The sequence below is a fragment of the Coptis chinensis genome, chromosome 6 (genome assembly GCF_015680905.1).
Source record: "Coptis chinensis isolate HL-2020 chromosome 6, ASM1568090v1, whole genome shotgun sequence".
NCBI classification, from domain to species: Eukaryota; Viridiplantae; Streptophyta; class Magnoliopsida; order Ranunculales; family Ranunculaceae; genus Coptis; species Coptis chinensis.
Window position 1 is genome coordinate 98,634,552 of NC_141461.1, and position 122,119 is coordinate 98,756,670.

The 122,119-nt window shown below is 37.2% G+C and overlaps 3 protein-coding genes and 3 long non-coding RNA genes across 9 annotated transcripts; 5 read left to right on the forward strand and 1 right to left on the reverse strand.

The window, feature by feature from the left end:
- Positions 1 to 18,448: 18,448 nt before the first annotated feature.
- On the forward strand, positions 18,449 to 19,789 carry LOC147496008 (uncharacterized). Its single transcript, XM_086568506.1, has 2 exons — positions 18,449 to 19,333; positions 19,436 to 19,789. Exons 1-2 carry the CDS (start codon positions 18,449 to 18,451, stop codon positions 19,787 to 19,789), a joined length of 1,239 nt encoding a protein of 412 aa, XP_086424632.1.
- Positions 19,790 to 27,460: 7,671 nt separating this feature from the next.
- On the forward strand, positions 27,461 to 46,705 carry LOC147496009 (uncharacterized). Its single transcript, XM_086568507.1, has 5 exons — positions 27,461 to 27,622; positions 27,716 to 27,834; positions 27,934 to 28,015; positions 46,262 to 46,397; positions 46,541 to 46,705. The coding sequence occupies exons 1-5, from the start codon at positions 27,501 to 27,503 to the stop codon at positions 46,703 to 46,705; spliced, it is 624 nt and encodes a 207-aa protein (XP_086424633.1). The 5' UTR covers positions 27,461 to 27,500.
- Positions 46,706 to 62,264: 15,559 nt separating this feature from the next.
- On the forward strand, positions 62,265 to 66,055 carry LOC147496010 (uncharacterized). The gene is made up of 5 exons (XR_015199398.1): positions 62,265 to 62,398; positions 62,781 to 63,102; positions 63,656 to 65,115; positions 65,201 to 65,328; positions 65,430 to 66,055. It is a non-coding gene; the product is annotated as an uncharacterized LOC147496010 (long non-coding RNA).
- A 1,011-nt stretch (positions 66,056 to 67,066) lies between these two features.
- Positions 67,067 to 68,862, reverse strand: LOC147496011 (uncharacterized). The gene is made up of 5 exons (XR_015199606.1): positions 68,693 to 68,862; positions 68,473 to 68,588; positions 67,970 to 68,391; positions 67,506 to 67,582; positions 67,067 to 67,405 (listed from the first exon to the last, which is right to left on the reverse strand). It is a non-coding gene; the product is annotated as an uncharacterized LOC147496011 (long non-coding RNA).
- Positions 68,863 to 69,947: 1,085 nt separating this feature from the next.
- LOC147496012 (uncharacterized) lies at positions 69,948 to 71,160 on the forward strand. The gene is made up of 3 exons (XR_015197921.1): positions 69,948 to 70,009; positions 70,110 to 70,220; positions 71,061 to 71,160. It is a non-coding gene; the product is annotated as an uncharacterized LOC147496012 (long non-coding RNA).
- A 5,350-nt stretch (positions 71,161 to 76,510) lies between these two features.
- Positions 76,511 to 90,573, forward strand: LOC147496013 (uncharacterized). 4 transcript variants are annotated; one of them, XM_086564797.1, is made up of 15 exons: positions 76,511 to 76,809; positions 76,904 to 76,998; positions 77,089 to 77,202; positions 81,178 to 81,282; positions 81,395 to 81,466; positions 83,758 to 83,870; positions 84,558 to 84,692; positions 86,064 to 86,132; positions 86,608 to 86,695; positions 86,783 to 86,854; positions 87,040 to 87,140; positions 88,983 to 89,100; positions 89,471 to 89,530; positions 89,639 to 89,749; positions 90,328 to 90,573. In XM_086564797.1, the coding sequence occupies exons 1-15, from the start codon at positions 76,704 to 76,706 to the stop codon at positions 90,436 to 90,438; spliced, it is 1,470 nt and encodes a 489-aa protein (XP_086420923.1). In that variant the 5' UTR covers positions 76,511 to 76,703; the 3' UTR covers positions 90,439 to 90,573. The 4 variants fall into 4 exon arrangements, 3 of the variants coding, with proteins under 3 accessions (XP_086420923.1, XP_086420924.1, XP_086420925.1); XR_015197919.1 differs by having other exon boundaries at positions 76,519 to 76,809; positions 89,471 to 89,539; XM_086564798.1 differs by lacking the exon at positions 89,471 to 89,530 and having other exon boundaries at positions 76,519 to 76,809.
- Positions 90,574 to 122,119: the final 31,546 nt, after the last annotated feature.

Here is a 122,119-nt window from a genome sequence, read left to right on the forward strand (position 1 = left end):
ACATTTCCTTATTTATAAGAATTCACAATTCCTTTTCTAAATCCTCGTGATAAGCATAGTAATATATATATATATATATACTCATATTACCGGTTATTTCCAAATACTATAGATACATATTTAGTTTTTCTTTTAAAACTGTTGGTTCTGTATGTGTGAGTTCCTGGATTCCCAACCGTCGATTCAATACAACCTATGACTCCCAAACGGGCCAGTCATAGTAAATGACAACCGATGATTCCCAAACGGCGAATCATCGAAAATAACAACCATATCCATAGAGCAATCCAAAACCTCACACATAGTTACAAACAATCGGGTAACCCATACCCACATAGAAAAATCCATCTCTCTTTCTCCTTTCTTGAGACGAGATGATCAACCCTTCCCAAAACTAGTTTTTTTTCTCTTTTAACGAAAGAAAACAATCCCAGCTACCCAGATTTCACAAAAATCATTTCACACGAAAGCTATCCATATATCTAGTTTATATTGAGGAAAATACAATGCAAAACATGAATATCACATATACATACATGGTTGATACGCGAACTATCTCTTATCAATTTAAACAATTCAAATCATACATGAAAATAAGCAGGCTATATATTAGTATGTAGGTTCCTACCTTAGCAAGCTCCGTTCTCCTCAAGCCCCACGTAACTGAATCTACTCTTATTTAACTCCTATAACATCATATACATACGTAGACTATTAGAATTTATCGAACGAACGAGAATTTCTTATCTAACGTAAGTCGAGAAAAATCTCGATGCTAAGAATTTGGTTTCAGGTATCCTTTCCTACAACTATCATTAAGCAAAGCCTTCTGCCATTTCTAACATCATTATTACTCGACAGGGCTTTGTAGGCCATTTTCAATACTTCGCAGCCCTCATGTCAACGCCAATCATATCACTTCCAACTTCCCCACCCTTCGGTTCACATTACATCTAGCAATAACTACGGTTGTGTTCCTTATCCATCGTTCATTACTCAATCAAATCTTAAACAAGTATAACCGATATGAACTGCTCAAAAATGGAGTGGGTAAACCATAATTCTTACCAAATCAGTACGAGTAGCTCCTTTAGCTTTTTTCTCCACCAATTCGCTAAGACATATCCCTCCAATTAGCTACTGCCAACATTTAAAACACCCCATTCCAATTACTTTTCATTAAATACAACCAATCCCATCTTAATCGAGTTTAAACTATTTATTTGAGACAAAATTAAACTCACCTTTCACTTTGATTTCGCTTTGGTACACTAGAAATTCGAAGAACTTCGACCTCTCACCCTGGTGGTAATGGTTTCTAAGGATTGGGGGTGAATACTTGGTTTTAATCGATGGAAATGGGCGAATTGATTCTCTCTCTCTTAGGGTTCTAAGAGGTTGGCAAAATGGAGAGGAAGAAGAAATTGGTGCGATTTTTATGGGTGGTTTTTGGTTTGGTGCGATAAGTTTTTATTTTTGCCTTTACATTTAAGTTAATTAAGGCCCAAGCCCACAATATCTAACTAGGCCTAAGGTCATAATTAAACTCCTAATTAACTAACTAATTTGACTTAGCGTTGTAATTATTTTTCGGCCCATCCAACTTAATTTAATTTTCTACATCCTATCCCACCACATGCTATAACGATAACCCACTCATACATGTAAGCTGTTAACTCGTGCCAGCTTCGAACGCAGAAAAGCCGCTAACCGACATTTTTGTCTAATTTTCGCATATGAGTTGTTACCTAACGTGGCTTATAAGTCGGAGTTAAGTTTCATTAAGTTACATAAGTTTGAAATGTAAACCTGATTGACCAAATATATAAATGTCCCTAGGTTTGATATGTAATTTACGAAAATACCCTTAACGAGAATTTGAGTCTTTACCGGGTTAAAGGAATTGAGCAAACAACCAAATATAAGAAAAAAAAAAATTTATTTAAAAGGGCATACAAGTCACTTCAGCACCAAAACAAACTTGGGAACAAAGTTATCACTAGTTCAAAGTCTGGGCTTCTTACAACCCGAAACGATACCAAAGGCGCGTCTCATCAACCGAAACGCCCCGATACTACTATTCCACGGTTCGTTCTTCTTCTTCTTTCCTTACTTGCTGCTATGGTAGTTCTCTGTTCTTCATGCATTTCATTTAATCATGCACTAAAAATCTCTTATTGGGTTCTCATTTGCTCTGTTGTTCTTGAATGCTTGTAATGATCCTTATTCTTAGTATCTTTTAGAGATTTAATGCATTCTAACTCAGTTTCTTGCCACAGTTTCAATCTTGTTTGTTAAATATGCAAGAACAAAAGTTAGTTTAACTCTGTTTCTTGCATTCCTAACATTTTCTTGAAAGTTTTGTTACGGAGTTCAGTTGTTCTTTTGCAATTTGGTTCAGTTTGTTGAAAATGTCCTTGAAAAACTTAGTTATGTTGATCAGAATTGTGTTTGTTAACTTGTTCTTTGAAGTATATTGTTTTATGTTGTTGTTCAGAAATTTTGATGCTAAAAGTTTCTCGTGTTATTCTGCTTTTGAATAGTGATTGTATGGTTTTTGTTTAGTTGATAGGAGATAGAATTTATGATACTGTAATCTGAGTCACATAGATCTTGTCTTTGTATTTTTTGTTCTGAGAATCTTGAACATTGTTTTCCTGGCTCACAGAAATTGTTGCCATATGGCTTAGAATCAGAAGAATTTTAATGTCATTGGTTGTTCTTTGTTTCTTATTCAGTTGACTAGTTTATAGTTTCATTCAGTTGTGTGTTGGGCTTAAAGAAATTTTCATTATTAAGAATAATCCTACAGGCATTTAGTCTTGAATCAAAAAGCTGAAGGAGCTATAATCTCTTTACTGCAACACCTTATGCTAGTTTCCATTAGATTGTTTTAAGTTTTTCTTTTTCTTTCAAATGTCACTGATTGCAGAGTTCTTCCTACTCGAGGCTGATTCTCCTACTGTCTGGAAAGAGGTGCAGAGAGGCTCTAGAGCTTATTTCTTTGTTTTTAAGGATGGATAGGTCAAAAGAATCTGCAACTGGAGATGCAACTAATAACAACACATCACAGAGAGACCACAATTATGGAAGAGGACGCGGTAGACCGCCTAGACCGCCCACAACATATTCTCAAGGGGCTGGTGGACCTTTACGTACTCAAAATACCAGTCGTTCACGCCGTAATGAACTGGGAGGCCGTTCCAGGAGTCATCCTTACAGTTCTGTAGATCTTACTACTGTCCACATCCTAGAAAGTGGTGGTTTCACCGCAGGTCAAGGAGGTCCACTACTCTATTTTACTACTGTTGAAACGGGTAATGTAGAAGGATCTACCACTTTACCTCAAATTGGAACACAGAATGCTCCACACAAAGGAGGGGTTAATCAAGAAGGATATACCAGTTCATCACATCTCAACCGAGCAGGCAATGCTTCAGGTCAAGGAGGTCCACTACTCTCTGCTAATACTGGCCTTCCATTCTCCTGCATTCTAATCTTTGTTTATTCTAAATCTTCGTTTATATATGATGCAGGATCTACCATTTTACATCATTACAGAATGCCCAATGCTCCACACCAAGGAGGGGTAAATCAAGTAGGAAATACCAGGTCATCATGTTCTGGTGGAAGAGGCAATGCTTCAATCCAATATATGAGCTCAAATACTAAGATTTTGTTAAACGAAGATAAAGAACAAACCTTAATACCCCGGTTCGGTGGTCTTAGAGACGGTCCAGGAATTCCACGACTCAATGCTACTACTCTTGCAACTGACTACCCAACTGGGGTGCTAAGGTTTGACCTTGTGCAGATGCCAGTATCCCGCGTATTAAAGCTATTTCAGGATAACTTTCATATGGTAGGATGAATATGTTAAAATATGAACTGTTTAGGGCTTTACGCTTACTATTTGTCCATATTTCATGATGCTTAAAATCATACCTGCAAGTGTAACTGTTGCAGATGTTGATAATGAGGAATATGACATCCTGGTGAATGCTCTACGACAGATTGACCAGAATAGTGTATCTGCATCCGAAATAACCACTCTACAGGTTGGTGCTCAGCAACGAAACAGTGGTCCTGACATTGACGCACTTTCACGTCATTTTATTGTTGAAGATTCACAACAGGATGTTGGTCAGCAATGGAACGGTATGATCTTGTACTTCGAAATTTCTTTTGTGGAATTTTACATTTGAAATCTTAAGTCTCTATACTTAACAACTTTTAAGCTGTTTTTCTTTTTCATTGCTACTTATGCTTGATTGGGTATTTGCAGACCTGGTAGTGACGTGCGCTATCTGTGACGGTGTTGCGTGGGGTCAGGAAGATGTGATACGTGACTGTGGGCATTACTACAACTTGTGCTGTAATTCTGTTTGCAGTCATTTGCATTGCACCATATGCAGTGGATCTGCAGCAAACTTACAATCTTATGCTCCTCCACCAGTACCTGCAGCAAATGTACAAGTTTACGCTCCTCCACCAATACCTGCAGCAAATGTACAAGTTTACGCTCCTCCACCAATACCTGCAGCAAATGTACAAGCTTACACTCCTCCAGCAATATCTGCAGAAAATTTGAGCTGTATTATCTTGCCCCTTGAATATATATTATCTGGATTTTTTAGATTGTTTTACTCTTAATGCATTATTACTTATGCTTGAAAGTCTCTATACTTAACAACTTTTAAGCTGTTTTTCTTTTTCATTGCTACTTATGCTTGATTGTTGATTGGGTATTTGCAGACCGGGTGGTGAGGTGCGCTATCTGTGACGGTGTTGCGTGGGGTCAGGAAGATGTGATACGTGACTGTGGCCATTACTACAACTTGCGATGTAATTCTGTTTGCAGTCATTTGCATTGCACCATATGCAGTGGATCTGCAGCAAACTTACAATCTTATGCTCCTCCACCAGTACCTGCAGAAAATGTACAAGTTTACGCTCCTCCACCAATACCTGCAGCAAATGTACAAGCTTACACTCCTCCAGCAATATCTGCAGAAAATTTGAGCTGTATTATCTTGCCCCTTGAATATATGTTACCTGGATTTTTTAGATTGTTTTACTCTTAATGCATTATTACCTATGCTTGATTGGGTATATTTGCAGACCCGCCACCAAGGTGCGACATGTGTAAAGTTCCTGTGTGGGGTCACGATTATCAGCTATTTATCTGTGGCCATATCTTCCACCCGTGCTGTATTACTACCAATTGTGGTGATATTCCTCATTGCCCATGTGGTAATTGGACAGATTATGGAAACCCTCAGTGAATATTGTGGAGGTTAAGAAAAGTCAAATGGTAATTGATTCTTTTCCCAATTTGAGGCCTACAACAGAGATTTGAATGATGAGATAATGGAGGTTGCAGTTGGGCAATTCAGATTCATGTGCACATGTATTAAATCTAGATCATAAAGATGATTTTACTGATATATAAATGAACATGTCGATAATTTTCTCCTCAAAATTGAAACAGCATAGGAGAAATTATTCATAATGTAGCCAATGTCTTTTACCATTATTGATCCTGAAGGAGAATCTCATTGCATGCATCCCTTCTTCAAGGTAACTAATAAAATCATTAACGATTCTATTTCAGTTTCATGTATTTGGAATAATGCAGCATTGCAGCTGCTCTTGGTCCCCCACATCATTTTATTATTCTTTCTATGCCTCTATCCATCGTATACAGGCCGGTACGTACATGTTCATCTTTTTTGTTTCACACTTGATGGAAAATGAGTACCGTGAAATTTAAAAATAATGTTATAATGTTAATTATATACACATCACCCCCTCAGTTGGCCAAAGTAATGGATGTAATGGTAGATACTTCGATGAAATTTTTATGCATGTATGTATCGAGTGGAGTGGAGTGGAACTATAAGTCTATAATATGGTTTGTCGAAATTTTGTATATTACAAAATTAACAAATTAAAGACTCCTTAAGAAAAAATGTTTAAAGGCTAAAGGGATGACAAGAAACTGTAAGACTGCCCTTTATTGCCTTATTATTGCGTGTTCTTTGTTTCGATTTGATCAAATCAGTCTGTCTATCAGTGATCTTTCAAGGCTCTAAAAATGAAATATTCCAATATTATTAGAGTTAACGACCTAAAAATGAAACATACTTTCATTTTATTCCAAAAATACAATCAAGTTTCAAAAGGAATGCTGTCAAATTATTTGGATAGCTTGTGCACTGTACAGTTAGATTCTTCCCCAATATATTTTGGACACGACTACAACACACGCTCCTGCACACAAAAAAAAATTACGAAGTCATCTCTAATTGGCTGATTGTAATGACGTGGCAAGAAATAAAAAAAACAGGGAGTGACTCTCAAGGACAAAAATGTCGAAAAAGTAACTCTCAAGGACACCTTTTTATTTTTGTAATTCACAAGGACGGGTAGATGAAAGGTCAAGTATACCCTTGACCCTTGACGCAAAATAAAAAACGGATCAGATAGATGAAATGTCCCCTGACACAAAATAATTAACATCCCGGCCCACGAAACGACCCGGTGTATTTAGTATGAACATTGAATGTTCATAGTCCTTGGGTATGAACATTCATTGTTCATAGTATTTTAGGTATGAACATTGAATGTTTATAGTCTTTGGGTATGAACATTCAATGTTCATAGTCCTTGGGTATAAACATTGATTGGGTATGAACATTCAATATTCATAGTCCTGATGTGGGTATAAACATTCGATGTTCATAGTCTTTGGATATGAACATTCAATGTTCATAGTCTTTGGGTACATGAACCAAAATATTGCCGATATATATCGGTATTTTGGTACACCGACATCGATATTTTTGATATATATCCACCGAATATAGAACCATTTTTTTTCCGATATTAAACTTTATATCACCGAGATAATTGATATATCCGATATTTATGATATATATCGTTTGACTTTTTGACAATTTTTTAATATAAATCCGATATTTTCAATATATTTTCGATATATTTCTGATATTTCTGATATTATATTTCTGATATTTCCGATATTTAAAATAGTTTGGACTGGTCACAAAAAAAATGGATATATCCGATATATATCGTTTTTGGGTACACCGATATATTAACCGATATCGATATTTTGGTCCTTGCTTGGGTATGAACATTGATTGGGTATGAACATTCAATGTTCATAGTCTTTTGGGTATGAACATTCGATATTCATAGTCATTGGTCCTTTGGGTATGAACATTCAATGTTCAGTCTTCGGGTATAAACATTGATTGGGTATGAACATTGAATTGGTATGAACATTCAATTATTGTTCATACATTCAATTATTGGTATGAACATTCAATTGGTATGAACATCCAAAGTGGTATGAACATTGAATGTTCATACATCAATATATTGTATAAGGTACATTCACCTATTTGGATAAATATTTATTTTTCATACACCGACATTTATAAACACTTATTGTTTTCATAAGAAAATAAAAAAAGGTCAAATTAAAAATATTTATTTTAAATCCGGGCCATTTGTCCTCGAGGATTATTTTCATTGAAATATAACCCGACATTTTAAAAATTTGTCTTTGTGAGGTTACTTATTTTGTCCATCGGGGGTTATTAATTTTTCCCAAAATTGGGCCTTGGGGGACCAATTTCTTGTAAAAAAAATGAAGTAAGCTCTCCCTCCTCACGTTTCTTTCTCCTCTTTTATATCTTTCTCCGTCTCTTCAGCAAAAACCAAAAAAAAATCCTTTCTCTTCAGTCCTCATAAAAAAAACCCCCACACCATGTTATTCAAATTTCAAGAAATTGGTGAATAATTTCTTCTGAGTAGAGCATAGATTTTACAAGAAGTCTAATTAAGCATAGAAGTTTTACAAACGAAGACAAATTGCAGGTTGAAAGGCAAAGTTGCTATTATTACTGGTGGAACAAGAGGATTTGGGGTGCAACAGCCAAGTTGTTTGCGCAGAATGCGACTCATGTCAAAATAGCTTATATTCTTGACAAACTTGGTCCTATACTTGCCAACGCTACATACATTGTGACGTGACACAAGAATCCGATATGGAGTCTACCGTCAACATTGTGGAAAGGTCACTTAGATATTATATTCAACAATGTCGGCATTGCAGGGCACAATGGAAATATCATTAACCTTGACATGGAAATTAAAACTGAAGGACTTACTAGCAGTTAATGTTAGCGGTATGGTACATGGTATCAAGCATGCAGCACAAACAATGATCAACGCCAAGGGAGCGTGTATAATTTCTAGGAGTTCTAGCTCGACAGGCAGCTAATCATGGGTGGTCCAAGATCACATGCTTATACTTTCTCTAAGGAGGCAATCCTCTGATTGGAGAGGAGTACATCTTGTGAATTAGGAGCTCAAGGCATACGTGTTAATTGCATTCCACCACACGCGTGCCATCTGAGATGCTGGTGAATGCTTACAGTCTTTGGGAAGATGGACATGGGGCCAGAGGAAGTTGGTAGGATTGTTGGCGAGGAAGGGAGTCTGCTGCATGGCATGGAAAGAGTGGGATACTGGAAGACGTTGTGCAACATTAGCAGTGATGAGGCTGGATTCATAACAGGGCACAACCTTAACATTCTTTTGTTGTAGATTCATTTATCAACGGTTAGTTTATAGTTTATACTCAAGTTGCACGATATATTCATCCTTGTTAATTGCTACTTTATTGTTTAATTTCTTCACCAATTTAGGGGCTATTTGTTTTTTTGGATTAAGTTATAAGAGGGTCTTATAAGACCATGTGTTATAAGAGGGTCTTATAAGATGGTCTTATAAAGTGGTTTGTTTTTCATTTTAAGTTCCTCTTATAAGCACTTATAAAAATAAAAAACAAATACATAACATCTTATAGATGGTTATTTGACAAATATAACCCTACTTTACATCACATTTAACATGAATAGATTAATTTGAAACAAAATATAGTTTGATTTTCGATTTCAAATCAATTTTGATAATTAGAATATCGATTTTAGGAAACTACTTTAATTGGCGATTGATTGTTGCGGTAGTGGTCTTAATAAAGACGGTGGTGGTGGTAGTGGAAGTGATGATATTGGTCTTAATAACACGCGGTGGTGGTAGTGGTAGTAGTAGTAGTAGAAGGATGGATATCTTAATAGCATGGTGGTGGTGGTGGTGATAGTCTTAATAAAAATTAAATGTATGCAATTAGATGGTAGTGGTGGTGATGGTAGTAGTGGTAGTGGAGGTGATGATATTAGGTCTTAATAGCACCCAAGTGGGTAGTGATGGTGGTGGTGGTGGTTTTAATAAAGACGGTGGTGGTGGTGTTGATAGTCTTAATAGTACCTGATAGTGGTGGTGGAGGTGATAATGGTGGTGGTAGTGGTGGTGGTGATGATGGTGGTGGTAGTGGCGGCAGTGGTGGTGGTGGTTTTAATAGTTTGGTGGTGGTGGTGGTGATGATGGTGGTGGTAGTGGCGGCAAAATCATATTATAATTGGGTGGTGGTGGTTTTAATAGTTTGGTGGTGGTAGTGGTGTGGTTTAAAAATCGTGGGCTAGGACAATAGAGTTATTTGGAGAAGAAGATAATGAAAATGAAAGAAGAGATAAATAAGGTTAGAGGTATATGGACGGGGTGTTTGAGTCATTTTTCAAGTTATAAGACTTATAGAATCGAAGTAGATCCAATTTTGGTACTTATAGAATTGGAGCCTTTTATAAGACATTTCTAGTAGAATGCCTCTTATAAGAGACAAAAAACAAACAAAAAAAATGTCAAAAATCACTGGGCCACATCTTATAAGAGGTTATAAGACCTCAAGGTCTTATAAGAGGCAAAAACAAATGGCCCCTTAGAGTGAATAATATGGTGTGAGGTTTTTTTGACGAGAAGAAAGGAGTTTTTTTTTTTGCAGAAGAGACGGAGAAAGCTATAAAAGAGGAGAGAGAAACTTGAGGAGAGAGAGCATATTTTTATTTTTTATTTCTTGCCACGTCATTGCAATCAGCCAATTAGAGATGACTTCATAACTTTTTGTGTACAGGACCATGTGTTGTAGTTGCGCACATATATTTTCTGCCAACGTGGACAAAAAAAACCAAAATTTAATTACATGTGACATCATAGGGATCATTAAGATTTGACTAAATCAATGACACATATTAATTAGCACCTTCATCTTCTTGATCTTCTTCCTAACCACCGTACCATTGTACCACCACCTCAAAACCTATAAAATTTAACAACACTCAAAAACACCTTAAATTAACCTCACTTTGTACTCCACAATGTAATTTAACGCTCCAATCCCATTCTCTCTCAAACTAGACTTGGGGATTTAGGGGTTTAAGGTGGCGGTGGGTGGAAGCAGAAAGAATGAAACAAACAGAAAAAATGGGGGAAATACATCGCTGAAGAAATATTTTAGTGATCGTGCGCAAAACATGTGCGAAATGATTTCATATTTTGGCATGCGAAAGTTAGGTGGAATGCGAAATCTAACTAATTTGCCCACCTCGACAGTTTTTCATTCGCGGCATTCATATCTGGAAACGCTTTTGAAACTTAGTTGTATTTTTATAGGGTGAAGATCTTGGACATACCCATAAAAACACTCCCGTACCCAATAACTAACATAAGTTTTTGTCATACCCCAATAACTACCTAAATCTAATAATATCTCCCAAATAATTTGGTGTATTTCCAATAAGGGCAGGGGGCAAAAGAATAAAAAAAAAAAAACAAAATAACGACACATCTATTTGGTACCGTTTTTAGTAAAAGTTTCTTTTGCATTCTTCTTCATCCTCTCGTTGTATCTTCTACACAAAACGAGAAAAAAAAAAAAAAAAAAAAAAAAAAAAAAAAAAAAAAATCCCTTTACGAGTCTTGCCTTGCAAACACAGATTTAGTCCCATGCGTATTAAACTTGAACTTATTTTTAAATTATGAAGTCATCTCCTTCAATGTTTCTAACATTTGTCTTTCAGCAACTCTGTAATGAATTTCGTAATTGGGTAACGAATTTGGAATTGGATTTGTTGAGCCTTAATTGGTTGTCAGCTGTTTGATTTTCACCACTATAGTTGTTTGATGAAATGTCACATTGAGCAATGGTTAAGCTTTACAAGCTTTTCGTAGAAAGGGGAGCTGCTGGAGTCCATATTGAATATCAATCTTCTGTAACAAAGAAATGTGGACACATGGCTGGAAAGGTCCTGGTTTCTGTTAGTGAACACACTCGACAATGGCACGTATTGCTCAAAAGTACGGGATGGAGGCCGGCCAACAAATAATTGTTATGTTGAACTTGAAGACTCAGAGAAACACAATAATTCCGAACCCATAACAAGGACAATATCAAGGAGGTATGTTATTTATTTAATCAATAATACAACAATTGAGATAATTTGCTTTGTTAGTAATGAAAAATTCATTACTGTATTTAATTGCTTTTTTTTTTTGCTAAAAGGTAATTGATTCAAAAATTTTAAAAGGTTACAAGAAAGAAGAATATGAAGTGTAAGATCTGTTTAGTATGGGTTTCAACATTTGTGAACCCACCTATTACATCCAAAATTTAGCTTATGAATCGGAAGTAAGTAGTAAAATGGTTTTCCAAGTTCCTCACAAATGGAGGTTTATTGTCCCACCATTTACTTTCTCCATTTTGTAAAGCAGCATCATGTCTCGCACAACTGCCCGCTCCTGAATTTGTTTCTCTCCATGTAACTAATATATTGATCCATGACGCTTTCTCTCTTAGTTGGTTCCATTTTGATCTTACTCTCTAATGCACTTTATCCTTTTGAAAAGCTTGAACCACCGAGGATGAGTCTGATTCCACCCAGATATATCTCCAGTCTCGATCCAGTGCTTGCTGAATTCCTTCTATAATAGCAAAGGTTTATGCCATATAGTTTGTTATTACTCCAAGTCCTTCTACTGCGGCACCCAAAAAATGCCCCATGTGATCCCGGAGAATCACTCCCCAACCTGCCATGCCTGGGTTTCCTCGTGAGCTTCCATCAACATTAATTTTTATAATTCCCGGAGGTGGGAGAAACCAATATCATTCCAAAATTTTAGGGGCACTTCTGAGTTTGTGATGGAGATTAAATATGTGAAGGATTTTCATATTTGTCATCGAGTTGTTCATGGTACCTGGTGATTTATGGTACGCTCTAATGATGGCTCTTCTAGTTAGAAAACAAATGTTAGAGAAATTGGATGTCTTCTGATCATAGAGAACCTTATTCCTGTTCTTCCATAAGCTTACCAGACTTGTCATTGAGCAGGCTTTCCACATGTCTAAAATCAAAGAGCTGTGGTGTTTTCCCTATTGCATTAATTATGTCATTGAAGGATTTGATATTTGATTGGATGCTAAAAATATGTCTAGCACGATTCCAGACTCTCTTGACCAACTCACAGTGATAGAGGATATGATTGAGACTCTCTTCTTCTTGCCTACATATACAACATCGAGAGGCCAACTGTGTATTCCTTTTTTTCAACATATCATCAGTTCTAGAAGCCCCCCAAAGTATTTTCCATGCTATGCCCTGTGTCTTGGGAAGAATTTTCGAGCTCCAAATGAATTGGCAGCCCTTATGCTTAGGTGTTTTTTTTCTTGATATCCTCATGTGCTGTTGCAACTGAGAATTTCCCTTTGCCGTCTGATAACCAAATTTGCTCATCCTCCTTTGAAGTATCAGGTTGCTGCAGCAAAGTGAGATCAATACCAATTAGTTGCAACACTTGTGTAATGTTTCTGGAAAAGTCCCATTGATTACCTAGGATGAACTCATTAAGTCGGCCTTAGAATTTCCTGATGTCTCTACTCTTCTCCTGGAAAAATTTGAAAATCAGTTTGTGGGGAAGCCAATTCTCTCTCCAAACATTTATTGATGAACCATTTCCCACCACCCATCCATGTAGGTTAGTCATTTATTTAAGAGCCCATCTTATTCCCTTCCAAACTGTCAAAGTTAAGTCTTATAATCGGTCCATGTGCCTGACCTGTTTGTGTATTTTCCTCTCATAAAGGCAGCCCAATCACTCTCCTCAGTTAGCACACACCATGATTGTTTCATGAGCATTGAGAGATTGATGTCTTTAAGTCTCCTTAAACCCAGTCCTCCTTCCTCCAGAGGTTTACATGATTTTTCCCAAGACACCGTAAAAGATTTCCTATCCGCAGGATTGTCACTCCAGATAAAATTCCTGATAATGGTCTTGCATTCTTTTATCACGGAGGTTGGCCATTTGTAGATTGCCATGTTGTGGACTGGTATACTATTAAGAACATGTTGCACCAATACTACTCTACCTTGGAAAGATAGCATTTTGCTAGCCCACCCAGTAGCTTTGTTTCTGATCTTGTCAACTAATGGTGCTAACACAACTTTAGTCACTCTACCCATAATTAATGGAACCCCGAGTTATTTATCTGGTAGCATGCCCTCTTTTATTCCCATAGCCTCCTGAATCAAAAGCTTTCGCCTGTTATTCATTGGACTAAGAAAAATCTTACACTTCTCTTTATTTATGAGTTGTCCAGAGGTGTCCTGGTCTCTATGGAGAAGTTTGACAAGCTGCTTAATGCACCACATGTTAGCATTGCAGAAAAGGAAGATATCATCCGCAAACATTAAATGGGAAGGATTGCAATACTTGGAGTTTATCACCATGTGTTGAATTTTCTTATCAAGAACCAATTTGCTGATGCTTCTACTTAGATAGTCTTCCGCCAGAGAAAAAACATAGGGGATAGGGGATCGCTTTGCTTTAGTCCTCTCTCTGCTGAAAAATATCCCTGAAGACCTCCATTAAGCATGATTGACATTGTATTACTCTGAAAGATTGCGTGTAACCATTTGATCGAACTTTCCTTGAATCCCACATGTTGCAGCACTGCCCAAAGGAAGTTCCAGTCTATAGTGTCAAAGGCTTGAGAGATGTCTAGTTTGATAGCCATACTTCCACCATACCTGGGTGTTTGTAGTTCGTTCACTAGCTCTGAAGCTAGTCCAATGGCTTGTTAGGAATTTCTATTGGGAATGAAGCCATATTGTTCCTTGCTGATAATTCTTTCTGCTATAGGACTCAGCCTTGTAGCAAGAATCTTGGTGATGACCTTAAAAATGAAGTTTGAGAGGCATATAGGGCAAAATTTCCCAGATGAATGCCATTTTTCTCTTTTTGAATAAGAACAATGAAGTTGGCATTGAATCCAAGGGGCAATCTAGATTTGATAAAGAAATATCTGATAGCTCGTACTAGATCATGCCCTATAATGTCCCAATAGTGATGAAAGAAATACCCAGAGAATCCATCAGGTCCCGGAGAGCTGTTTGGGTTCAGATGAAATATTGTCGCTTTCACTTCCTCTGTAGAAGGAATAGTGGTGAGAAATTCATTATCCTCCGATTGCATCTCTTGAGGCATATTATGAATGAGTTCCCAGTCTATGTTATGATCCACCTTCCTGAATTTGTCAAAATAGTGCTTGACTATATGCTTCCCTAATTTCATCTTGAGTATCTAGAGTGATGCCCTCATCATTCTTCATTTTTGTAATCAGTGACTTGCTTATGTTTCTATTTGCCATAGCATGAAAGAATTTTGTACTCCTGTCATTGTCATTGTCCCATTTTGTTCTTGATTTCTGCTTCCAGAACATTTACTCTTGCTGTAACAGAAGCTCCACTTGGTTTTCTTGATCTACCATTTGTACAATGAATTCCTTTCTCACATTTCCCTTCTCAAATTGTTCTTGCATATGTTCCAATTTCTTAGTTTCATCCACCACTTTGACTTTGATATTGCCAAAAGTGTCTTTATTCCACTTCTTCAATACACCCTTCAACCTTTTCAGTTTTGCATAAGAATAAAGATGGAATTTCCCAGAAGTGGTATCTACCAGCTATCAGAAACAGTATCTCTGAAGGTAGGGTGAGTACACCACATATTGAAGAATTTAAAGGGCCTGTTCTTGGGTTGCGGAATGGTACGATTTCCCCCCAGTAGCGGAGAATGATCAGAACAAATTCTGCCATACACTTGGTATTTCCAACTAGGAAATTTGGACCCCCAGCATGCATTACATAACATTCTATCCATCTTGCCCAGTATTTTGAACCTCCCTACTTGCTTATTCCACCAAGTGAGCTGATACCCACTGCTTGGAACTTCCATCAATTGATTTTTACTTATGAAGTTTCTAAAGTCATTCATGGAGGATGAAGTCGGATTATTTCCTCCTTTATTTTCAGAGATGCTCAAGTAGGCATTGAAGTCCCCCATAATCAGCCACGGCAGATTAAGTGGATTGATGTTGGATAATTCTAGCCAGAGCTGCCTTCTTTGAACAGAGGTACAGTGAGCGTGAACTATGGTAATGAGAATATTTTCAACCTCCACTGTAATATGTTGGTTTGAAAAATAAACCAAAGTAGGAGTGGGCATCGAATCTTTCCATATGAGCTAGAGATTGGAAACTCGATTTGGATCAGGTCTAGGATTTGAGTAAAAGGCATTGCTCATTCCTATTGAGTGAAGAAAATTGATGGGAATATCATTGGGATGTATCTTTAGTTCTGCTATACCCACAATATTTGGATCCTATTTATTGATAAGTTTGGATAGCCTATTATGAGATTTGTCATTTGTTATACCTCTTATATTCCAAAATATGCACCTCATTGTCAACAGAGGGAGTTTATTGATGGAAATGGTGAAAGTCACCTTATTTTGCCCTACTTCCAGTCTTAGATCGGGATCTGGATTTGGTGGAGGGTAAATCTATTTTCTGCAGCTGCCACTGTGGTTTGGAATTGCTTTTTTTATAAATGACTTGATCGCCAGTTTCTTCTTCAGCCTCATCTGCCCAGCTCGAGGACTGAGGAGAAGTGTCATCTGGAGGTTTATCCTCCAAGTCTCGAACCTGCTTCTTTTTCACTAAGAGATGAAGTACTTGTTCTGCTTCAGAGTCCGCAATAATTATTCCAATTGGAGTGGTATGGATCCGAGATATTGAGCTATCCCCAATGCGAGAGATGAATAAAGTCTCCTCTCTTGAATTTGTTGGTGAATCCATCCCGTCTGTTTGATCCTTTTGCATTCCCACCTCTACCTTAATAATCTTGTCATACTCATTTCTTTCTATTCCTATATTCAGAGAGTCCTGGGCAGTGTCATGGACTGGTGCATCATTTTGCTTATTTGAGTCTGTTTCCAAACCTAGATTTTGAGTATGATTCTCTTCCCCAGTAATAACTTCCTGAATATCATCCTAACCAGCTACTTGATGGTCCTGGCCCTAAATATTGTGGATCTCATCCACTTCCAGCCCTTCAAATCGATTATGGACTCGGACATCTTTAGATTTGTCTGTGTTTTTTGCTCTCCAAATGGTTTCCCCTTGTTTACTTGTTTCTCCTATGTTCCTTTTCTTCCCTGTCGTCTAATTTTTTTTCCCCAAGTCATCCAAAGGAGGGGTTATTGCATCCACTACTACCTCCTTATCTTTATTATTCTTAGCCTTGTTGGTTTGCATATCGCTCTTGAGTTTTCTGCATTTCGTAACCAAATGCCCCACAATTTTACAATGCGTGCACATTTTTGGAAGTTTACCCACCTCCACTATTTGCCAGAAGGAGATATTCTTTGCCCTGACATAAATTTGATATGGTATCGGTCCATAAAGGTCCACATCCACCAAAATATTTGCATAGTATCCATACTCTCTATTGAGTGTTTTCTCGTCGATATGCATAGGGTACCCCACTCCACGAGCAATGGACATCAGAGATTCTGGTTCCCAATATTCTTGACCAAGGCCAGGTAATCTAATCCATACCAATCCATGAGATTGACGTTGGCTGTCAGGATTGAAATTTGGAGTCCATTAGTTGATTCTCATAGGAATTTTATCAAAGTCCCATGACCCTTTAGCCCAAACCCTGTTAAGATCCTCTGCATTCAAAAATCTTAGGAAAAGAAAACCTTTGCCAATAGGAGTAATGAGCCATTCACTTGTTGGTTTCCAAATTTGCGATGCAATTGCCCGAACCCTATCCAATGATACTTTTTGTAAATCAATTCTTCCCACCAAACAGTGTTTGCAATAAAGCAATTCTTTTTCGTAGGCTTTTTCAGGAATTGTTATGGCTGGGTACTCTCCCATTTTTTCCGGAGTAGGAAGTTCTTGAAATTCAACCAGCTTGGCTGTCTCAATTGTTGTTTTGCAGCATCCACATAAGAGATTTTCATAGTACCTTTTTGTGAGTCATCAACACTTTTGTCATTGATGATTGATTGCTCATCTTGTTCCTGTGTTTCCTTGTTGTGATTGCTTGGATTCTCAAACTCATAGAGATCCATGATAGAAAACCCTTTTTGGAACTTACACTGTAGAGCAATGTAGGATTTTACCCAAAGAGGAATGGAACATGAGAAATGAGAGGATTGATATCCAATGCCTAAACTTCCAAACTTTCAAGAACTCACACCGTGAATCAGTGGAGGATTTTACCCAAGAAGCAGGAAGAGGCACCCCAATTTTCAAAACTCGCACTGTTGAATAGTGAAGGATTTTACCTGAAAAATGGAGTTTGAGAGATGAGAAAGTTGCAAAGCAAGTCTTGTATTCCAGTCTTTTCAAAAGTCACACTGTAAAGCAGTTGAGGATTTTACCCAAGAGTAAGAGAGAGGCACCCCAATTTGAACTCTCATCAGAAAGCGATTGGAGGGTTTTACCGAAAATGGTCTGAAAAGATGAAGATGAGAAGATAAGCTTATTTCATCAATCCAATTGTTTTTTTACTAAAAGCGGCAAAAAGAGGAGTACTGGATCATTTGAATTACTTAAGTTATGTCACTCCCATGTGCCCAGTATTTGGTCCCCATAAGTTATGTCCAAAAACAGGTTTTTAAAAACGGTACTATCTTAACCCTCAAATTTCTACTCTGGATCTACCTTCAAAAGTCTTTATACTTAGAGCATCTCTAGGTGGACGTATTCATGGTCGCATCCTTCAAATTTGAAAGAATGCGTTGAATTTCCCGTAATACCATCTCTAGGTGGTTGCATTCGTGGTCGCATCACCTGTTTGTTCACATTCTTGTTTGCAAATTTGGATGCGGATGCAGAGCGACATTGGTACTGTCGCGCGCCATTGCAAATTTCGCCCCACATCTTTTTTGACTTTGACCAGCACCACTACGCGCCAGTTGTATTGTCGCGCGCCACTCCTAATGTCGCATACTCCAACGGGAAAAAAACGGGCAAAAAACGGCCGGATTTCTACATCCTATATCTACACTCATCTCCTTTTTCATTTTACACACACTCAACTCAAACATTTGTATCAAACAACTCAACCATTTCACATCAATCCTTAACAAACAACACACACATTGCGAAAAAATGGATAATGAAGTATATAAGATTTTTCCCCTTCAATCTTCGTCTTCATCTTCATCGTCGTCTTCTTCTTCATCTCTTCCAGTGGAAGACTCGGTAGATAGTCTTGATGAAGAATTTGTTAACGCCATTCCCCTTATGAAGCACACTTTGGCTGTACTTGCACAAGCACAAGTCCATGCTCCGAAGGCACCACATGGTGGTTCAAAGAAGGGTCGAAAAATTAAACATAGAAAGTATGCTCTGACTTTGGAAATCTTGAAGAACAACTACTTCGTTGGTCGTCCTGTCTTTCCGAAAGAGGATTTCAAACGGCGCTTTCGTATGAAAAAATCTTTATTTCTTCACATCTTCAACGATATTCAGACTCATTTTAAGTTTTTTCAACCTAAAGTTAACAATGTTGGTAAACCTGGTATAGATCCTCTGGTCAAGGTGGCTGCAGCTTTGCGTATTCTTGGTTATGGCACGATGTTTGATCAACTTGACGATCAATTATACATTTCCGAGCAAAGTGGAAACCAGGCGTTGAGGCATTTCTGTGATGCAATTATCAAATTGTATGGTTCAGTCTACTTGCGAAGGCCAAATATTGCAGATACAGAATGCTTGCTTGCACATTCTGCCACACATGGATGGCCGGGTATATTGGGAAGCATTGATTGTATACATTGGGAATGGCATAATTGTCCAACTGGATGGCAAGGTGCTTACAGTGGTCGTTCTGGAAAACCATCTGTTATTCTCGAAGCTATTGCAACCAAAGACCTGTGGATATGGCATTCTTTCTTTGGGATGCCAGGGTCACACAATGACATCAACGTGTTGGACAACTTGCCGATATTTGAGCACGTGATCAATGGTACTTCTCCACCTGTTTATTTTGATGTAAATCAGCATAGCTATAATATGGGTTATTATTTAGCTGATGGTATCTATCCTGACTATGCGGCATTTATACAAACAATTTCAAACCATAATGCTCTAAAGACGAAGTGGTTCGCAACGATGCAAGAAGCTACAAGAAAAGATATTGAAATAGCTTTTGGGGTTTTGCAAGATAAATTTGGGATTTTGAAGAAAGCTTGCAAATTATGGCATGTGGAGACAATGGGTACTGTTATGAGAGCATGTATCATATTGCACAATATGGTAATCGGAGCTAAGAATAAAAATTATGAAATGAGGAGGTACATTCCTGATCCAGAAGGGCAACCACAGATCCCACCTACTCGGGAACACTACATTGAGGGGACTCGACGAGTTCAATCAAAGACTATGCATGATAGACTTAAAAGCCACCTTGTCGAGCATCAATGGAGCATTAGGGGTGACCGACATTGATTGTTGTAATTTAATTTCGTATATGCATATTTATTTTTAATCATCAATAAACAATGTTAATCAATTTCTATTTTATTTTAATTTAAACTAATATATATTTATATAAAATTAAAGTTTATTCATATTAAAAAAAAGTTATTTTACATAGTCATAGAAAATAAAATGATTAACATTAACCACTCATATTACAACACTCTAACCACTCTTAACCTTTTCCATTACAACACCTAACCACTCACATTTTCCACACACTAAACACTTCAATAGATCAAGACCTTTTCCTTCAAGGTTCGCAAACTTTTTCAGCTCTCTAACACCATCACAACCATTTGGGCATGCTATCTGCGCATAAGGGCAATACCTATACCAATGATCATCCTCGCCACAACACGTACATATCAACAAACTGTCTCCATATATATATTCCATACCAGGACATATACCATTTGGACATTTCAAAAATCTTATTTATTCTCTATCTTCGTTACAACTTCTATGTATGAGCAAATAACCTTGACAATGTGGTGCTTCAGGACACCTTTTGTTCATATACTTGCATGATAACGCAAGGTGTTTTCTTGAGGTGCAAATTTGGCACCTCTCTTGATCGAGTGTATAAAAATAACATGATTGTTGAGTTGATTCGGCAACGTCGGTGTGTTGGCTAGTTTTTTGCAATGATGAAGAAGAAGCCATAGTTGTGGAGATAGTTTTGAAGTGTTAGGTGAAAATGAAGCAATTTCTTAAAATGTCGGAGTTTGTACTCGATAGCACGCGCCATTAAATCTTGGTCGGTGACGACGACAATCTTGGCAGTACTAATGGCGCGGTTGGTGGCCCCTACGATCAAATTTGCGGGCGAAATTTGCGACCACCTAGAGTTGGTCGAAATTTGCGACCAGTTTATGTGGTCGCATTCTTCAAATATGAAGAGTATGCTACCACCACCTAGAAATGCTCTTAACAACTTTTAAACTGTTTTTCTTTTTCATTGCTACTTATGCTTGATTGGGTATTTGCAGACCTAGTAGTGAGGTCGCTTATCTGTGGCGGTTAGCCATTGGGCTTAGGAAGATGTGATACTATACCCAAGCTATGATACCCAAGATGTGCGCTATTTGTGACTGTATTTAATTGCATCCAATAGAAACTGACTTTTGACCAATCCAAAATTTTTGTGAGCATGTTCTCCATGGTGGGGAGATCATATCTACAAAAATTCAACTTTTAAGTACACGATTTTGCTTTGATCCAGATACAATGTGGCTCTCGATTCAATATATATATATATATATATATATATATATATATATATATATATATATATATATATATTATATATATATATATATGTGGCTACAGTGAATGTGGCTCTATCATATATATATATACAACCCGTCTCCTAAATGGACCGTAAATAAGGACCAAATCTAAAACAACCACAACTTCACCTACAAAATGATTTAGAACCTAATCTTTTGTGCATATGATCTATTAACCATAAAGAACATCTTTATAAAAATTCAACTCGTTTGATATTTTCTAACTTAGATAAAAATTGTTGTCTATTTTTGAAAAATATCTAACGGTCCAGAAATGTCTAGTTTTTGCAATAATCTTTTGCCAATGTTAAAAATTGTCAAATGAGTTAAATTTTTGTAGAGATGTCATTTATGGTTAGTAGATCATATGTACAAAATATTAGGTTTTAAATCATTTTGTAGGTGAAGTTGTAGTTGTTTTAGATTTGGTCCTTATTTAAGGTCCTTTTAGGAGTCGGGCTGTATATATATCTATTATAATAAAACACAATGGCAGGACAAAGAGAGGCCGGGATCGTCTTGGGATCTGAGTTTGATTTGCATGGGGATCTGAAGAGAGACACGTGTATGACTTAGAACGTTTTGAAACCGTTTCTAATTCTCAATGACATTTAAAAATATTTATTTAATGAATTAAATGTTGTAAAATCAATGCATGCATGCATTATCAAAATTTTCAATTACTAAAACAAAAAATTATTGCTCTTCTTTTCCATTTGGCTATTTCCTATTTATTGCATTTAAAACAAAGTTAAAATAGATACATTTTAAATTATTGCATTTAGTTTTATTTCTCAAATAGATACATTTTAAATTAAATATATACATTTCTCAAATATAAGTATGGGCTTGGGCTTCAACCGCACTACACTCTAGCACCAGAGATTAAATTGAGAGCGTGAACGATCCATCTTCATCTTCAGTAATAGCATAGTCGAACGCTCCCACCTTTCGAGCTCTCAAAGAAACAAAGAAACGGCAGGAGTCAATTTCACAACGACTCATTTCTCTCAGCCAATACTGATTGCTATTAAAACAGCCATGATTTTTCCCTTAAGTTGCTCCTCTACTATGAGTATAAAACTGGCTCGCTCGCTCTCTCAATTAATTCAACTCAACCCTCCCTCCAGATTCCCCATTGTTCAAAGAGGTGCTTTTCTATTACTAATAGATGTCTATTTCTTTACATGATTTTCTAATTGTTCATTTAACAATTCATGTTCTCGCTCATTGTTTCTCGCTCAAGATTTGCGGCCTCGGCTTACCGAACTCTTACTGCCAGGATTCCAGCAGGTTCTTTACTTGATTCAATTTGCTTTCCCTTCAATTAGTTTTCGATTTCAGGTTACATGATTCAATTTGCTTTCCCTTAAATTAGTTTTCGATTTCAGAACCTTACGTAATTATCTGTTGTGTGCTATCTTTTTTTACTGAAATTGGCCTACGTTACTGTAGCTGCAGTAATATGATGCATGTGCCATTTACGGCATTTTATGTTGATTGCCCATATGTTCTGAAATCCAATTGACGTAATTAAATATGTTGCAAAACATTTTGACAGTTTAGTCGTTTATGCGTGGCTCAGCTTGGGTTAAGGTGTTTGTGAGATATGTTAAGCGTTCCTGGTAACCAGTACCATTTGTAACTGCTAACAAACAATCTTAGCGTCACATCTTTTAATATATTTCCCAATCTTGGGTATTTGGGATTCGAGATTGGACACAATATTATACGGTACACATCCGACCCGAATGTTGCTAATCACACCTTAAATTTGCTTTGAAGCGGTAAAACTCCTAACTACAATCCCTGACACCAAAAAGTGCTCCTCAAAGGATTGTGACACCAAAAAGTCGCTTTAATCGCTTTTCTCACGTGGGATCGAAATAGGAGTAAAAACTACACTTAAAGCATGGTAGAAATTTCCAATATAAATTTTTAAATAGAGCGCCTTTCCACTAACTGAGGTCCCAATAGGTAGAGGTCTAACGGTGACAGTTCCATTAAGCGCATCTTCAACCACATTAGCATAAATTGTTGTCTTTATTGGAACACCAAGCTTGCTAAAAATAATATGTTGGATATGTATATAAGAGCTTCGGAAAAGCTATATAAAAGATAATAAAAAAAACTTGGAAAGCGCAATATGAACTAATTTATCACCCTAATAGTGCAAAAACATCATATTTACAGTTCCAAGGTTGGATAAGCCAATCTCCATATCCAAGTTGTTTTCAAGATCCCCGATTTTTATAAAACAATTAGAGGAGTGTTTAAACAGTTTTCTGGAACCAGAGAAACAGGATATGTATCAAGAGGGTGTTTAATAAAAATCATTCTTACCAGATCATATTCTTCGTGCAAAACACAAGAATATACAGATATATGAGATAAGAACAAATCATCACAATATAACAGTTCAAGTTCAATATGATAAATTCAAGACGGCAGGACTTGATGTTCAACAAAACTTCTTCCAAGATACAAAGCCAATATGGGAGGAGTGGAGGACCAAGTAACAACAGTTAAAATTGAAAGTGTGTGAAGCGCTATAAGAGGAATTGTAGGGCCCCATAGGTACTGTTGAGATTTTTAGTACAGTTTCATGCAGGTCACATAAAGCCTTGCATAGTAGTATATAAGCTCTTGGGACTGCTCCACTCATTGCCAATTGGCTTTGAATTGGATGCTCCAAAATTTTATACGGTATTAGAACAACTATTTTAGTATTTAGCCTTAAGGGCCCGTTTACTCCAAGCCACGCCATATGTGGGGCAGCCTGTTGAAATGTTAGTATAGTCTCACATTGGGACATTTAAAGCCTTGCTTAGTAGTAAACAAGTTCTTGGGCTGCTCCACTCATTGCCAATTTGTTTTGCTCTTATGTTGAAGAGGTAAATCATCATCTTCAACTTTGATCATCTCCTTTCTCAGGGACCTAAACACCTCTGAACCTCCCACCCTTACGACGTCAGATTGCCAGACGTCAGGGCCATATTTTGATTTTGTACACCTCCTTACCTTCTTTCACTCACTCTGTTATCTTTGAAATTATATTTTGGACTCTCTCGATTCTAAAAACACTTTGATGTTTTCAAGCTTTCAAGCAAAGAATAGCTTGATCGAATTCCACGAGTCACCACCACGATCCAGAAATCTTTTTAAGGATTTCTCACATTTTAATCCAAATACAACATTGTTGAGATCAAATCTTTGTCTTTGGCAAATTTTGCAAGGACTACTTCTCATTCTTTTCGGTTCCTCCTTTATCCTCGTCTCAAAAAATTTTCTTAGTAGTAAAACAAGTTCTTGGGCTGCTTCATTGCCAATTTGTTTTGCTCTTATGTTGAAGAGGTAAATCATCCTCTTCAACTTTGATCATCTCCTTTCATGACCTAAACACCTCTAAACCTCCCACCCTTACGACGTTGCCTCCTTTATTTTGACGTACAGACACCTCCAAAACCTTCTTTCACTCTGTTATCTTTGAAATTATATTTTGGACTCTCTCGATTCTAAAACACTTTGACTGTTTTCAAGCTTTCAAGCAAGAATAGCTTGATCATCAAATCTAGAAATCTTTTTAAGGATTTCACAATAGACAATAGGCTAATCCAAATACAACATTGTTGAGATCAAATCTTTATGCTGGCAGAATGTTTGCTGTTGGTGTGCAAGGACTACTTCTCATTATTTTCGGTTCCTCCTTTATCTCTATCTCATGCGCAAAAATTACAGCCTAATCTTAGTAGTAAACAAGTTCTTGGGCTGCTCCACTCATTGCCAATTTGTTTTGCTCTTATGTTGAAGAGGTAAATCATCCTCTTCAACTTTGAACATCTCCTTTCTCAGGGACCTAAACACCTCTGAACCTCCCACCCTTACGACGTCAGATTGCCAGACTTCAGCCCATATTTTGACGTTGTACACCTCCTTACCTTCTTTCACTCTGTTATCTTTGAAATTATATTTTGGACTCTCTAATTCTAAAAACACTTTGACTGTTTTCAAGCTTTCAAGCAGTAATAGCTTGATCGAATTCACGAGTCACTCCACAGTATCTAGAAATCTTTTTAAGGATTTCGACACTCCATAGACAATAGGCTAATCCAAATACATCATTGTTGAGATCAAATCTTTATCTTTGCAGAATGTTTCTTTGTTGGTGTGCAAGGACTACTTCTCATTCTTTTTGTTCCTCCTTTATCCATTTTCGCAAAAATTACAGCCTAATCTTGGGTTCTTCCAGAGTAATGAATATACTTTAAAAAGATATTATATGACCCATCTCCACCCTCAATCTCTGTGGACATAACAGAAACAACCGCGTTTTCTACATTTAGTCATGACTTCGGTCTTCAACACCACCATCATTGTCTTCTTCGAGCTCCCTACATTGTTCTTTTGCTCTTCCTTTTCTGGTTTCCGCTCTTTTTAGCCAACCACTTAAGCTGAAAGCTTCTTTCACCCACCATCGACTTCCCCTACCTCTTCAAAAGTGGTCTCAAGTTTGAGATATCTACCTTGATGATCCTCTTTGATACATTCTCTATTCTTCCACTATCCAGGTCAACATTTCCATGGGTGACGGGTCTACCATAATCCTCTTATTGTTCTTATGTAATTATTATACCAAGTAAATGTCTTCATTTGCCTACCATAATCCTTGTGCAGTTCATTTTGTTCAAGTTTCTATATAACTTTCTTCTCTTCTTTTCTTTCCCGTCATTTTCCACCAGATTTGGATCCTATTTGAAGTGACTAAGTATGACTTATCGTCGGATTCAGCGAAGTGTGCATTAAGGGCTTGCACATGGGTCAAATCCATCCCAATGCACAAAAGGCATACAAATATTAGTAATATTGACCCTGCTGCCCCCCGGCACACACATGTGACATTGCAGCGACTAGAAACACTTTGACAAGAATTACCGTGATCATTCAAGAAAAGAAGGAAAAAGTTTAGGAAACAAATGAATAACAATTTAGTTCCTTAAAGTACTCATATCAAAATAGTTGGTCTTCTTTTAAGTTCTTTCTTAGTTCTCAATCCGCTTTTACCGTTATATGAGAATGGCAATGCAACTACCCGACTTAGTCCGAGAAAGTGTAGTGTAATTAATCAAGGGGGTCGTATTAATCAAAGTGTATGTGTACCGTATAAACTCTTGACCAGGTTTATGTCGTATGTATTTCCTAGATGGGTCTTAAACCGAGCTGGGTCTTTTTCCCTATTGCTTTTGAGTCATTTTGTCGTGTTTACCATTTTCATGGTTTGACATTTTTAATTTTCCACATGATAGCTTTTGGCGAGAATGTCGAATCAGCAATTCACCGATCTCGACAAACTTCACACTCGAACGGACCGATGGAAGATTAGGGTCCGAGTCACCCGGATGTGGAAACCCATTAATTCGAAGAAGAATTGCGCTATTAGCATTGAATTTGTCATGCTCGATTCTAAGGTACACTGAATATACGTTGGATTTGGGTTGGAAAAAAAAAGATTGTCAACCTACACGAGTCGTTGTACAAAACGTTTTATCAAATAAGATATCTGTATGGTTTTGTCATATAGACTAAGTGGGATAGTGTCAGATATGATGTAATATTCAAAAAACCACTATATCATATCCTCCCAAATTTTTCTCCAATGTTAAATGGTATAACCTTTAATAAGTATTTTGTATATATATTTTCCAAAGTTTGCTTTTTTTTATTTCTTCTCATTATAACTATTTTAAAGTTGCTTATTATTTCAAGTGATTCATCTTATTATGTAACGGTCTTTGCTGTTTATTTTTCCATATCAATCCTACCCCGTTAGATCGCTATGCTTTTTTATATTTTATCCCTGTCCATTGGAATCTTTCGTTCCATTTATTTTTGGTCTATTTTTTTTTTTTTTACTTTATCTGATTCCTTTCTATGCCATCATTGATTGCACTAATTAACATGGGAGGCTGTAGCCCATTCATTTAGGCGTGCTTGACACATATGATTTGTGCGGGATATGGGTTGTTGCCGGATAGAGTATTCAATGTGTTGTTCAATATAATGGTATATCCGTTTTGTTATTCATGCCGGTAAAATGTCGTGCTGTATTCACCTTGCTTAATTTTCATCTTGCGCTCAGGGTTATCAAATCCATGCCGTTTTGTTCGAAAAGGATTTCCAATATTTCGATAGCATTGTCAAGGAAGACTTTGTCCAGGAGGGCAACATCTACACCTTGGAGAAGTTTGACGCGTTGCATTTATGAAGGACTACCGCCCGTCGACAATGCTTACAAGATCCATTTCAAAGAGGGACATTGGTCAAGATCGCGAATCCAGAAGAAGCCAATGACATCTCAAAGCACATGTTCAAGTTAAATTTAATTTGACAATATGCCCACTAAAGCAAGCCAGCTAACTTTTCTCATAGACGTGATTGGTGTATTGACAAAGGTTGGCAAAGCTAGAATAGCCGCTGGGAAACTTTTAAAAGAAGTCGTTATCATGAATAAAAGGTAGTGATCCCATTATTTTTTTCCCCGCCGGCTCTGTTTGTTCACTCTCCCTGTATCATGTTAGCCTCTGGGGAAGCTTTTTCTTTTTTTCAGTGGGCTGGAGCTGCCAATTACTTTGTGGGAAGGTATGACATCAATCATTCCTGAAGACACGATGAAACAACCCAACGTAGTGATCATTGCGACGTCCCTAAAGGCAGGCTACTACCGAGGTGATTTTCGTTGTTTATTTCATTTTGTTTTGTCTGCCTACCTTTGTTGCTATTTAAAATGAGTGTCTGAATTTGAATTTAATTTTTTTTGTGTTGTAGGCAAGCTTGGGCTGTCAACCCTTAGTGGCACCAAGATTTATATAAACATGGATATCCAGGATGTGAAGGACTTTAAACAGAGGTAAATAAATTGCGTATCTCATCCATGTAATGTTACGTTCCTTTTGTTTGTACCTAGCATTTACCTTAGCCAACTTATATAGATAAGTAAAGAAAGGGACCAGTAAATTAGAAACTGAACAGAAATACATGTACAACTATATACCCACAAAACGCGTTAGTTACCACAAAACCGTTGGCTCTTCCCCTAAAGCTTTGGATCAGACCAACTTCACCTATCTCTTGCATTGTGTGAATCACTACCATCTCAGCCACGGCCAGACCAAACGCCTCAGCTTTAAATACCCCCCTTAAAAGTTCAATCGATATCTTCTCTGGATAGCCTCCTTCCTTTTCTTTAATAGCTGCTTAAACCTTGAACTTCTCTGGAAAGCCCCCCGAGTTCTAATGCTCACAGCAAGTATAGATGCCTCCTACGCCAACAATTTCTCAGATCGTTTTCATTCCTCCCATTTTCTCTACTACTGAATATACTTGTGGTCAATGAAAAATCAAGTTTATCTCCCTGCACATTACAGCTTAGATTCAAATGGACGCTGTCTACACCCCTTCTCTTTGTATAAAAGATGGAGTAGGCGGTGTTAATACGCTGTTGTTACCTCTCACATAAGACTCTTCCATCACTATGGGTAATTGCCTGTCAGGACAATCATAGCCTTTTGCAAACCAGCTAACCCTGGGAGCGTTTACCATGCCTAGCCTCGATGGGCTAGCACTGGGCAAGCGCGACACAACAATAAAAAGCCATTGCACAATCCGTCCGGCCGCTACCACAAGAATGCAGTTATTCGGCGTAAATTGTAACTCTTTCTCACTGGATCCTCCGGACACCCCCATACATTAAACCAAAGACGCTGTAGCACTACTCCCCGCCACTCCCGGATCATCCCCTCGAAAACCTCAAAGTCGATATTGACAAAGAGCCCAAGTTGAAGATCCATAAAGGAGCCAAACAAAACATCGAAAAAGTCCCAATGTGAACCAACATATTCCCATAGCCAAGTCTTTCCATATTCCCACCGGCGACCGAAAAACTCAGAAAGCAAGAGATAGGCAAGACAAATATCATCCCATATATCAAACAACCCCCTTCCATCCGGTTCTCTCCTCAATGGCTTTTTCATTAATTAAATAGCAAACGAGAATCTCTTCTCTAGGGACATCAGCTCCTCTCTCGATATGTTTGTGTGATAGTGAAACCATTATTGTTTGTTTGCTTTTCTTTTCCTCGCCATTTAATAGATTCCTAGGGAATGCTTTTTTTTTTTTTCCCATTTTTTGTCCTGACATTTCGTCCCATCCTTAACTATGGACCAATCCTTAATGCAGAGTCCACGCTCATTACAAAAGTTTAAAGCATGGTTTACTTATCGGTTGCTTTTGGCCTATGATTTTTAAGTGAATAGCTGATGAATTACATTTGTTTCTCGGTTCGATACAAAGAAAATAGTTGTTGAATTGGAAGACTCTGGTCAATCCGGGCGGAATTTCGAGCAAGACCTTCTCATTGATAGGAGGGGTTGACATTGGTAAATTGAAGGAAATGGGTAGGGATCACTCATGCAAGGTATGTGCTCCCACCTCCCCCATGCACGCCATTTTACACGCACTTCATTATTTATTTATTTGGGGTGATTAAAATGTGTGGCCCTCGTTATTGATTGTTATGTTCATTTGAACAACCACCATCCTTATTTTATTGCGTTTGTTTAGGGGACCATGTACACTTGCAAGGCCACCATAAGCTCGTCCCCGATATAGCAAGTGGTTCTACACTTCGTGTTTAGTTGTAAAAAAACCTGCCACCGAAACAAAGATGCACAAATTGTAGTGTTGGCGTGGTCGATAGGTGTGCAAAAAAAAAACTTTTTTTTTTCCTTCGTTAAGTCATTTCCCTTTTCCCATCGTGCTGTCCACACTCTCATCCATGATCTATTCGTTTTGTCCCGTAAAAAAAAATGACGATGCAGGTATATGCTACGAATGACAGTTAATGATTCATCGGGGGACACCACATTTGTTGCTTTTGATAAAAACGCTGAACACTTGATCCAAAAGCCAGTTAAAGAATTGGTCCATATTTCAAAGGCATGCTACTACCAGATTGTGCATCATTTTTTTTTTAATCTAATGAAATTTTTGTTGTCTTATACCTTGTGTATTTCGCCGTATAGGAAAATGGCCCGCTACAGCTTAGGAAAGAACTGCAGTACTTTGAACGCAGTATGTTTTCCAAGTTAGAGTCACCGACTATAGTGACAAGGACAAGTATGAATCATTCACCATCGAAAAGATTTTCCCAGAAGACATTGATAAAACAATAGGCAAACAAGTATTAAATAAGGTACTAAATTTCCTAACTAATTTTGCTGATTAAAGGATTACATCTCTACAAACCTTGCCAAACTAATTTTGCCCCAATGCAAAGGTGACGTTCAAGATTGGGAGTTCCAATTTGAAGCCACCTGTAAAGAAGCCTCTCCCCAAGAAAACATCCGTGAGGACCCACCAAAGAAAAAAAAAAAAGCAGGAGAGAATGATTGATGTACATAATGGAAAGTCATGGCCAAAACTGCGATTTGGTGGTCAAGGCCAAATCGGGCTAGAAAGTCTTCTTGCGGCGTAAGGGAATACCACTACTGGTGGCCTCCACCAACCCCAAGGGCTATTCCATTGCAAGATGCACGGCCAGCAACTACCAAAGACATTCAAATTGATTACCTTACAAGAATGTTCTTAGCTTTAATAGTCGGTGTATCTTCTTTGACGTTTGCTTTTTGTTCTTCCTCGTTATTATTATATTTCCCTTGATTCAATCAAATGAATTTGGTGTCGTGATCAAGTGTGTTTTATTGCAATTATTCACAGCAGCATGTGTTTTTTAAGAAAATGATCTTATGAAATGCCAATCTTCTCAAGGGTGCAAATGGAAGTAATCTCAAGCTTCCAAAGTTTCAATTTTCTCGAGAACAACGATGACAATCTGTTTTCACGGCCTTCCTTATGCTAGCACACATGTAGTTTAAAGAGCACTACCGAGGCTTAACTTTGAGAGTAAGGAGCTCTTCATGATAACAAAACCAAGAACCCGAAGTTCTCGTTTCTTCCTCATTCCCGCCTTAAATTTTCATTGTAGGCCACTAAAGCAATGACCAAGCATTCCAACTCGGATCTCCAAAATCTTGTGAAGGCCATTGTTATCTTGACACTGAGCTCCACAAGAAATTTGTTATCTTTAAGCAAAATCTCTTCATGCTTCCATGAACTTGATATTATCATGGCCTACTCTTGGTAGAGGCTTAATGCTAGAACAGCAACATGTCATCCCCCCATGCTTAAAACTTCAACCACTAATCTTCATCTGTTCCTTACCAAGTATTCAATAATCTTCATCTGTTCCTTACCAAGGAATCTCATGGTTTCTCCATTTTCTGTGATACATTATGTACAACTCCTAAATTTGGAGTCCTGCAGTATCACATTCACTCTCTCTATACAGTAAATAGTTTCTTCTGTTTAACTTCAATCTTAATATGCCATCTAGATCCTTCAGGAATACCCAGAGTCGGATCCTGACATGAACAGTTATCAACTATATAAGGCTCCCATTCCTTGATGCCACACTTCTCCAGTGTAGAAATCAACTTCTCTTTCTCTATCTCATCTGGGTACTCTCCATTTGGACGAACCAGTACAGCCCCAGTACGATCCCATGCCTAAGAAAACAGAACTTGACTATAATCTCCATGCTAGAAATAATGCATTACAACATTTGCAAATTTTTTTTATTATGTATTTATAAAGTCCGATATAAAGTTAAATGCTCATAAGGACTGTAGTAGGGTTCTAGCTACAACTCATCCCTGACTTTAAGGGAATATGCCAGTAAGAGGTGGAGTCAAGTAGTCGTTACCCCCCCGATGCTTCTCTAAGCTGAGCCCAGTCAATCGAATTCAAAACTGCTTGCAAATCATCAGTTCCTATGATGGAGTAGGTGATAGGAACTCCAAGTCATTTGAATATCATCAAGCTGGGAACTCATTTTTTGTATTAATGCATGCGGATAAGCTAAGCCGTGACATATTACCTTTCCATTATAATCTCTAACTTATAATTCAAACAAAGCGACAAGCGGGCCAGAATCGCGCATTATTATTACAATTAAGTGTTCTCTTTTAACTGAACTTTTATGATTAAGCCCATGCTTTCACCAGGTACGACCCCTCCAACTACTTAATCACTTTTTTGTTTTCCAATTTACCTCCATTTCAAAAGCTAACTTGAACCCTTCCTTTCATTGCTTATGATTCCATCCGTGAAATAAACATCTTGCTTTTGATTAATGGAGCACATACAATCTATGTCACCACTTCATTTATACAACAACTATACACGGTTAACTAACCATGTCTTAACTACATTGTGTTTTTTCTCCTACATTGTGTTACACCCATATTGTTAGCATCTTCTTAAGAATATTCTGTGAGTGTCATCAGATCAATGCCAACTGTTTTAGTAAGTAAAATTTGAAAACACGGATGTTGATTCTTTTTCCTCTAATTTTGTATCGCATCCGAGGAAAAATTATTGCCGATAGAGAAGCATAAAGTTGAGAAGGATCGTAATGCTTTCGACTGAAAAATCAAGTCTGCTCATCTTTTGCAATTGGATCAAGATCGAAAAAATTCAGATAACAACAAGACACGACAATTCAGCCTTTGCGTGTATTACTTAATCCTCATTTTTAAGGCTCTGCTAATTTAGTTCATCAAATCATATGGAATTGTTGCCATAAACCAGGTTCTGAAACCCGTGGTGCCCTCGACCACTCAATTTTCGAGTATATATATATGCAACATATGTTTTATTCTCGTGATAAATGATACGCTTTCAAGTCCAAAGTTTTTCTTGATGACAACACTCATCCGGCCGATCTGTAAACCAAGGTTCCATAAGAACTCAACATAATCTTTAAATCAAATATCATAGATGAGCCCAGGGTTCATAGCTTATATGGGGGTTTACATGGCCAGCCCCAAGTTTAGAGTTGTAGCAGACAATCCAGTCCATGAATCTCTTATTGTTCAGTGTGTGTTATCAGTAGCATATGCGGTGGTCATGATTGCTAAACAGATTACTACAGGGCAACAATCCCTGTAAACGGATTTTAGATGTGCGCCTACTCTAGCCACATGAGGTTCCGCCATAGATGTACCTAAGTATAGTACATAATCTGTCACCAAAGAATAGATGCCAACTTCCATGCACGGCTTATTTGGGGCTACAGCAGCCAGCACACCCTGTCCTGGAGCTAAGATATCCAGTTTCAGAACACCTGGCCTAATACAGTTAAAGAGTATAGCATCTATCTAAAGTTTGTCAGCTACTTCCGATTCTTTTTTTGCTAAGGACACTTCTTATTCCGATTATATCATGTCCTGTACACTGTCCTGTATTTTTTCACACATGTCTTCATCTTGAATGGGATTTTCACTAAAAGACTTTGGATCCAAGTGTGATTTTCATTTTTCCTTATAAAGAACTTTGGATACTCTCTGCTAAATTTTGGTGGACAAATAGCCCTTTGGAAGGCTCAAATTTAAGTATTTGTGATTACACCGAGTTTCATCTTTGGGTGACTTTTTTTGAATGTTGCGCATCACTTGGCTGTATGGACTTTGGATATCAATGTTTTCTACGTACTTCAGTTCTACTGTTTTTTCTTCTTAGAATGCACTCTTGGTTGTGTTTGTTTGATTTTGGTAATTAAAAAATCCTTCGGGAAATGAATAATGTCAACCTTTTTCTTATGTTAATCTTATATTTCTTTTTTCCTTCGGTTTTTGAGTTCACAATCCAGCAAGTATATCATTGGATTTTACTTCTATTGTGCATTTGTGCTTCATTTGGATTGTTGTTAATCTTTGTTTCATGCTCAGCGTATTTGTGAATTTTACATTTCGAGTTTCATGTCAAGGTGATTTTTGCAATGTTGCGCATCACTTGGCTACATGGACTTTGAATATCGCAAATCTACATACTTCAGCCTCTAATCGCTTTTTCTTCTAGAATGCACTTTTGGTTGTTTTTGTTTGATTTTGCTAATTAAAAAATCCTTCTGGAAATGGATAATGTAAACCTTTTCCTTATGTTAATCTTGTATTTATTTTTTTTTCCTTGGGTTTTGAGTTCACAATCTAGAAAGTGTATCATTGGGTTTTACTTCTATTGTGCATTTGTGCTTCATTTGGATTGTTGTTAATGTGGTTTCGCTCATATGCAAATTTCAGATAATGGGGCGGGCTCTTGAAAGCGGGTTTTGCACCCAAAGAATTAGTACCGGATGAAATAGTGGCCAGGGAAAGTGTTGATGTTGTCAAGGTTTGTTCAGAGTTGAAGTCTATCAAGAAATGAGTGGCTCTGCAAAAGCTAAACAAGACGTCTGCCTTTTGGCTTCAAGGCCTTCCAACTTGTAAGTTTTTATTCTCGAACAATTGTTTATTCTCTATATTCAACAAATACGCCTCATGGAAAAAACTACCGGATTATAGTCACGCCATATATTGGATGGGATGCTTTGGGAGTTGGTACATTGATTGGTCCAAGTCATAGGAATATCCAAAGAACTCCAAGTCATAGGAATATCATCACACTAGGAACTGATTTTAATGATAACATATTTTGTCTTTCATTACATCAGGTGTTGGATGCTAATTATTACGTCCTTCTCTATTACGTTCCAGCGGAATCATACCTTAATCCAAGTTGAGTGAAATCAAGGTTAGTTCATTGCTATCGTTATAATGGATTATTGTCTTTTTAAGCATTCGGTAATCCAATGCTGGTTCCCAATTTTACTATACTTTAAACTGTAAGTTGACGATGTTGTCTCATAATTTTGCTTTCCGTGGACCTTATCATCAAATTGTATATACGCCAAGATTATTATTCTCGCGGTCCTTATTTACCTAATACCCCAATCTTATCAAACCGTTTATAGAAACCATGGACACCCAAGCATCATCATACATACATAATGAAACCGCACAAGAGTACATTAAGAACCAACGAGCAGCCCAACTTGAGGTTAGATGTCCTTTTAAAACAGATTTTCCATGTAATTGCTTTCCTACTTATTCCCAATGCTATTGGTTTTCTAATCTATAATCAAACTTTAAACTTGAAAGAATCTGCCTAAGCCCCAACGAATGCCTATTTCGGCCTGCTCCAAAGACACCAACAACAAATGCACTATCCCACACAATGGAATCCGATGTAACTATGGGAGACTCATCAACACAACACCGGTTATCTAATGAGGCTACAGTCCACAGTGAATCAAAAAGCCAATCAACTAGCAGACTAGCAGCGCCATCTATGTCCACACGGAACATGCATTCGCCTTCTTCCGCTTAGGACCCTCTCGGCTCAATAGCTCAACGTGCACGCCGTCAACGGGAGGAAGCTCTAAGAGTTTCAGCCACCCAAAGGGATCGTGATATATCCTCCTTCCCTAACTCACGGCCTCACAGGTGGAAACATCAGACATTCTATCGATGCAACAAATTTCACTACAACCACCGAAAGCAGATAAAGGAAAGCATATTGTAATTGCCGAGACTCTTTCCCCCCCGTACATCAACTCGCACCGGCCGACCGTCATATGGTGGATGTTCTTTTCCGTGCAACTCTCGGCATGAGCACTTCCCTCTATCAACACGTAACTTCACCCCCGGTTTTCATCTTGGGTCATTTTCCTTAACGAGCAACATGTAAGTAGCATGTCCAAACTTAAATATTTCCGTAATGACCAATTATAAATTACTATACTAATTGTGTTTTCCCAACCGAAATTAGCTCCACAAACAATTTGCCTCCAAACAGTAGTGAGCCGGTTGTTCCCGCTCAAGGCGCTATTAGGCCCGAGGAAAATTCTGAAGAAGCATCCGAATATTCTGACGAAGAATACTATGACATTGACGAACTTGAAAATCCAACCGAAACACTGCCTTCTATCCCGGTCGAAGGCCATTACCTTGGGGAACTAGATGTTCAATGTCGGGCCTTGCTTCGCTTTTACATTGAGCGCAGAGCAACTATCCAGTTCAACTAAAAACCTTTATTCGGATCATGCCGCCTCTCAAGGAAAAATAAAACGCCTCACTTGATCCATCCCCCTCCACTTGAATCACTCTTCAAGGTAACGATTGGCTTTGCACGCGATTTTCGGAAGAACATTCGGGATATAATGCTTGCAATGCATTCACCGCCTTTGGCGTTAAAGCAAATGACCGAATCTTGAAAGGACGTGGCCCAAAGTCATTCACTATACATGGAGAGCTCGCCATAAGATTGATCACTTTTACCCGATGAACATGTCGACCCAAAATACACCCAGCTTATACATTTATGATGCCGGGCGCCGCTTTAGATTATCGACAAACAACGCAATAAGCATTTACTAAAGGAGGTGCTAAGTATTGTACAAGGTGTTTTGGTACGTGCAAATCGTGGTCAAAGTTTTTCAAAAATGCACATGAGGTCTTAAGTTCAAGTGCATCGGCGGACAACAATATACCAGCCTTCATACAATACACTCCAGGAACGGATCGCCGCCGATATAATCTCCCGGCAACTTCTGAAATCGCTGTGGTATTACCCGGTGATGAGACAAAGTATGATATGTTACGAGACATCGTTATTCACTACAAAGAAGGTGGACTAGAGAGGATAAGTGAATGTCATCCCGCTTATACACCTCTTCATTATGTACTTTTTTCCTAGAGGAGACCTTGGTCAAGCACCGATTTGGCGCATAATGGGATGTCAAGAACAATTGCCCAAGTGATGCCGTGACTAACGCAAGTACAGATTATTCATACCGCTTATTTGACCGTCCAACCAATACTTTTCCATACTCGGGGAGGCCCCTTACCAACAATGGATAGTTGATGCTTGGGCTGTAACTGAACAAAATCGCCAAGGCGCTTATATTCGCGATGAATCAAGACAACCTTCGTATGAAGTGTACAATGGTTTGACGGATATCGCAGCAGACGGCCCGCTTTTGATCAAGTCAGGCCGCTTTCATCTCCCATCATCTCACACCGGTAGCCCAAGACATATGTATGAGATCTACCAAGACTCAATGGCCATTACGCCGATACAACAAACACCCGTGATGTATTCCTAATGTTAAATGCTAAGAAATCCAAATTGGCCAGAAATCATAAGAGCTCTCAAACCACACCAAACCGTGATCCCCCGACAGACGAGGTGGTTGCCCGCGGTATTCAAAATGAAAAGGAAAGCAATAATGGAAGAGATAAAAATAACGGCTGTTTGGCTTAACAAGCCGCATCCGCCTACACTATCGAAGTTCCAAAAACGAGGATCACCACATTACGCATCATCTTCCTCCAAGCAACCCGATAAGATCCGAATGCCAATCAAGTCAATAAGATTGTTTCTCGAGTTCCCAAACCCTATCTCTAACCTAATCTTTTTCGAGATGAAAGAAGAGGTGTATGGCACACGCCCATGTGGACCTAAAATCCAAAGGCCCCCGCATGGAGAATGGTCGCTGTACAAAACATTACCCCCGCTTACATGATGAAACTACTATGGATCAAGTTGATATCCAGCTTTATGCATCGCTAACACCGTAACGATATGAGGTGCGCGGGCGATCGCAGTTGATAACCGGTGATGTCGCCCCTACAACCCCCACTTATCGAAGTCGCTCAACCGCCATATAAAATGTTGAAGTTTGTGCATCGGTTCGTGCAGTTAAATACATTTACAAAGGGCATGATAGGGCAACTATGGTTATTGTGGTACCGTGATGAGATCAAACAAGATATCTGATGCACGGTATGTCCGCCACCCTCCCGTTGCATGGCGCTTCTCGTTCTTCTCGCGACAAAGAGTTACCACGCTGAAAGGTTGCGCTCATTTGGAGCGGATGCATCGAAGTTGTTTACAATGCAAAGGAGTCAAGGGCTAGCGCCGCCAGAGCTTTAAATCGTAGATCAACTCTAACCTTTCTTCAAATGTTGCGGTCAAGATTGGTTCTGTATATATACTTACCGGGAGTTCCTACGATATGTCCGGAAAAGAGATAAAAAGATTTGGAAACTAAGGGACCACGTTATGCTATTGGGAGAATGTACTTTGCAAATCCAAATGCCGAGAACGCTTCTACCTCCTTAAGCCCTACCACTGTTAGAGGACCAACATCATTTGAAGATCTTCGATGCAGTTTGATCTGCTTTGAAGCATGACACGCTCAAAGCAAAGATGCTTAATGGGGACTCTCGAAACCGGCGGCAGTGGAGGGAATGCCCATGTAGAGGCGCCGCTGATGAAGACCGGATACCAATCTAGCAGCAGTTGTTCACCGTAATCCTTTGGAATGCTCCCCAACCAGTCCCAACAAGAACACTATGGAGAATTTTCTACGCATATTTGTGATGATCTTATGCTCACATGATACGTTCCAAGTTTAACAACCATAGTCCAACTATGAGGAAATAGTCGTTATGGTTTGTTCCTAATTAACAAGTTGCTTTTCAAGAATTACTTTTATCTTAACTTCCCAGACATGCCACAACCAAAAAGATCGGGACCAAATGGGTGGGAATGTACTTTATTTGGGAGCAGAGGGAATTGGTAAAGACGGTCTTGAACAAGAGAGGCAATGCAAATTTGGGAACGCTGAATGCTGAACAACTTCATGCCCACACCGAGATAACATTCAAAGCAAAACAATATGGGAAAGACTTTCTTCCTAAAATGGTGCGGGGCCGGGAAAAAACGTTATTCTACAACACAATTGCTGCGCACTGGCCGCAGTCAAGGCCATATTACACAATGTTGCTGCGATAGTATCGGGGATAACACGGCTGCCGGCTGCGGGTGGCGGGGACACTCACACTTCTCTACATTTTGCCTCCCACTCAGATATTATGGACAACACCTTCGCTGGGTTTTCAAAACTCCATACATGTCAAATGCTCAAGGAAGTTAGCTTAATTATTTGATGAAGTCCTATAAAGATGATCATACTGGCTGAAGAATACCCCAGGATATCCGAAAATTTACATGATTTTCTAATTGTTCATTTAACAATTCATGTTCTCGCCATTGTTTCTCGCCAAGATTTGCGCTCGCCTTATGAACTCTTACGCCGGGATTCCAGCGGGTTCTTTACTTGATTCAATTTGCTTTCCCTTCAATTAGTTTTTCGATTTCCAGGTTACATGATTCAATTTGCTTTCCCTTAAATTAGTTTTTCATTTAACCTTACGTAATTATCTATTTGTGTCTATCTTTTTAATTGGCCTACGCATCGTTGTCGCTTGCGAATATGATGCATGTGCCATTTACGGCATTTTATGTTGATTGCCCATATGTTCTGAAATCCAATTGACGTAATTAAATATGTTGCAAAACATTTTGACAGTTTTAGTCGTTTATCGTGGCTTCGGCTTTAAGTTAAGGTGTTTGTGAGATATGTTAAGCGTTCTGGTAACCCGATTACCATTTGTAACTGCTAACAAACAATCTTAGCGTCACATCTTTTAATATATTTCCCAATCTTGGGTATTTGGGATTCGAGATTGGACACAATATTATACGGAACACATCCGACCCAAATGTTGCTAATCACACCTTAAATTTGCTTTGAGCAAAGGTGAAACTCCTCAAGGATTGTGACACCAAAAAGTGCTCATTAATCGCTTTTCCTCGTGTATCGAAATAGGAGTAAAACTACACTTAAAGCATGGTAGAAATTTCCAATATAAATTTTTAAATAGAGCCTTTCCACTAACTGAGGTCCCAATAGGTAGAGGTCTAACGGTGATGATCCATTAAAGCGATCTTCAACCACATTAGCATAAATTGTTGTCTTTATTGGAACACCAAGCTTGCTAAAAATAATATGTTGGATATGTATATAAGAGCTTGGAAAAGCTATATAAAAGATAATAAAAAAAAAAACTTGGAAAGCGCAATATGAACTAATTTATCACCGAATAGTTAAAGAAACATCATATTCTGATTCCAAGGTTGGATAAGCCAATCTCCATATCCAAGTTGTTTTCAAGATCCTGATTTTTTATAAAACAATTAGAGGAGTGTTTAAACAGTTGGAACCCAGAAAGCGGATATGTATCAAGAGGGTGTTTAATAAAAATCATTCTTACGGATCATATTCTTCGTGCAAAACACAAGAATATCTGAGATATGAGATAAGAACAAATCATCACAATATAACAGTTCAAGTTCAATATGACAAATTCAAGACGGCAGGATTGATGTTCAACAAAACTTCTTCCAAGATACAAAGCCAATATGGGAGGAGTGGAGGACCAAGTAACAACAGTTAAAATTGAAAGTGTGTGAAGCGCTATAAGAGGAATTGTAGGCCCCATAGATGCCGTTGAGATTTTAGTACGCTTTCATGCAGGTCACATAAAGCCTTGCATAGTAGTATATAAAGCTCTTGGGACTGCTCCACTCACTGCCAATTGGCTTTGAATTGGATGCTCCAAAATTTTATACGGTATTAGAACAACTATTTTAGTATTTAGCCTTAAGGGCCCGTTGACTCCAAGCCACGCCATATGTGGGGAAGCCTGTTGAAATGTTAGTATAGTCTCACATTGGGACATTTAAAGCCTTGCTTAGTAGTAAACAAGTTCTTGGGCTGCTCCACTCATTGCCAATTTGTTTTGCTCTTATGTTGAAGAGGTAAATCATCATCTTCAACTTTGATCATCTCCTTTCTCGAGGGACCTAAACACCTCAACCTCCCACCCCACTACGTCGACAGTTGCGGGACGGTATCCCATATTTTGACGCCAGACACCTCCTTACCTTCTTTCACTCTGTTATCTTTGAAATTATATTTTGGACTCTCCGATTCTAAAAACACTTTGATTTGTTTTCAAGCTTTCAAGATAATAAGCTTGATCGAATTCACGAAGTCACTCCACAAAGATCTAGAAATCTTTTTAAGGATTTGACCTCCATGTACAATAGGCTAATCCAAATACAACATTGTTGAGATCAAATCTTTGTCTTTGGCGAATGTTTCTTTGTTGGTGTGCAAAGGACTACTTCTCATTCTTTTAGGTTCCTCCTTTATCTCTGCAAATGCAAAAAATCTGACCTAATCTTAGTAGTAAACAAGTTCTTGGGCTGCTCCACTCATTGCCAATTTGTTTTGCTCTTATGTTGAAGAGGTAAATCATCCTCTTCAACTTTGATCATCTCCTTTCGGGGGACCTAAACACCTCTGAACCTCCCACCCTTACGACGCCGATTGCCGGACTTGACCCATATTTTGATTTGTACACCTCCTTACTTCTTTCACTCACACTGTTATCTTTGAAATTATATTTTGGACTCTCTCGATTCTAAAACACTTTGACTGTTTTCAAGCTTTCAAGCGTGTAATAGCTTGATCAATTCACGAAGTCACTCCACAAGATCTAGAAATCTTTTTAGGGATTCGACACTCCATAGACAATAGGCTAATCCAAATACAACATTGTTGAGATCAAATCTTTATCTTTGTGAGAATGTTTGTTTGTTGGTGTGCAAGGACTACTTCTCATTATTTTCGGTTCCTCCTTTATCTCTATCTCATGCATAAAAATTACCCATAATCTTAGTAGTAAACAAGTTCTTGGAACGCTCCACTCATTAATTTGTTTTGCTCTTATGTTGAAGAGGTAAATCATCCTCTTCAATTTGAACATCTCCTTTCGGGGACCCTAAACACCTCGATCCCACCCTATGACGTCATTTAACTTGACCATATTTTGGCGTTGTACACCTCCTACCTTCTTTCACTCTGTTATCTTTGAAATTATATTTTGGACTCTCTAATTCTAAAACACTTTGAAATTTTTTCAAGCTTTCAAGCGTGTAATAAAGCTTGATCAATTCACGAGTCACTCCACGGTATCTAGAAATCTTTTTAAGGATTTCGACCTCCATAGACAATAGGCTAATCCAAATACATCATTGTTGAGATCAAATCTTTATCTTTGGCGAATGTTTCTTTGTTGGTGTGCAAGGACACTTCTCATTCTTTTGGTTCCTCCTTTATCTACTTGCAAAAAATTACTGACCTAATCTTGGGTTCTTCGAGGAGTAATGAATATACTTTAAAAAAGATATTATATGACCCATCTCCACCCTCTAATCTCTGTGGACATACTTGAAACAACCGTGTTTCTACCGTTAGTCATACTTCGTGTCTTCAACACCACCATCATTGTCTTCTTCGAGCTCCCTACATTGTTCTTTTTGCTCTTCCTTTTACGGTTTCCGCTCTTTTAGCCACCCGATTGGTTGAAGCTTCTTTCACCCACCATCGCTTCCCCTACCTCTTGACCCTTTGGGCAAAAGTGGTCTCAAGTTTGAGATATCTACCTTGATGATCCTCTTTGATACATTCTCTATTCTTCCACTATCCAGTCAACATTTCCATGGGTGGCCAGGTCTACCATGATCCTCTTATTGTTCTTATGTAATTATTATACCAAGTAAATGTCTTCATTTGCCTACCATAATCCTTTGTGCGGTTCATTTTGTTCAAGTTTCTATATAACTTTCTTCTCTTCTTTTCTTTCCCGTCATTTTCCACCAGATTTGGATCCTATTTGAAGTGACTAAGTATGACTTATCGTCGGATTCAGCGAAGTGTGCATTAAGGGCTTGCACATGGGTCAAATCCATCCCAATGCACAAAAGGCATACAAATATTAGTAATATTGACCTGCGCCCCTGCTTTGGGGTGACATTCCAGCGACTAGAAACACTTTGACAAGAATTACCAGATCATTCAAGAAAAGAAGGAAAAAAAAGGAAAGGAAACAAATGAATAACAATTTAGTTCCTTAAAGTACTCATATCAAAATAGTTGGTCTTCTTTTAAGTTCTTTCTTAGTTCTGTAATCCGCTTTTACCGTTATTGAGAATGGCAGCATGCAACTACCCGACTTAGTCTGAGAAAGTGTAGTGTAATTAATCAAGGGGGGCGTATTAATCAAAGTGTATGTGTACCGTATAAACTCTTGACCAGGTTTATGTCGTATGTATTTCCTAGATGGGTCTTAAACCGAGCTGGGTCTTTTTCCCTATTGCTTTTGAGTCATTTTGTCGTGTTTACCATTTTCATGGTTTGACATTTTTAATTTTCCACATGATAGCTTTTGGCGAGAATGTCGAATCAGCAATTCACCGATCTCGACAAACTTCACACTCGAACGGACCGATGGAAGATTAGGGTCCGAGTCACCCGGATGTGGAAACCCATTAATTCGAAGAAGAATTGCGCTATTAGCATTGAATTTGTCATGCTTTCGATTCTAAGGTACACTGAATATCACGTTGGATTTGGGTTGGAAAAAAAAGATTGTCAACCTACGAAGTCGTTGTACAAAACGTTTTATCAATGAGATATCTGTATGGTTTTGTCATATAGACTAAGTGGGATAGTTAATCGGATATGATGTAATATTCAAAAACCACTATATCATATCCTCCCAAATTTTTCTCCAATGTTAAATGGTATAACCTTTAATAAGTATTTTGTATATATATTTTCCAAAGTTTGCTTTTTTATTTCTTCTCATTATAACTATTTTAAAGTTGCTTATTATTTCAAGTGATTCATCTTATTATGTAACGGTCTTTGCTGTTTATTTTTCCATATCAATCCTACCCGTTAGATCGCTATGCTTTTTATATTTTATCCCCTGTCCATTGGAATCTTTAGTTCCATTTATTTTTGGTCTATTTTTTTTTTACTTTATCCGATTCCTTTCTATGCCATCATTGATTGCACTAATTAACATGGGAGGTGTAGCCCATTCATTTAGGCGTGCTTGACACATATGATTTGTCGCGGGATATGGGTTGTTGCGAATAGAGTATTCAATGTGTTGTTCAATATAATGGTATATCCGTTTTGTTATTCATGCCGTAAAATGTCGTCTTTGTATTCACCTTGCTTAATTTTCATCTTGCGCTCAGGGTTATCAAATCCATGCCGTTTTGTTCGAAAAGGATTTCCAATATTTCGATAGCATTGTCAAGGAAGACTTTGTCGGAGAGGGCAACATCTACACCTTGGAGAAGTTTGACGTTGCGTTTAGAAGGACTACCGCCGTCGACAATGCTTACAAGATCCATTTCAAAGAGGGGACATTGGTCAAGATCGCGAATGAAGAAGCCAATGACATCTCAAAGCACATGTTCAAGTTAAATGAGTTTGACAATATGCCCACTAAAAGCAAGCCGACTAACTTTTCTCATAGGCGTGATTGGTGTATTGACAAAGGTTGGCAAAGCTAGAATAGCCGCTGGGAAACTTTTAAAAGAAGTCGTTATCATGAATAAAAGGTAGTGATCCCATTATTTTTTTCCCCGCCGGCTCTGTTTGTTCACTCTCCCTGTATCATGTTAGCCTCTGGGGAAGCTTTTTCTTTTTTCATTTAAGTTTGGAGCTGCCAATTACTTTGTGGGAAGGTATGACATCAATCATTCACGAAGACCGATGAAACAACCCAACGTAGTGATCATTGCGACGTCCCTAAAGGCAGGCTACTACCGAGGTGATTTTCGTTGTTTATTTCATTTTGTTTTGTCTGCCTACCTTTGTTGCTATTTAAAATGAGTGTCTGAATTTGAATTTAATTATTTTGTGTTGTAGGCAAGCTTGGGCATCAACCCTTAGTGGCACCAAGATTTATATAAACATGGATATCCGGGATGTGAAGGACTTTAAAACAGAGGTAAATATATTGCATTATCTCATCCATGTAATGTTACGTTCCTTTTGTTTGTACCTAGCATTTACCTTAGCCAACTTATATAGATAAGTAAAGAAAGGGACCATGAAATTAGAAACTGAACGAAATACATGTACAACTATATACCCCCCCAAAGCGTTAGTTACCACAAAACCGTTGGCTCTTCCCCTAAAGCTTTGGATCGGACCAACTTCCCTATCTCTTGCATTGTGTGAATCACTACCATCTCAAAACGGCCGGACCAAACGCCTCGACTTTAAATACCCCTTTAAAAAGTTCAATCGATATCTTCTCGGATAGCCTCCTTCCTTTTCTTTAATAGTCGCTTAAACCTTGAACTTCTCTCGAAAGCCCCCGAGTTCTAATGCTCACGGCAAAGTATAGATGCCTCCTAACGCCAACAATTTCTCGGATCGTTTTCATTCCTCCCATTTTCTACTCTGAATATACTTGTGGTCAATGAAAAATCAAGTTTATCTCCCCGCACATTCAGACTTAGATTCAAATGGACGCTTTCGCTACACCCCCTTCTCTTTGTATAAATGATGGAGTAGGCGGTGTTAATCTGTTGTTGTTACCTCTCACATAAGACTCTTCCATCACTATGGGTAATTGCTGTCGGGACAATCAAAGCCTTTTGAAAACCAGCTAACCCTGGGCGTTTACCATGCCTAGCCTCGATGGGCTAGCACCTGGGCAAGCGCACACCAACAATAGAAAAGCGGTATGCAAATCCGTCCGGCGGGCTACCCGATGCTTTATTCAAGGTAAATTGTAACTCTTTCTCACCTGGATCCTCCGGACACCCCCATACATTAAACCAAAGGCGTAGCAGAACTACTCCTGTCACTCCCGGATCATCCCCGAAAACCTCAAAGTCGATCGATATTGACAAAGCAAAGTTGAAGATCCATAAAGGAGCCAAACAAAACATCAGAAAAGTCCCAATGTGAACCAACATATTCCCATAGCCAAGTCTTTCCATATTCCCACCGACGACACAGAAACTACAGAAAAGCAAGAGATAGGCAAGACAAATATCATCCCATATATCAAACAACCCCCCTCCCATCTGGTTCTCTCCTCAATGGCTTTTTCATTAATTCGTAACGAAAACGAGAATCTCTTCTCTAGGGACATCAGCTCCCTCTCTCAGCCATGTTTGTGTGATAGTGAAACCATTATTGTTTGTTTGCTTTTCTTTTTCCTCGCCATTTAATAGATTCCTAGGGAATGCTTTTTCTTTTTTTTTTTCCATTTTTTTGTCCTGCTGATTGCGTCCCATCCTTAACTATGGACCAATCCTTACTGCAGTCCACTGCTCATTACACAAAGTTTAAAGCATGGTTTACTTATCAGTTGCTTTAGGCCTATGATTTTTTGGTGATAGCTGATGAGTTACATTTGTTTCTCAGTTTCGATACAAAGAAAATAGTTGTTGAATTGGAAGACTCTGGTCAATCTGGCGGAATTTCTGAGCAAGACCTTCTCATTGATAGGCGGGTTGACATTGGTAAATTGAAGGAAATGGGTAGGGATCACTCATGCAAGGTATGTGCTCCCACCTCCCCACGCGCGCACGCTGCGCACGCACTTCATTATTTATTTGCTGGGTGATTAAAATGTGTGGCCCTGTTATTGATTGTTATGTTCATTTGAACAACCACCATCCTTATTTTATTGCGTTTGTTTAGGGGACCATGTACACTTGCAAGGCCACCATAAGCTACGTCCCCGATAGCAAGTGGTTCTACACTTCGTGTGTTAGTTGTAAGAAAACTGTCACTGGAACAGTATGCACAAATTGTAGTGTTGGCGTGGTCGATAGGTGTGCAAAAAAAAAACTTTTTTTTCCTTAAGTCATTTCCCTTTTCCCCATCGTCTTTTCCCACACTCTCATCCATGATCTATTCGTTTTGTCCCGTGAAAAATGACGATCACGGTATATGCTCTGAATGACAGTTAATGATTCATCGGGGGACACCACATTTGTTGCTTTTGATAAAAGCGGTGAACACTTGATCCAAAAGCCGGTTAAAGAATTGGTCCATATTTCAAAGGCATGCTACTACCAGATTGTGCATCATTTTTTTTTTTTTCTAATGAAATTTTTGTTGTCTTATACCTTGTGTATTTAGCCAGATAGGAAAATGGCCCGCTCTGACTTAGGAAAGAACCTGCGGTATGGAAGCACGGGCGATGTTTTCCAAGTTAGAGTCACTGACTATAGTGACAAGGACAAGTATGAATCATTCACCATCGAAAAAAGATTTTCCCGAAGACATTGATAAAACAATAGGCAAACAAGTATTAAATAAGGTACTAAATTTCCTAACTAATTTTTCTTGATTAAAGGATTACATCTCTGACCTTGCCAAACTAATTTTGCCCCAATGCGGTGTGACCCGGGTTCAATATTGGGAGTTCCAAACAAGCCACCAGCAAAGAAGCCTCTCCCCAAGAAAACATCCATGAGGACCCACCAGCAAAAAAACCCTGCAGGAGAATTGATTGATGTACATAATGGAAAGTCATGGCCAAAACTGTGATATTTGGTGGTCAAGGCCAAATCTGCTAGAAAGTCTTGCGCGAGCGTAAGGGAATACCACTACAGCGTGGCCTCCACCAACCCCAAGGGCTATTCCATTGCAAGATGCACGGCCAAGCAACTACCAAAGACAATCAAATTGATTACCTTACAAGAATGTTCTTAGCTTTAATAGTCGGTGTATCTCCTTTGACGTTTGCTTTTTTTTTTGTTCTTCCCTGGTTATTATATTTCCCTTGATTCAATCAAATGAATTTGGTGTCGTGATCAAGTGTGTTTTATTGCAATTATTCACAGCAGCCATGTGTTTTTTTAAGAAAATGATCTTATGAAATGCCAATCTTCTCAAGGGTGCAAATGGAAGTAATCTCAAGCTTCCAAAGTTTCAATTTTCTGAGAACAGCATGACAATCTGTTTTCACGGCCTTCCTTATGCTAGCACACATGTAGTTTAAGAGCACTACTGGAGGCTTAACTTTGAGAGTAAGGAGCTCTTCATGATAACAGAAAACCAAGAACCCGAGTTCTGTTCTTCCTCATTCCTGGCCTTAAATTTTCATTGTAGGCCACTAAAGCAATGACCAAGCATTCCAACTCGGATCTCCAAATCTTGTGAAGGCCATTGTTATCTTGACACTGAGCTCCACAAGAAATTTGTTATCTTTAAGCAAAATCTCTTCACGCTTCCATGAACTTGATATTATCATGGCCTACTCTTGGTAGAGGCTTAATGCTAGAACAGCAACATGTCATCCCCCCATGCTTAAAACTTCAACCACTAATCTTCATCCGTTCCTTACCAAGTATTCAATAATCTTCATCTGTTTCCTTACCAAGGAATCTCATGGTTTCTCCATTTTTACGTGATACATTATGTACAACTCCTAAATTTGGAGTCCTGCGATTATCACATTCACTCTCTATCACAGTAAATAGTTTCTTACGTTTTAACTTCAATCTTAATATGCCATCTAGATCCTTCAGAATACCCAGTCGGATCGACATGAGCGGTTATCAACTATATAAGGCTCCCATTCCTTGATGCCACACTTCTCGATTAGTAGAAATCAACTTCTCTTTCTCTATCTCATCACGGGTACTCTCCATTTGGACGAACCAAAGATGCCCCAAAGAGTCACGATCCCATGCCTAAAAAAAGAGAACTTGACTATAATCTCCATGCTAGAAATAATGCATTACAACATTTGCAAATTTTTTTTATTATGTATTTATAAAGTCCGACATAAAGTTAAATGCTCATAAGGACTGTAGTAGGGTTCTAGCTACAACTCATCCCTGACTTTAAGGGAATATGCCAGTAAGAGGTGGAGTCAATTAGTCGTTACCCCCCCCACGATGCTTCTACTGGCGAGCCCAGTCAATCGAATTCAAAACTGCTTGCAAATCATCAGTTCCTATGATGGAGTAGGTGATAGGAACTCCAAGTCATTTGAATATCATCAAGCTGGGAACTCATTTTTTTTGTATTAATGCACAGCATAAGCTAAGCCGTGACATATTACCTTTCCATTATAATCTCTAACTTATAATTCAAACAAGGCGTGACAAGCGGCTGTAACTGGCAGTTTTATTATTACAATTAAGTGTTCTCTTGAAACTGAACTTCTTTGCGATTCGCCCATGCTTTCACCAGGTACGACCCCTCCAACTACTTAATCACTTTTTTGTTTTCCAATTTACCTCCATTTCAAAAGCTAACTTGAACCCTTCCTTTCATTGCTTATGATTCCATCCGTGAAATAATCATCTTGCTTTTGATTAATGGAGCACATACAATCTATGTCACCACTTCATTTATACAACAACTATACACGGTTAACTAACCATGTCTTAACTACATTGTGTTTTTTCTCCTACATTGTGTTACACCCATATTGTTAGCATCTTCTTAAGAATATTCTGTGAGCGTCATCAGATCAATGCCAACTGTTTTAGTAAGTAAAATTTGAAAACACGGATGTTGATTCTTTTTCCTCTAATTTTGTATCGCAAATTTAAAAAATTTATTGCGATAGAAGAAGCATAAAGTTGAGAAGGATCGTAATGCTCAGGTGAAAAATCAAGCCGCTCATCTTTTGCAATTGGATCAAGATCAGAAAATTCGGATACAACAACAAGACCGACAATTCGGTCTTTGCGGGTATTACTTAATCCTCATTTTTAAAAAGGCGTCGCTAATTTAGTTCATCAAATCATATGGAATTGTTGCCATAAACCAGGTTCTGAAACCCAGTGGTACCCTGACCACTCAATTTTCAGTATATATATACGCACATATGTTTTTATTCTGTGATAAATGATACGTTTTCAAGTCCAAAGTTTTTTCTTGATGACAACACTCATCTGCTGATCTGTGTAACCAAGGTTCCATAAGAACTCAACATAATCTTTAAATCAAATATCATAGATGAGCCCAGGGTTCATAGCTTATATGTGGGTTTACATGGCCAGCCCCAAGTTTAGAGTTGTAGCAGACAATCCAGTCCATGAATCTCTTATTGTTCAGTGTGTGTTATCAGTAGCATATGCGGTGGTCATGATTGCTAAACGGATTACTACAGGGCTACAATCCCTGTAAACGGATTTTAGATGTGCGCCTACTCTAGCCACATGAGGTTCCGCCATAGATGTACCTAAGTATAGTACATAATCTGTCACCAAAGAATAGATGCCAACTTCCATGCACGGCTTATTTGGGGACTCTGGCCGGCCACCACACCCCCACGGAGCTAAGATATCCAAATTGAAACACGGCCTAATACTGATTGAAAGAGTATAGCATCTATCTAACGTTTGTCAGCTACTTCCGATTCTTTTTTTGCTAAGGACACTTCTTATTCCGATTATATCATGTCCTGTACACTGTCCTGTATTTTTTCACACATGTCTTCATCTTGAATGGGATTTTCACTAATAGACTTTGGATCCAAGTGTGATTTTCATTTTTCCTTATAAAGAACTTTGGATACTCTCTGCTAAATTTTGGTGGACAAATAGCCCTTTGGGAGGCTCAAATTTAAGTATTTGTGATTACAGCTCAGAGTTTCATGCTGGGTGACTTTTGAAATGTTGCAGATCACTTGGCTGTATGGACTTTGGATATCAATGTTGTCTACGTACTTCAGTTCTACTGTTTTTTCTTCTTAGAATGCACTCTTGGTTGTGTTTGTTTGATTTTGGTAATTAAAAAATCCTTCGGGAAATGAATAATGTCAACCTTTTTCTTATGTTAATCTTATATTTCTTTTTTCCTTCGGTTTTTGAGTTCACAATCCAGCAAGTATATCATTGGATTTTACTTCTATTGTGCATTTGTGCTTCATTTGGATTGTTGTTAATCTTTGTTTCATGCTTTCGGAGTATTTGTGAATTTTACATTTCGAGTTTCATCTTTGGGTGATTTTGCAATGTTGCGAGATCACTTGGCTACATGGACTTTGAATATCGGTCACGATCTACATACTTCAGTTCTCTTGTTTTTTTCTAGAATGCACTTTTGGTTGTTTTTGTTTGATTTTGCTAATTAAAAATCCTTCGAAATGGATAATGTAAACCTTTTCCTTATGTTAATCCTGTATTTATTTTTTCCTTGGGTTTTTGAGTTCACAATCTAGAAAGTGTATCATTGGGTTTTACTTCTATTGTGCATTTGTGCTTCATTTGGATTGTTGTTAATCTGTGTTTCGTTCATATGCAAATTTCAGATAATGGGGCGTGGCTCTTGAAAGCGCTTTTTTTGCACCCAAAGAATTAGTACCGGATGAAATAGTGGCCAGCAGGGAAAGTGTTGATGTTGTCAAGGTTTGTTCAGGAGTTGAAGTCTATCAGTAAATGAGTGGCTCTGCAAAAGCTAAACAAGACGTCTCAGCCTTTTTTGGCTTTCTCTTCCAACTTGTAAGTTTTTATTCTGGAACAATTGTTTATTCTCTATATTCAACAAATACTGCCTCATGGAAAAAACTACCGGGATTATAGTCACGCTCATATATTGGATGGGATGCTTTGGGAGTTGGTACATTGATTGGTCCAAGTCATAGGAATATCCAAAGAACTCCAAGTCATAGGAATATCATCACACTAGGAACTGATTTTAATGATAACATATTTTGTCTTTCATTACATCAGGTGTTGGATGCTAATTATTACGTCCTTCTCTATTACGTTCCAGCGGAATCATACCTTAATCCAAGTTGAGTGAAATCAAGGTTAGTTCATTGCTATCGTTATAATGGATTATTGTCTTTTTAAGCATTCGGTAATCCAATGCTGGTTCCCAATTTTACTATACTTTAAACTGTAACTTGACGATGTTGTCTCATAATTTTGCTTTCCGTGGACCTTATCATCAAATTGTATATACGCCAAGATTATTATTCTGTGTCCTTATTTACCTAATACCCCAATCTTATCAAACTGTTTATAGAAACCATGGACACCCAAGCATCATCATACATACATAATGAAACTGTACAAGAGTACATTAAGAACCAACGAGCAGCCCAACTTGAGGTTAGATGTCCTTTAAAACAGATTTTCCATGTACTTGCTTTCCTACTTATTCCCACGTTATTGGTTTTCTAATCTATAATCAAACTTTAAACTTGAAAGAATCTGTCTAAGGCCCAACGAATGCCTATTTCTGGCCCTGTTCCAGTACACCAACAGCGTGCACTATCCCACACAATGGAATCCGATGTAACTATGGGAGACTCATCAACACAACACCGGTTATCTAATGAGGCTACAGTCCGCAGTGAATCAAATAGCCAATCAACTATCAGACTAGCAGCGCCATCTATGTCCACACGGAACATGCATTCGCTCCTTCAGTTAGGACCCTCTCGGCGTTCAATAGCTCAACGTGCACGTCGTCAACGGGAGGAAGCTCTAAGAGTTTCAGCCACCCAAAGGGATCGCATATATCCTCCTTCCCTAACTCACGGCCTCACAGTGGAAACATCAGTACATTCTATCGATGCAACAAATTTCACTACAACCACCGAGCGAGCAGATAAAGGAAAGCATATTGTAATTGCTGAGACTCTTTCACCCGACCGTTACATCAACTCGGACCCTGGCTGGACCGTCATATGGTGGATGCTCTTCTGGTGCAACTCGGCATGAGCACTTCCCTCTATCAACACGTAACTTCACCCCCGGTTTTCATCTTGGGTCATTTTCCTTAACGAGCAACATGTAAGTAGCATGTCCAAACTTAAATATTTCCGTAATGACCAATTATAAATTACTATACTAATTGTTTTTTCCCAACCGAAATTAGCTCCACAAACAATTTGCCTCCAAACAGTAGTGAGCCGGTTGTTCCCGCTCAAGGCGCTATTAGGCCCGAGGAAAATTCTGAAGAAGCATCCGAATATTCTGACGAAGAATACTATGACATTGACGAACTTGAAAATCCAACCGAAACAATGCCTTCTATCCCGGTCGAGCGTCATTACCTTGGGGAACTAGATGTTCAATGTCAGTCTTGCTTCGCTTTACATTGGAGCGCAGAGCAACTATCCAGTTCAACTAAAAAAAAACCTTTATTCGGATCATCTTTGTCTCCAAGGAAAAATAAAAACTGCCCTCACTTGATCCACTTTGCCCCTCCACTTGAATCACTCTTGAAGGTAACGATTGGCTTTGCACGTGATTTTCGGAAGAACATTCGGGATATAATGCTTGCAATGCATTCACCGATCTTGGCGTTAAAGCAAATGACCGAATCTTGAAAGGGCGTGGCCCAAAGTCGTTCACTATACATGGAGAGCTCGCCATAAGATTGGATCACTTTTACGATGAACATGTCGACCCAAAATACACCCGTTATACATTTATGATGCTTTGGCGGCTTTAGATTATCGACAACAACGCAATAAGCATTTACTAAAGGAGGTGCTAAGTATTGTACAAGGTGTTTTGGTACAGGCAAATGCGTGGTCAAAGTTTTTCAAAAATGCACATGAGGTCTTAAGTTCAAGTGCATCGGCGGACAACAATATACCAGCCTTCATACAATACACTCCAGGAACGGATCGCCGCCGGATATAATCTCCGGCAACTTCTGAAATCGCTGTGGTATTACCCGGTGATGAGACAAAGTATGATATGTTACGAGACATCGTTATTCACTACAAAGAAGGTGGACTAGAGAGGATAAGTGAATGTCATCCTGCTTATACACCTCTTCATTATGTACTCCTTTTCCCTAGAGGAGACCTTGGTTGGGCACCGGATTTGCGACAATGGGATGTCAAGAACAATTGCCCAAGTGATGCCAGACTAACGCAAGTACAGTATTATTCATACCGTTTATTTGACCGTCCAACTGAATACTCTTCCATACTCAGGGGAGGCTCCCTCTACCAACAATGGATAGTTGATGCTTGGGCTGCAACTGAACAAAATCGCCTGCGCTATATTCGCATGAATCAAGACAACCTTCGTGCGGAAGTGTACAATGGTTTGACGGACATTGCGTGACGGCCTGCCTCTTGATCAAGTTGGCCCGGCGTTTCATTCTCCCATCATCTCACGGGGTAGCCCAAGACATATGTATGAGATCTACCAAGACTCAATGGCCATTCTGGCGATACAACAAACACCGGATGTATTCCTAACAAGAACGGCAAATCCAAATTGGCGAAAATCATAAGAGCTCTCAAACCACACCAAACCAAACTCGGCCGGACTGAGGTGGTTGCCCGTGTATTCGAAATGAAAAGGAAAGCAATAATGGAAGAGATAAAAAATAACGGCGTGTTTGGCGAACAAGCTGCATCCGTCTACACTATCGAGTTCCAAAAACGAGGACTGCCACACATGCACGCCTCATCTTCCTCAAGCAACCCGATAAGATCCGTAATGCCAATCAAGTCAATAAGATTGTTTCTGCGGAGTTCCCAAACCCTATCTCGGAACCTAATCTTTTCGAGACAGTGAAGAGGTGTATGGTACACGGCCCATGTGGACCTAAAAATCCAAAGGCCCCCTGCATGGAGAATGGTCGTTGTACAAAACATTACCCCCGCTTTTTTTGGATGAAACTACTATGGATCAAGTTGGATATCCGGTTTACGACGACGGCCCTAATCGCCGGAACGAATATGAGGTCTTGCGATCGCAAAGTTGATAACCGAGATGTCGCCCCTACAACCCCCACTTATCGAAGCCGTTCAACCGCCATATAAATGTTGAAGTTTGCATCGGTTCATCGGTTAAATACATTAAATACATTTACAAAGGGCATGATAGGGCAACTATGGTTATTGTTGGTACCGATGATGAGATCAAACAAGATACATTGATGCACGGTATGTCGGGCCCGAAGCTGCATGCATGGCGTCTTCTCGAGTTCTCTCTGCACAAAGAGTTACCACACGTTGAAAGGTCGGGTTCATTTGGAAGGGATGCATCGAGTTGTTTACAATGCAAAGGAGTCAAGGGCTACGTTCTTCGCCAAGAGCTTTAAATCGAGATCAACTCTAACGGCTTTCTTCAAATGTTGTGCGAAGATTGGTGCCCGTAGATATACTTACCGGGAGTTCCCACGATATATGCCGAAAAGAGATAAAAAGATTTGGAAACTAAGGGACCACGGTTATGCTATTGGGAGAATGTACTTTGCAAATCCAAATGCGGAGAACGCTTCTACCTTAAGCTTTTCTACCTACTCACTACGTTAGAGGACCAACATCATTTGAAGATCTTCGTACAGTTGACGGCTTTGAGCATGACACGTTCAAAGCAGCATGCGTTGCACGTGGACTTCTCGAATCCGACGACGAGTGGAGGGAATGTCTACAAGAGGCGTCAGTGATGAAGACCGGATACCAACTGCGCAGGTTGTTCAGCGTAATCCTTTTGGAATGCTCCCCAACCAGTCCTGCAACACTATGGAGTGAATTTTCTACGCATATTTGTGATGATCTTGCTCACATGATACGTTCCAAGTTTAACAACCATAGTCCAACTACAGAGGAAATAGCTGATTATGGTTTGTTCCTAATTAACAAGTTGCTTTTCGAAGCAGGTAAGACTTTATCTAATTTCCCAGACATGCCACAACCAAAAAAAGATTGGGACCAGCTGGGTGGGAACAGACTTATTTGGGAGCAGAGGGAATTGCGATCTGAAGGTCTTGAACAAGAGGCAAATGCAAATTTGGGGCCTGAATCTTTGAACAACTTCATGCCCACACCGAGATAACAGATTCATGCAAAACAATATGGGAAAGACTTTCTTCCTAAATGGTGCGGAGGGGGACGGGAAAAAGCGTTAAAATCTACAACACAATTCTTGCTACTTGCGCGATCAAGGCCATATTGTCATCAATGTTAGCGTCGTCGGGGGATAGCATCGCCTTTTCTTTGTCTGCAGTGGCGGGGACCGCACACTCTACATTTTGCCTCCCACTAGATATTATGGACAACACCTTCTGCGGGTTTTCAAAAACTCCATACATCTTTGAATCTGTTCAAGGAAGTTAGCTTAATTATTTGGGATGAAGTCCCCATGCAGCCTGGAACAACTGCGTCCGAAGCCGTTGAAAGAACACTGAGGGATATCCGAGAAAATTCAAAGCCTTTCGGAGGAATTACTATGGTTCTAGGCGGAGATTTCAGGCAAACGTTGCCTATTGTACCAAAAGGCAGCCGAGAACAATTAAATCGAACATCGGTGAGAAGATCCCAACTATGGACACCGCGTCTGAAGTCTTGCACTTGGTACATAACATGAGATTGGAGATGTCAGAGCCTAATAATGCCAGCTTCGCAGATTACTTGATCAAGGTACTTTACAAATCAAAAACATCATAAAAATTAAAGATTAAAAAGGCATGTTACTGACTCAAACTTCTCTGAATTTTTTTTAGATTGGCACGAATCCTTTAGATATTGTTGAGTTGCCAATAGGGATACGAAACTGTGCTGACATAGGGGATCTTATTTCGTCAGTTTATCCCGATTTGAATGTGATTGGGACGGCAACACCGGTTTACTTGGTGAAAGAACCATCCTAGCCGCCGAAATGACGATGTCGATTAATGCGTTAACCAAGCACCATGAATTTGTTCCCGGGCATGAGATTGCTTACTTAGCGGCAGATAAAGTTGTCGATGATATTACAAGCCCTCAAAACAACGGATCCACATACCTGCCGAAGTTTTAAATTCCCTAGATCCCTCAAGCTTGCCACCGTTTAATCTCAAACTGAAAATAGGTCAGCCTCTATAATGTTGCTTAGGAATATTGCCCCAAGAGATGGGCTTTGCAATGGAACCCGTCGATTGTATTACGCGCTCGCGAAAAGTAGAGTCTTGGAAGCAATGATCATAACTGGAGCCAAAGCTGGAAATCTTGTATTTATTCCAAGGATATCCCTAACGCCATCAACAACCGAAATGCCGTTTCAAATGTCGAGGCGGCAATTTCCCGTTAAAGCCGGCCTTTGCAATGACAATCAACAAGTCTCAAGGACAATCGGTCAAGTATGTCGGCATCAACTTAGAGACCCCACATTCAGTCATGGCCGGCTCATGGTAAAGCCGCGTCTTCAAAAAAGAATTATCGTCTATGCATTTCCAATTACATTGCCTATTAAAGGTAAGGTTATGTCTATGCATTTCTTAACTATTAGGTATACATAACTATACCCTACTCTTGATTGTCTTTTACATCTTCGCTTTTTGGGTCGTGGGTTTATAAGCGCACTAAGGCATTATCAACACCTTAATAATGGCACTACTACTTTCTTATAACAAATGTCTATAATCGATGACTGTATTGTGGCACATGAATCACTCATGGGCAGGTGAGTTAGATCAACTTTTGAACATGATCTTAGTATTATGGGTATTAAAGGCGCATGCATTTATTTGCCGTCCTTACGTTTTTCGTCTTATTCACTAAAGCACTACTCTTGAAAGAAGGATGGTATCCCGACCGAAAAATTTACTTATTGATACTACAGGTTCAAATCACTCAAATGTCCAATTTCAGAAGATACATTTTACCTATTGAAAATCTGCGGTATGGGACCTGCAGATCTCATGTGAGATAACCATACAGTATTTCTCTTAACCATATATAGTCAAAGTAATAGTTTGACATGATATATTATTAATAGCTTTTACTTACATGATTTTCCACACATTACATGCATTGAGTTACACATCCTCTGTACTATGCTTTGCAAGTGTATGCTTGCTGCTGCCTGCTTTGCAACAATGCTCATATGAAGATTTTTAGTCAACCCCCTTATGGATCTCACCCTTGCAGATCTTGGAGCCTGTTAGTAGAGTTTTGTAGATTGGGTATGCTAAATGTTATCTCTAAATTGTTTGTGATGCTAAGACAAAGTCTCTTTATTCAAGAATGATCCGATCTCTTTATTCAAACCGTCACATTTCCATATATTTTCCCTTGCATATGCAGTTAGGTGTTGCTTGAACAATAGGGCTGGGCATTTTGCTTCAATTCTCGATTTATCGGATTTCCCTACCATGCCACTATAGCCACTAGAAATCCCCATGCTTGGCATTAGTGATGAACATAGACCCTGAGTTCAGATTACTGTTAGGTCTCCTTCTTTGGTCTTTCTATACTATCAAAATGGAACTTTGCTTTTTTATTCTAGGTCAAATAGGTTAATTGTGCCATTCTAGGGTGTTAGTTCTATTAGGGAGGGAATGTTAATTGGAAATAAAATATGGTCCGATTGGAGAATTGTTTTTATTTTGCCTTTTACAACATAGTGTTAGTTCCTGATTTCTACAAAATCTAAAGACCACAACTACTTCATGTTGAATGATTTCTTTAACCCCCACCCCCCCCTTTTTTTTTTTTCATTTGTACCTTTCTTTTTTCGATTTCTTTGTAACCAGGATCCTAATACTCAAGTGGTGCAGGCCCGTCTCGGTCGGCTCAATAAAGGTAACAGCTGAAGCAATCAATTCTACTCCTATGCTACCATCCCAGTTCAACCTCAAATTTGCTAAATACAGCGTGCATGACCAGCAGCAAAAGATGACTTTCAATTAGCTTTCATCCTTTTAATGTGAACGACTTTGAAAGGAAGTCTATGCAGTTCACTATTTTGCTGCTTCTATGCTATGCGCCTTATGCGTGGTTTAAACAATACTATTTCCAATCAGAATTTTTTACCCATGCCTTTCAACAATTTATCTGATTTGGTCATCCTGGTCATATAATAAAACATTAGTTATCAAAAACCAAATAGCATGTCTTCATTTGGTCATATAATTAAAAGTAAGGTAACAGGATCCACAAACAAATATATTAGGATCTGCTTCGTGTACAAGGAGTCCATTCTATATTTGAGCATAATAACTTACTATATACATTTTATTTCTTTACCCAATGGATGGTAGAATTACCATCGACAAATATGGACATACAAAATTCACTCCCTTGAAGAAATAATCTAAAGAAAAAATACTGACCCAACAAATACTTCAAATCTAGGTAACTTACTATATTACTTTTCTTTACATTGATAATCTTGGTAATTAATCCCAAATGGGGTCTGCAAATAATTTTATTATTAATATATAGAAACTATATATATACGTAGGCTTGGTATTTATAGCATTAAAAAATCACATTACCAACCACCTCCTTTATAAAGACTTAGTGATTCTTCTGTACAATGTTATTCACAATCAACTCCTTCCACTCAAAGGTTTGTTATTTATTTACAACGAATATACTTAGTTAAATTACACAGTCTTACCTCTAATTGACATATAATGCTGGGTTTTTAGAATGGTTAATCTTTGCAAAGTACCGGTGAATCCAGCGACAAATTTCTTGCGACACGCGAAGCAACACCTCCCAAGGGCTCCTGGGGTGGCCATGCAGCCTTTACAATGTACGACTACAATAACAAAGCACATCTAAAGCTCACTTTGTCAAGATTAGAAATAACAATGGAAATAGAGTCTCAAATGAACCCAAAATGTTTGTGTGGTTTTCCTAACAGTTCACAATGCATGGAGAGTATTGATTAACTAACCGTTGAAATTTAACATCTTCCAAAGAGCTTAATAAAGGTTCAAACGAAATATTCTTATTCACCGTTACATGGGTTAATGTATGTTGATTGCCATTTTTATGTATTGACCATCATCCAATCACACAAAAAAATAAAAACAAAAAAAAATTAAAAATTAAAAAAAAAAAAAAAAAAAAAAAAAAAAACTAATGGGCTTCGATGTGGGCTTAACACGTTGCTCTTTATCCTCTCCCTTAAACACCATTTCCGAACCGTTACTTAATAAAAAAAAGAAATCAACATAATAGATCGCTAAATTAACTCCATTTTTCAGGCCTGCCTCTTCGTCCAAATTTTCTCCCCAATAAATTCACAAAGATAAAAGTAGTCGGTGGTAATGGATCAAGTAACGTTCCCGCTTTGTTCTCTCACCTATACCAGTATAAAACCCGCGAGTCTGCAACCTTTCTCCTCAACACTTTGAACAAAGCTACTTGGTGTAGACATCCTCCAGATAACTTAGTGTTTGGCACCATTTTTGTTACACCCTCCTAAACTTCAAGACGCCCTCAAGTTTTTTTAACAGGTGAGCCATGGTTGTTTCACTATTCTCTCTCTTTACTAAACTTTTTGACTTTTTCCTTTATTTCCCTTCCTTTATTATTGTTCTTATGCTTGTGTAATAGAAAAACTCAATTGGTTTATTGTATCAAATTTGGGAATCCATGTACTGGTCTCCAATTTAAAGAAATAAAAAACAACCTAACAACCGGAGCTTTTTGGCTACAGTCGTGTGTTTTCAAATTATTACTCTCTCCCTCTCTCTCAGTGGTGTGTTTGTAGATTGTATTCAACACTAAAAAAGAGATTCACAAAGCAGTAACCACCAATCCACAAGCTTTAAATTATGCTAACATTTCTATACTAAATTATTGTCTTCATTTCTACGCTAAAATTCCTTCCACATCCATTCTAATTATTTTTTTTGGCCTATTCAATTCTCCTGCTATTTCGTTTCTAAATCCCACAAAGGTTTAAACCAAATATTTGCTTTTGTACATCCCTATCATCTGCATACTGCTTTAGTGTCATTGACCAGATATTGATTATGATTGCGTTACTTGACCCTATCTATGCGCCGCCAAATGTCTTTCTGCGTACTGTTGTTTGTTTTTCTATGTTCTTTCTTTTTAGTTCTTTATTTCTTTTCTCTTTTTTTTGCATCATACTATCTTCAATGCATTTAAGTTAATCACCCAGGCATCATTTTATCATCCCACGCATCAGTTTATGCTTTCAACTGTTAATGGTACTGCAATATAAAATCCATGTTAGAACCCTACAATAGCCATGCCCCCTAAAGGCTTGCTGCAATTGTATTGGGTTGTTTATGCGCAAAGTGGTGCAAAACAATTTAGGCCTTAACCTTTTTCTATGTCTTCTTCAATTATAAACTAACAACTTTAATTCATTCTCCTTGTGGTTATGAACATGCATATTGTTTATCTTGCTTGGTTGCCCATTGGTAGTATTTTTCAATTCAATAGCACAACTAACAATTTTGCCTAATATGTAGGTCATGGAATCGGGCATGTCAGTTTACACCATTTCTTTCAAAACCTTACTCCACCACATGCTCAAGCATTTCAACATGCGCAAAAGTTCCTACGGATGCACCCTACACGATAATTTATATGAGGCATGGGTAGAAGTTGAAATCTCCAGAATAAAAAAGCAGAAGATATTCTTAGGAATACGTTCACATGACAAAAATACATCGGAACAAGATGCTGCAAAGAAAGCAATTGCTTTTTACAAGAAGCCCACAAATCTTGAAATCGAAGACTTCAACTATAAGGACAAAAAAAAAAATACTCTATGCTACCGACCGAATAGAATTAAACTTTTGACAAACTACTTGAAGAACATCAAGCTATGCGAGGCAAGTTATAAGCGGTGATTGAAGAAAATAAAGTTACGAAAGAGCCGCGTCTCATAATGGAAAAGAATGAGCATGCTGAAAGTGAAGAGGAATATGATAGTCAATATGACCCATCTGAGGATGAGGATGTCAACCACCCTTCTTGACATTTATTAACCCCTTTGGAGAACAAATAGTTCAATTTATCCATTTGTTATGCTTTCAATTTCAACTTTTTAATAAATATGAAGACAATCATCAAGATACCGAAGAAAGCTAAGGTAACGTATTATGAATTACGATTTACTACAGCATTATATTATTGTTTGGGTTCAGGATTTTTAGCTTGCTTAGTAGAGGACAGTTCAAACATTTTCATTAGCCCTGTGCCCACTACTTGATCATCTATTTTAAGTTATTTTTTATTACTCTGTTTATGTAGTACAGCTAAACAAAAAGATAAAACTCTACGCTGACATAACAGCCACCTTGATTGTTTACTGTTCTTTTTTGTCCTTTTTGAGTTCTGATAGATTTTGTTGTGTTACTTTTGTACCCGCTCAATGAATGTTTGTGTTTTTTTTACCAACATTGGATGAAGAAATCATATTTTTGGCTTCCAGTTGAACTATCCGAAATACATTACACTGTTAGAAAATAAAATGAGAAATTTCGTGATATAATCCCTGTTTGTGTTTGTACTGTTAGTGACGAAACTTGCATAATGTACACGATGAAAAAAATGATAATTGGACTCACGGTTAATACTATGGACCTACTTTGTGGACTCTCTAATTTTCAATAAGTGCTTCCACCTCCACTATATCAACAACCTCAATAGCAGGCTTTTCCAATGCTTAACATATAATGCCCTCTTCATTCTTATAAAATTTGGTCTACTCGATGCCATGAACTAATATTTGCTTTGTTTTTTACAGGCAAAATTCAAATGGTTGTCATTAAGAAGGTCACAAAACTTCACGACTTGATGCACTTTGTTTAGCAAAACATCTTCGCTAAGATTATGTGGACATCGAGCTCATGGTATCTATCTGTTTAATTGCCACTGAAAACACATATTGTCAATGGAGTTGATTTAGATGGTCTTTGTACATTAGCATGCTTCTACAAACTATTTATATCATGAAAAGTAGCATATGCGATTATATTGCCGCTTCCTTCTCTCTTTTCCTGTTTGTGGGTGACGTTTCTTTCCCTTAATTAGCTGCGCCCTTTGACACTTTTAAAGTATTTTGTTTAGTACAACTCAGTAACACTCTTTCTTGCTTTACGAATTGTCTTTGTTTAGTACAACTCAGTACCACAATTTTTTCGTCTAACGTCGTTAATATTATAATTTGGTTTTAGCTACCTCCACCAATCCCACTCACCGCAAATTAGGGTGCATTCGGCTGTTATTTTGCAGTAAGATTAAACCTTGGCTCACATCTCAGTTTTAAAGCTCAAAAAATCGGGAAGAAATACAGCTGGAGAAAGGTTTACTGTCTATGTTGTGGTACCAATGTGGCGAGAAGGGATACCAGAGAGTGGATATGTTCAGGCAATCTTAGAATCGCAACAAAAGAGCAATGGATATGATGTACAACAACACTATTCAGTCTATTAAGGCTAAGGGAATACAACCAAACCCAAAGGAATAATCATTGTCATTATCTCCGTTTTCGTCTCCTCAAATTTGGGCTAAGCAACACGTATCATAGAACTATTGGAGCAATTGTAAAAGCAAGGTACATTTATGGTTTCTCTTGGTTATTATTAATACTTTTACTAATTTTTGGCAAAATCATGTCCTTGATGCTTCTTTTTTTCAAAGAATACTCATTGTCGATTATTTTAGAAAGCTAGGAAGAACTAATAGGCTATTTTGCCATTTTGATAAATCTATTAGGGGGAACTAGGAGCAATCAAATCTTGGAATAAGTTATTAAGGTCTCGTGAGTCTTTCTTATGGATGTCCACCGGTATGCCCCATTTGTCTTACCATCACAAAGGATATGGCTTCTACCTGCGGACATCATTTAAAATCTCAAACCCCTAGGTGCTATTATATTTCCTTTTTCCCTTATATTGGTTCTTAGCCATAAATTCTCCTTGCTTTTTATGGTTGATTGACCGCCTGGAAGGTTTATATTGACATATAATCAGCCACTTTCAGTAATGACCTACAGTTATGCGAAATATAGTGTTGACAATTAGTCCCACATCTTTATTAAAATATTTACATGATCTATATATCTGCCAATTTGTGATTTTCACCCTTGATGATCTCAATGCTCTCAGCAATTCTTTGGGACTCAGACCACTCCTTCAATGTAAATTTTCCCCAAGTTATGCATTGTTGGCTTCATTCTGGATCATCGAAAGGTATATCATTGATGCGAGGGTTCCTCTGGTAAATTCATCTCTTCTTCATATAGTTGTTTTTATTCAATCTTTGAAGTTTTGCGTACATAAATATGTCTCTTCTAGAAGCTTGATCAACCTCCATTAACATTCTTAAAGAACGAGGCACACTATAGCCGTACATATAAGTTTATCTATTATTTACGCATGAATGCAATTACTGGTAGTGTTTCCTCGCTCCAAAACATTCCCAACACAGTTGTTCATTCGCCAGTCATGCTCAGACAAAGAATTCCTGTTGGAGAACTCCATCTTCTCCCTGGTATGTATTCTTCAACGACTGCTTTTGGTTTTCATTTAGGGTTCTAAGGATATACCTAAACTTGCTAATCACTCAAATATACTCAGTTTACTTTCTCCAACATATTGCTCACGTATATAGCCCTACAATGTTTTGTTTCATTCTAATACATATATACTTTTATTTTCACACACTTGACTTCGATATGAAATAAAACAAAAATCAGAATTATCCACTTGGTATCAATAATTCTTTCTTTTTTCCTGAAATTGTGGTACATGGTGAGTATAATTGCGCACTTCCATGTTCTTATTTATTATTATTTATTAGAGTGTAATGGTGTATCAAGAGTTCAAGAGCATGTACTAGACAAGCCAAATGTAGACAATTATGATTATCAAGAATCTAAGTCTCAATCTTGATTTGAAGAACAGGGATACTAAGTGGACATGTGCCTCACATGGATGTAAGATCAGAGATAAGAGATTAGCTTTTTGGTGCATGCTGATTAATCCAAAATAGAAATATGATCCGAGAATCACTTGAAAATATTCATTTGTTTTAGGTAAAGGGAATATTGGTATTGCTCACATGGACTTTGGTTGCAGAAAAGGCGCCTAGGCACTTCCTTTTGGGTAAACTCCAGTGTTATTTTTTTCCACATTTCTAACCTGCTAATCAGTCTTTAAGCTTCTCTGTTGATCTTCTATCCTTCTTGAGAACGATCAGGTATTCAGGTAACATGGTATTTCATACTGGAGTCAACCAATGAAGAGTGGATAATAGGAAATGGGATTGGCAGAGAAGTGCACTGTGCACAGCAGGAAGTCAGAACAATGGTATCCATGATCCATGACCTTTGTAACATAAGTATCATACTACAAGATTGTCAGACTTGTGTTTTTTGTGGATGTGTGTGACTTTTTTTTTTTTTGGGCTTTGGGAATTTAATTGAGCCCTTTTAATAATAGAGATTATTATAGCTGCAAGGACACGTGAGACCCATTTGGGTATAGTAAGGGGATAAAATTTGAACAATGCAGCTTCCAAGATGAAGTTAAAGGACTACAAATAGGCAGAGAAGCTTTGCACAAAGGTAACTGAAGACCAACTTATACCTACAACTCAATCACATCAAAGCAAGGGTCCTGAGGATTAATGTTCCGTTAATAATATTGTAGGTACTAGAACTTGCAAGTACGAATGTCAAGGCACTCTATAGACGAGCCCAAGCTTACATCCAACTGGCTGATTTGGACCTGGCTGAGATTGATATTAAGAATGCATTGGAAATTGAACCCAACAACAGGTATGCATTATGCCTTTTTCAACGTAACGTACCACCTAATTCAATGATGTCCAGTGTCTATTCACTGAATGTATGTTGGGGTTTAATCTTTTTTGAAACAGGGCCATAAAGCTCGAGTATAAAGTCTCCAAGGAAAAAAAAATAAAGAGTACAAAAATAAGGCCGCTCAGTTTTGTGGCAACTTATTGGCCAAGATGAGCAGATTACAAACACTTGATACTGATGTCAGTTGCTGATCTCCAATGAAAAATTGTGACTGCTACTTTTCTTTGGTTTAAGTTGCTTGTTCTACTCACAATTGTTATCTATCCGCAGAAAGCAGCAGCATAGGCAGGAGAACTCAAGCGTTGACAGTTAGGTGTGATGGACAACTGTGTTCAGTTCACTGGATGCCTTCTGTTTGACGTCTTAGTAGTTAGAGTCGAAATTTTTCTTAATCTTTGCAGTTGGTAGGGTTGCACTCTGGAGTTTAGAGTCTTTGTAAAACTCTTCTGGTTATTGATAAAAGGATATTTATGTCACATATTCCTGATTATTGATGAAAAGGATAGCTTCTCATTACGTAATTCCTATAAGTCTTCCTCCGAATGAATTTACGCTCTATAAATGGCAAAGAAGCCAAATGATGTCGTCTAGGGGGCTTTGCTTGGACCTTGCAGGATTTACTCAGAAACATAAATGACAAAGCGAGTGGAGCTGGAGGTTGGTGTGGTCAATTCTCAGAATGGTGCAAGCGATGATGCATACTATGTGGTGTTGTCAAATATATATCTTTGCGTGGATCGATGGGACAAAGGCGAGAAGATGAGGATGGTGATGGCAGCTAATGGGATTCACAAGGAAGCTGGTTGTAGTTCAATTGCTCTTTGAATGAATTTATAGCACCCCATGTTAGTCTCCGTGGGCCCTAGACTACATCCATACTGTATTGGATTTGGCTATGTACTATGGGACATGAGACAACTCTGGTTCCTTTCAATCATCTACAACGTGCCTTATTTTAGTCACGCTCCCAGGTAGTCCATGGAAATGTCGTTAACTTCTTAAAGTCTCTCTCGAAATCCGTCTTTTAATGTTGATGTTGTCTTTGCTCTTTTATCGGTCTGACACTCATAGGAAATCTAACTGACTGAGTGACATACACACATGTGCCAAGCATTTGGCGACTATAAGATTAAAAGGTATGGATCTATCTTTGTAGATAGCAGAAGTACACAACATAACATTTATTTACTTATTGTAATTTGTCACTGGAAACCCAATTATCTTAATGTGTTATTATTGAATATGAATAACTGATGAGGGGAACAAACAAAATTCGAATAAGAGCCTTTGTACTAACTGATGATGAAATTTTATGATTTTAGATCAACATTAACATTGCCACAACATATTTAACATGGCATTGCAATCAGGTGACAGAAACAGCTTCAAAATGAGCTTTATTCAGGCATTGGTATTGTGTGAATAACTAACTATTTGTAAGCAGTTACGCTCATGTAACTTAAATGTTAGTAGTTTACGCTCAGTTAGGATTGAGACAGATTAAGTCAATTCTGTTTTCAAATAATGCATAATAAGCAAATGCATTCAATATAATTACCGCCCAATAACAAACCGTGCCGTACGGCACGGGTAATACCTAGTATATATATATAGTGTTCATTTGTGTTCATTTTTTAACTTTTCATCCAACGGTCTAAAAGTTTTGTGAGCATGTTCTAATGTTAGACTTCTTTGAATGAGCTGAATTTTTGTAAGCATGTTCTCCATGGTAGGGAGTTCATATCTACAAAAAATCATCCTTTAATTCAACTTTTAAGTCCATGACTTTGTTTGGATTCATTTATAATGTGCACATAAGAATGTGGCTCTATCCCTCCCCATATGGTGTATATATGTAAAACATCGATTTAAAAGTTGTAGATGCAAGAGTAAAAGCTAAATACATAAAAATCAAATATACCTCCTCATAAGGATCATCAAGAACTCCGTTGTAGATCCAGGAGTCAATCCCCTCCATATAAAGCAGTGAACTCCCAACAAGTATATATAGTAGCATCAGGTATGCTTCTTCCTGGAATTAGGGATCTTAAAGTGAAAATGAAAATCACAAAAATCAATAGACAATGAAGAAAACACAGAGAATAAAGGATGATAATTCTACTTCCTACAACCTCTCCAGCTTGCACGAGACTAATTTCGGTAAATTTGATGTAAAGGTGATCAAGGATATAAACAGCGATTTCAGCAGCTGGAAAAGAAGGTTGACGGTTAAAATAGTTATTGGGAATTGCTCCTTGCACTGTTTGAAGCAAATAATCAGCTCGGGAACACAGATTGTTCAACCACAGGTTAACAGTTAATTAGCTCTACATGAAAGCACAAATGCAAAAGAAAGTAAAAAATCCCCTGAAGTTGCTTGAAACAAAAGCACTCTTCAAGTTGCAGACATGTATATGTGCAATCGATGCAGATGCAAACCATGATAAACTACTTAAACTAAATCAAAGGTGAATATCATCACTCGTCAGGGAACCTTGTAGGAAAATATCCACTGTCTTACTCAGATGTACCAAATAATATTTTTCTATTGCAAATAAATATTTGGTAATATGATCATAATTAGCAAAAAAAGCACCTTGATAAAGTATTAGCCAGTCCCAGCAGCGTTGGAGTACTAGATTCCACAATATTTTTTTCTTCTTCTAAAGCTATACTCCGCAACCTATTTTTCATAAAACAAGGTAAGTTATTTCCTGATAAAACTTAAACCAAAAACTAGTATAAGAAGTTTAAAGATACCTTGAGCCACATAGATATAGAATTCCCAAATGCCCTCAATGTAGGAGGTGAAGTGAAAGATAACATGTCAACATTCTTGATGAAAATCTCCACCAAGTGTAAGCAAGTTGCAGTATATGTAAAGTGAGTGAGTATACAAGTGAGACTTGTCTGACAAACATGTTCCAGATAAATCCCAGTTTTGGGACAAAAACTGTCATCATCCCAATAAAAGAGAGAGCTCGAAAACCCTTCCAGCATTTGAAGGACAGCTTGAACCTAATAACAAGTTAAAAAAGAAACCTTATTTAAGAGAGAGTCTTGAGTATCAACAAGAAATCATAATTCAAAATAGTGTACCAGTTCAGCTTCATTTGTCCTCAATGTGGAGATTGGTCCCGCAAAAGGAAGTCCCTTGGAATATAAATTATGGAGTTTATATATTAGACTTACAGGAACTTCATCCTTTTTCCCACCTACGGAACAAAACATACAACTGATAACTAGTATTTCCACACTCAATAACATCAACTATAATAATAATAATAATAATAATAATAATTATAATAAACAGACGTACATTCATAGTCCCCGTGGGGGTAACTCGCCATCTCGTGCTTCTTCTGAGGTGTCACTTGAAAGTAAGAGATTGTTAAGGTTTAGAATTACGGGGTTTATGTAAGGAGAGAAATGGAAATTATTTGTTGGATCGACTAGTGAATTGGGAGAAAATGGTCTGGCTCTGGCGGGAGTGAAGTTTGATGTTCGATGCTACTTTTGCCAGTTTATTAAGTTTGTTGTGACATTTATGGGTTTGGGTTGGTCGGGTTAGGTCCATACTAAGTTTAATTGTGGGCTTTCGGGCCCAACAATTAGAGTTTGGATCAGACGGCATTGTTAAAACAGAGAGAACGGACCCTAAGACAAAGTTGCATTTTAGGAAATGGGTGGTCCACTATGGAATGGAATGGAATGGAATGGAAAGGAAATAATTTTAAATGGTATGTGTTTGGTCTACAAACAATGATTTAGAATGCAAATATGTATAATTTAAATTTGAACCTGAAAAAGGAAAGTAAAAAACCTAAAAAGGAATAATCACGTTTGTTTTTCAAAAAGCTATGGAAAGGAATAATTGTATTGTTGGGTCATGGGTGTATTAGTAGTAAGTCCCTATCTATCTATTTCCTTTCCTTTCATTTCCACAAAATTTTTTCATTCTATATTTAGCTAAGGGGTAAAACCACGACACAAAAACCTTTTCCATTTGTTTCCATATGGAAAAGCCCATTTCCTTTCCATGGGTAAACAAACGCCTTAAAAACTATGGAAAAGGTGGACCACTCTTATTTTCTTTTCCTTTCCTTTCCTTTCCATAGTGTTTCCATCATAACAAACACACCCTTAATTTCGTTTCTAGGTTTGGGTCGGGACAACTTTTCAGTTTTCAATTTTGCTTATGACCACACTAGCCCACTCACATTTCACGTTAGAACTTAGAACTAACACGAGAAATTTACTTTATTTAACTATATTGTTACAAATTCAAACAAGTCTACAAACAATGATTTAGAATGCAACTTTATATGTATAATTTAAATTTGTGTACGTGCAAACTAAAATATAAATTAATGTGTATGAACATAAAAATTAGATTGTTCAAAGAGCATGCGTATTATACACAAGCATAATAATAGTGTTTGCATGTCACATGCACAATGGTGTGTGTATGTATAGTATACACATGCAATGTATGTGCATGTGTTGTACACATACATAATGATGTTTACATGTTTGTTGCGCATTTCTGAATAGACGAAATAACTTGAACTTACAAGTGAAAGAGGTGATTCTTTCATTCTATATTTTGATGGAACAGGGTAAAACTACGAGAGAAGTGTTGTTCACCCTCCTTGTTTCTATTGTCAGTTTAGTATATGTTTTATGGGTTGTCTGAAAGTATGCTAACTTGTGAGTTGTGTTAATGTGACGTGTAGAATCTTGACCAACATTGTGAAGACTTAATAATGGACGAGTTTGGTGAGAAATGTGACTTTGATGTCGATGATGCAGTACAAAAGTTGGAGAAACTAGGCATTGTTGCTCGGGTGCGTGTTACTTTGGCATCTCATATTGATTAAGTTATTGGGTTGATGGGTGCCATATATATATCTAACGGTCCAAAAATGTCTAATTTTTGCAATCATCTTTTGCCAATGTTAAAAATTGTCAAATGAGTTGAATTTTTGTAGAGATGTTCTTTATGGTTAGTAGATCATATGCACAAAAGATTAGGTTTTAAATCATTTTGTAGGTGAAGTTGTGGTTGTTTTAGATTTGGTCCTTATTTAAGGTCCATTTAGGAGCCATATATATATATATATATATATATATATATATATATATATATATATATATATTTTTGACACGGTAGAAAAGAGAACTTTGCTTATAACCATCATTTTATGTTTCCAATTTATGCACAGGTCACAAACTGTAACCAACTAGATAACCTACAAACAAATTTTACTAGTTTTAAAAGGTTTAAAAGACATAAAAGAGGATATTCACTGATTGGGTAAGAAGTCCTTTCATCGACCATGCTACTAGCAAGTAGGACTCCGCAGACCTAATAGTCAACTTTTACGACATATTTGCCATTAGGGATGAAGGAATTGAAGTATAAATTGTACTATTCCTGGGAGCATTTTAGATTTACATAATAAATGCACATGATAATTCGAAGTAAATGATGTAATTGTAGGAAAAATAGTACGATTACAGTGTTGATCAAGTGCGATAGTTGGCAAGGATTTTTGTTGGGCTTTTAAGATGAGAGGAGAAAATAAGATTTAATTTTCCTCTTGATTGTGATCCTATTATTAGCCAATTATCTCTTGCTTAGTTTCCATCTTTGGTATCTGATGTGTTAATTTGTGCATGGCCAGATACTATTGGTAGATATTACTGCATAAGTTTGAAGTGTGTAAATGAAATCATCGACACAACCACAGAGGAGATGGTGTTAAAGGCTAAACAAGGTGCTACTATTGCTTAGCATTCGTATGTGATTTTCTCGACTCCGTTGTTTTGTTGGGATGTAATATATAGGTGTGCTTATGAGTGTGTTGAAACCTGGCATCTCAAACTGTATATTAAAGTCATGTCCAAGATGGCTTGTAAATTCCTTGTGGTTTTCTTTCTCTCTAGTTTTTTGTTTTTCTGCAACTAACTTCACTCTTTTTTCAACCTACGTTTTTGGAAGACTACATGAGACACTGTTAATAACTATGACTGAAATACAAAAAGATAAAAGAAAATTTAAGCACGTATCAGAGTGAGGATTACTGAACTCATCCGTAGAGTGGGTGATGTTGGAATCTTCATGTGTATTTCAAATACTTGTGTGTTGTTTAGTCCCACATTGATGAACCACCACTAGCTAGTGAGGTATTTGAGGTGAACCTCTAGCATAATTCACTGGCTGCCCTTAGGGTACAAAGGCTTTTGTGTTAGGAGGGAGGACTCATCTTAAAGCCACACACGCACCAAAATTAGCATCAAAACAATCTTCTGGTCGTGGTTTAGGGGCTTCAAGACTCCTTAGTTAGTCTAGTGGGTAGTGGATTATCAATAACCTAAACTTTTTCTTTTTGAACTAGTTTCGGCTGGAGTTCCACTTACAATTGGATTCTCATGTATCGACTTGAGAGTTCTACTTTGATTTGGTTTTGTGAAACCCCAAAACCGAATTAGAGAGGTGTCCTTCTCCATCTATGATTCGATCATACCTCTATATAAACACAGGGATGTGTTCATTGAGGGAATCAATCACGTAAATGCGTAGAGAGAGAGAGACACGTAAGAGAGAACTCGGTATCAAAGTTCTTCTTTGGCTTCTATATTGAGAGAGAAGGCGAAAATAAGTCTTTTTCCTCCATACACACCAAATAAAACGCTTAGTTGAAGTCGTGATACACCCTTCTCTTACCTACACCTAAAACAGATAAGTCTTTGATTGCTTCAATCTTCTTCTCTTCTCTTCTTCTGTCGGCCCCGTGTTAAAGAGAGTTATATTGTCGTTCTAGAGGGTAGTCTATTCTAATGCAAAGTTAGAGTGTTTAACCATTGAATCCTGTGAGGAAGACGCCATTTTGCCTTTCTCGCACCATTGGAAGGGCCGAAATCTTTCCTTAAGGACAGCCTAATCCGCGCCTTGGTTATTACCTGTTATTCTGTCCTTGTCTTCTATTGTTTTCTTTTATCTGCATACAACAGGTGACACAGTGTTTCATATTTAGGCATGTTACTTATTCAGTTACAACATTCTAAAACATGGTTGGTTGAATTGACTTGGTTCTTTTATAAATTGTGGTTTTGGAGAAATTCATTATAATAACATAAAAGAAAGATGCAATTAGGGAGTACGATGACAAGCAGGGGCGCAGCTGGAGTTTGATCTGGGGTTTGTTTATAGTTATTATAAGGATATTATAGTGCATAGTATCAAAAGCTTTACTAATGTCAACCTTCAATTAACATCTAGGGGAGATACCCTTTCTATCATGTTTTTTCACATGAGCTCATGTGAAATAAGCAGATCGTATGTCTTTGTTGAATATTTTTGGTATGAAGACATCTTGATTCAAGTTGATGAGTGCATAATAGGCTTCATTCTCTTGGTAAGTATTTTTGTAATGCACTTGTAGATGATTGGGCAATAAGTTGTCTGTAGTCTGTTGCCTTTGAAGGATTAGGAATTTTAGTTATTAAACACATGAAAGTGGAGTTGATACCTTTAGGGAGTATGTACGTATCATATACATAATGGCTTTACAGAAATCCTCCCCAATCACAAACCAACTGAACTTGACGAATTGAGCTGTGTATCCATTTGGGCTTGGGGCTTTATAGCTATCCATCTCAAAAGAGCTTCTTTGATCTCATCTTCAGTGAATGCTGCTGTAAGAAGAGTTGCTTCTTCATTACTAATATAGTAATCTTTGAATCTACTCTAAGATTTTCAAAGAATTCTCTATTATCTTCGTTTGCATGATCATCACCAAGAATAGTTTTATGGTGGTTGACTAATACTTCCATTACACATTTACGCTATTCTTCAGGCCCTGGGGGGTCAATATGACGGACAAAATGTATATCTCAAGCAACGGGAGAGCCTCAACAACTGACATATATTGGTGGTGTCCCGAAACTAGTGTTTACTTACTGCTCATGTTGCTTACTGTTCAAGTGTTTAACAGAACTCTCTACTCAGGGATGTTAGTTTTGTAAAGTAAGACAATACTAATCCTTGTTGATCCCCTGTGACCCTTCCAGAGGAAATAAATACTTGGGTATGGCCATGGGGAGTCTCTTGGAAAGCAGGTAATAAAACTTGAAGAGGGTCTCGGTTAATTACCTTATGTAAATAATATTTTCCCATATAGAGAACACTAAATGATTTGGTACATGTTCCATCTTTTGTTCTTTTCTTGGGGCTGTGAGCCGTTTCACTTGGTAAACAAGTTCTGACGATCAAGATATGATGCTAGTCTCTTCTCTGTATTGATGCTAGATGAGAGTGTGGGACTTCACGTACTTCCTGAGGTCACTAGCAGTTGGCCCAAAGAATATTAAAATTCAACACTTTCTTTTTATTTTTTAAAAATATTGATTTTCATTATTCTTATTTGCAAAGATAGGCAGATAGCTGAACTTTTCTAATGCGTTAAGTTGCAGAAGATCAATTCCACATGTGCAACTTGGACCACTTGAACTTTGCACAACTAGTAAGGTGAAAACATGCAATTGTGCGCATTAGTGTAGAAAATTTTATCAAAGTAGGGAGGAGACGAGCCATGAAGAGGTCATGAGGGTTTAACTGTCTTACGTATTCAAGTGAGGGTAGTCTTGTCAGGAGTTCTAAATTAAATAGTTCTAAAAGTCTGTTTTACTTTACTTAATCAAAATGATTAGTTAGGTACTTAGTGTGAGTGCCAGGTGGAACTTGGAGCTTCGGGAACAATTCATACAATCACGAGAAGAGATCGATCGGAGGACTGAAGAGAGGTTTGATCATATGCTTAAATTGGTGAGTGATGGACTGGAGCAAACCAAAGGAAAGCAAAAGGATATTGGGGGAATTTCTGGCACCAACGAATAAACTGAGATTATCAAACTGGATCTCGAGCTTTGAAATTGTCTTTGGTTAATTTGATAGAGATGAAGTTATTGATGTTGTGGAAAGTGATGTTTTGAGCCATGATAATAACAAAAAGAATTGATGATGATGAAAAATTAGGGTTTTTGAATCAAGAAATTGAAAAGAAATCTATAATCGATCAAATTTATCAACAACAACAGATGAACAACAATCAAGTGTAACAAATCAATCAAGTAATTGAAAAAAGAGGATGGATCTAAAAAAAAAATCTTATCTCTGATGATGAAGGATCTCTTTCTTGTGAGACTAAATGCTCCGATACCATAATAGAATGAAAACAAGAAATGAGGAAATAGAAAATTTTGATTAGTTTGTTCTGTCTGATTACAAGTATTTATAGGATACCTTTTTACATTGACACCTGTCTATTAGTTTGATCCGAGATCCGTGTTATAACTACCCTAACAACAATCCAACTTGGTTGCTGGGATTTGATCCCAAACCGGTTACTGAGTCAATATTTAAAATACCTTCTTAAGGCATTAAGCATTACCGAACAACCTTAATTACAATGACTCAATCTAAGGCACCATTACCGAGTATGCTTATATTTTATGAATTTGTTCCTCGATCTACATTTGCGCTCAATTATTTCTCAGAGAATGTATTTTGTTCTATAGGTGTTTGGACAAAGCAGCGTTGCAATTGAAAGAGGATGGCGTGGATCCAAATCCTTGGAAGCATTGCATCGTAACCGTAGAAGAAGTCAAGATACTCTTGAAACTTCTTCCCATACCAGCCAGCTGCACGATAATGCTGAATGTAGTCTTGACAGAGTATCTCACACTGTCGGTTCAGCAGGCATATGGGAAGTCTAAAACTTCCAGTCACATGTATGCCTGTCTTCTTAGGAATAAGCATCTTTCTTATACTCTCTTTATTTTACTCCATCTTTGTTCCATTGTCCTGTCGCATCACTGGTCACCCTCATGGTGCCTCTCAGCTTCAGAGAGTTGGAATTGGTTTGGCAGTATCAATCCTATCCGTGGCATGGGCTGGAATTTTCGAGAGCTACAGAAGAAACTATGCTATCAAACAAGGTTATTAGTCTGTTTTCCTAACTCCCATGCCCAACCTGAGTGCATATTGGCTGCTGATCCAATATTGTCTGATTGGCATAGCAGAAATATTTTGCATCGTTAGACTTCTAGAATTCCTGTATCAGGAATCTCCTGATGCTATGAGAAGTATAGGTTCTGCTTATGCTGCTCTTGCTGGCGGTTCAGGATGCTTTGCTGCGACTATATTGAATAACATTGTCAAATCTGTCACGGGGAATTCCAGCAAAGGACAGCCATCATGGCTGTCACAGAACATAAATACCGGTAGATTTGATTATCTTTACTGGCTTCTTACAGTATTGAGTGTTATTAACTTCTGTGTGTTTCTGTATGCGGCACGGAGGTACAAATACAGAAACATGACTGATCGAAGAAGTGGTTGAGAAGGGGGAACAAAAAGGAATTAACATGGTGGTCAGTCTACATGGAGCCACATAAAGGGGTTGGCATGCAAGTGTGAAGCTTGTCAGCTGTTATACTAGAAAGTCCTGATAGTCATTAAATAAGTTTTTTTTTCCGATAGGAATATAGTCATTACATATAGTTTCTACTACGATCCAATTTAATTGGTATCAAAAAAGCAAAACTGTCAAGTTAATTTATTTCCTTTTGCCACTTCTGATCTTAGCCAATCTGCTGCCATATTTCCTTCACAATTTTCTTCATCTGATTTTGGATATTGTCAACAATCCATTTCTGCAGCATGGTCTATCCCGGCCAGCTGAACTTGTTCTTTTCCCTGATCTTTTTCCAAAAATAAGGACTACACCAGAAGAGCAGGCCGGTTAAGTGCCTTAATGGCGACAGCCAATGCTAATTATTTCACTAATTTTTCACTACGGATATGACGGGAGTGTTCTCGAGGGCTTAAGTTCCCAACAAAAAGGGCAGAGTAGAAGAGTTACCCAAAGGCAGAGGAAAACTTGGGGATCAAGATTCAAAGGCCAGCATTCCAGCAATCAGGGTAGGTCCCACTGCCGACTAAAGAGAATCGAGACCCTTCAAACATAGCCTTTTTTTTTTTTTTTTTTCTGGGGCTAGAATTAATAACACCAAAGGTGTGTGCCACGTAACTGTTTCAAGTCTATTTATTCTCTCTCATAAATGACACGTAACCGCTTTTCTCTCTCTCGTTTAAAACGTCGTATTACTATTTTGTCTGTTTGCGTGTTTTGAGTGAAGAGAAGGAAAGGAAGAATCAAGAATGTGTAAGTAAACCATTTCTTGAATACCAAGCATGAAATCTTTCCCCTCTTAAAACAAACTGTTAATCTCATCGTAAGTGTGTGTTGTGTGTATGTAAAAAAATGGAACAAAACAAGAAGAAGGAGAAAGATGTGATTCGGTTGGAGCGGGAATCTGTTATTCCTATATTGAAGCCTAGGCTTATTATGTCTCTCGCCAACCTCATTGGTACGTATATATCCTACACCACCCCTTAATACATGAATTTAATACTAATAAGATTTTATGTTCGGAATTAAATGTTTTTTTGAAAATGTAACAGAACATGATTCTGACCGAGTTGAGTTTCTAAAGCTATGTAAGAGAGTGGAGTACACGATTCGAGCTTGGTATCATTTACAGTTTGAGGATTTAATGGTATATATAACTATATATATATATATATGTGCTCATCTCGTCCTTGCTTTTTTATGCACTCGGCTTAGAATACTTATTTTGTGTCTGTAGCAACTTTATTCACTATTCAACCCTGTCAATGGAGCTGAAAAATTGGAGCGACAACAATTATCTGAACAAGAAATTGATGTTCTTGAACAGAATTTCCTCACCTACTTCTTTGAGGTCCGTTTTTCTTGGATACTTTTTGCTCTTGTATATTTTTGTGCCAACTATCCCGAAGGAACTTGTGTGTGTTCAAACAGAGGAGATTTTCAGATAGGCTTGTGTTCTATTCTGAGGACTTCTTAATACAAAATGAATCAATAAAAATGGATATTATAACAAGTAATCCCTGATTCAACAGAACACAGAGCCGCCTTTCTTTCTTCTATTTATTTTCTCCTGTTTCTGTTTTCATTCATCCTAATTATACACCAGATCCAAGAGATACTGGTTGCACTTAAGCCTTACACGTGGTTAACAACAACTCACCTACTCTCTTAGTTAAATACTACAGCACCCTCCTACTAAGGGTATTAAAAGACTACCCTACCCTGTCAGTCCTATAAGGACATGACAATACCTTCCCCTCTTAAAATCGATTGTCCTCAATGATGGAAATGACGATAATGAGCAGAGATATTGGTCCAATTTTCCCATGTAGCATCCTCAGGAAGAGTGTGAGACCACTGAATAAGGACTTGGGTGACTGCCTGATTGTTTCGAGGAACGATTTGCCTGGCTAAGATGGCTAGTGGTTCCACTAGAATTTGTCCCTCGTGGTCAACCATAGGTAATTGTGGCATTGGTATGGCCGTATCACCTAATTTCTGCTTCAGCTGAGAGACAGGGAACACTGGGTGTATTTTAGAGGCTGTTGGGAGCTGTAATTTGTAAGCCACTTCGCCGACTCTGGCCAAAACCTGAAAAGGACCATAAAATCTGGCAGATAATTTCAAGCTCTTTCGAATGGCTACTGAATTTTGCCTGTACAGGTGGAGTTTCAAATATACCAAGTCTCCAATGCGAAAGGATCTCTCAGTGTGTTTCTTATTGGCATAGAACTTCATCCTTTCTTGAGCTTTGTGTAATCTCTCTTATAAGTTCCACCATGGTCTGTCTTTGTTTAAGGTAGTCTTCCACTGCTGCATTGGTATGGGTGATGGTAGTGGGAAGAGCTAAGTGTGGGGAAGAGTACCCATACAAGGCAGTGAAGGGGGTCATTTTAAGACTGGTATGATGGTTGGTATTAAACCACCACTCAGCAACAGGAAGCCACTTGACCCAGTTTTTGGTGTGTGTCCTGTCATGCACCTCAAGTAGGATTCCAAACAAGCATTAGTTCTCTCTGTCTGACCATCGGTTTGAGGGTGGTAAGCTGTGCTAACTGCTAAGGTGGAGTTCAGTCCCTAATGATTTGAAGAGGGCCTTTGCCCTGAGGTAACTACCTTGAATGCCGGAATGTCTTGCCATAGAAGAAGAGTCTACGGTTGCCAACAACTTTCTGCACAGATCATTGTTGCTGCCAATGTAGAGTCGGCCTTTGTATCTTACTAGGCCAGCAGTATAAGAATAATTCTTGATGCCGTCTGGTGCCACTAACAATTGGGCAATGAGTTGTTGTATCACCGAGTCCTGATCATAACTGAGAGTGACTTCTTACATCCACTAGGGTTGGACCGTAGAGATGAGCTGGCATGATCCGTGTTCTTCTACTACTCTGAAAGAGCATCAGCAGCTTTATTTTCCTTGCCTTTTTTGTATTTGATTTTCATAATCAAATCCCAAGAGTTTGGTAAGCCATCGCTGCTGTAAGAGGGTAGTGAGTCTTTGTTCCATAAAAAACTTTATACTTTGTTGGTCAGTGTATGAAAAATTGGTAAGATCTCCATTTGGTCACTGCCATTACTATAGCCAGTACTTCTTTTTCATAAGTTGAGAAACCCAAAGCCTTGGGTCCTAGTGCCTTGCTGAAAAATGCAGTGGGTCTGTCGCCTTGCATAAGAACTGCACCCACTCCTCGTACATATGCATCGGTTTCTACAATGAAGGGTTGCTGGAAATCAGGCAAAGCAAGAACTGGTGTAGTGGTCAAAGCCTTTTTGAGCTGTTCAAATGCATGTTCAGCTGCCACTGTCCACTGGAAACTATTTTTCTTTAACATGTCAGTCACTAATAGTGCCGTAGCCCTTAACATATCTTCGATAATATCCAGTAAGACCTGAAATCCCCTTAAACTCTTACTAGTTTTGGGTTTAGGCCAATCGACCATAGCTTCGATTTTAGAAGGATCAGCTGCCACTACTGTAGGTGTAATCAGATGACCCAAGTACTCCAACTGGGGTTGAGCAAATGTGCATTTAGAGTACTTAGCATATAAAGTGTGTGCTCTGAGAGTTTCCAACACTTGTCTCAGATGCACTATGTATATCATCAAAAAATATGAGGACATGTTTTCTGAGGTAAGGATGGAAAATGTCATTCATTAAAGTTTTAAAAGTTGTGGGAGCATTAGTGAGCCCGAATGGCATTACCTTGAACTCGTAGTGACCTTGGTGTGTTCTAAAAGCAGTCTTATAGATGTCCGCCTTGTGCACCAGTATTTGATGATACCCCGACCGAAGATCAATTTTAGAGAACACTTTAGCACCATGTAATTCATCTAAAAGCTCGTCAATGACTGGCATAGGAAATTTGTCTTTAATGGTCATCTCATTGAGTTTTCGATAGTCCACACAAAACCTCCATGATCTGTCTTTCTTCTTGACCAGCAGAACTGGGGATGCAAATGGGCTATGGCTCGGTTGGATGATTCCAGTTTGTAACATTTCTTTCATGAGTGTCTCCATCACATTTTTCTGGATATAAGGGTGTTTATAAGGTCTTTGGTTGGTAGGTTCGCTGACTAGCAAAGTCGGTAAAACCTTTAGGTGATGATACCAGAGGTCTGGGGGTCGAACCCCGCCAGCATCAAAGAGTTACTGATCTCATTTAAAACAAACTTGCCAATCAAAAAAAAAAAAAAAAAAGGTTCGGCATTAGGCTTGAGAGGAATATGATGATCTAAGGATCTAGAAGGTGGGAGACTTTTCGGTGCTTGAAAAACATCTGTGAACCGCTAGAGAAGAAGAGATCATTTACTTGAACTTTTTTTGGAGTGCCCAATACAGAATATAGTTATTGATGTGGTGATTTTGTGATCATTGTACACTTGTATAAACAAAAATACGGACACAAGCACACACATATTAGCATAAAACGTTAGGTGCTTAGAAGTTTTCTTCCTTCCAAAATCTGATTGCTTTCTTAACGAAGTTGTAGGTTACTTGGATAATCTATCTTTCATTCTATTTCCCAAGATGCAAATGATTTTTCGGCCATGTATCTTCCACTTTTCTGAAGTCTTTTATGCTGGCTAGGACTTTTTTTTTTTACACTTTTTGAGAACTAAGGGAAACAATTAATTTGGGTAATCTTTCTACCTGGTCATATATAAGCACATGTTTCTTTGGTAAATTGGATGAATTGGTGGGTAAGTTGTCTTTTTAGTTGAAAAAGGTGGATAATTCATATAGTAAAACTCAAGCCGAATAAGCCATATCAGATATATTTGTGTTTGTGACTTTGTGAGGTTTGTAGTATGGTAATTCCATAAACGAAAGAACTAGTATTAGTGGTTTCATCATCATTGTTATTATACACCATTAGCATTGATCATCACTCATCAAATCATCATCAATGTCATAAACTCGTAAGTACTTTTACCAATCACATTCATCATAAACACCATTGTTCACTTCAACCATGATCTTCATGATTTATCATCATCATATGAGATCATTAATGCCGTTCGTCCTCATTATCAATTTCATGACTCATCAACATTGCCATAACTCATCAGTCATCATCCTCTTCTTGCATCAACATCACCCTCGAGAGATTGTTATCCTTTGTTTTTGAGTATTCATTTCCATTTCTATTCACTTTTGGTTTCTACTATAACAGTAACATGATGTGCTCCAAAATTTTGTGGTCAATCAATAACTATCCTATTTGTGTAATGACTTTCCTTAGTTTTGCATTGTACTTTTTGGAAGTTTCGTTACCTTGTGTTTCCTTGCCTTCTTATTTTTCCTTTGTGTTTCCCCTTGATTGCAGGTGATGGACAAGAGCAACTTCAAACTCGCAACTGATGAGGAGATTGAAATTGCACTTTCCGGGCAATATCTTTTGAATCTTCCTATAAGCATTGATGAATCTAAGGTCTAAACATATGCAATGTTTCATCATAGGGTCTAGAGATACTCTGTCATTATTTTCACATGCTTTCATATCTAGATGTATTAATCCCAATGTTTTCTTTTGGTGTACATAGCTTGACACTAGGCTTTTGAAAAGGTATTTTGAGGAGCATCATAATGAAAATCTCCCCGCCTTTTCTGATAAGGTAGTCGTTGAACTCAAGAAGTTCGTATCACACTTACCCTCTTATTGTTCATTTTGTACCTGCTATCCTTTTATTCGTGTACTAGTTTTTTTAATGAAGTTACCAGGGTGCTCCTTTGACCACCTTTAAAAAGTTACATGTGGCTATACCTTTGGGATAAATGATGGAAAAACACCTTTCCCAATGGGTGAAGGTTGCACCAGGATTTTGGTCACAGACCTGGGATTCTCAACTGACTGTGAAGAATGACTATAATGGTTATTGGTGTTCTATGTGCTAATTCCTCAGTTTTCATATGTAACGCGTCGTGTAAGAGCATGACCAATGGGATTGTGTAAAACACTTTTAGTGTAAATTTACACAATTCTCACTAAAAAACCTCTACCAATGGTATATTGTGTAAAATGGCTTTTAACTTAAAAGTGTTTAAATGGTTGTTTAAAAATGAGAACAGTTTTACACATTTTTTAATTGAATTAGTTTTAACTACCCACTACTTCAAAAAATGGGACTCCACTAGTTTTGGATTATCTTTATTTAAACCAATAGGAAGCCAACACCATTTGTTTTTGCAAATGTTGCAAAAAGATTACATTGGTTCACTCTTGAATGTGTATTTTTACCCATTAGACTTATTGTATAAATTTGTTTGTAAAACACATGTGGCTCCTATGTGGCTGTGTAAATTTACACAACCCATTGGTAATGCTCTAAGGATTCTGGTTTTGATTAATTTTCAAATTAGCGGTCTTCTAGCGTTTGATGTCTTCTCAAAATTTAACAAGAGAGGACAAAAGAAGAGAAAGAAAGAAATATTACTTTTGTACATCTCCCCACTATATTATGTTAAACTTTTAAAAGATTACAGTTGTTGATGAGATGCACAAATTTTGGTTGTCTACAAATTTTGTGTGTTTTGGAGGCAAAACAATGGTTGAGATGGAATGGTAGGAGGGATACACATAAATGGTAAGTAGTCTACCAAAGATAGTATATATAGGGGTTTGGGTTCCCTGGTCAAGTCTAGATGAAGCTTGTGTTCGCCCCTCGATGACCTTTTATCTTTCGTTAAGTAGACTTATCTCGGTGGTTGTTCACAAAGTGGGTTGTTCCTTTTATTCTAAAAGACAAGTGTCACTACCCTCCTGGTCCACACTGAGTCTGGCAGAGCAATGAAATGAATGTAAGAAAATCAATTGGAAGAGATAGATCCAGATTTTAGCGAAGTAAAGGAAAGGAACAGATAGAAAGAGCTCGTAAGGGAAGGTGGTGGTGGGTTTTTTTTTTTTTTTTTTTTAAACAGTTGTATTGGTTTAATCGAGAACTGGCCGATTATGATTCTTAGGGTTGTAGTCTTTGGGTTGTTAGATTCAAACACCTTATTTCTACATGAAGAATTCAACCCTAAGAAGTAGAAATGTTTTCTGTTCCGCGAAACGGTTGTGTAGGACTTTTAGTGAAATACTAGTATCATGACAAAAGAACTTGTCACCCAAGCCTCTCCTGCATGTTTTAGATTCTCCATAGCCATTTACTATGTTATGGACATGCCATAATTTGAGAATAATCCATGTTGGATTCGTGTCTATGTCGGACACATATTCTATGTGATATACCCCAATTTTATATATTTTGTCGTGTTAGACACTTCGTATCCGTGTTGGATACAAACACACCTATCGTGTCAATGGAACTTAGGCCATTTATTGTATAGAAATTCGTAATTATCCCAGCTGAAACCTCTATCAAATTTATAATCACATTGTTCCAAGTTATAATCACCTCTATCAAAGATAATAATGGTGGTCCTCCTTCGTATCACTACAGTGAAAGTTCTGTTTCAATCGCAATTAGTCTATAACACTAACCATGAAAGAAGTACCAAGGCTAAAAACGCTTCTTGGCTGATTTATGGAGTTTTTTTTCACATTTTGTGGAATATAATCAGTTTGTTTGTATTTCAGGGGCTTGATTTTAGATATTAATTCTAAGTAAAGAACATGAAAACGTCACAAATAGGTTAGAACCTTAAAAGTGGAAATTTCTTAGCACAAACTGATTTATCATGATGATTAAAAAGTTAGAACATTTGAAGCATTCAAAAAGTTCTAGTGTTGAGCATTACTATATCATACTGTAATTCATATTGGGCGTTGTTCATAGTGCCCTTTGACATTTTTTTTAACATTAATTGTCTGCCTAGTATGCTTTTTGTCTATTTGCAGCTTTATAATTCACTTCTTTTTGTCTGACCTTACACTAATTATCTGGATCTGTATGTGGATGTAAAGTATATAATATTCCGCCGGGGCACTGGAATTGATCACACAGTCGATTTCTTTTTCTTGGAGAAAGTGAATATAATTATTGGAAGGTTATGGGCGTGGCTTCTAAGAGTTACTAGGTGAGTGGATTTGGATCACAATTTTTCTATCTAATAGATATTATATAATTATACTAATATGAAAAGTAGAATCCTCTAAAGAGGATAGCATATGGACTCCACCTCATGCTACCCTACCAAGGCACTAACAAAGCAAAACTCAAGAAGTAAAAAATTACAAAACATCAAATTTCTAATATAATACATCCTGATTACGAGCAAAATATTTGAAGTTCACCATCTAAAATATGTTGAAATGGTGATTTCTCACTGAATGTCAGTGGTGGGAGTTAATTCTATTGAAATAGTAATTGATTTTGCTACTTGTTAGACCCTTGAAATGTCATTTCGGCAGAAAGTTGGAAAACATTATTATTTGAAGATGAAACTATTTATCAGAACTTTCATCTTTCTTCTACTCTTCTTTGTTTGTATGTTTGAACTATCTTTTTCATGACTGTGATACAAAGATTGGTGGTTGAGTAAGGTTTGAAACAGAACAAGGAAGTCACGTTATATTAGTTTCCATACTTAAACTGTATATTTTGTAAATGCTGGTTTGGCACTTTATTGAAATATCCAGGCAATTCGCTCGATTAAGTATTTTATGTGAAATTTGATTCTTTGTTGTTTTCTTTATATACATGGGAAACTTTGTTTTCATGTTATCTTTGGGTCCCTTTTCTTGTTCCATTTTTCCACTTGCAGAATAGAACATATTATATCCAAGAAAATAAAAGCGGCACATCAGAAGGATCCAAAGAAAACTGATGAAATTATCATTGAAGGAGACCAAGAAGATTTATGTGTTGAACGTATCCGCATTGAAAATATGGAACTCAGGTTGCATTCTCCTTATTAATATTCTGCCGATTCTGAAAGATTACAGATTGGGGTGTTTGGATCCTATTTATTTATTGCCAAAAAGTGTTTATTAGTGAAAAAACATTTTTTGAAAAAATAAATGTGTTTGGTTTCTATTTAAAAAAAAAATAGTTTTTCATCCAAAAAACACTTTTTGGTCCCAAAACTTGTTTTATGATAATTAGGTAAAACTTGTTTTTAAGTTAAAAAACTATTTTTTTTGAAGGAACCACTTTTTTTTTTGCTAAAGGCAAATGAACTCCCCGGATGTTTTAGACTTCAATTTATGCCAATTTTATGCCAAAATATATCATAGTAAATTTGATAAAATAGCTTTTTTAGAAAAAAGTCACAACCAAACATGTTTATTGAAAAACTGTTTTTAGAATAAATACTTTTTCATAAAAGTGTTTTTTAAGAAAAAATAATTTTTTGAAAAAATGAGAACCAAATACCCACTTATGCTTATTGTCATTAAAGACACATGTGCTATACATAAAAGTAATTGTATACACACCATTCTTATGTTTATAGATTCAATTAAACTACTGTGTTTGACAACCATTGGAACTTCTTAATACTTAGAGATTACTCACAGGAAATATTCCACTCTAGGACCATTGTTTCAAAAAGTTTGACTTGAAGTTGGGCTTGTCTACTATCAAAGTTTGGTGAAGGCAGTAATTTTAAGTTGACCATTCTTAAGTAATTTTATCATTCTTAAGTTTGGAACGTCCAACTCAAAATCAATTGCAAATGAGTGGAGGGGTGGCGGGACTTATATAGTATGATGCAAGGGTTTTTATGCCAATTTAGGATTATATATCTTAACATGCATCTTCACATTCGGTGTAACTTGAGCCCAACATGTGGACTGAAAAAAAAATAGCTCTTTACCTCTTTCGAACTTTTAATAGCATCTAACATGGTGTTTTTGATAAAAGAAAAGTCTATCTTGTCAGTTCTTAACCTCTTTTCACAAGTAAAATTATAAAAATGGAGACGTTTATAAGTAATATAGTGAGAGTATGTATGTGAATATCGTACCTTGATTTCTATAGAAGTTTTTGTTATATTGAGTGTTACATTAATTTGTTTTGATAAATAGATCTTTTCTGAGATATCATTTGGATGTTCTGAGAAATCTTCGTTGTTACAATGTATGTGTTCTTTTTTCACATGTATTATTTAAATTATAAATGCTTAAAACCTTAACAACTTTTCAGTTTTGGGGACGGACTTGATTGTTGTGTTGGCTACTGTTCAAATTTCTTATACTTTTTACTTCCTTAGCACCTTTTTCTATTTTCATGTTTTGATTACTTATTTACAACATTTGTGTACATCCAGCATGCAAAATCTGCTTAACAAGGTCACAATACAAGAACCAACCTTTGACAGAATTATCGTTGTATACAGGTATTAGTATTTTTTGACTTTTATTTGATTATTTTGTTTGACTATTTTCCAAGAGATATGCTTAGAAAAATTAGGATATGTATTTCGGGAAGAAAATTTTGGTGCTATCTTGTAAGAATTTAGTGTCTTTCTGGAAGAAAGGAAGGTCTTTTTTTCCTATTAGTTCTAAGGCTATGCATTTTTTAGGGCCATGTAGACATAAAATGAGTCCCAAACTGAAATAAGTATCAACCAATCCAAAATATTCTATTACTCAATATCATAATTTTTAATATTTATAGAAATTAGGTGATTATGATCAAAGTATTCATTTATGTTGTGAACTAGATTTTTTTTGGACATTGATTTTCACTGTGGCGATTCCCTTATTAATTTAGTGACTGTAATAATTCAATGGTGGTTTCTGGTCCCAGTTTGTACACTATTTAACATAATGTGAATGTCATTCCGATTAAGAAAGTGTGTTCATTTGCAGACGAGCAAGCAATGACGCTAAAAGAGAACGGGGAATATATGTGAAGCATTTTAGGAACATTCCAATGGCTGATATGGAAATAGTTTTGGTGAGTGTAGTTGTATAAATACTCCTTACTTATGCTTCTATATTTTGTTTACTTCTTACTTTTTTAAATTTATGTCTTTCCTAACAGCCAGAGAAGAAAAATCCAAGCTTAACCCCAATGGACTGGGTTCAATTCCTTGTTTCTGCTGCCATTGGGCTGGTAAGCACTTCACAATACTCTTGAATACAAAGCGACACCCCATCTCCTCTCTCTCCCCCACCCCCAAAAAAAAAATTAATCCTACTCTACCCCCACCCCCCCCCCAAAAAAAAAAAAATCCTACTCTACACACTCACACACTTAATGACTGTTGTGCATCATATCTTTCATTCCTTTGTTTCCAGTTTACACTTATCAGCTCCCTCGAAAGTCCTAAAGCTGATGTATGGGTCATTATTGCCATTTTCTCTGGGCTTATGGGCTATTGTGCTCGGATTTATTTCACGTAAGTGTTACTTATCCAAAATTAGATGTGTTATCTATTTTTTGTTTTGCTGATTTCATCAATCAATTAGAATAATGGCACTATGATAATATCATCATGATGCTTCTACAAATTCTTTGTAATAAACGCAGTATAATTTTATTTTGTGTAACTTATTATCTTTTTGTTCTTTTGATACAACATTTAAATCAATATTTCAGTTGTGGTCAAGGAGCATTAACATTATTTTTATAACTAAGGAATGGAACATAATTATTGTGAACAATTCGGTTTTCCAAGTTAATCTCAATCTAACTAACAACAGCTGTTGCCGAAACATAGTTACTAACAGCATTAAAGTTTCAATTCCATTTCTTGTTTGCTAGAAACCTAATGACGCATCCTAGTGTTAATCATCCCCAATTTTGTTACTATTAATATTAGTAATTTTGAGGATTTTTAGGAATTGATTCTAATTAGTGTTTTAGAGTGTTTTAAGCTATTTTTATTTTTTGGGTTATTTTAATTACAATTTTAATGTATCTATTTTTATTTGAGTTGGTTTTTAGAATAGGTTTCTTGTGTCAAAGTAGTATAAAGTTATAAATTGAGTTGTAGGGCTTTGGCCATAGTTAGAGTTGATGAATGATAAAGTTTGAGTTTAGAGAAAGGTTTTCTCTATGTGAATTATTGTGTGAGAGTTCGTGTTCTTCACGAGGAACAAGGTTATCAAATCCTAAAATCGACATAAGCATTGGAATTAGGTTCTAAAGTCATATCTTGGTCTTACTCGACCATCACCTAAAGCCCAAATATTGTCACAATGTTACTGTAAACATTATGAGCATCTAAGTTAAAACCAATTGGTGATAAGTGGAGACGCCCAGGAACATTGCTATAATACAAGGCTTCACACATCCAATGTGGCGACTATAATAAACATCTCAACACACCCCCTAACGTGTGGAATTACTTGAGTCCTAACACTTGGGTGACGTGAAGTAGACAAGCCCTTTGAACCAAACACAATATCCTGCTCTCATATCATGTTAAATATTATGATCATCCAACTTAACCAATTGGTGATAAGTGGAGAGACCTAGCAACATTTATACAATAATGCAAGGCTTCACACATCTAATAACGTGGGACTATAACAAACATCTCAACGGTTGTAATCATCCCTAATTTTTTTCTAAAGTAGCATGGACACTTCTTATTCTTAATAAAATCTGTGTTGGACACACAGACACACACACGAACACGTGCATAACTATTTTAAACTAGGTTTTCTTTTGAAAACAGAAAACAGTAAAAAAATAATTCTATTAACATAGTCACAACTCCATAATTTGCCACTTTCATAGTTATATATTTGTAAGGAGGTGCTTTGGAATTAGTTTTGTTAATATTTTTAGTTAATTGTGTCCTCTTCCGTATAGGTTTCATATAGGTGTCGGAACACTCCATATCTGTGTCGGACACCAACAACGTATCCTTGTCAATGTGATTTAGCTTTTCGTAGTAATCTATTGTATAGTAGCCACACAATTTTCATATTTTTAGGTATTGCTTGTTGTGAACAACATAATACCTCTTGTGCACTACCCACAATATGCATCATTATATTAGTGTAGCAATTGATTAATATCAGATATCTCAGTGGACTGCCCCCTTGCTCAAAAGGTCCAGAGGTGATTCTAAGATTGAACGGGCCCTATGTAAAAGTGTGAGAAGGTCCTCGCACCACACGCGATGTTCTGTGTGCTATTATCCTAATGGTTTTAGTGAGGTGCCATAATTTTCTAGTAGTAGCATGTGTTCCCTCTGAGTGCTCATGATTAACGTTTGATGTTATTGTAGGTTTCAGCAAAACATGGCAACGTATCAAAATCTAATCACACAATCTATGTATGATAAACAACTGGATAGTGGGAGGGGCACCCTTCTTCACTTGTGTGATGATGTCATTCAACAAGAAGTAAGTAGCTAGTTGTTTTCTTTTTGGCTAATTAGTACTAGATTCACAATAATCGAAAATGGCTTTTACGAGTGCATGCTATTGATTACCTAGGCTGGGTAGTAATGTAATAGCTTAATGGTTTTGTCAATTTAACTTTAACCTTTTATTTATTTATTTATTATTATTATATAAAGAAAAAAAATAGTGAGTACCCTTCCTCAAATATGGATCAATTCAACTTTTTAAAAGCTAAGGAAATTCTTCCCTCATGGTTTGACAACTACTGATTGAACTTCTGAGGAGGATAGGTAGTTGTGAACTTGACTTTTAAACCTCTATTGAACGGCAATATATTTTTCTGAACAGTCGAAATAACTTGAACTTGTAGGTGAAAGAGGTGATTCTTTCATTCTATATTTTGATGGAACAGGGTAAAGCTACGAGAGAAGTATGAAACGTTTGTTCACCATCCTTGTTTCCATTGTCAGTATAGAATATGTGTTATGGGTTGTCTAGAAGTATGCTAACTTGTGAGTTGTGTTAATGTGACGTGTAGGATCTTGACCAACGTTGTGAAGACTTAATAATGGACGAGTTTGGTGAGAAATGTGACTTTGATGTCGATGATGCAGTACAAAAGTTGGAAAAACTAGGCATTGTTGCTCGGGTGTGTGTTACTTTGGCATCTCATATTGATTAAGTTAATGGGTTGATGGGTGATATATATATATATATTGACACGGTAGAAAAGGGAACCATCATTTTATGTTTCCAACATATGAATATATGCACAGGTCACAAACTGTAACCAACTAGATAACTTACAATCTAATTTTACTAATTTTAAAAGTTCAAAAAGACATAAAAGAAGATATTCACAGACTGGGTAAGAAGTCTTTTCATAAACAATGCTACTAGCAAGTAGGACTCTGCAGACCTAATACTCAACTTTTATGACATATTTACATCAGGGGTGACGGAAGTATAAATTGTACTATTCCTAGGAGCATTTTTTATTTGCATAATAAATGCACATGATAATTTGAAATAAGTGATGTAAGTGTAGGAAAAATTGTACGATTACAGTGTCAAGTGCGACAGTTAGCAAGGATTTTTGTTAGGCTTTTAAGATGAGAGGAGAAAATAAGATTTAATTTTCCTCTTGATTGTGATCCTACTGTTAGTCAATCATCTCTTGCTTGGTTTCCGTCTTTGGGTCCTGATGTGTTAATCTGTGCATGACAGGATACTATTGGTAGATATTACTGCGTAAGTTTGAAACGTGCCAATGAAATCATCGGCACAACCACCGAGGAGATGGTGTTAAAGGCTAAACAAGGTGCTACTATTGCTTAGCATTCATATTTTTCGACTCCACTGTTTTATTGGGATGCAATAGGTGTGCTTATGAGCTTGTTGAAACTTGACATCTCAAGCTGTATATTAAAGTCTTGTCTAAGATGGCTTGTATATTCCTTGTGGTTTTCCTTCCCTCTAGTTCTTTGTTTTTCTTCAACTAACTTCACTCTTTTTGGAAGACCACATGAGGCATTGTTAATAACTATGACTGAAATACAAAAAGATAAAAGAAAATTTGAGCACGTATCAGAGTGAGGATTACTGAACTCATCCGAAGAGTGGTTGATGCAGTGTTTCATATTCAGGCATGTTACTTATTCAGTTACACATTCTAAAACTTGGTTGGTTCTTTTAAAATTGTGGTTTTAGGGAGTACGATACCAGATAATCCGAAGGGTGCGGTGAAGTGTTGGGGTTTATACCAATACCAATTGATTTCCCCACTACACAGATAATTTGTATTTGAACACAATTCAACTCCAGACAAATTTCTAAATATCAACTATAACATATGCTAATATGCCCAACTCCCTAAACAACTATTAACAACAGATAATAATGTAAAGCAGAATTAAATGCATACCACAACACAAAGATATACCGTGGTTCGACCAATGATGTCTATTTCCATAAGAGTTAGTCCTTTTATAAAGTGGGAAAGAAGATTATAATTTCTCCTTTCTGTCTCTCACTTCTTACTAGATCATTCTTATCTTTTTATAGGGTTGTCTCTCTGTAAAGGTTATCTCTCAATCTTGATAGCTTTTAAGATTGGGTTTTCTCTGACTTTTGTGTTATCTCTCGTGTGTTTTGTTTTGCCAAAAACCCAAACCTATGATGCAAAACTCATGGTTCTGCAAAAATAGAATCTTGCCAAAATAGGCATGGGCATGTGGCGCACTCAGAATTGTACTACAACGGCATAGGGTGCGCTCTTGCTTTGGATGATGTTTAGGCACTTGAGTGTTGGGTGCGCTCCAGATTTGCCTATGGAAGGTCGCGAGGTGCGCTCATGCCTTGGACGATGTCCAGGCTCTTGAGCGCAGTGGTGTGCTTCAGAATGGCTTGTGGAGGACGCATGGGGGGCTCTGTCTTCTCCACACAAACTGAAAATGAATTTCTCTCCTTCCTCTATAGAAGCAAAACTTTCGTGCAAAGTATTAGAAAACCCCGTTACTTGTTTGTGGCACTCAAACCATGTCCTATATAAACCCAAGATTAGGTACTTCAGTAATATGATACTCTTACTCACATAGTCAATAATATGGTACTCAAAGTTACATATACTTCAATAGTATGATACTATAAATCACATATTCCATAATATGATACTATAAATCACATATTCCATAATATGATACTATTTATTACATATATTGCAGGAATATGATACTATAAAGCCCATAATACTTCAATAATATGATACTCTTAGTCACAAATTCAATAATATGATACTCTAAGTTACATATACTTCAATAGTATGATACTATTAATCCCATATTCAATAATATGATACTAGTAGTTTCATATATTTCAAGAATATGATACTATCAATTGCATAATACTTCAATAATATGCTACACTTAGTCACATTTTCCATAATATGATACTCAAAGTTACATATAATTCAATAGTATGATACTCTGAGTTTGATATACATTTAAGTGCTACAAAACTGGTATTGAGATTGCGTTTAATCATATGATAAAAGTTTGTGTTTAACCATATAATAAAGCCATTGTATCTCAAACTATTTTTCCTAAAAAGTTGGCATACTACCTGAGATTGTGTCTAGTTACTGCAACTTTGTTTTGTATGTCATTATATTATGGATTCCAAATAGTAAAGAAGATTTATGTTAAAAAGAGAGTTATGGAGTTCTGACAGGTTATTTTCATACTTGTCATCTGTTCACAGTGCAAACATGTTACATTAGATTGCATTTTAACTGCTAGCATGATTAAACAGACATAACAAAATGGGCTATTACCGAAAAGGTTACAAGAAAATGAGTAAAAAGACACAGATAAGTGCTTCAGTTTAAAAAAGTTGTCAAGCACTTATTGAGTGCTTTAGATACATACATCGTGAGCATTATAGAGTTGCAATCATAAAAATGTCAAGTTACATCTTACCAAGTTAAAACTTGCAGAAAAAGAGAGAAAAATGTTAGAATACATCTTACAAGGAGCCATCTTATAAAGCTATAATTGTGCAGAAGTTCAAAGTTGAACTTTGCATTACACATTAGATTTTTCAATTTATTTTTAGGTTTGAGAATTCAGACAGAGTCATTTTCAGTGTAACAATGGGTTCCGTAGTCAAAGTGGTTGTTTTCTTTCTTGATGCCATCTTCACTGCATCACAAAGCCATTGAAATCCCTGGCAGCTCTTGCATTTCAAATACCTTTCTCCAACATTTAATCCATACTTGGTAGTCTTAACAATCCTCCTCCCCTTACAGTCTTTTGTATTGCATTCACAGTTTACCCAAGGGCACTCATTCATCCAATGGCCTGGTTGACCACACTTAAAGCATTCATTTGTTGATGAGCTTGATCCAGAAAGTTGATAAAAAACAACTTCATCTAACCATTGCAAATAACTTCGACATGAATCATGCTAGCACTTCAAGTACTTCCTTCCTGGATTGCTTGTTGTTTGCGATTTGCCCAACAATCGGATCCCATCACATGTAGCTTCTTTACAACGAGAGTACATAAATTGGCACTCAATAGCGGAGTGTCCAAGTTGATCACATACCTGACATTCAACCTGTGGTGAATGAAACATGTACTTCTCAATTTGAAACTCATGAAGATAACGACAATGAACAAATGTCTCGATCAGCAACTAATGCAGAAATTAAACTTCTTAATAGGCTACTTCAGACCAATAACTCAACCAAGTTCAATTATTCAAGAATTAGTAATCCATGAAGGAAGGAAAACCTTCACACAACCAACAAATTTTTTCATGCTCTTTATACTTGATAAATTAAAATTTATCTCTCTTAACATTTCAAAAATCAAATTCTTCGTGCTCTTTATACTTGATAAAATTCTAAGTGAAGAATGACACTCAATAACTCAAAATTTTCTCTTATTTACCCCTAAAACTTAAACTTAATCAAACTCATGAATTTAAAGGGAAATTACCTTCATTTTTGCAAAATTAACGTGCTCTTATGCTTGCTTCGTGCTTCTTATGCTTGATTAGATCTTATGCAGTAGCAATAACTGAGAATTTTTTTTTAAAAAAAAGGTAAAAACCCTAAACCCTAACCCTAGATGTTTATATAAGAGAAAGGTAAAAGGAAGAACGGGTTATACAGTTGGAGCATACGGAGGGAACAAATGCATTGACTAACTTATATTAAAATAGTAGATGTGGCATACTCCAATTAAGCCACTAGATGTAGCATACTACTATTAAATTACTATCTGTAGCATGCTTCTATTAAACTACTATCTGTAGCATACTCCCATTAAATCACTATATTGGATTTAATAAGTATTGTGAGCGATGGCAAAGTGGTAGAGCTATATTGGAATAAGAGTCTTTTCCAATGCGTACATCATAATGAAATATGCATGTCGACGATAATTTGAACGTGAAAACGTAGCCGTAATTTGAATGTGAACACTCAAGTACCACACATACCTGTCATTTAAATGTGAACACTTAAGTACCAAATATATTCGTAATTTCATTTAAAAACATAGTCGTGATTCAAAAACCAACCCACAATGTTTAGGCATTGAAACACAAATTTAAACACTTAAGTGCAACCCAAGAGTGAAACACCAAACTACGTTACAACCAGTCAACCGCAATTCTCATATGCTATTTATTGTATTATAGACACATGCTATAATGATTGAAAGAAGATGAGGGCTTCTCGCATTGTGTTTTTCTACATTTTGATTTACATTTCTTTTCATAATTACTTGTCCTACTTTCTACTATATGAGGCCCTAGTATATATGCTATTATTTGATACTAGGACTACCAAATGGCATTGCATATAGTAGCCTAATTACAATTTAGTAGAAAGTCCATTCTCTTTTCTCTTATTTTATGGCTGTCTCCATCAAATGAAGTCCAAATGTATGTTAATTACCAATAAGAAAAGAAAATAATATAAGTTTACAATTTGATATTATGAAGGTCAGCTATACAATACATAATATTTATGTTCTACCTAATCTAACATGAGCATAATACTTATGTTGTCATTTTCTTTTCATGTGCAGAGTACTTATGTTATACCTAATCTAACTTGAGCATCCATCTAACTTCTTTAAAAAAAATAAAGTAAATCAAAATAAAAAAACAAATGCTCCATCAATAAACACGCCCCAAATCTGAAACAATTATATACCTAAGATATGTGACTTTTCTAGAAAAATTTCGACGGAGTCTCCTCTGTATTTTCAATATTTCATAAATATAAAAAAAGACATGTCATAACCTGAAAATTAAAACAATGTACTTCTTAGTCATTAACCCAGCTACTTAACCATCTCGACGAATGCCAGAGCAGTTAAATAACCGATTGACAAAAATAAGATCACTGCAATAGAAAGACTTAGTACGCCCCCCGCCAAAGAACTTAAATGTCTCAACTAATTATAGATCACCCAAGCACCTCGTACAAAGCCATTACCGAAAACACAAATTAAATATATACTTCTGTGTCTGATAGCTATCAAAAGGTTTACATCATTAACAAATGGTACTTACTATACAACTTTCTAAAAGAGAAACAAAAGAAGTCCAATAATACCTAGGGACCTTCTGAGTTCTGATGGTACTTACATCAGAACCCTCCAATTGGTTTGTATAACACACATGTTTTACATACTCCATCTAAGAACTAATACACGATATCCAACCTGCGACATTACAATTGATATGTCGAAAGTAAGCTCTAACAAAAAAAAAGTTTCCTATTTTTACCTAGAACTCTACCCCACATTACCTACAATGGTACCACATCAACTATCCAACATTGCACCTCCATTACACAACTTACACAGATATGTACATAAGTTATAAAGTTGTATCATCTAAAAACAAGTTTTATTCCCAACCTTAGCAACCTAGCTCTCATTCCTGTAACAATTGCCTCTTTGACCTAGTTACTATGACAGGTGCTTGTTCTTTTACATCCTGCTACACTGGCTAATCGCTTTCTCCTGTCAGTCTTGGTACCGGTTCATGGGATCCCAAAGATCACTTTATCGTGTCGAGACTAATGGAAGCGTAACACCTAAGGGAGCAAGACATGGAGGCATAGTCAAAGACCTAATGTGAACTAGTATAATGTGCTATACAACTGAAGCTAGGTCGTATAAGAACAATCTTACATAAGGAATTACAAGCTATTCTTAATGGCTTGAAATTTTGTATACTACCATGTAGGTTATAAGAAGATAGAGATTGCAACTGACTCGAGATTCTTAACAAGAAATAAACCATGCCATGGTCTGTTAAAAATGAGGCGATAGAGATTTGGGAGTTAATGCAACAACTTAGCCAAGTGAATGTTGTTAATTTTTTTAAAAAAAATTCTAATAGAGTAGCTGACTTTTCAGCCTCCCTAAGGGGTCCAGAAGGGAAAGATAGATCTTACATGTAGTATTATTGTTTATGTAGGAAATAGAAATAGGTTGTTATTAGCACGAAAACATAAAATATTCATTAAGTGTTAGTAGAGTTTCACCAAGTTGTGTCGGCAATGCATTTGTCTCCTTCGAAGTCTTCTTTTTCCACGGGTATTTTCTCTGATACTTTCGGTATTCCACGGTGATGTTGTAATCAAGTTGGAGGAGCTCTAAAAATATTTTGAATTCATGTCATTACCACTTGCAATAATAAGATGCTTCAGAGTAGTATGGCTTATAAAAGCCCCATGCCGTGATGATAACAATCTCATTAGGAAATTTAAAATTAATATTGGTTAGACAAACTACCTGGAGTGACATCAAGTGAAGAATGTCCGGGTCGTTGGCACAGGCAAGTTTTATTTGGGAGGCCAGCTTTAATTGCTTGGATTTCTCTCTGTTTGTCCATATCTGGCTTCTTCTTCTTCACTGGACCAACTAGATAGGGAAATTATAAACATTTTAGATGATAAGCCCTCAAGTCCTTATACTTTATAAAAATTTCTGGAAAAATTTAACTTTCATGATACACAAATAGATAAAGATGATAAGACACTATCGACTTACCATCCATTCCATAATCCCCAGTGCTTTCCACATTAGTCACAACAGGAGGTGGACTTTGTGGATGACAACCTGTTGAACCTGCTACCTCATCGACGGAGATTGGGGCTGCTTGCTCAATCGTCTTGGACCTCTTTTTCACCAGAACATCTATATAAACCACAAAATGATATATATTAAAAAGGCAGATGAAATGGTCGTATATAAAACATCTTCTATTTAAAGAAATTCACACTCTATAAAGCAACAACCTCTATTTTAACATTCTCTACACAATCTTAGACTATCACTTAATTAATTAACTCCCCATAATTGGTCCATGTAAAGACAAGAGCAGGAGTACTTCTGTTTTTTAATTTATCAAGGCAAATTCAAACTTTGAAGATGGTAATAAAAACACATTAAAGTTGCTATGACGAACAAACTTCCTTCTCTCTCCAGTGTGCCTTCCGTGTCCACAGAAGTAAGGAGTGCCTCTGTGCTGGAAAAGGCAAACATAGCCAGGGCCTAGGAGTGAAGAGTGACGACACCCTACTTTCATTGGAAAACCCTATTTGTCACACCCTCCCATGATTTTGAACACATAACCCATGAACTCCTTGCCAAGAGCATCTCCATTAACCTCTAGTGAAATTGTCTTTTCATAATTATAATTGTAATTGTTTATTGATTTTAATTATTATACACATACATTACTTTATAATATAATAAAACGCGGGAAACACGTTGCTCAATACTTGTTCTCGGTCACTTTTAGTGGATTCTTAGCTTCGGCATAGCACCAACCTTGGATAACATGTAAAAGCCTCAAAGGTGTTCCTATGTCACGAGAAACCGCATCCAACACGCCCTGTGTTATTTTTCCAAACTCATTTTCAATGGAGTTATTATGCACACAACCAAGTTTCGAATTTTTAATAGAGCCCAGATTAGGTGATCATGAGACTGTAGAAACTATATAATCCTCTACAAAACATGCACATCATATGAAATGAAAATGAAAATGAAAATATCGAAGACCTGTTTGGTGAAGAAACTACTTATACATTCCAGTCCAAACATTCCCAAAATTTTACCACTATAACCCAAGTGCATGAGCATGAATCACAATCTAAAGCATGGTTTAATCCTAGGTACAAAAGCAGTTTCCAACTTGCCACCACAGAATGAGCATGGTTTAATCCTAGGAACATAAAAACGTAGGGCATACAAATTGTTTTACGCTATAAGATATGGGACCCCATCAGAATCACTGGCCACAAATCCACCCCTGCATATCTCTGGCTATAATATTAAGGCTATTCTGCTGTCCCTTGTAAGACCAACCGCATTCTTCTATATATCCGAGTGCTAGACAAGTCTTCAACCTTTTTATTTTCTTATGGCTATCAGCTCCATTTTCAACTGTTAGGACCATGATCGAGTCGCCAAGCAACACCCCCGCCTTGTCCATCATGATCCCCGAGTAATCAACTTAGGCCCCGCACTTTCGTCCTCGTAAAGATCGCCCATGAGTTTTGAGTTTTATAGTTGACCTCTCCGGAGGTGTCAACAAGAGACGCTTTGGCATCCAAAGAAGCAAGGGTGAGCTAAAACCCCGCATTCCATAATGGCATAAAAATAAGACTCTAAGGGCTTTCGGGCTTAGCATCTAAACAAAGACACGATCCGTATTCTTTTATGTTTCCGGTTAGTATTTTGTTTTTTTGGAATCAGAGGAGCAGCCAAAAGGGCACCTATTTGCATCTGAAAAGCGGTAGAGTCATCCCCTTGCTTTCGGGTTAGGAAAAGACTCTAACCTCACCATTTAAAAATTTGAAGAAAAGTATACCATACCGAACAAAGACCGATAGATTCCAGATACAGGATTGAGCATTGTTTTCGACAGCTACAGGAAAGCTGGAGTCATGGACAGTATGAGACACTTTCCTGATTACCCTTTTCCACCAATTGATACATGACCTTTGGCTTAACACCAGAAATGCTTTATCAAAGGGAAGTAGGTTCGAAAAGGCTTGTTCTATTGATAAGTGCTCAAAAAGTGCAATTTAACCCTCGATTATGCCTCTTGTTTAGCCATCTTAGTGGACTAATAGTGTTTTTAAGTTATGTTTTATAATTCTACAGGTGAAAAAGAGAGTTTTGTAGAATATTAGAGAAAAAGGGGTAAAACGGAGCAATTCTGAGTATTAAGGATCACATGGGAAGCCCGTGGACAATCATGGAGAAGACCAAGGAATTGAAGCTATTAAAGATGTGACTTGGACCTATTTTAAAGCCTATTTGGAAGCCCAAGGCCAAAGGATTCGTTGCTTGGACCAAAACCCGCAAAAGAGAAAAGAATGATGGAGCAAAAGAGAAAAAATAGAGTCTCGTCGAGAGACGCTGACTATCTCCATCATCGGGCGACTCTTGCGACGCAAAGATCGTGCATCCAAACGCATGAAACGACATTGTAGCCATTTCCTCCTCATTTTTGGAGACGAAGTTAGACTCTGAAAGAAGTTGATTTGTATTAGGAAACAAATGGCGGTTTGGAATGCTTCTAGAACTCATTGTAACCCCTATAAATAGAGGACCTAAGTGCCTCATGTAATTGGCCAATTCACTTATACTCTTGTCTCCAGAACTTAAGGCAGAGAGAGATTAATAATAAAAGATTCAGTTTTAACTAGCCGAGTCTTAATAAATTAGTCTTTCTAGTCTTATGTTCTTCGACTCTTTTTCTTCTCGTTCTTCGTGTTCTTCCTTCTTTATGGAAGGCTAATCTTCTCCTTCAAGGGAGGAGATGAAGCCGGTGCTTAGGGTTTGTTGATTCTTTTGGTTCATAGTGTTCTTAAATCAGGTTAGTTCTTTATGTTTTTAGTTATTAGTTCCATTGCCCAGACTAGGGGATGGAAGTATAGATTAAGGTTTTTATTTATTGCAATCTAATATCATGCTAGTTTAGGGTTTTATTTATTGCAATTGAATATTTGCTAGTGACATGTTTTTATTTATTGCAATCGAATATAATGCTAGAATAGGATTTTATTTATTGTAATTGAATATTATATTATTATTCTCTACTTTTCTTCTAGTTGTATAGTGTTTTAGAGTAAGGGAAGTATCCCTTATGTTTGCCTTAGATGGTGATTCATTGAATAGCTGCCCAAGTTCACATAAAAGGAAAGAAGATACTAATAACATAAACATAGGAACAACCTTAAGTAGAGTTATTCGTTAACGATGTTTAGTCCAAGAGGGCATCGGCACTCGCTCGATTGCCTAATTGTAGTCTACTTGTGAGAACAACCATGAAGCATAAGGTCACAGATCAAAGTATCGGTGGATTCTAATCTCTTGAATTCCCTCTCTTATAGATTCTCAATAGTTTATTTAGTTTAGTTTAGTTTAGCATTAGAATCTACAATATCTATAATCATAGTTTTTAATCCCTCAAACCCCCTTTCCAGTCTTGTCCTTCATATAAACGTACACTTAAAAGTGGAACGATACCCTACTCATCCTTTACTTATTGAGGGATAATTAGGTTTTGATATGCTTCTATTTTGTTCAATGACCATCATCTATCTACATCATCTATATCTCATATACACACACAAAAAGAGGCAAGGTCAAATGTTGCCGCTGCCATTTTAAGTTGTTTATGTTTAACATTTTCTTTCAAGATTAGAACTTTGGATCTTGAGGTAATTTTAGCCGCATCATCCATCCTTTTAAGAAAGAAATAAGCTTGAAGGACATCTCGAAGACAAGATCTACCATCCAGGTTAGTCGAATCTTCATTCTTTTTATTTCATTCTTAGTATAATTGCATCGTAATTTAGTATTATTGCTTTCTAGTATAATTACATTTAGGACATTTTCAACAATTGAAGTTGTAAGCCAACACAGTGAAACATCAAACTCTAGTGTTTCTTGTCTGAATCTTGACAAACGGACTATCGTCTGTGGGTTGTGGTACTTAAGCAATCCAAGTGATTCACCATAACCCTAGAAGAGACAACTTTAGACAACAGACGAGATACTAGCTCCAAAGCCCAACCAAGTTGAAGGAAAGTAGTTTTGCATATTAGTATAATTTAGAATAGTTGCATATTAGTTTAATTGCATTCAAGCATAATAGGATAGTTTTTCGTCATTTTCGCATAAGCATATTCTAGTGTATTCCCCGTTGTCCATATCATCGTCCGGTAAGAATAAAAAAGTGGACAAGGTCCAACAACCGACTCACAAGAATACTAGATGAGATTGATACAATGGTCACTCGCAATGATGGAGGTGTTTTGGACACCAATAATCCATAAGCTATCCCACCCATGCAAGCACAACAGAGGAAGAAGTTGAGTGATTTCTATTCGCCAATCATTGGAGACCCACCCAACAGTAATGTTTTTCCAGAAACAAAAGCTAACCAGTTTGAACTTAGAGCATCAGTAATCTCTATGCTTCTAAAGTTCAATGGTTCAGATAATGTTCAGCCTTATGTTCACATGAACAAATTTCTATCAGTCCTTAGAACTTTCAAGAACAAGAATATCAGGGATGAGAGTATCAAGTTAATTCTTGTTCCACTCTCACTCGAAGGTAAAGCATCCGAATGGTTAACTACACAACCGATTAATTCAATCAACAACTGGGAAAAGTTGAGAACAAAGTTTATGAACAAGTTCTACCCACCCCAGAAGATAGATGCCATGCAGCAAGCCATCAACAATTTCAAATGGAAGGTGACTGAAGAATATCATCAAAGCTGGGAGAAATTCAATAATCTGCTAGTCTCATGTCCACATCATGGTAATGATAAGAGCACACTGGCTCATTTTTTCTTTCGAGGATTTTCTACTATGAACAAGAAGATAATACAATCAATGCACAAAGGCAAGTTTACATCAATGGATGGAGAGGAAGCTTACAACTTTATCGATAATTTAGCTAAAGAAACACAACAATGGACTACTAGCAACGAGAATGTCACTAGCATGGAGGGGGAGCCAAATTAATTTGGTTACCAAGCACATGAACAAGCAGATCAAAAACTGAAGTCTACATTGGCTAGCCTGGCCACCAGCATTGAAACTCTGAGTAAGAAATTCAATCAGTTCTCCATGAATCCCTACAAGATCAACAAGTCTCAAGCTAAATCTCTCCCAGTCATGCAAGCTAGCCAATACTATGAAGTCTGTTCAGACACTTCTCATTCAATTCTAGAATGTCCTGGTTACTATCAACATGCATCAGTTGAAGAGTACAATATAAACTCATTTCAGAGGCCCAACCAAGGTGGTAATAACTTTCAAGGTAATTATTGGAGACAGAGCGCTGGACCCCCAGGTTTTCAAGATCAATGTTATATTCCACAAACAAGTCAAGCTTCACAATTGGTTCCTCAACAACAATTATACTCTCATCATAATTCCAATACAAGTGGAGAGTTAGTGCCTGATCCTAAGAGAAATTATGCCACACCTACCAACCTAGAGAATGCAATTACTTTGCTATTACAAAAAAATTAGAAGTTTGAAAGTGTTATAGAGCTTCTTGCATAGTCTCAGCTCAATCTTTAGAAATCTCAGGCAAGTCAATGTTCTAGAATAGAGTCTCTAGAGGCTAAGGTCTAACTCACTCACTCATTTTTGTCTCAGGAAGACACAAGCCACTTAACCTAGCTTATTGGAACCAATATTGAGGAGTGAAGATGTATGCCACATTCGGAAAACTTCTAGTACATATCACCTCCATGATCATGTCAGCTCAGTTACTACTCTCAGATCAGGATTGAAGATAAACAACAAGGTTGATTTACCTTCTCATGATGACATTGCTACAGAGCAATCGATCAAGATTTCAAATGAAGTTCGAAAGGAAGTGGGAGAAATCCTTTCAACTCCCATTTGTCAAGATAACCAAGACAAGATATGCAAGAATGCCAAAGAGAAAGAAGAGCACACACATGCTAATGTGTTTGTACCAAAGGCACCTTTTCCTATGTTTTTTGCTCAAAGCAAAAAGGACAAACAATTTTTAGAGATGAAGGAGGCATTTGAGAAAGATAACATAAATATCCCCTTTCTCAAAGCGATCAAGCAGTTGCCATCATATGCCAAATTCTTGAAGGATGCATACAACATAAAGAGAAGTTCTCATGTTCCAAAGCGAACGTTTCTAGCTGGACAAACAACATCTGTTATCCATTAGCAAGCTCCAGTCAAGCTCAAAGATCTAGGAAGTCCTACAATATCATGCAAGATAGGAGAAAAATTCACAGGTAATGCTCTTTTAGACCTTGGTGCTAGTGTTAATTAATCTCTTGTTATATCATGTGTACCAAGCGTTGGGCACGAGAACCTAAAGCCTACACAAGTCAAATTAAAGTTAGCTGACCGTTCTACCAAGATTCCCAGAGGCATAGTTGAGGATGTTCTTGTTCAAGTAGCCGATTTCTACTATCTAGTGGATTTCATTGTGATAGACACCCAGGAGGCATTTGATAAAATTCCAATTATTCTAGGCCGACCTTTCCTCGCTACCGCAAAAGCTTTGATAAATTGTTACAATGGTGAAATGAAGATCAACTTTGGTAAGATGTCCATGGACATAAATATCTTTCACTTGTTAGATAAGGATTGTGATGACGCCAAAGGTGGAGAGGTGTACTTCCTTGATAGCATGATACAAGAATCCTTCCCATTCGAAGATACAATTGAGAGTGCTCAATCTATAGAAAATTGTGATGAACCGGAGAACCCCACCACGAGGCGTTGCTAGCCATGTTCTTGGAATCTCTGCAGAAAATTTAGGATTTAAGTGAGCAAAATGGAAAATTGACAGAGAGAGTATCATATCTTGAGAAGATGAACTCTACATTTTAGGATGAACAACAGACTTCTGCCCAGAAAAATCAATTACTAGAGAATCAGCTTAAAGAAGTTTTGGAAAAACAACAGAATCTAGAAACTGAAATAAGTCTTCTGAAGCAGAAAGTTGACCATATAGATAAGAAGCATTGCAATGTTGAAGCCTCTTCTGCACCATCATTGTCTGAACGAGAGAAGTATGTGAACCATTCTACCGCCCACCTTGAGCGCAGTCAGCCAGACATCCATTATCATTACTGTGGTGGTAAAGGACATATCAGATACTATTGTCCTGTTAGAAAAAAAGATTTTCGTCAATTTTCTACACAGAGGAACCACAAGGCCTATCACACAATCATCAGACCTGAAATAGTTCAAGGTAGAGAAGCAACTTCACTAGCAATCTTTCCAACATATCAAGGAGTATTTTTGACAACCCACAAGGTGAGACTTCCTCGTCCTCCAAACATTCGTCAAATTTGGGTAAGAAAATCTGATCAAAAATTTTGGGTAATCCGAAAAAAGAACTAACTAAAAAAAAAATCTTGAAAAGGAAATCTCCTCACTCTTCAAATTGATAATGCATGATATATAGATTCTATGAATTTTAATGATGAGTCCTATAGTTCTATCTTGAGTTTGATAGATAGTTGATATTGTTGATTTCATTACCACTTAGACTATTTATTATGCTCAGACATAGTTCTTGTTGATAGAATTCTTTATCAAGGCACCACCATAGTACTTGGTCAATTTTGTGTACTTTTGTTAGAAGATAGATTTAATCCCTAGTAAACTAGAAGCAGATTTGTTTAGACTTAGCCCGTGAGACTTGAGCTTTATACCCATTCTTTGGAGAGTCTTACAAAAAATTCGAGTCTTAGTGACTCAATATCTATCAGTTCTTTATGTCGTTGTAATATAGTCTCATTATTCGTTGATTTGGTTAATCAGGAAGTGACATCAACTGGGGAGATAGCCATTAGGTCTTGTAGTCTATTCGAAACAGAGTATCATACTGATAAGTCAAGTAGTGATCTACTCAGCCTTTATCCCACCTAGTAGGACCATCATGTTAAACCCTTTTGAGCCTTCCAATAAGCCATTTTCTTTCATAAAACCATTTACCCTTTACCCAACTCCGACAAAGGTATATAGCCAAAATCTTTATCACCATACCCATATGTTTCGAGAATACGAGGGGCACAAAGAGGAAGAAATAGCACAAAAGGAAGATTACAAAGAAATACCAGAGAGATACAATGAAGACCATCATTCTGTTCTAAGTGAAAGAAGCTAATGGAAAACAAGCATATCCAGTACTAATCAAGAATATACCACTGAGCTAAAGAAAAAAAAATTAAAAAAAAAAAAAGTTGAACATAATGGATGGAAAAGCTAAGACAAAGGAAGAATTTTCTCTGCAATACAGAATTTGAAGAAATCTTCCAAAAAAATGAAGCAAAACCCTTAGTGTTTTTCAGAAACAACCTTTGAATCCTTTTTACCTTTCCTTCATAAACCAATACCCAAGCCAAGTTACAACCTATGACTTATCACTACAGTATGGTATGAAGTCTAGAATAGGTGAGAGGGTGCTAAAGTGAAGGACCCGACACTTCATATATGATTGACATTCTTTCCATGAGACTATTGTCATCTACAAGTCTGTTTTTCAAGGTAGTATGTGGGATGTTCGTATAGTATTCATTATTTTTTTCTTCACATACATGAGGTAAAATAGTATACCATCTTCTGAGAGATTCTTTTATGAGAGTATGACCGGTGAGGATTGAAAGTCGAGATTATCTGTCTAAAGGTAAATTAGGGATTCCATTTCTTGGATAGGAGAGTATAGGAGATTAACTAAGTACACACATAAGCCTTGATTGAGAATTTTGTCAATTTTTACTATCTCTCATCATAATCTATGAGTATTTGCAGCAATGTAGTTAGCAATGGAGATCGTCTGTTAGAGTAAGCACTAAGTGGGTAAGGAATTTCTCTCCTAAAAGATACTATCATTCTTGAACATACTATTGATTGATTTTGTAGGTATATCACCTGAAAACCCTCACGAGACTATAACTCGTCCTTTTTGGAGAACTTAAAGGTTTAAAGTCTTGTTGCATATAGTAAATGCAATCGCGATGCCTACGAAAGTGAGTTAGGATTTTATTTTTGTTATTAGGATGTGATTTTGATCACTTATCTATTTTTTATCTTATTTGCTAAGAGACTAGCAAAAGGCTAGTTGTTTGACACTTGCCTCTTTTTACGTTTATTGGATGATGATATATGAATGATGTAGATAGATGATGGTCGTTGAATAAAATAGAAGCGTATCAAAACTTAATTATATCTCAATAAGTAAAGGATGAGAAGGGTATCGTTCCACTTTTAAGTGTATGTTTATATGAAGGACAGGACTGGAAAGGGGGTTTGAGGGATTAAAAACTATTATTATAGATTTTCGATACTAATGATAAACTAAACTAACTAAACTATCGAGAATTTATAGGAGAGGGAATTCAAGAGATTAGAATCCTACTAATACCTTTTTATCTGTGACCTTTTGCTTCATGGTTGTTCTCACAAGTAGACTACAATTAGGCAATCGAGCGAGTGCCAATGCCCTCCTGGACGAAACATCGTTAACAATTAACTCTATTTAAGGTTGTTCCTATGTTTATGCTATTAATATCTTCTTTCCTTTTATGTGAGCTTGGGCAGCTATTTAATGAATCACCATCTAAAGCAAACACAAGGAATATTTCCCTTACTCTAAAACAATACACAACTAGAAAAAAAGTAAAAAATAATAGTATAATATTCAATTACAATAAATAAAACTCTATTCTAGCATTATATTCGATTGCAATAAATAAAAATATGTTACTAGGATCGTGCGTCCAAACGCATGAAACGACATTGTAGCCAATTCCTTCTCAGTTTTGGAGACGAAGTTGGACTCTTAAAGAAGTTGATTTGTATTAGGAAACAAATGGCAGTTTGGAATGCATCTAGAACTCATTGTAACCCCTATAAATAGAGGACCTAAGTGCCTCATGTAATTTGCCAATTCACTTATACTCTTGTCTCCAAAACTTGAGGTAGAGAGAGATTAATAATAAAAGATTCGGTTTTAACTAGTCGAGTCTTAATAAGTTAGTCTTTCTAGTCTTATGTTCTTCGACTCTTCTTCCTCTCGTTTTTCGTGTTCTTCCTTTTTATGGAAGGCTAATCTTCTCCTTCAAAAAGGAGATAAAGCCGGTACTTAGGGTTCATTGATTCTTCTGGTTCATGGTATTCTCCATTCAAGTTAGTTCTTTATGTTTTTAGTTATTAGTTTCATTGCCCAGACTAGGGAATGGAAGTATAGATTAAGATTTTTATTTATTGCAATTGAATATTTGCTAGTGACATGCTTTTATTTATTACAATTGAATATAATGCTAGAATAGGACTTTATTTATTGTAATTGAATATTATATTATTATTCTCTACTTTTCTTCTAGTTGTATAGTGTTTTAGAGTAAGGAAAGTATCCCTTAGTGTTTGCCTTAGATGGTGATTCATTGAATAGCTGCCCAAGCTCACATAAAAGGAAAAAAGATACTAATAACATAAACATAGGAACAACCTTAAGTAGAGTTATTCGCTAATGATATTTCGTCCAAGAGGGCATCGGCACTCGATCGATTGCCTAATTGTAGTCTACTTGTGAGAACAACCATGAAGCATAAGGTCACAGATCAAAAGTATCGGTGGATTATAATCTCTTTAATTCCCTCTCTTATAGATTCTCAATAGTTTATTTAGTTTAGTTTAGTTTAGCATTAGAATCTACAATATTTATAATTATAGTTTTTAATCCCTCAAACCCCCTTTCCTGTCTTGTCCTTCATATAAACATATACTTAAAAGTAGAACGATACCCTACTCATCTTTTACTTATTAAGGGATAATTAGGTTTTGATACACTTCTATTTTGTTCAACGACCATCATCTATCTACATCATCCATATCTCATCTACACACACAAAAAGAGGCAAGGTCAAATGGCGCCGCTGCCGTTTTAAGTTGTTTATGTTTAACGTTTTCTTTCAAGGTTAGAACTTTGGATCTTTAGGTAATTTTAGCCGCATCATCCATCCTTTTAAGAAAGAAAAAATCTTGAAGGACATCTCGAAGACAAGATCTACCATCCAGGTTAGTCGAATCTTCATTCTTTTTATTTCATTCTTAGTATAGTTGCATCGTAGTTTAGTATTATTGCTTTCTAGTATAATTACATTTAGGACCTTTTCAATAATTGAAGTTGTAAGCCAACACAGTGAAACATCAAACTCTAGTGTTTCTTATCTGAATCTTGACAAACAGACTATTATCTGCGTGGGCCGTGGTACTTAAGCAATCCAAGTAATTCACCATAACCCTAGAAGAGGCAGATTTAGACAACGGGTGAGATACTAGCTGCAAAGCCCAACCCAGTTGAAGAAAAGTAGTTTTGCATATTAGTTTAATTTAGAATAGTTGCATATTAGTTTAATTGCATTCAAGCATAGTAGAATAGTGTTCGTCATTTTTCGCATAGCATTTTCTAGTGTATGCCCCATCGCCCATATCGTCGTCCGGTAAGAACACAACAATGGACAAGGTTTAACAACCGACTAACAAGAATACTAGACAAGATTGATACAATGGTCGCACGCAATGATGGAGGTGTTGTGGACTTGAATAATCCTGAAACTATCCCACCCATGCAAGCACAACAGAGGAAGAAGCTGAGCAATTTCTATTCGCCAATCATTGGAGACCCACCTAGCAGTATTATTTTTCCAGAGACAGAATCTAACCAGTTTGAACTTAGAGCATCAGTAATCTCTATGCTTCCGAAGTTCAATGGTTCAGACAATGTTCAGCCATATGTTCACATAAACAAATTTCTATTAGTCCTCAGAGCTTTCAAGAACCAGAATATCAAAGATGAGAGTATCAAGTTGATTCTTTTTCCGCTGTCACTTGAAAGTAAAGCCTCTGAATGGTTAAATGCACAGCCGATCAATTCAATAGACAACTAGGAGAAGTTGAGAACGAAGTTTATGAACAAGTTCTACCCACCCCAGAAGACTGATGCCATTCAGCAAGCTATCAACAATTTCAAAAGAAAGGTGACTAAAGAATATCATCAAAGCTGGGATAAATTCAATAATCTGCTAGTCTCATGTCACTCTCGATAATGAACAAGCAGATGATACAATCAATGCACAAAGGCAAGTTTACATCAATGGATGGAGAGGAAGCTTACAACTTTCTCGAGAATTTAGCTGAAGAAACACAACAATGGACTACTAGCAACGAGGATGTCGCTAGCATGGAGGGGGAGCCAAATCAATTTGGTTACCAAGCACATGAACAAGCAGATCAAGAACTGAAGACTACATTGGCCAACCTGGCCACCAGCATTGAAACTTTGAGTAAGAAATTCAATCAGTTCTCCATGAATCCCTCCAAGATCAACAAGTCTCAAGCTAAATCTCTCCCAGTCATGCAAGCTAGCCGATACTACGAACTCTGTTCAGATACTTCCCATGTAACTCTAGAATGTCCTGGTTACTCTCAACATGCATTAGTTGGAGAGTACAATATAAACTCATTTCAGAGGCCCAACCAAGGTGGTAATAACTTTCAAGGCAATTATTAGAGACAGAACACTGGACCCCAAGGTTCTTAAGATCAAAGTTATATTCCACAGGCATGTCAAGATTCACAGTTGGTTCCTCAACAACAATTATACTCTCAGCAGAATTCCAATACAAGTGGAGAGTTAATGCCTGATCCTAGGAGAAATTATGCCGCACATGCCAACCTGGAGAATGCTATTACTTTGCTATCACAAAAAAAATCAAAAGTTTGAAAGTGTTCTAGAGCTTCTTGTATAGTCTCAGCTCAATCTCCAGCAATCTCAGGCAAGTCAATGTTCTAGAATGGAGTCTCTAGAGGCTAAGGTTGACCAACTCACTACTGCTTTGTCTATAAAGATATAAGCCACTCAACCTAGCTTTGTGGAGCTAATATTGAAGAGTGAAGATGTATGCCACATTAGGACAACTTCTAGTACTGATCACCTCCATGATCATATATGTCTCAGTTACTACTCTCAAATCAGGATTGAAAATAGTAAAACTTGACAAAATTCTCAATCAAGGCTTATGTGTGTACTTTAGTCAATCTCTTATACTCTCCTATCCAAGAAATGGAATCCCTAGTTTACCTTTAGACAGATAATCTCGACTTTCAATCCTCACCGGTCATGCTCTCATAAAAGAATCTCTCAGAAGATGGTATACTATTTTACCTCATGTATGTGGGGAAAAGAATAATGAATACGAACATCCCACATACTACCTTGAAAAACGGACTTCTGAATGAAAGTAGTCTCAAGAAAAGAATGGCAATCACATTTGAAGTGTCGGGTCCTTCACTTTAGCATCCTCTCACCTATTCTAGACTTTGTACCATACTGTAGTGATAAGTTACGGGTTGTAACTTGGCTTAGGTATTAGTTTATGAAGGAAAAGTAAAAAAGATTCAAAGGTTGTTTCTAAAAACACTAAGGGTTTCGCTTTTTTCTTTGGAAATTTCTTCAAATTCTGTATTGCAGAAAAAGTTCTTCATTTGTCTTAGCTTTTCCATCCATTCTGTTCAACCTTTTCTTTTTTTTTTTTCTTTTTTTTTCTTTAGCTCAGTGGTATATCTTTGATTAGTACTGGATATGCTTATTTTCCACTAGCTTATTTCACTTAGAACAAAATGATGGTCTTCATTGTATCTCTCTGGTATTTCCTTGTAATCTTCCTTTTATGCTATTTCTTTCTCTTTGTACCCCTTGTATTCTCATAAACATATAGGTATGGCTGATAAAGATTTTGGCTATACTCCTTGTCTGGAGTTGGATAAAGGGTAAAGGGTTTTATGAAAAAAATGGCTTATTGTAAGGCTTAAAAGGGTTTAACATGATGGTCCTACTAGGTGGGATAAAGGCTGAATGGGTTCACTACTTGACTTATCAGTATGATACTCTGTTTCGAATAAACTACAAGACCTAGGCTATCTCCCCAGTTGATGTCACTTCGTGATTAACCAAATCAACAAATAATGAGACTATATTACAACGAAATAAAGAATTGAAAGATATTGAGTCACTAAGATTCAGATTTTTGTAAGAACTCTCCAAAGAATGGGTATAAAGCTCAAGTTTCATGGGCTAAGTCTAAAAATTCTACTTCCAGTTTACTAGGGATTAAATCTCTCTTTTAACAAAAGTACACAAAATTGACCAAGTACTATGGTGGTGCCTTAATAAAGAATTCTATCAACAAGAACTATGTCTGAGCATAATAAATAGTCTAAGTGGTAATGAAATCAATAATATCAACTATCTACCAAACTCAACACTAAGCAGTATAGAATCTATATCCCAGACTCATCATTAAAATTCATTTTTCTCATGCTACTAATATAGAAAAAAAAAATTTTTGTTTTTGAAAACTAATTTTCGAAATTTATTTCTCAAGTACAGCCTCCCCCAACTTAACTTATGCATTGTCCTCAATGTATAGAAATTAAGTAAATGAAATGAATGAGAAAAATGGAAGATGTTACCATTGATGCCGAATATCAAAATTAATCCCAAAAATAAGAACATTTCCTTTTACCAAGATTTTTTTTTATTAGGTCTTTTTAAGTCAAATCCCTAAGATTATATATCATGCATTATCAATTTGGAGTGAGGAGATCAAATTTTCTTACCCAAATCTAACGAATGTTTGGAGGACGAGGAGGTCTCACCTTGTGGGTTGTCAAAAATACTCCTTGATATACTAGAAAGATTGCTGGTGAAGTTGCTTCTCTACCTTGAACTATTTCAGGTCTGATGATTGTGTGATAGGCCTTGTGGTTCCTCTGTGTAGAAGATTGACGAAAATCTTTCTTTCAAACAGGACAATAGTATCTGATGTGCCCTTTACCACCATAGTAATGATAATGGATGTCTGGCTGACTGCGCTCAAGGTGGGCGGTAGACTGGTTCACATACTTCTCTCGTTCAGACAATGATGGTGTAGAAGAGGCTTCAACAGGGCAATGCTTCTTATCAATATGGTCCACTTTCTGCTTCAGAAGATTCATTTCAGTTTCTAGAGTCTGTTGTTTTTCCAAAACTTCTTTAAGCTGATTCTCTAGCTAGTAACTGATTTTTCTGGGCAGAAGTCTATTGTTCATCTTAAAATGTAGAGTTTATCTTTTCAATATATGATACTCTCTCTGTCAATTTTCCATTCTGCTCACTTAAATCCTGAATTTTCTGCAGAGATTCCAAGAACATGGCTAGCAACGCCTCTGTGGTGGGGTTTTCCGGTTCATCACAGTTTTCTATAGATTGAGCACTCTCAATTGTATCTTTGAATGGGACGAATTCTTGTATCATGCTATCAAAGAAGTACACCTCTCTACCTTCGGCGTCATCACAATCCTTATACAACAGGTGAAAGATATTTATGTCCATGGACATTATATGAGAAAAAATTGTGTGCATAGCTTACCTGGCGATTAACAAATCTGTTAAGCATCAATTTTTCCAGCTGTTTACCGACCGTGCACTTGAATTGTGTCTCCATCCAAAGCAACCGTGTTGCAATGAAACATATACATTACGTACACTAGTTAATACATTAACATATACATCTCGGTGATAGAAAATTCAATTGTCATTGCAAATACATACGACTACTCATTCTTTATAGTCAAATGAACAGTAGGCATCATAAAAGGTTTTCAGATTGACTTACATTTTACATACTTTATGTTTCGGCAGTAAACTGCTTCAACATAACGAGAGCAATGGTAAAGAACGCACTAAGAAACAGATGAATTTGATGTTGGGGGAGATGAAACTGAACCAAATAATGGCTGCCTACGTACCCAAGATCTATTCTCTAGGGATCAAGTTTCAATGTAGTTCCTTATGAAAAATAATGTGGTATTTATATAGGTAGAGTAGAAAGTCCTTGTAGCTCAAGTAATCTTATTGCTTGAGCAATTGTGATAGAATTTAACTCTCAACTGATAATTATCTTTTTTATAAGAAATGAATCTGGACATAAATCAATGTACATTAGTTGCAAGCCATGTGGCTAAGGTTCAGCCTTAGACACATGAGTTAATGGGCTTGTACATTGATCCATGATATTGCGAATTGGGCTTTAGCCCTGTCGATTAAACGAATAAAATGGAGACCCCTAATAATAGACGTTTGCCACGTATGTGGGAGTCGAAACACTGCCCCCTCTTTGTCATGTGAACAAATGGCAAAAAAGAGAAGAAAAAGCAAGGAAAAAATGGAATAAGAAAAAAGTGAGCGTAGTGTATAACGAAGTATCATGCGAAAGGAAATGATAGAAAAATGGAATGTCGAGAAAAATGCCTAAATTATTGTGTGTTAAATAATTTTAAACTAATTTATATGAGGCTGCAATGTAATTAATTGATAAAGGGGGAAGCAAGAAGTAAAATAGGTGACAAAAAATCGGTAAAGAAAACCAATTTTTAATCCGGATTGGCAGATCTAGTATTAATAGAAGTAAGAAAAAAACTAGATTCCTTTCAAGAAAGTGGTTGGGCTGTAGTGGCACACCCACTAGTTGGTGAGAGGGGTGAACAATGTTCGAGTCTCTAAATGGACAAATTAATTTTTGAATTTCAAAGATTCCCAAACCTGGGCTATTAAGCCGGTCAGTATATTGAAAATATCCAGGTTGGATAAGGTAGGAAGAATTGAAATCTACTAAGTCGGTGGTTGAGGCAAGAAGGACATAAAGAGATAAAACAAAAGTAGGAAGTGATAACCACATTCATGCACTTGGAACAGTGATAAAAATTAATGAAGATTAGGAAGTGATAAGCTCCGTAACTTGGAACAGTAGACGAACATAACAAAAACATAACTCGTGAAGGAAAAAAAAATAATGAAGCTGATGAAAATTTTTGTTCGGAAAAATTCTCGTAGAAAGATCGGCAGAATACTTTAGAAAAAATAATGACGCTGACGAAAATTTTTGCTCGGGAGAATTTTTCAGAAAAGATCGGCACAATGCCTTAGAAAAAATAATGAAGGCGACCTAAAATTTTCGCCGGAAAATTTTTCGTAGAAAGATCGGCACAATGCTTTAGAAAAAATAACGACGTTGACGAAAATTTTCGTTGAAAATTTTTTCGTAGAAAGATCGGCACAATGCCTTAAAAAAAATAATGAAGTTGACGAAATTTTTAAACAGGAGAAAATTTTAAAATTTTTTTCAGAGAAAGATCGTGTGAATGCCTTACAAAAAATAATGACGCCGATGAAAATTTTTCGCCAAATTTTTTTCGTGAGAAAGATAAGTTCGAGACTATGACAAAGCGGTGGCAAAAATTCGACAAAGATGAAACGGGTATGTCAATATTTTTTTACCAGTTAGCTTCAAATTTTGGTTAAGTCTGAAAAACTAACGAAAAGATTTGTATTTGCGTCGCAGGTTAAAACGGCGGAATTACGAGCAAAAGATATTGACGAAAAGTTTCGAACGGAAAGATCACAATGCCGTAGAGAAAGAAAAAAATAATAATAAAGAAGCTGAATAAAGTTTTCGCTCATAAAGTTAAAGTAATGCGAATTTTTGCCGCACGGAGAAACGACACTTGTACGAGCCTCAAAAAGTTTCGCTCAGAAAGTTCGGCTTAATGCCTTATAAAAAATAATGAAGCTGGAGAAAGTTTTCACGAAAGAAAGGTGACGTAATCGAATTCTCGCCGCACGGAGAAACGGCGGTATTACGAGCAAATTATATTCAAAAAGAGTCGACAGAGAAAAGTTTTGCACAGAAAGACGTCAATTAATGTCGTAGAATAATTAAAGAAGCTGACAGAAGTTTCGTTGAGAAAGAGTGGCAAAATGCCTTAGAAAAAAGAATGACTGCGGAAAATAGTTAACCGAAAGCCCTAAGCGAAGCGATTGCAGATTTCGAAGAAGAAAATGAAGATTTAATCGAACAACCATAAGACAATTGATTAGGTAATTATGTGAATGTAATACTATAGAGCTAAAACTTCTTTTGATGAAAAATAAAAATAAAGATGAGTTTGTTATTGAATATTGTTGTTGTGTCAGATAACATACCTGCGGAAAACTGACAATGTTGTAGATTTATGCAATTGAAATGAAATAGAACGAGACGCCCCCATGTAGAGAAAAATGCCCCCAATGCTAACTTAACTCGGCAAAATTAGACTAAGCAAGTGTAAAAACGTTAGAACTTCGATTGTCAAAACGAAACGCAGTGACTTAGTCGGATATTGTCGTAGTGATAGTAACGGACTAAGCGAGCGTAAAAGCATTCAAACTTAGACTGATAAAGCTAAACGTGGTAACTTTGTCAGATTTGTTATAGTGATATAAACAAACTAAGCGAGCGTAAAAGCGTTCAAACTTAGACTGGCAAAGTTAAACGTAGTAACTTCGTCAGATTTTGTTGTAGCGATAGTAATGACTAAGCGAGCGTAAAAAGCGTTCAAACTTAGACTGACAAAGCTAAATGTGGTAACTTCGTCAGATTTTGTCGTAGTGATAGTAATGACTAAGCGAGCGTAAAAAGCGTTCAAACTTAGACTGACAAAGCTAAATGTGGTAACTTCGCGATTTTTTTCAGTAATGATAGTAATGAACTAAGTGGCGTTAAAACGTTCAAACTTAGGTAAACAAAGCTAAATGTGGTAACTTCGTCAGATTTTTTCGTAATGATAGTAATGAACTAAGTGAGCGTTAAAACGTTCAAACTTAGACTGATGAAAAGATGACTGCAAAAGTGATGTGTCAAACCCTTCGCTTCTAACGGCGGCGGAGAGATAAGCCAATGAATCTGCATGACGTAAGTCATTTCGGGGTCTTTGAGTGATAGAGATGCTATCAAATTGTCAAGCAAGACTATGTATCAAACTAAGATAAGTCGTCATACACCTCATCTCTTGCTTCAAAAGACCCACCAAACCGATTTTTGCAACAAGGCGAATCCGTGTATAACCGGAGCTTTTGCACCCCGTGTTAAAGCCGTTCTCAAGGCACAAATGGCGCCTCATACTTTCCAACGTTATTTGAAGCGGCGAAGCCAAGTCGCCTGAATTTCCCAATCTTTTCTCCGCCCGGTTTAACAAAACACATCCAATTCGGATCCGTTTACTATGGGGAGCCATCCGAGTAAACAATCCATATGTCAATGGGATTAGGAATTGCATTTTCATGTTGGTCTTCGTTGCCCCCAATTAGCGGCGGCAGAATGTCTTCCATAGATATCTCCATCATCAATGAAAAGAACAGCACTAACAGCTTGAGTTGTAGCTGCCAGGTATATGCCACTAGGTTGACCCGTTGAAGGACTTGTCAATATAGGAGGACTGACCAAGTATTTCTTCAGTTGTTGCAATGTCATCTCACAATCAATGTTCCAAGTTGCCGCCTTATTTAAAGTCTGGAAGAAGGGATGACAACGATTGAAATATTTAGAAATAAATCTATGAAGAGCGGCAAGCCGACCAGTAAGTTGTTGAATTTCCTTCTTGTTTTTGGGTGATGGCATATCAATAACGGCGCGTATCTGATCAGGATTAGCCTCAATACCTCTACGAGTCATGAGGTATCCCAGAAATTTTCCAGAAGAGAGGCCCAAAAGAACATTTGGCGGGATTGAGTCACATGTTATAATTGTTAAGCCTATAAAAAACAAGTTAAAGATCGGAAAGATGATCACCCGTATCCTTCGATTTAACGACTATATCATCGATATAAGCCTCCATTATTTTTTTTTCAGATCGGAAAAATTGTATTGAAGAGTGAAATCCATTTCACCCGAAAGATTTAAACAGCATGAGGGCGCCCGGTCGAGGCCTATGTGGAAGATGACACCTGCCATTACCTCTTACAAGAGTTAGAGATTTTAGGCGGTACACACTTTCGGTCCGGACCGGAGATTGTCTTTTCTTTGCGTGTAACCAACCTATCTGGAGGTCGGTAGTTTGCACGATTGTGGTCTTCCCCGAGGGTCGGTCGTTTGGGATATTGGTATTCCTTATATTTTCTTCTGTGACACCTTCTTTCCTTGTCTGGGATGGCAATTTTTCTCAAATTTGCGAGGTTGGCCTTCCCTGTCAGGTCGGTCAAGTCTAGGATGAAGGTTTTCCTTATACTTTCTTCCGTGACGCCTTCTTTCCCTGCCTGGTCGGACCTGTCTAGGATGGCGATTTTCCTCAAATCTGCGAGGTTGGCCTTCCCTGTCAGGTCGGTCCAGTCTGGGATGAAGGTTTTCCTTATACTTTCTTCCGTGACGCCTTCTTTTCCTGTCTGGTCGAACCTGTCTAGGATGGCAATTTTCCTCAAATCTGCGAGGTCGGCCTTCCCTGTCAGGTCGGTCCAGTCTGGGATGAAGGTTTTCCTTATACTTTCTTCCGTGATGCCTTCTTTCGGAGGCGTTTGTATCGCCGTTTGCGGTAGTGGCGGTAGCGGTCTTTCTCTGCAGATTGGATGTTGAAATTGATCCTACCACTAGGAGCAACTTCGATTGTTCAACGGTTCTTGCATTGCGACTTGAATTTCGAGGGGTTCGCGATTCCTATTGGCGGAGAGGAATATGTTGTTCGCTTGGTGCGCTTCTTGTGCTTACCATCTTGATTGTTTTACGTGATAATGGATTCAAAATCCCCACAGACGGCGGCGCCAATTATGTTTCGATGAAACCTGCTTCAACCTGGCGAGCAATGGTAAATAACGCACTAAAAACGGATGAATTTGATGTTGGGGGAGATGAAACTGAACCAAATAATGGCTGCCTACGTACCCAAGATCTATTCTCTAGGGATCAAGTTTCAACGTAGTTCTTTATGAAAAATAATGTGGCATTTATATAGGTAGAGTAGAAAGTCCTTGTAGCTCAAGTAATCTTGTTGCTTGAGCAATTGTGATAGAATATAACTCTCAACTGATAATTATCTTTTTTATAATAAATGAATCTGGACATAAATCAATGTACATTAGTTGCAAGCCATGTGGCTAAGGTTCAGCCTTAGACACATGAGTTAATGGGTTTGTACATTGATCCACGATATTGCGAATTGGGCTTTAGCCCTGTCGATTAAACGAATAAAATGGAGACCCCTAATAATAAACGTTTGCCACGTATGTAGGGGTCGAAACATTTTACATGTGCAGACTTGAAAAACCTCCCAACCACTAGCTGCTTTCGGGAATCAAGACATTGAAACGTTGCTGAAGATTCTACTGAAAGTAGCTTTTCACCAAGTTTTGTTGTAGTCGGACAGTCGTCAACACATATTACCATAACCACTTTCTGTTTTCCCTCTCTCATTCTTTTTGTTCACTTTTTGTGTAAGCCGGCTTTCTCGTCCTTTTCCCACATTATTTTTGTCACACTTAACCTTTGTGTATGTGATGTAGTACTATGACTTTGTTTATCCATGTCTATGGAACGACTCTTAACCTAAAATATAAGAAAATATTTGAGAAGCTGGACATGATAAAGTTAGCTACCCCAGGAGGCTGTCAAGTTATAATGATCTATCCTCTCAAATTGAAAGTTTTTTTCAATTTGAGAAGATAGAACATTATAACTTGACAGCCACTGGGATAGCCAACTCTATCATAACCTTCTTTTCTTATATGAGGTTCCTATATTTTCATACCTATTAGGCCGTGCTTTGAATGTGAATTCAAATAATAGGGAAATGACATAGTGAAACCCTCATACCTTTAGGTTAATTGTTCAGTAATAGAAAAGTTAGAGATAAAAATTGTCATAGTATTTACATCACATAAACGAGTAGAGGCAGGGCCGGCTCAAACCAAAGTGTGGCCTAAGGCGGATTTCATAATATTGTTATATTGAGGCCTTTTTTTCTCTACAATTTAATAAAGAAAAATGGTATATAAATAGTAAGAAACAAAGAATTGAGGCCTATAAATTTTGGGAAGTTTTTTTCCCACGTATTCTGTGTGGAGGCCTAATTTTCAGGAAGGAATTTACATGTTAGATTCTTAGTTTTAGAAATTTCTTTTGGGTTTTATGATATAAGCGAAATTAAGGCCTATTTTTAAGGTGAACTTTGGGGATTTTCCAACAAACCATGCAACTTACGAGGCCTTTTTCAAAGTGAGGCCTTAGGCAGTCGCCTTTTTTCTATAAAGGACGAGCCGGCACTGAGTAGAGGTTAATGACACACCACTAGCAGTACCCAAATCCCCCATGTCATAGGCTCCATCTAGTAGATGATAATTATCGTAACCACTTTTTGTTTTCCCTCTCTCTCTCTCATTCTTCTTGTTCACTTTTTGTGTAGGCCGGCTTTCTCATCCTACACAAAAATGGTGTGTGATGTAGTACTATGACTTTGTTTATCCATGTCTATGGAACGACTCTTAACCTAAAATATAAGAAAATATTTGAGAAGCTGGACATGATAAAGTTAGCTACCCCAGGAGGCTGTCAAGTTATAATGATCTATCCTCTCAAATTGAAAGTTTTTTTCAATTTGAGAAGATAGAACATTATAACTTGACAACCAATCGATAGCCAACTTGTATCATAACCTTCTTTTTCTTATATGAGGTTCCTATATTTTCATACCTATTAGGCCGTGCTTTGAATGTGAATTCAAATAATAGGAAATGACATAGTGAAACCCTCATACCTTTAGGTTAATTGTTCATAATAGAAAAGTTAGAGATAAAAATTGTCATAGTATTTACATCACATAAACGAATAATATAGGCGGGGGGCGGCTCAAACCAAAGTGTGGCCTAAAAGGGATTTCATAATATTGTTATATTGAGGCCTTTTTTTCTCTACAATTTAATAAAAAGAAAAAATGGTATATAAATAGTAAGAAACAAAGAATTGAGGCCTATAAATTTTGGGAAGTTTTTTTCCCACGTATTCTGTGTGGAGGCCTAATTTTCAGGAAGGAATTTACATGTTAGATTCTTAGTTTTAGAAATTTCTTTTGGGTTTTATGATATAAGCGAAATTAAGGCCTATTTTTAAGGTGAACTTTGGGGATTTTCCAACAAACCATGCAACTTACGAGGCCTTTTTCAAAGTGAGGCCTTAGGCAGTCGCCTTTTTTCTATAAAGGACGAGCCGGCACTGAGTAGAGGTTAATGACACACCACTAGCAGTACCCAAATCCCCCATGTCATAGGCTCCATCTAGTAGATGATAATTATCGTAACCACTTTTTGTTTTCCCTCTCTCTCTCTCATTCTTCTTGTTCACTTTTTGTGTAGGCCGGCTTTCTCATCCTACACAAAAATGGTGTGTGCATGTTAGTATACACATGTATAATGGTGTGTGCATGTTAGTATACACATGTATAGTGGCGTTTGCATGCGGGGTATTATACATATACATAGTGTTATGTGCATGTTAGTATACACATGTATAGTGGTGTTTGCATGCGGGGTATTATACATATGCATAGTGTTATGTGCATGTGTGTTGGATTATTACTCTAAACTTAAAAAATATCATCGTCCACAATAATATCGAAATCAAGATAAATCACACGATTGACTAATTGAAGATTCGAGAATTTGAAGAAGAAATTAAATTGTTGTTCAATTGCTTGTCGAACTGGTGTAGAAATCAACCAAATTATTCTTCAATTAACAATAACTAACCTGAAATTAAAATTTGAAAAAATAGATTGTAAAGTAAGAAGAGTGTTTGTCATGAGAGAATAAGATGTTTTCTCATAGCTTAAACTACTAATCACAATACACAAATCAGCTAGCTCAAATATGAAAACAACTAGTTGAGAACTTACCAGTCTGAGTAAGAGTCCATCTAATATAACCTTATCATTTTCTAAGTGATTGTATATATCAGTACCCGACTTGAGCTCACAATCAGGGAGGTGATTAGTAGTTAGTGGTAATATTGATTCTATTTATTTATTGTTTACTTTGTTAAATTTGCTCAATGTTAAAAGAGTTCATTCAAGGATGTAGACAAAAGAGTTATTTAAAGGTGCGTACAATCCCTTGTATATATAGTTTCTAAGCCGAGCACCAAAAGGCTAATTGATCATTAAATTGAAAAACATATACTTCTTGTTCTTTTGTTATAATCTATCCTCAATCTCTTCCACATTCGGTTTTTATTATTATTTTCTTGAGATCTCGCAATCTTGTTCTCGGATGATTTGGTGCTATACTTGGCAGTTTGCACTTGTTAAGAAAATAGCCAAAACAAGATTCAATGTAAGATGGACCATTTCTTGTAATTGAAAATTTGAAACTAACCAACAAATGAAAACGCATATGTTTTTCCTGTTAGTATTTTCTCATAATTTGGTTGCATCAAAGAAACTGTTATTACCTAAAAAAATCAGCATTTTAAAATAACTAGCGCAAATGCAGGTGTTTTGCATGGACGATATGTCCTGTTTTCCATCTAATTCACATCAATGAAAACACGTACTATAATATAGAGTAGTTAATCAAAGTGTTTTAATGAAGAGAGTGAATTGTCAAGATTTGAAACGTTATTGGTTAATCTATTCTATTTTAGATGTTTTTCTATCCATGCATGATACTATGATAGGCATGGGAATTTTACGAATTGCACTGTTGTTCTTATGCAAATCTTGTAGCTCTTTAAAAAATTCATGGACAGTGTCAAGTTCGGAGTTCGGATGCTCCCAGCATGCAGATGCAGAAATGTGTTTTGTCCAAGCCAACTTGGTGAAATTTGTCCCTTAGACCAGGATGAGGATCTTCTAGATTTTTCTTAGTGTATTCAATCACCATGTCCCTATGTTCTGCTGCCAAATTTGTACCTTACATAAGCTTTTGAATGAGTTCAAAGGAGTCCTTTCGCTCTTGGTCATCAGATACTGGCCAGTTCTCTATGGTTGCCCATTCCCCGGGACTACTTTTTCTCAATTCAGAGTTCCACCGGGCTTCAACTATACAACACAACAGAAGTATTTATCGGTGTCCAGGTTCTACCCTTAATCGCGGATTTCCAATATCCAAAACACTGGACAGAACCCTGTTCTGTTGACAATACCTCAATGTGATTTTTCTCCATAAGATGTTGAATATGCAATCTATCATTAGCAAATGGCTTACTACAATCTTATCCAAAAAAAAATGGCTTACTACAGCAACAGCAGCACATCCAAAATTAAGTCAAGTTTTTTTGTAGTTAGTGGAAGTTGTATACAAGTAGCACCACACAACAGCGTTCCTTGAGTCTCTTCAGAATCTCATCCTGATTACTTAAGATTTATTGGTATCTCTGAAGAAATATTTGACACGTGAATTTAGTTTTGCCAAAAGGATCAAAGTCCATAAACAGATTTAAAATGTGGGGTTATGTACTTCTTTGTTCTCTATACAACCATGCAAGTTCGTATGTTTTCCGACTTCTAAACCTTCCGCCAAAGCAGAAGTCCCACTTATAAATAAGTTTTTGCAAC

Coding starts and splice junctions, on each gene's coding strand:
- LOC147496008 (XM_086568506.1), top strand. CDS start 18,449: ATGGATAATGAAGTATATAAGATTTTTCCCCTTCAATCTTCGTCTTCA. Junction 19,334..19,435: donor CTCCACCTGTTTATTTTGAT/GTAAATCAGCAT, acceptor AATGCTCTAAAG/ACGAAGTGGTTCGCAACGAT.
- LOC147496009 (XM_086568507.1), top strand. CDS start 27,501: ATGCCCACTAAAGCAAGCCAGCTAACTTTTCTCATAGACGTGATTGGT. Junction 27,835..27,933: donor AAAGGCAGGCTACTACCGAG/GTGATTTTCGTT, acceptor TTTGTGTTGTAG/GCAAGCTTGGGCTGTCAACC. Junction 28,016..46,261: donor GTGAAGGACTTTAAACAGAG/GTAAATAAATTG, acceptor TTTGTTTCTCAG/TTTCGATACAAAGAAAATAG.
- LOC147496013 (XM_086564797.1), top strand. CDS start 76,704: ATGGAACAAAACAAGAAGAAGGAGAAAGATGTGATTCGGTTGGAGCGG. Junction 81,283..81,394: donor TAAGCATTGATGAATCTAAG/GTCTAAACATAT, acceptor TGGTGTACATAG/CTTGACACTAGGCTTTTGAA. Junction 84,693..86,063: donor ATTGAAAATATGGAACTCAG/GTTGCATTCTCC, acceptor GTGTACATCCAG/CATGCAAAATCTGCTTAACA.